This window comes from Coloeus monedula, assembly GCF_965178545.1.
Source record: "Coloeus monedula genome assembly, chromosome: 2".
Classification (NCBI taxonomy): domain Eukaryota; kingdom Metazoa; phylum Chordata; class Aves; order Passeriformes; family Corvidae; genus Coloeus; species Coloeus monedula.
Window position 1 is genome coordinate 102,705,968 of NC_138782.1, and position 144,179 is coordinate 102,850,146.

The following is a 144,179-nucleotide window of genomic DNA, read 5'->3' on the forward strand; positions in this document are numbered from 1 at the left end:
CATTTATATATTTTATTAAGATGCTTCCAAACTCTTTTTCTGTTCCCGAGTAGATAGGACACTTATGGTTGAGATTCACCTCATTAACTCTAGACATCTTCAGTGTAGACATCTACATCTGAACTAGTCACTTGAGACTTACTTTGTAGTCAATAGAGAGATATAAACACTTTTAAAAGGGGATTCAGCTGACCTATTTGAGTCACTTGGTAGCAGGGCATACATTAAAATAACCAGTTCATGGTTAGATGAGCATATTTAGGTGTCTCTGCTTGGTCGGATGAATCCCACCGAGAGTTCAAACCCTGTATCTAGGTGCTTATATAAACCTGGGAGAGGAAGTGATGTTTTGCTTCCCTGCATCCTGTAACTTGCAAAACTGAAGTTGTGCACTGTGTCTTTTGGCTTGTTTTGTTTGCCTGAAACCCATACCATGCCAGTAATTAATCACATACTTGCTCAGTGGAATGATCCCTGGAGTGAGTCACAGATAAGTTTGCCTCTTGCCTCACAGGGCAATATTGAAGACTGACAGCATTTTCCTGGCATGTCTTTTATTGTTCCACGAGATGGTTCCTGAGAACTGTTTTGTTTACAGACAAGTAAGTACAGGCTGGAGTTAAATCCGTATTTCCTTATGGTCTAAATGCTTTTGACTGGAACATGTGACATAAAGCCATAGAAACACAGAATGGCTTTGGTTCAAATGGACTTAATAGATCATCAAGTTTCAAGTCCTCTGCCACGGGTAGGGACACCTTCTACTAGACCAGGTTGCTCAGAGCCCCATCCAACCTGGCGTTGAACATTTCCAAGAATGCAGCATCCACAAATTCTCTGGGCCACCTGTTCCTGTGCCTCACCACCCTCACAGTCAAGAATTTCTTTCAAATATTTGTCTAAACCTACTCTCTTTTGGTGTAAAACCATTCCCCCTTCTCCTGTCACTAAACGGTCTTGTAAAAAGTCCCTCTCCAGTTTTCTATAGCCCCACTTTAGGTACTGGCAGTCTGCTCCAAAGTCACCCCAGAGCCCTCCCTTGTCTGGGAATAACTGTCTCTCAGCCTGTTGCCATAGATGCTTCAGGTGCTCATAGGTGTTTCAGCCTGGATCTGATCATCTTTCTAGCCTCCTCTGGACTTTTCCCACAGGTCCACGTCCTTCTTATGCTGGGGTCACAGAGGTGGATGCAGCACTGCAGATGGGGTCTCACAAGAGCAGCGCAGAGGGGAGAATCTCCTCCCTCAACCAGCTGCTCATGCCTCTTTGATACAGCCCAGGATATGATTTGTTTTCTGAGCTGCAAGAGCACATTGTTGACTCAAATCTAGCCTCTCATCCCCCACCGCCCCCAAGTCCTTCTCAGCAGGGCTGCTCTCGATCTCTCCTCTGCCCAGCCTGTGTTTATTCTTGGCCAAGCAAACCATGAACTCCCAGACCATATCTCTTCCAATACTTGACCCTCTCTCATCTGTCTCATACAGAGTTCATGTCCTCACTGTCCTACATAAAAGACCTGACTGGCTCTCATTGCTGCTCTTCAATGATTTTTGCTCCAGGAAAAGGGAAGAAGGAGGACAGAACTGGGGTAAATATATTAATTCCTAATTGGAGTTACTGGATCACATAATCCGCAACCAATGTCACTACCTGTCTCGCTTGCTACAGCTCTAATGGATATGGCAGGTTTCCTAAAAAACCCACTCACTGAAGTAAATGGCATCACAATCTTTGTCTTTAATTAGGCTTTCCCTACTGGATTGGAATTCCTTGCCTTTCTGAGTACAAAGCACAACAGGCCATGCTGCAAAGACTGAAAGTAAGTCAAAACTGTGACACTTTTCCCCTTTCACATCTGTGCATCTCTTGCTCTTCCTAAAAAAAGCAAACTAATGGATAGTCTAATGCTGTCAAATGGCCTAACTAATAGCTGGATTTACATTTCTGTACCTTTGGACAGATTCATTTAATTCCTTTTAAAACTCTGATTCTTACTGCAGATAAGCCAGCAGTGTGCTTAACAGGATATTAAAAGTAGAAAGCAAATGTAGAATAGGAGGTTCATTAGAAAACACTTTTTCCAAATGTGGAAACTGAACACCAGATGCCGTTTTGCATAATAAAAGGAGTCAATGATTAGCCCTTAGAGGTCTGTGATCCCTGAATAATAACCCATTTTTCAACCTTGTCTGTTATTTTTCTCTCTTACCCTAAATTTTCAGCTTTAGGACTAGTCCATTTAAATATTCACATAAACCAAATGTGACTTGTAATTCCTTTTACTCTTTTAAAAATGTGATTTCCCAGGGTTTATTCAAAAGGAAAAAAAAATCTACACCAAAAAAATAATCTTTAGGAGTAATAAAAACTTTGGACACACTGAAAAAATCAAAAATAGGAATAAAATTCCTAAGTGAAAGGAAAACACTTGGATGTTGGGCCATCCCATCTGGTATAAACCCAGAGGAAGTTAAGAATACACAATGTGTCAGGTTCTCCTGACACTTATCTCCTAGCTTTGACTCCCAGTGAAGAAAAATGGAGAATTCAGTTCTTTATCTCTAGGAAAGATGCTGTAATCATTATCCTCCTCAAGTTCAAAAATGGGATTTTGGGCATATGGACCTATTTGCAGAATGGTGGCTTTCTACTTTGTTTCATCAGCTTTGAGTTTGTGAGCAGGAAATAGCAGACATGGCATGATCAAACTCAGATGATTTAACTCTTAGCACTTATATGAGCTGCTGAACCTCCCCAGGTGCATCTGCTGATTGTAGGTGCTTATTCCACAGCAGATCTCAATAGGACTCTCCTTCTGTGTGAGAGCTAAAGTGACACTTCCCACCATAGGTGGGAAAATGGTGCCTGTCCTCAAAAAGAGCAAATCAATAGAGTGAGTGCAGGGGGACATTGCAACAGAAGTTAGACAAAACCCCAGCCTTCAGGACAGGGAAGTTGCTGGGAAGAACTTCTCTATGAAGAACTTAAAGTCAGTTTGTCTTATTTGCCATTTCTAATGAGCACTGCTTACTTTAGACTGGTGCCATGCAAGACAAACTGTGTACAAAGACAGCAGAGCACAAACTCACAGCCCAGGAGAACCTTTTCAAGCTTCTGCAATTACAAGAACTAAAGGTTCAGTGCAATTATGGACAAACAGAAACATACTGCAGCAACAGATTTGGTACAATCATTCAAAAGCCAATAAGTATTTTCATTTTAGTGACAGTTATCTGTAGTCTGTTGTGTCTGCAAGCTGGTGGCAAGACACTAGAACAAACTTACCAGCCCATATGGTGCCTGGAATCAAGTATTTCTGTGCTTCATGTTATTACAGAGAAGGTTGAAAACAAGAAAACCTCCTGTGGTTCAGATGATGCTTTCATGTGAAGTCAAGAGGTTAAGAACTCTAGGTTACTGAGTTAACAGGAGTTTAATAACTTTTTAGTGGCTGATGTTCATTTCTTGCATATATTTTGTGTGTGTTTATGTGTATCTATATATATATAAACAATAAATATATAAGTGAAAAATAAATCCAGGGTCACTGACTTGAGAAGGCAATCACCTTTGCAAGAGGAAATTTATAAAATTGTATTTTATAAAGAAATCTCTTTTTTATGCTACGTTGTTAGGCTATTCCCTGGCTTGGGATGACTTATACAGAAGGTACTAGAGTACGATAATCAGCTAAAGTTCCATTTTTCAGCTGATACAAAACTTTTCCTGAGCTCATTCACAACGCGACTTCTCTCTGAAACACTTTGCCAGTACCTTTGTTTGAGTAGCACACAAACATTTATATGCTTTTGAATTGGCAGTTAGATATTAGGGCCTGTAATGAAGATATTTCAGATACCAGGAATATGACAAAATATAATTTTTTGGTATAATAGCTCTGTCTATAATTTACACAATCTCAGAGATTTTATTGTATGCTTTCAGTGCAACCTAATAGCAATTCTCTGTCAGAATAAGTTACAATTAAACACAATCATAGTCAAAACAAAATGCAAAAAACAGCTGTGGTGGAGTACAAGGGCTGAAACAACATATCATTGTATACTTAATGTCATAAAAGAGGCTGATTCCTATTGATTCTTTGACAGGATTTTTCCATTTCATGTTAAAGCTTTTATTTTGGCAGGTAGCACCAGGTGGCACTGTTACATAATCATCTACCTTTTTTTTTTTCCCCCCCCCCAGCAGAACAGGTTCCAGTGTTGGGAAGCCATGCTTCAATCAGGGGGACAGTGCCAGGCTTTATGGAGGGAGACACTAAGGCAGGCAGCAAAGAATCTTGTTTTGTACCCACATTTCCCTTTCACTGAAATTTTTATAATCAGATTTACCCCCAGGAAATAACACCAAATCCAAATTCCCAGAAAAGAACATTTCTAGATAGCTGTGAGTAACCCTGTTAAGGAATTGTGCATGACTAAATAAAACAAGATTTACTTAGTGTTTACTAAGTTACTTCATCACAGCGTTCCACATTTATAGTCAGTTTTTCCAAAGCCCCAGGTATTTTATAGTGCTCAACAGAAAGATAAGAAATGGAATAGAGTTATAGAAGGAACCAGTTACAATGGGATTATGGGATTAAATCTGTCACTTGGAGACATGTGAGTACCAGAATGTTTTGTGGTACTGGGTACTGTGACACTGAATATTTTCAGCTCCCCATTCCTGAGGATTGTCACAGCTCCAGTGTGACCGTTTTCCCACTTGCACTTACATCACTTTTATCACAGATTTCAGTTGGTAAAAATAAACAAAAGTTCTTTTTAAAAAGTTCAATGCAAATAACATCTTTCCTAACATTAGGAAAAAAACACCAAGGCATAAGGTAACAGGTATTTACTAATATTTACCTCTCCCCCAAGGGCAGAAAGAAAAGCTTCTCTCTCTTTCTGTTATCTGTTTCATAAATCCTTCAGGTACTCTTACAGAGATTCAATTCTTATGCAAATTTTCCACCTTATTGAAGAACCCAGTCTGGGAAAGCACGCTTATCTTTAAATCCTGGGTGTTTTTTTCTTTTTCTTCCTTTCTTTTCTTCTCCAGGCAGTTTTATTTTTATCTAGTTAATTTCATAACCATGATCTACCTCCAAACTTTGCCTCCTACCTGTCCAGCTCTATCAGCAAGTCAAGGTTGAATATTCTTTTAGCCTTATGCAGAGCGTTACAAATGGCGAGTGAGTGGTGGTGAGTCTCCTCACATACAGAATTTTGCTTTTCATTCAACACCTATAGCCTAGAACAACAAGCTATGCAGCTGTGGAATTTATGTACTCCATACCTGATCTCAGTTCCTGCTTGAGATCATACATTTATTTATTTATTTTAGTTGGTATTGACCTTGGGGTGCCAAAACTAAGAATCTCTTTCATTAAACTATGACAAGGATTCCATGCCTCAAATGTAAAACAGGTATGTCATATACTCATATCCTCTTTACTTTGTATATGCTTTAATAAAGCCTCGTAAATTTTCAGAACATCTACCTTGAAATTCACATTTTTTCATTAAATATTAGAATAATTAATATAAAAAGGCAAATAATACAACATAAAGAATAACATGACACGTTGCTTGAGTCAGCTGCTTAACCAAAATGACAGCTCAGAAAAGGGAAGAATGCAGGTATCTTAGCTGACTGCCAAGGTGTTTCTGAGACACTGGTAGGCATAGATAATGATGATCAAGTGAATAACATGAGGAATGGAGACGAAATGCAAAATTAGATTGGTAAAAATTGTCGCCCTTCCTGAATGATGTGAGATTCATCAGCTTCAAGGAAATGATGTAAAAATGCAAGGGCTACTCAGGCCAGAGAAAATACAGTCAGGGCTTTTCAAATTTTCATTTCCATCAGTACAACCAAGGTTTGGCTTCACTGCATTCTAGATTTACGATGGCACTATTAAAGCCAAGAAGTTGGGCCAGTGGGGCATGTATGAGTATAGATAACAGTTGCAATAAAAAGTGTGGTGTTTAAAATACCTTCTAGTTGTTTATAACAGCCTCTCTGACTGAGTTTATTGATCTGAAGGCAAAGCTAGTGGAAAGAGAAACATATTTCTCAGATGCCTTATAATTCCCTGGTAAAACCTAAACCTCATGCTAAGGTTAAATGGAAGTCCAAAGTTGGATTCATGGCAGTCTTGCAATTAATTTGTTGCATTTTTCTGGCAATACTGTATTTCTGGAAGAATCTAGGACTGGTAGAATGTATAGCAGACAAAAGCAATGAGGAGGGAAATGAGGGAACACACTAAATAAAAAGATGAGGGGAAAGAAGAATCACAGTCAATGATTCCAGGAAGAATCCCAGTCCAAGAAACTGAATACCTCATATTCCTTCCCATGGCTTCAGACCAAGGTTTCTGAGAACTTGTCTGCTTGTCAGACATAATCACCCCTTTAAAACACAAACAGACATCATCACTGTTTGCCACACTGGAAAAACATTGATATCATTAAAAGTCTCTTTTCTAATATTCAGTGTAGAAATGCAGCATAAAAATTTAAATAATACTGCAGATATTTAATTTTCTTCCCCTTGGCCAAAGCTGGAGTTCACTTTATAAACTCTCATATGTCAATGATAAATTTGATAGTGGTGTGAGAAGCCTAGACTGGTATGTAAATTCATTAAAAGTTGTACCAAATAAGAGTGGATTGCTGTCAGAATCTTGTCTTTACAGAATAGGTGTATTATGCAGTTACACAACAAATGTATGACAGGACCCATGGGTGTCTGTCCTTGATCACCCTTTCCTGATTTGTCCTTTCCTGATCTATCTCCAAACAGGCAGAATGGGCAAAATTGTGAGAGAAGCTGATACTTTTTGATTTTAAGTCTGCTGGCCTATCTCCTGGATCACATCACAGAAGCTATTATATACCTTTATCACCGTAATACCACTGAAAGTGTTAAGTCACTGGGAGGGAAAGCTGCATATGGGAAGTGTGCTGCACTGGCAAGTGTCACTAGTCAAGAGGAAGAATAACCGTTTCCTGCAGTACCTGTTATTCCTTAGAGCTCTCTCAAACATGCTTAGCACATAAAATCTGACAAGATTAAAACCTCAGGTGGTATGGCTTCAGGCAAAGGAGAAATTCAGTTACCTGTCAGTAGTAATAATAAAGAGATGACTGAAACCACTACAACACTGTCTCTGTCTTTCCCCTGGATTACTTCTGTTTTAAGTTGCCTGTACTGAGCAGTTATTCCCCGTGTCTACTGATGAAAGAATAAGTTAATGTTGTGCAAAGAAAAAGTAAGCCTTAAATCTATTTTATGGGTTGACTATGTTTCTTTGAATACTTTTTATGACATTTTTACTTTTCTGTTTGCTCTCTTTTAAACTGAGCTATAAAAATCTAACAGCTTCCAAAGTCATTAGCAGGTATGTAATACTCAAATGCATTCCTTACTTTTCTTTTGAGGTGCATCCATCTTACGAGGTAAATTAAAGATTTCAGCTGAATCATAAAAATGGCCCACTTCAGCTCCCACCAAAATCTGTCTTACTATCATCAGGTATTCCTACATCAATATCTATTTCCTTTTAATAGAGACTATAGTCTACTTTTTTGATACAGTGTGCTGAAAGGCTACAACTATGTCCTATTTTTTGATCACCTGCACCATCATTTTCAAAAAAATTCACACATAATGAATGCAGATATATTTTTAATGCCTGTACTAATAATATACATTTTAAACTCCTTTTGCACTGTGTTTTCAGATTAAAATGTTTTTTGTTTTTTCCCAATTAAATTCTGTCAGAATGTTCTGATTTTTACCTGGTTGGCTGTGAAACATATCCTTTCCCATCAAATGGATTGGGATTTTTCTCTGAGTAAGAACACCAGAAAGCAGATTTTCTCCTGTAGATGGCTTGATTATCCTATAAATTAAAAACAGAATTTCCAATCCTTTAGGACAGCAGTATTTTCATGTTATAAATTTTATTGTGATTTTTTTTTTTTTGTATGCCTTTAATGCATCAGTGACTGACTGACAGTCAGGGAACTAAAAATGCAACAGCCATATGACTGCTACAGTTCATTTACAACCCTTTGAAATGAAAGTTGTTTTGCAAAACCTGGGGAAAAAGATTTAAAGCCAGAGATCCATTTAACATGTCCCTACTGGTGGAGAAAGGATTCCTCCAGGTGGAATTTGACTCATAGCCAGTTAAGTTTTTAAATGGTAAGTCTGGTCACTTGCATAGCAAATACACAAAGATAAATAGGGCACATCTTTGATGTAGGCCTTTAAAAAAAAAACAGACTGTGGGCCACTTAAGCAGATGCCACAGGGTCTACACAGGGCCTCTGTAATCTTGTTTTTGTAACTGCTGCATCTATTAAAAAGGAACAGAGGCCAGAATGCTTGTAAATGAGAACATCATCTTCTCAACACAGCCTCCCTTTTGGAAGTTTTCCATTTGTTTGTTACTGAGTGATATCCCTCAGTCATCAGTACATTAACATTTTACCAAGGGTTTTTTTCAGTTTCAGTTTAAAAGATCTTTTTTTTTTTGCTTTCTTGTTGGACCCCAGCTAGATATTTATGTTATTGCTTCTCCCTGAAGTACACAGTAAAGTCTTTGATTCTGTGACCTTAAGAGGCATGTGCAAAAATGTGAGTCCTTTGTACAGCATTTTGGTGGTAGAACTTCTCATAGTGTTAGATGATGATAGGTGAGAAATTCTGTTGAGATTTAGAATAACATTACAGTAAATAGTTGTGCTGTACAAAGCCTTGGCTAAAGCACTTCTTCAAATGTGTTGGACTGTGGCAAAACAGTTTTGAAACTGTGTTAAACTAATTTGTAGAAGCCAGCAGAATTTTAAAATACACCTGGTTTTGCTGGTAGGCCATATGGATTTCTTCGTTTCCTCAATGAAATCACAGTTTAGCTTTCTTTATATATGGCCATTTGGGGTTACAAAACTCAATAAATAAATTAACACTGTTATATATATATGTGCATGTGTGTATATATATTACTACAGAAGAAATGCTTTTCAATAGGATTCATGCTAGTAATAAGAGACTGCTGAAACATTGTCTGCTTTCCACAACTGCTGCATTACAGTCTTGGCATGGCTTCCTCTGTCATTATTCATCAGACATAATGGTAGATTACATCATTCAGAGTGGATTCTTTCCCTAAACATGACTTAAACTGTAACACCTATCAGTTTTGCCATTTATTTTTCACCATGGGAATTGAAGGGACTTTTCCACTTCCAAAATTTTACAAAAGATTGATTCTCTGCACCACTTATGTATGACAGCTTCTTTCTCAAAAGAATTTTCATGAAACTTTCATTACTAAGTTAAGCCCATGGTTCATGTTTTGTGGAAGCTCAGCCATCGAGTAAGGATCCCAAACGATGTTTCAAATTCACTTTGCTAAGCCTTTCTAGAGTATGGGGTAAGTTCAACTGTTCACTTGAGGGGATCTTCAAATATGAAGTGGAGCTAAATCTATTGCACATTTAGGCAAGGGCTAAAAATGTGGCTTTTTTTTCTTTAATATTTGAAGTTTGACTGATAATGTTTTTAAGAAAGCAAATGGAAATTTGAGAAAGCCAATGGCAGAATAACTAACCACTTACAATCTGACTTAATTCACTTGTCCTTGAAAAATTAGAGAAGCCATATGGTCCAAAGTTGAGGAGAATCATTGGCTGCATTTAAATGAAATCAAGTGCTCCAGGAGACACCAAGACTGGGATGCAGTAACTGACATAAGTGCATAATCAGTACAGAAAAATCATCAGGCTTTAGGTAATTGCATTGGTTCCCTGAAAAATCTCTAGATAAATGAAAGTGTGCATGAATGTGATTGACAGAAGCCAGCAAGCACAGCAGGGATCACCTGAGCTAAGCAGCAAGAAACACTGAAGGATGGTGTCTGTGTTAGTACCACCCAGAACCTTTATGTCAGAAATGGAGCTGCAGACAGCTTAAAGATTAAATAATACTTGAGTTGGGATGAAGAAGTCCTAAATTTGAATCTAGAGAAAGTTAAACCAGTCTTCATTCACACAGCTTGCTATAAAAGTATAACTCAAGACTTTATGAGTACTTCTTTTGATTAATTGCATGGGGAATCACATTTGACAACCACAGAAGCAGATGATTAAGATGTCACATATGATGTTATTTTGAAGTCCACTAACAGCATAAATTTGAGCAAATCATCCAATAGTGTTTACTTACTGCACATGTGTTTGATATGGAGTAACTCAGTTCTTTCTAGGGGAAACTAAATTGGAAACTGCTTGGAAAGTGCCTACCAAACACATTGTGAATCCTTACAAAGGCCTGATCCACTCTTTGGTCTTCTGGATAGTTTCAAATCATGTATGATAGAGATGTTAGATTCAAGCCACTACACTAATCCTCTTCTAGGTAAATGAAGAAAGATGACTCAGCACTGAATCTTGGTCTACTGGTGTAATCCTGTTGCTAAAAAAACACGTTTTGTTGCAAACTTTGCCCTTCTTGTCTCTCTTGAGTTGTGTTGCCACAGTAAGATAAAAATGAAATTTTTCAGACTTTGTGGACGGTCTAACTGCATTCTCTAAATCCTTATTTTTGAATTCAGTCCATAATGAATGTGAAAGGTGGTTGTAGTCAGTTGGGGATTGGTCTCTTTTCCAGGCAACAACTGACAGAATAAGAGGACAGTCTTAAGCTGTGCCAAGGGAAATTTAGGTTGGATGTTGAGAAAAAATTTTTTACTGAAAGAGTGATAAAGTACTGAAATTGTTTGCCCAAGGAGGTGGTAGAATCACCATCCCTGGATGTGTTTAAAAAAAGATTGGATGTGGCACTCAGTGCCATGGTTTAGTTGAGGTGGTGTTAGGGCATGGGTTGGACTCAGTGATCTTGGAGGTCTCTTCCATTCTGGTAATTCTGTGTGTGATTCTGTGTGATTATTGAAGAGGATGTTGCTCACAGATACTACAGTGATGTTCAGGGACTTAGCTAATAAGTGGACAAAGAGGGCAGAACCTCTTGGTTTGTTCTTACTGAAAAAGGATAAGAAAATACTGTTGCTGCTCATGTGCAAACAATTCAAAGGGCTTGGTTAAATTAGAAAACCCTAATGCAGGTGGTGCCATTAATGCTTTTTGCAGTTCTTGCAGTTTGGCACTCAGAAATCCACACCAATTGTCTCTTCTAGAGCTTCATAAAGAAGCTGCACTAAGAATCCGTAATTTAAAATCCACAACCTGCACCACCCAACCACTCCTAGAAAGCTTTGCAATTCCTGGACACTGTGAGGTTCTCAAGAAGCAAACCATTCCACAGTCTGAATGCACCTCTTTTGTTCTTCTTACATGTGGGGTTTAATTTCTTCGCTACAAGCATTTCACCAATTACTTCATAGGTAAAAAAAAGATTTGTATCTTTTTCTAAATTATTTGCTGCATAAAGTGCTTTTTTAATCAAAGGCAAAAATAACAAGAAATGTCTTACTTTCAGATACTTTCTAACAAAACCTAAAGAAAAAAAGAAATCCAGGGAAAAGCTCCTATCTAACATATCCAGCCTTCAGTTTTACCTAGGTGTAAGAATAAGCCATAAAAACTTTAGTTGAAAGATTTCCAAGTGTTATTTAATTAGACAAAAGTTATTCAAGTATTATCCATATGGTGTCCTGTGTGGCCCAAGAGTGAAATAACAACTAGGGCAGAAGTACAGGCTATTTTTTCTGACTACTCTTTTGCTTGGCAGTGGGGAACACAAATTAATGCTAATTTTTAATAGTAGCTCTTGTAATTTGCACATCTCTTTAATTCATCTAAACTAAGTGTTGTAAGTTTGTGGAGAATCTTATTCTTTATACTGAAGCATGTTTCAGACACTTCATATCTCAGCTTTATTTGATCCTGTGGTATATAACCATCTATTTCAATTCGTCTTGTTTTTCATTTGTGTTAGAAAGATAATAAGTCCTTTTCCACTTTTAAAGGCTCTAAAAATGTTTTGAGGTGTTCATATTTTCAATCTATGTATTATTTTTATTGTTTGCTACTTTCAGACTCTCTTCTCAGCTACAGAAAAAAAACCCTGAAGTGATATGCTTTGAACAGCTTTTACAGTAAATGAGGCAGAGAAATCAGCAGGGAGGGTATTACAGGAGAATGAATAGCTGAAACTTTCTGTTTGAATTTTGTTCATGCTAGATTTCTCCCCAGGACAGGATTTGACCCTTTTCATGGTCAGCTTGACTATGTTTTTGTAGAATCATAGAATCGTTTAGTTTGGAAAAGGCCTCTAAGGGCATTGAGTCCAACTGTTAACCCAGCAGTGCCAAGTCCAGCACTAAACCATGTCCCCAAGGGCCATGTACGTCTATATGTCCTTTAAATACCTCCAGGGACGGTGAGTCCACCACTTCCCTGGGCAGCCTGTTCTAATGCTTGACAACCCTTTCAGCTAAGAAATTTTTCCCAATATCCAATCTAAACCTCCCCTGGAACAACTTGAGGCCATTTCCTCTTGTCCTACTGTTTGTCACTTGTGAGAAGAGACCAACCCCCACCTTACTACAATCTCCTTTCAGGAAGTTGTAGGGAGTAATAAGGTGCCCACTTGAGCCTCCTCCAGGCTAAACAATCCCAGCTCCCTCAGCTGCTCCTCAGAGGATGTATGCTTCAGACCTTGCCCCAGATTTGCTGTACTTTTCTGGACCCACTCCAGCCCCTCAATGTCCTTCTTGCAGTGAGAGGCCCAAAAATGAAGCACAGGATTTGAGGTGCAGCTTCACTAGTACAGAGGGATGATCACTGCCTTGGTCCTGTTGGCTGCTCTATTTTTGATACAAGCCACAATGCCACTGGTCTTTTTGGCCACCTGGGCACACTGCTTGCTTATGTTCAGCTGGTGTCAAAAATGTCCCCAGGCCCTTTTCTGCTGGGCAGCTTTCCAAGCTACTCTTTCCCAAGCCTGTAGCAATGTCTGGGTTTGTTGTGACCCAACTGTAGGCCCTGGCATTTTGCCTTATAACATCTCTGCCACTGTGGTTGAAGTCTAAGGTGCGTAACTTCACCTAACAAAGCCTGACTATTCCAAATACATTTGTCATCCTGGTCACAAGTAGGGTCTTTCTGCTTGCATCTATTACCAAGGCATTTTGCATTTCTCTTGTTTTTTTTGTTATAGGTATAGGAAAGACCACTGCCACAAATCATAATGGAAAGCCAGCCTTGCAGGATTGCTTTCAGATCATGAAACATGGATTTTTCCTATCAGCATGGCTAAGTCCCACTTACTGATGATATTGATAGTGGTGCTGTTCCATTTTAACTCAGCAGTTTCTGCTGAGCCTTGTCATGTTTCTTTCCAGAAGCTTAAAGTCTCCTTTAACTCCCCTGTGGAAATATACTTTAAAAAAAAAAAAAAAAAAAAAAAAAAAAAAAAAAAAAAAAAATCAAGTTTAATTTACTTTCTCATTATCCCAATAGCATTTGCATGCCATTCATACCAGTTGCATAAAGGGCTTACTAGCCTTTACTTACCCTAAGTTTAGCACAGCCTTGGCTTTGCTGCTTCTCCGCTTGGCTCAGCAGGCCGGCAGTGATTGCCCTCAATGCCTGCTGCAGCCAGCTGTCTCCTGCCCTTTGGCGTGCACAGGCTTTACCTCTCCTCCCCAGAGCTTCAGGCCACCGAGCCCTGGGCCGTGCTTCTCTTTCAATTGACCACGCTGCTTGGGGAGTCATGTCAGAGCTTCAAAAAGCTTCCCACAGCTTTATCAGAGCGACGCTACTGCTTGGCTTGGCTTTCCCCAACCCGCTGCTTCACAGCTCCGTTTCTGCAGCTGTCCGTGCCCTACCGAGGCACAGCTTGCAGCCTTCTCTTCCTCTAGGTCGTCTGCTTTGTGATACTGCTCCCAGCTGTGTTTTTCTTCTTCTGACGGCTGAGGTCACAGGAAGAAGCATTCTTTTCAGATGCGGTTGTATTTTTTAATGCTTCCAACTGAATACACAGTTAGTCTCTCTGAAAATACAGTGTGCAAGTAATTGAAATTGCATTCAAATTTCTTCTGAATAATTGTGCAAAAGTTTAGTTACAATGCAGGTCTTCTACTGCTGCAAGGAGAAAACACTGAACAAAACTCTGACATAAAGAATAAAGTCTGACAGTCATCAGTGATCCTGGTATGGAATGTAAAAAAGAGGCTTTCTTCTGCCTGCGTATTAAAGATCTAGGCACTATTAAGACAGTAGAATTTACGTTAAAATATTTTTTAAAATTTTCCCTTGTTTCTGCTAAATGCTTAAAGGAAATTCTGCATTCATTTTCAGTTTCACTCCCTACCAAATTAAATTAAATCAGTTATATACTGACAAATAACAAAGCATTTCTGCTTAAGATCAGCATATTTGTTCTCGAATGTTTGCCATAGGTGGATGAATGTGACTTTGTAGAATGGAATTTTTAATTTGTCTTTGACCTGGACATAGTTGGACTATGGCCCAGTTCATTTTGAATATGGCTAGACTAAATTGTTGGTTTATTAAAACAAACAAACAAAACCCAGAATTAAATATTTTAGCTATTTCTGTTGAGATTCCCTCTTTATAATGTGCCAGATTACAGATGTGCAGTAATATTATAAATTCATCTACCACTATATACATTGTGGTGTGTCCGTATGATGGACATTACCTTCAATTTCAAATCAAGGATCAGATTTATGATTTTTTCTGAGTTATTGGCAAATAAAAACACAGCTAAGGTGTGCTTTTTAGAACTCCATGTGATAGTCCTTACTGTTAATTTTTTCCTTCCCTGACATGAGTTTGGCCTCTGCTAGCCAAGCACTCTTGCAGGAGATGTAAGGTAGATTCCAGGCAGGCAAGCTGGAAAAAGGCAAGATGGGCACAGCTTTCAAAGCAATTCAGATCATTTAAAACAAAAGAAAAAAAACATGGAAAAAAAAAAAACCCTCAACCAAACAAAACCAAACTTACAAAGAAGGTTCTCTTCCCATACTATCAGAAGTTTTCTCTCAGAGACATTTTCACTGTGGATGAGAGTTTATGACAGAAAGGTATCAGTGATACTGTCATGAACAAGTTGTTGTAGAGGCTGAATATTTTCAAGAAATAAATTTAACATTAAACAGATACTAATTTTACCTGTATTTATTCCATTTCAAGGATATTTAAACACAGTCAACTTCCTGTTAAAAATACTGTAATTAATGGAAGTAAATACCATATAAGAAAGGAGTTTGTGCACAAGTAAGTGTAGAATTGAGGAATGAAAACTATTATACAAACCACAGTAATCCCTCTTGCCTCGCAGTTGGAAACTTGCAAAAAAGCCAAAGACGTTGTGAACAAGAAGATGCTTGTGTTATATGTAATTCATATTATTTGTTACTTGGTTTTATTTAATTTGGCAACAAATCACTTCTCTTAGGAAATATTTGGGATTTATTTCTTACTACTTTCCATTTACCTGAAATTATTACTGTAACAGTCTGACATCAGCACCAGCCTTACATCTCTTTGGCAAGCCCAGCAATTACCAGTTATTTGTTGTGTTAAATTCAGAGACTACATTGGGCATCCTACTTGGATGTAAAATACTTTGAGTAAGCAAAGCTCATGTTTTCCATATCTTCACAACCAGACACTTTTTACAACCATTTACACCAGTATAAAGTTGTAGAAAACTATCAGAAATTCTTCTATACATTTTGTTGTGGCTGAATTATCAATCTGAAGTGGAAGAAAACTGCATTTGCTCTGTAGAGAGAAAGCTTATTGTAGATTATAATTAGTTTGTTCTATTTCAGGAATCAAAACCAAACACTCTAAAGAAAGCAAAGCTAAATTAAATACCTAGCCAAAACACTATTATGTTGATTTCAAAGACGGATAATTATAGCAGTAATATATTTAAAACGTTCTTGTTTTATTTTTTCTATCCACGTATTCAGGCATTGCACAGATCACAGTTCTATATAGTCCGTTTTTGTTATCACTTTAACAGCTAGAAGATTTCAAAGAGTGCTGAAAAGGACTTGCTTTTGTTACACTCTTAGTCACCTCTGAGTTATAGTTGTCAGCTGCTTCCCCCAGTTCTGTTTCTACAGAACTGCTGCTTGGTCCACGGTTCCCTGTCTTACATGCATGGTTATTCTTGAACTTGATATACAAGTTTTCATTTGTATATGTGAAACTTCATCCTGGTTTTTGCTTCTTTCTGCAGCACAGCAGGGTAGATGAACTTCTAACCTGGCAGCCCTTCTCAATATGTCTTATAATTTTTCACTTAATGCAATACTTGCAGTCTCTACTCAATCATCTAATGAAAACAGTGAATAATACCAGAACAAGCTTAGACCCCACTTGCCACATCTGTCAGGTTGCAGCACTGATAACTACTCTCCAAGTATTGCTCTCCCAACAACTCTGCATTCACTTTACAGTAGATTCTTTTCTAAGCTACGTTTTGTCTGCTTTTATGAGTGTATTGTCTGAAACAGCATAAAGCCTGAGACACTAATGTATGACATCTGCTGCTTTTCTCCTATCCATGAGACTTGTTATCCTGTCTTAAAAGTAAATAGGCTTGTTCTGACATGTTGTGCTTTTGACAAGACCACCATGTGTGCTATTTACTTCCTTATGGTCTTTTAGTAATTAATTTTTAGTCTGATGAAAAGTTCCTGGCTTTTTCCAGGAACTGAAGTTAGGATAACTGGTCTACAATTTCCTGGTCTACCATTCTTTGGAATTCTATCTTCCACAATTTCTCAGAAAAAAAAATTTACTAATGGCTCTGAAATTACTTCAGCCAGTCCTCTAAGTATGCTAGGATGAATATCCTCAGGTGATCCCATTATGAAATAATTCAGTTTATATAAGACTTGAACGTTTTTCTTTTCTCATTTTGCCCTTGTCACCATACTTTAACATTCTATAATGATTTAGAGGAAGAATGTAGGTGAAAGGACAGGTTTCTGACTACTAGATTCTGCCAATTTCAATATAGTTTTTACCCATGGAGCATTGTTCCTTAATACAGTGTGAATTCTTTCAAAATAAGGAAAGAAAACCTCTGAAAGAGATGGAGGGACAAAGATGATAGCACAGATGGCACATGCAGAGGTACACCAAGCCAAACTATTAACAGACATTTTCCTTCAGTGGGAAAATATGAAATAAGATTATAAGGATAAATGTAAGAGAGCACAGATCCTTTGCAATACCTAGTTTAGTTAAAAATGGCATTTCTCTTGATTCATGTAGAGGTACACCAAGCCAAATACAGAAGGACTCACTTTTACACATGAATATAGAGATAAACACTTGAATGAGTGAGGAGAAAAAGTGGTCACATACAAAAGAACATAAAAGCCAGGTGGAAGGACAGAACAATGTGTCCAAGTCTACATATTATACATTACTTTATGCTGCCTGGCTAGTTTATACCACTGAGTATTTGAAGAACTTCCCATAATGACACAATTTCTTTGAACACCTTTAGGGAGACAGAAGTTTAGTCTTACCTGAATTTACACATTTTTTAATGCAAATATTTATCCTTAACACAGTCCCCTTAAGCTTATTTTTAGGCAATGGGAGCAAATACTTATGGCACCAATAATGTGCTTCTGCTTTAGCCATCAATGTTCAGGTGAGATGAATTATGTTCATCTGCCTGGAGAAGGGGAAGCTGAGGCCAAACCACTGGTTAGCCAGATAGAGAATGAATCTCCTCCTTCTCCTGTAGGAGAGGATTAAAGGCATTCTCCTCCAATTCTACACACGCACACACACACACACACGTGTACACATACATGCCTATATGTATATGGATACACAAATATCTTATTTATATTTAAAGAATTACTTTCCTCAGACATGCGTACATTTACTGCTCTTAGCAATGGAGAGGAAGTCCTCACTTTCCCGTTTTATGCATAAGATCTTCTGTTTCCATCAAGCCTCCTGTCACTGCAACTGAACAGAGTAATCCTCAGCTTCAGGAGTCAGAACTCTTTTCTTCCACTGTGACTTTTTCCACATTGTCAGGTGTTCCTTATTTCATTTTACATGGATTCAATATCCTTAATGTTTTACTGCGAATTTCCAGTTTTAAACACAGACTCAGGCTTAGTCAAATCCCTTCCAAAACAATGGTAAGCAATCACAGCTACGTTTTTTGGGGGGATATTTTCTTCATTATCCACTCCTCTCAATTTCTTCATATTCGACCAAAAATTAGCCCAGATTAATCTTATCAAAAGTTTTGATTAAAGTTTCTAGTGGTAACAAACATGAAATCTAACAAAATATTCCTAGAGTTTGTTCTGTTATAGATCTTTTATATAGCTCATCTAACATTGTATGACTTTGAAATAGATGAGCTTTGCCTCTTGCTTCAAGTAAGCTTAAAAATATTAACAAATGCATTTGTTTCTCACATTATTAAACACAATCTATAAGTCACATTAAGCCTGTCAGAGGAAGATACCTCAGAATCAAAGAGTACTTGTTCTTCAAATTCACTAACTAGCAACAGAATTGCAGAGCTTTGTCCACTTCAGTCTTAGTCTAACATGAAACACCTCTTTAAAATGTATTCCTGACACCAAAAATATCTGCCTCATATCAGCATGCTTTTAATAACATTAAGTGAAACCTTATCCATGTACAACTTCAATGCATTAGAATCAAGAGTAATGCCACTTTTAATTAAACTAGGTATTGCAAAGGATCTGTGCTCTCTTACATTTATCCTTATAATCTTATTTCATATTTTCCCACTGAAGTATGTTTATTAATAGTGCTATAGAGATTTTGGCAGCAGGGCTTCTTAGATCTTCTAATAACCTTTTGAGCCTAAGATTGCTTCCTTTCATACTCAAGCAAATCCTCTACCTTTAAGGAATGTTTCACTTTATTCAAAGCCTTTCTTTTTCTTTGACTACCCTTTAATAATTCTTCTCCTAAAAAGTACTGATGAATTGCTTTGCTCCACACACAATCCAGAAATAGCCGAAACAGGCCACAGTCATACCTAGAGAAAAAGCTTCTTTGTATTGTCAGTGACAGTTTCCATAAATTCTTTAAAATAGAGAGAATAAAAGGAGATCCAGACAACCTTTTGAACTCTATCTTTTCTCTACTGCTGTATCAATTTTAAAGGCAGCTATAGATGAATAAACATTGGAAAATGGTCACTCCATCTCTAGTAAAATCGATTTTATACTGTAAAACCAACCTCTAATATTTACTTTCAACTTTCTCTGAATTTATGTGATGTGTGAGTGCTTAGCAGTAAAACTGTTAAAACTACCCCCTACTCACCATTTCAAGTGGATCATATTATAACCATCCACAATGGTTTTTTCCTCAAAACCTTTTTCCTATGGATACTTTTGCACACAGACAAGAATTTGTATCTATCTATTGTCACCATAGCTACCTCCTGTGACTTGTATTTAGAGCTAAGTTTATCCTGTATGTAAATTATATTTGTTTGTTAAGGATTTGCCATTTTAGTAGACATCTCAATTTGAATTTGCTTTGATGTAATCCCAATAATTTTTAAACTTCCATAATGTACAGGCAAATCATTAAATATGCTTGTATCAACTACTGAATATATTGACTTATCCAAATCAATTTATTTATAACAATATATTTATTAAGGTATGAAAATGTTTTTTTAAATCTAGTCACTCCTTTCCCATTATAACAATTCTACAAAATGCCAATTTATAATCTGCTAAGCACTAAAATCTCAAATAATCAAATGAAAAAACTCAGATAAGCAAATTAATGAGCAACCTGGTCTGATTTTAAAGGCTGTCCCTGCTTTGAGCACTCTTTTGGACTTGAAGACATTCAGAGGTCCATTTCAACATAGGTTATGCTATGGTTCCATGATGTTATAACTCAGACATTTATATGCTAGTATCCAGAAATGTCTTCACTAACCATAGCACAGGAGCATCGTCCCTGGATTTTGTACCCTTATATCTGTATTAAGAAATGGCTCATGCAGCTACTCTCTATTTCATAGCAGTATCATAACTCATTTTTACTCTTCTTTCAAAGCCAACCATGCCCTGACTCCTGGGAGAACAAAAAAAATAAATAAAACTTATTTCAAAAGAAAACAAAGCACAACCGTGTTACATAAATTAATAATCTCTGTTTCATCTCTTTCTGGGCTTTAGAAATATTACTCAGATGTACCTAGAACAACAGGAAATTTTCCATTCTCACAAAATTATTTCTAGGCTCATGTGGCAAGATATCATTCTCCTGTGTATTCTAATTGTTTTGCTCATAAGACATAACACTGAGGTGCTGGCTTTAGATAAAATGAGAGAGACAACTTCCAAACAACTTTGTAATGAAGGAATCACTCCAGGAAAATTTCAGCATGAACCACCTGTTCATCATGTTGCACAAGTTTCTGAGCTCACCAGATATGAAGATCCCTGATTCTGTAGTTGATCTCTTCTTAAGTAAATGAAGATAGTTTGGTGAGTTTTCTAAAGTTTTATAATAAGACATGTTAAAAAAATAAGATTTCAGAAGATAATTTTAGGCCATTATAAAGTTCATTTGTTTTTATACCAGTAATACAGATATACCTTTCACAGGAAATTGAACTCTTGTTTCCTTGAACTTTCTTTACCACTTATTATTTGAAATCCTCATTCTCAGAATAGCTGTATTGCAGCAGAATCTAGAAAGATACAGATACACACAGAGGATTTTTATCTGTTGCTTCTGGGGAGTAAAGTAGGGAAAGGAATAACATCCTGATATATTTTTTAAATATGAAAAGGTTTTCAAAGATAAGAATGTAGAGTGCAGAAGTCACAAAAATATTATGTCTGCCATCAACTGCTCAGATGTCTTAAAACTTCTGAAGCTCTTGGCTTAAGGACTTGGAAAAGCCATCCCAGTCTCCAAGTTATTTCTGCTAAATACAGAAACACAGTATTACCCGGCTTCAGGACAGAGAGTCAAGGATCCGCTCCCCTCTACAGCACTGAGCTATTGAGTCACTTTCCAGGTTTTTGTGGCTCTATAAACCTTCCAAACTTTTGTCCTTTCTTACTGTGATCTGGTCAGTACCAAGATGGTAATCTGGTATGGTTCTTCCAAGTGCTAGGCATAGTAGGGCACTGATTTCAGCTGGGATTTCTAGACACCACTGTACAAATGGTAGTACAGGGGGCGGTAAGACTGCTTTATAAATGTGTTCCACGTGTGTAGAAATGTTCTTATCCAGCTATTTTATCCTAATGCTCCAGTATCAGCTGAACAAGGTCTGAGCACACAGTAGATAATATAACACAGGAAACAAGTGTGTGCATAAAATGTACCCTAACAGATATAGTGGGCTGGTTTAGGAAGGAAGAATGGAGAGTTTGAATTCCATTCAGGAGATGATTAAGGAACCAGTAGGGTCAATGTAAAAATGAATGGATGCAAAAACAAAATCATAAAAAGTAAGTGAACTTCTGTAGCAAAGTAGAATGAGGACTTGTCATTTATATACCACTGACAAATGCCAAAGCCATTGGTTATGGCGAGTAGCATTCATTTAGAAAAGAAATTTTTTTTGGTCTTGATATTCATAATGTGTAAGAAATATTAGAGGAGATTCTGATGGTGGGAGAACTCTTTAAGAAGGAAAAAATCCTGTCTGTATTTCTGGATTCCTTCTCATATGCTTTATATTCTATGTGAAATCATGAACATGCAAATTTGATTATTCATACAATGGTCAGGTGGATTTAACAGTCTTAAGACCTTTAATAAGTGACTTCCCAGTATAGTAAACCTGGGAATTAATGAGTCCCTCTTACTTTTAATTTCTGCAGGGAAGGTAGCTGAGAACAACTTCTATAAATCACTGGTATCAAGACAGACTGTCAGGATTTGTCTACATGTGAAATTAGTTCTCTTGAAGTACAGGTGATAATTTACTGGAAACTAGCTCCACTGAACTAATTTCTGTATCTGTGCATAGGCACTTGTGCAGTGTGGAACATGAAAGGTAGCCCTGCTTTCAAAGAAGGATAAGGTAATTCACCAAAAATCCATCATACTCTGCTAGTTTAGAGGATGGAAATGAAAAAATATAGCAATCCAGCCAGAAGGAGTGAGAGACAGTCTGGAAATCATAGACAAGTGTTTTAAAAATAGAGTACATATATCTACTAGGAAAGTGTTTTAGCTTGGCCATAACCTGCACTGTTCCCTCTGTCTAACATCTGGAAAGAAATTGGGTTGTTTGTAGCCAGTTCAGCTTCATCTGCATCAGTGCTTGTAAATGTACCCTCAGAATTCATTAAGGGTAACTGAAGGAGGCAGAGAAAAGGAAAAGTAACAAGACAGCAGCTGAAACACTATAATTTAATACCTAGATTTATAGAAAAATTCAAATTTATTCTTAAATGCAGCAGGGTTCAGAATCTATGCTTACTGTTGCAACTGTTGTTTGTTATAGTAGTTAAGGATATAAATGCCACTTTATCATTGTTACACAAGAAGAATACATAAACTGTTTAAACACAGGTATCAATTCATCCAAGAGCCTAGTCATATAAAATCATCATATTCAACTGTTCTGGTAAATTAGAGGAAAAAAAGAGTATAAGATTCTTTTATAAGAAGAATTTTTGTTTCTTCTCTAGCTATCTTGTTTCCACTATGAGAAAACCAGTTAGAGACATCTGCGGACTAGAACTAGTGTATAAACTCGTAATGTAGGTTCAGGATCAAACTCATGTTTTAACTCAGTGAACACACTGTGGTTTTGATGTCCTCTTGTCTTTGATACTTGGGAAATGAAATTCAGAAGTCAAGGAATGGAGACACTTGTGCTGTTTGAAAAAAAAAGGCAGAAGCTGCAAATAAACAGTAAGACACAAGCAAACTGGAAGAATCTAAATAACAACACAATGATGAAAATGCAAATATGAGACCTACTCAGCTCTTCCATAAAGTCCTGTGTAGAAGGGATTTATTTTAATAGTATATTGTTGCATGCATGTAAGTTTAATACTGATTAATAGAAAATTGCTCTATTTAGTTACAAGACCATCAGCACTTTTGACACATAAAAAATAGATCATTGCAAATGTATATATGAGCCTTCATCAGTTGTGTATTTTGAATATGTATTCACTTCTCTAAGCAGATATTAGTACTGTGTACTTCATTGCATGTCATACCTGGATAAGTGCAGAAATCAAATACACCAGAAACTGAGACATGCAGCTACATTAGGCAGAAACAGAAAGTAATATTTATTCTATAAAGACATCTAAAATAATTTTTGACTGATTTTTTTTTAATGGGGATGGTAGAGAAATTGAAATTTTTATTTCATTTAAAATATTCCTAGTGTCTTTGAAAGTAGTATTCTAAGTGGAGGCTTTTTTCTAAAGCTAAAATAAAAAAATGTTATTTAATGAAATAAAAAAATAGAAAACTATTTTTAAGTTCATTGTCCAGTAAATATGTTTATATGGCATTTTCATAGTAAATGACACAGATTTTCATAAATTCCTGCATAAAGGGTGTATGTTTGGACACATAAAGGAAAGAAAGCCTTTTACATAAATTTATAAATATTTCTCAGAATGCTATTATTAGCACAAATGCAGGACTTCAGATTGTACAGCTCTACTACCTTATTCCTAAATAGTACTAAATTATGGCTGAAAGGACATTCTAGACATTTGAGATCAAAGAACATGGAATCATAACGGAGTTTTCAGAAATCAGAGTGGGATTTCAGTGGGACCTACCTCCTGCTCATGTATTTTTAGGTGGTACCTTGAGCAAGCTGGCTGTGCCTCCAGTACCAGGCATCCTACTGAAACAAATATGGGGTTTTCATGTGATAAGGAACAGTAAGTTATTTGGAAACAATTAGTTATTTTATCTCCCTATTTTTCTTTTGCTGATAGCTAACAAAAGCAGAAATTACGCAAGAGAACGAAACACTGCTTTTCTAAAGATGTGGATCAGTGGTACAATTACGGTTGTTTTTTTTTTTTTTTATTTCTAATTCTTCAGAATTATCTAATAAAGATGTAAGATAATATGGCATTACACTTGCTATGGTAAGTGGTATAGAATAGCTTTCCTACTGTAGTCTGCTTTAGTCCTGTAGAAACTGGGAAAAAATATATTATCTTAGTCTGTATTATTATTCTGTTCCTTCAGAGGAACTTTCTGTGTTTAAAATATCTTATTGACTTGGAAATTGCTCTAATGCTCATAGTGAAATAAGTACTTTTAGAGGGAGACAGTGAAATTATTATCTATATTTGTATGTGTGAATCTGAGTGTACACAGTGCTTCTAAAATTACAGTAAATAGCATATTTGTGACTAGAATTTGGATGCTGGGTACTGGTGTGTGTTCAAACTATACTAGATAGATTCTCTTTTACATAATTGTAAAATACTACCATTTTTTGTCTCTGTGAGGTTTTCGAGCCCATCTACTCTGAGGCTGATTTTTGCTCTGAAACCCTCAGGTCTATATCTCATCTAAAAAGCATTTGACTCTCTCTAGTGGAATCATGGATGTTCTCATTATCTGTATAAATACTGAATGTAATTCAAAGCCTGTAATGCTTCTGGTCTCCTCAATTTAAAACCATAACACAATTAATGAGAAAGTTACTCACTTTCTTTGAAATCATTGATCAGCTGGGTATTCTTTGAGTGTGGTGGGTTATGTAGACACAATAATTTTCATTTCTTTTCATTCAGATGGCAATATTTTGATGGTAATTATGTTCTGTGTAGTTTGTTATTGACGTTCTTTACTTATTTTTGATATATTAATTTTACTACAGGGTACTTTTATCTGTTCAGAATTTTATTCATTACTTATTGTTACATAGCAACATTGTTGGAATTACATTAATTAAATTCTATGGTTCTTATAATAAATTTAAAGTTTTATAATAGTAAGAGGAAACACATAGCAGTAAAGTATACCACTAGACTAGGAGAGTTAAAATTAAACAGAAAGTACATTGTTCCTAAGTGTCTAATCTGCTGAATCTTTAATGTTTTTTTTTCCAGACAGCTTGGTTAAAACTTAATCCATTAAAAAGAGATGTACTTCAGAAACTTATGATTAGGCAGCCTAATAGTGTTAGTATACTTATTAAGTTTATTTCTTGCAGTTGTTCTGTTTAAATCTCTGTTTACATCTAGAATAGAATAAGAATGCAAAGATCAATAACTGATAGAGTTACAATTTGCAACAATAATTGATTGTAAAAGAGGAATATAAATAGACCTGTGCTACTGTAAAATATTACCACAACATTAATAATATCAGTCACAGCTCCCAATTTCTTTCTATAATTAAACCTTTCAAGACACATGCTCACTCTTTCTCTCAGTGGGCACAGATAAAACACCCATAGAAGGAGAAAAAGTATCTTGTTTTGATTTCTTAGCTAAATGATTGCTTCATTCAGTTCAGGAATGTGGAGCTTTAGGACCAGCTGAATAAAAGTTGCATGGGGAATTACTTTCTCAGGCTCTCCTCCCTTAGAGAGCCTGTTGCAGTGAGTTCTCTCACAAGTATTTCTCCCCGTTACACTTGGTTCAGTAGCTGCCTGCAAATGGGTGAGAGCTTGTGTGTAAGGCCAAGTTATGGCAATAGAAGGGCAGTGTCTAAGCAGCTTTGGCAGCATAAAACCATGTCTGTGCCTGGTGCCACAAACCCGAGTAACTCGTGCACTGAATCAAGCAGCTAGCAGCATGCTCTGCTAGTATCGTGCTGTGCCTGAGGGGTAAAACATACCCCCTACCTGCTGCCAGAAATGTAGTGAGCTCACTTATGAATTTTTTGACCATTATAGCCAGAAAAAAATTGTGTCACCCCAAGAATGACCTAGTAGCTATATCTTATTGGAAGCTTTAAGCCTGTAGGAGCTCTGGAGATTACAGCATTTCGGGAAAATCTCATGTATGCCTCTGTACTAGGGGAATGTAATGTATTAGATTTGTGACCTTGTTAGTAGCACTTGACAAATCCAGTCATATGATGATAGATATTATTTTTAATGACTGTGTCTGATTTAGTTTGAGACTTGACTGTGTAAGCTCATTTTAGAAGTCTCAATTAAGTAGTTGATAGTAAAGATGATATTTTTCTCTCCTCAGTTGTGACTATAGGGCATGATGAATGCAATTATGTTTTTCCAATGAAGAATGCATGCCTGCATGTTTTGAAGTCAAGGATTCTTGTCAAAAGTGTAACTGGTATATTTTAACTTATTTAATATTGCACAACTGCAAGTAGTGTCTGTATTTGAGAAGGGTCACTGTGTCTTTTAAATAAAGACTATAATAAACCTGAAAGCTACATGCTTGATATCAAAAGTATGCTTGTTACAAGAAGGAAGGAAGGAAGGAAGGAAGGAAGGAAGGAAGGAAGGAAGGAAGGAAGGAAGGAAGGAAGGAAGGAAGGAAGGAAGGAAGGAAGGAAGGAAGGAAGGAAGGAAGGAAGGAAGGAAGGAAGGAAGGAAGGAAAGAAAAAGAAAGAAAGAAAGAAAAAGTATTTCATTCAGTTGAGAAGATGTTGGTTGCAGATACACATGTATATATAATATAAAATGAAATTTTACTAATTTGATGGCAGTTTTTTGAAAGGACAGATTCTAATTTTTTATTTTTAAATGCTTTTCAATTTTTAATCACTTTTATTGCCCTAGGTTATTAAGTTCTATTTCCAGCTTAAAGCAGAGCTTTTAGTCAGCAGTTTATGGATTCTTTTTAAACTGTAGTTTTAATTAACTCTCTGTTCATAATGGACACTGCTTCCAGCAGAAAATCTGTTTTGATGCCTACTCTGAAAGGTGATAGCGGATACCTGATCCCAAAACAAAATGTCATGTTTGATTGCAGCACAACATTATGATTGCATTATACTCAGAAAAAAACCAGGGTGCAGTGATATACAATATCAAGTGAAAGCCAACAGTATTTTTCCCACTTCTCCCTACACTAGATTAGGTTTATGGTACTGCTGTAGTCAGAATAACTTAAGGAATCAGCTGTTCCAATCCTTTCCTCAGTGGCAGACCCAACGCAGAGAGCAGGCTGCCTGCCCACAGTTTGTTCTCGTGTTATGATGACTCTTTGCTATGAGAAGTCCAGCAGACCCCTTGGGTAGGGTGTACACTCAGCAGGGTATCACTTCTCATGGTCACCCTCACTGCATGACAAGGTAACATGGGCACATCCAGTGTCTAGACAAAGATGCCTTTGAATTAGAGACCCATACACATATTTTATTAAAATGTTTCCTCTGCAGTTATAGAAGACAATAATGATGATATCTGATGACAACATCTGATTTTGATGTGCTTTTTATAGCATTAGACTCTTCTGTGTTTTTAAGAAGGTTTCTTGTCCTTTACAGGACATAATCTGATTCAGGAAGCTACCATGATTTTATACAATAATCTGTTTAGATCCCATTGGATACAGTAAATAAAAAGAACTGTTCTGTCAGTTGAAAGTTACAGTTTATTTTAAAAGCTTACTGTAAAATCTTAGGAAAAGGAAAAACCTTCAAAATTATTTCTTTTCTGCTGCCTTCTATTGCTAAGATGAGAGTAAAGGGAATTGACAGCAGAAAAGCATATTTGACTGAGGCATTTTATGGGATTTGATTATCTGTTTAATGCTGGCACTTTCTTGTATAGCTCAACCTAGAGGACTTGATCTTTCACATCGTAATACAGTTTTGTAGAGAAAAAGTTTAGTAGACATAATGGATTCTCAGACATGCACTTCTGAGGAGACAGAGAAGAGATGGTATAAACTACTAAAGGTGTTACAAAGAGTATGATCCATTATATTCTATTGAAACTAACTGAACATTGAGGGCACACATTATCTCAGCTATGGAGATGAGTCTCCCTCCTTCTGTGAGCAATACTCTGATGGCAAAAATTAATCTCAAGTGAGAATTTGATTTTTTGAGCAACTAATTAAACATGTTTTACCCATTGAAATGTTCTAAAAGGTGGATGAATGTTACTCTCCCCGTTTCACTGACTGGTAAACTGAACAACTGTGGGATTAAAAGCTGTGCTCAAAAACCTTCATTTCACAGACCCTAAAGCTTGACACTCAGCTGAAGTTCAATTCTCTGCAGTATGTATTACGCTCCTTAAAACAAGAGAAACATTGTCCCTGTAAGCAGAAATACTCCTCAGGACAAAATCTAGCATCAACTCAGAATAAATTTTATACTTTTGAGAAGATAAAAATTTTTTGTGATTATCATTTGTCTTTCATCTTCATTGTGCCAGTTACAGATAGTTGTGCCTGATACACAAGTAAGGCAGTCACACTCCTGTGGATCACTCAGCAAATTGCTCCAAACTTTTCCCATGGCATAAGTATGGATGAGGAACTGGAATAGTGCAATATTCTGAGACAATAGCATACCAATAAAACAAACACTGATAAAACATCTCAGGGGTATGGACAGAAAAGGATTGAACTTACTAAGACATGTTTTGGTTTAGATATGGTGTCAAAGAAATGTTCATGGACAAATTCTGGGTCTGATCACTAGGCAGAAGGTGATGAGGAAGGCATCCAGGTTATTTGATAAGACTGAGTAGTCAGCTTCTCTCTCTGTGTCACTGTCCTTATTTATTTATGAATACACTCCAGATTATACATTCTCAAGCTTTGCTATAGCAGGCTAAGGACCAGTTGGAGAGAAAAATTATTGAAGCTAAGGAATACTTCTGGCACAGAAGCAATGGGTATAAAAATATTGGATCATCTACCAGAAAAATAAGAAGCAAGTCCCTACTAGTACAACAGTGATGTGCCGAGACAACTCTGTTCCTCCCACAGGAGGAGAAGGAAAAACCTAACTGTTTAACTAAACTTGACAAGTTTATGAAGGGCCTACATGAAGCAAGAGCTGGGCACTGCATTCAGCTCTATCAAAAGTCACTTCTAGTCCTGTGTTCATGTTATAGACTTGAGTTATGATACTGTCACCAATCATCAAGGAAGCCAAGAAAAATTTAGCTCTGGTTTTTGATTTAGTTCTTAATTCCTCATTAAGAGAGAAGATCTGTGAAATTAAATGATAGGGAAAGGTTATACTAGCCTTTATGAATTGCATTTTTAACAGTCCTCTGACTTTGGTTCTTGAGGCTTCTTATAATTTTTAAGCTTGATGTCATGCCTTGTTTTCAAATGCTGCAAGAATGCCTTTTCTTTGCTCTGAAATTATTTGAAATGTGAGCTATAACACAAGAGATAAAAGGACCACCTGGCTGAGTGCCCTTTCTTTGATACCAGAACTCCCTTTAAAATTTATTAGGAAAACATGGATACTAAAATCAGGTCTGGTGTGAAAGAATTCTAGTTTTCTTTTGCTTGGCATATATTTAAAATTAGGTTCTTAGTGCTTTAGTATTTATTTTAAAGACAGGCAGAACTTTGATTTAATAAAATATATCAATTATCTTCATAAGTCTTCTGTAGAAAGAAGTCTAACTTACAGTGAAATAAATAAAATGAAAAAAGATTCAGGATTTTGAATTTCTCTAGAGAAGTATCAGCCCTAGAAGAGACCTGGTTTCAAAGTGCTGGAAGAGAGTAAGATGCTAGAACCAACTCTCCAGAGATGAACTTTCAACACCTTTGACTCACAAATTACTATTAAATTAGACTGCCAATCCCTGCAGCAACTGCAAATTACATTAGCAGTATTAAAGATGGCAAAATTATACCTTTAAAAAAAAAAATCCTGTACACACAGCCTTAGGTTTGTTTTGCCATGTTTACCTTGAATTGACTTATAAATCTCTGCCAAAAGATCAAACTGATTTCTATGTATATTTAGGGGACTGATTTAACTGAGAAAATTAATGCCATGTAATTTTACAATCAAGGAGGTCTGTAAGCAAAAGTGAGGATAAATGACCAAAGGTTGAACAGTTTGTGAGAGTTTAAAGACATTGCTTTACAAAGGTGAGTAAACTAGACCACTGCCTTGGAGGATGTCATCAGTCATGACAGGAGTTGATTAGATTAAACCTGTTTCTAGAACTACTCAGATTCATCAATTACCCCAGACTACTGCTAAGGCATATAGAAGAAACTCAGCTTTGTTTGCTGCTGTGAAAAGGAGGAAGCCCTCACTAATTAGCTGGATTTGTAGTTTTAATATTAAGAAAAACACTTCTAAAACCCTCCAAATATAATTTCCTACTTAAAACCCATATGGTCTTTTTGTACAGACTGTAGAGTGAATTCATATTATCGATTGTAGTCAATTTGGAGAGGAGAAAATTAACACTTGGACCATCAAAAACTTTTTAAAAAGGTGGTCCATTGCTCCAAAGTGAATGATTTTCAGCAGTGTAATAATATTCAGGGGAATTAAATGAATTATCTTCAAAGGTTATGTTTTAAGTATATATCTGATGAAGAATTCAGGGGTCATCATTTTGTATTTTATATAACTGTATTTACTACACAGAAGGAAGTTCCTACTTAAGTCAGATATAGTCTTTTTGATAACTTCAGTCATACCAACATTTTGCCTGTATTCTCTAACCTGATAGGTTTATAGACAATAAAATAAGACAAAATATCACAGCATCCTTCTTATTCTAGTACTTACTGTCTTCACAAGATAAGCCTTATCTTTATAATCTTACATAAAATTATTGCAGGAGTGACATATTGAGATACATACCAGAGAAATTAATTTAATTTAAAGTTTCTCCAGCATAAGACAGTCAGAGAACCATTGGAGCTGAGATTTCAATTAGTGCTGAAAACAGTGACGATTATATAGAGATTTTTTAAAATTGTTGAGCAAGGCTTACACAGAGCCAAGGCCTTTTCTGCTTTTTGTACTGCCACAGTGAGTGGTGAGGAGGCTGGGGTTGCATAGGGGGTTGGGAGGAGACACAGCTGGAACAGGTGACCCAGACTGACCAGAGGAATATTTCAGACCATGTGACATCATGCTCAATATATAAAGTGGGGAGAGGAAGAAGAAGAAAAGGGGGACATTTGAAGTGATGGTGCTTGTTTTCCCAAGTAACCACTGTATGTGATGGGACCCCTCTCTCCTGGAAATGGCTGAACACCTGCCTGCCCTTGGGAAGCAGTGAATTCATTCCTTGTTTTGGTTGCTTTGCATTGAGGTTTTTGCTTTTCCTATTAAACTGAATTTATCTCAACCCATGAGCTCTCTACCATTTACCCTTCCTATTCTCTCCCCAATCCCACTGCTGGCCAGTGACAGAGTGGCTGTGTGGGGCTTGTCTGCTGGCTTGGGTTAAACCACAACATGGGTATGGGGTTATCTCTGTCAAAAATGAATAATGTTAAAAAGTGTAACTAGTCATCTGAAGTAACCTGAATATATATGTACAAGAACTGGAATTTGTTGACTTGTTAGGATAGAATTTTTGACAAAATAAATTGATCTTTTTGCCACGAAGGATCAGCAACTGTGTATGCTGTACATAGGTATACAAACCTTAAAGAGCATTCACAGTCACAGGTGACCAATAATAGATAGGATTGCTGGGCTCACAGAATCACAGAATCATTTTGTTTGGAAAAGAGCTCTGAGATCATTGAGTCCAACCTTTGACTGATCACCACCATGTTCGATAGACTGTGGCACTCAGTGCCATGTCCCATCATTTCTTGAACACCTCCAGGGACAGTGACTCCACCACCTCCATGGGCAGTCCATTTCAATGATTAACAACCCTTTCGGTGAAGAAATTCCTCCTGATGTCCCACCTGAATCTCCCTTGGCACAGCTTGACCTGTGATAAATTATAGTTCTCTAACTACCAAGAAAGAAAATTCCAGGAGATCCTTCTTCCCCTAAAATATGAGACAGTTTTTCTTTTGCTGTGGTATAAAGTCAGTAGCAAAGCTGGGGCTAGCACTGGGGAAACTAGAAGACCAGACATGCATCTCCAGCTATTTAACCATAAGTGTATTCCTACATCCTATGTTCCTGTATGGAAGTGAAGAATATTGTTGAGGGCTAACTGATGCTCTGTCACAGCTAGAGCTGGAAAAAAGCTGCATTTTTTGACAGCAAGAACTTTGGGAATATTTATCATTCAGGTCTGAGAAAGCTGATTTGTTTCAGACTGGCTGGGGTGATGTTAGAGCAAATAGATTATGTAGATACGTCTTTTAGACACTTTGATTTTGGTGTTTCCTATTAGTCCCAGTCATCCCACTGGTTTCTGTGTGACACTACTCACTAAAGAACTGGTGCTGCCTTGGTTTCTGTCTCTTGTGGATGACAGTTGTCACCACATTGCACAACAGCCTGCAATGGTATAGCACCTTTTTCTGTGCCTTTACAGAGTAGGCAGAGAGTAATCTCACTTTTTCAGTCCTTCCTCAATCTTAGGATCTCCTACAGCAAAGAAAAATGATGTTCAAGGGTCAGACCTTAAAAGCACTGGCAGAGGGCTAACACTGACTAATCATCACTTTCACTTACAGAAAAAACTTTTACTGGCTGGCTGATTGCCAAGTGATTTTGAAGGCTTACAAACATTTTTATTTTAACTTCTGGTAGGAGAGTTGGATTTATGTTAGACCCAAAAGTGCTCTGATGATAGTTTTATGGAACGATACAGATCACTTACTTCTGTAAGTTAGAAGCTGAGCTTCTGTGCTCTGTCTCTGTACTCCTAAACATGGTAGGAAGATGTGTTAATATGATGGCTGATTGGATAGCTACAACTTATCACAGGTCTTGCAAATTTAGAAATGTCTGTATGCAAACCAAAAACTGTACTACAGAATAATTCCACATGTAAAGTACTGATAATTAAACCCCTCTGACAATTACATCATACATTATCAGGATTAGCCAGATCCATTACTCATCACTGGTGCCTTGAACAAAACAAAGCTGGTTCGCTAGGGACTGTCAGCTGAGCAGATGCTCCTGTGGAAGAAAGCAGCCAAGCACTGTTTATGTAACATGAGCAGCAGCATGCTGCAGAAAGATATTGCTTCAGCTTGCACAGTGTTCCTGGAGTTTAGAAACTAGAAAAGGCAAAAATCTGAAAGCACCATATTGACTATACCATATTTGAATACCAATTTATTTGCATATTCTGTTTCTCTGCTATAATTATGCTTTGATGAAACCCTTTTTTATGTATTTAAAGCACACTGTGCTGGTGTGCACACATCTTTGCATTTCTTCTGTTTATAAAAATTAAAGGCAATAATCCACAGAACACAGAGGAAAAAAGATAAGGGTTTTAGTTATTATAAAGGAATAGTCTTTAATTGCAGGAGTTTATATTAAAGACTGGAGTTAAAAATAAAATGTACAGAAACATTTTTTTCAAGGACTTTTGTGTCGGGCTACTTTTTTTGGTGGTGGTTTTCAGGCTTTTGGGGTTTTGCTGTTCCCTTTTGGTTAGGGTTTTTTGTGGATTGATTATTTCATTGGGGTTTTTTTGCTGGTTTTTTTTTTTTTTTTTTTTTTTTTTTTTTTTTTTTTAAATTGACAGAAAATATTTCTGAAATGGAATTTTCTGAGGATAGAAGGTTTTTTCCTCACCCTGCTCCCACTACCAGTTTCCACATGTAAAGATGTGGAAGGCAAAAGTCTGTGTGTAATAAGAATATGCTGTTTTTATAGTGTTTAACTGGTGGAAACTGCCCTAAGATGCTTTCATTTTCCAAAACAAAATATTTTATCTGAATGCTTGGTGAGGGCTATGATAAAGCATAATAGTCTAGGGGACCTGTTTCAAATAAGGAGTGTTCTTCAGAGGCTAAAAACATTTAAGCATCCTCATTTTAGAGATTATGCCTTACTCTGTCCCAGAATGAGGAGACTTCAATTCTCTTCACAGAGTAATTGAGGGCTTCATATGAAGACTGTGTGTGGTGAGAGTGCCCTTTTGGGCTTTGGTTGTTGTCGTTGTCATCATGTTCTTTAAGGCAGTTTTCAGATAACCATAGTCCCTTGGGCTTCAGAGAAATTCCAGAGATGTGTCCAACTGCTAACTAGTAGATACTGAAAAGCTGGTGGAGAGTCTTGGTATATACCAAGTTGTGTCAGTCAGGTGCAAGTTAAGGAAATTGGGATTTATCTGTATAAGCATTGCACAGTGGGAGATTCAGGATACAATGCCTCTTAAAATCTGAAAGATATTTCAATTGGAACCTTTTCAATAAAGGTGTGTCCAGGCCTATAACATGTAAATCTTTTAATTCTGATTCAAATGTTCCTTTTAAAACTTTATTCCTTTGTTTGCTGTGGTGTGGTGCTGGTGATCATTGCCACTGATGTGTGCCCAAGGAGTGACACTAAAAAGGTCTGAGTAGTCTGGGATGTGGGCTTCAGTTAGTGATCTGTGTCAATTTAAAGCCTCTATGTCCTGTGCCAGAATAAGGTTGGGAAACTCTCAGGTGCTGCAGTTCTCAGCCTGGACTCTTTAATGGAAAGCCATCCTAATCTGTAGGTTAAACTGACAGACTGAACTGTGTTGGGTGGAGCGCCGCTTCATGCTTTATTTAATCTCCACTTCTGTGAGGGTGATAATCACTGGTAGAAACACAGAGTAAAGAAATGGGCACAGTTTTGCCACTAACCCTTGTGCTTTGACAAGCAGCTGCATTTACAAACCCTCAAATCTATTATTGAAACATACTTTCCAGTCATCCACTGTGTGACAATTATTATGGGGCTTTCTCCCTGTTTACAGATGAAGTCACCATGTTATTAATGAAGAAGTAAGGGTAAGGGAGGCATATGGAAAATGATCAAATGCTCCACTAAGTATGGTAATATTTTGTATTGACGATTGCAGAGTCTTTACTAACTTTATGACGACAGGTAGTATTATACAACAGTGTGCTCAGGCTGTTTTGCTTTAAATAATCTAGTAACAATAATACAAAAGAATAATACAAAAGAAGGAAATTTGCTTTGTCACTCCATGTGTCATATTATGTGTTTGGTATTTTTTTGTGGATATTTTGATTATACTAATTTGGGCTCTGAAATATTTGCAGATACCCAGGACTATAATCATGTATGATCTGATCAAGGATGAGTGCTCATAGCCAGAAGTTTAAAATTAATCTTTTTTTGTTCAGCATATTTTTTTTTTTGCTTATCTACAGTCACCTGATATTAATTCTTTTCTGGTATAAGCTGTGCTCTATTTCCATTTTGGGATCTGGATATATGCCTGGGAATCAGTTACATTAATGTTGGACAAGATCCTGCTGTACACCAACACTGGCCCTATTATCTCACACTCTTTTTTGTTTTCATAGTGAGAAAATGCAAATATAGAGACTGTAGAAGGATCATTAGTTGTGTGTTTCAGGTAAAATTTGAACCACTGATGACCACAGACCTGATTCACAAAGGAGAACAGCACACGAGTTGAGTTTAGAAGTTGAACACATTGAGAAGATAAAATAAAAGCAGACTAAGCTGGTTTATGCAAGGTGTGCCATCGGAGCTCCATATTTACATTTTCAATAGTCACTGGCAAGAGGAAAGCCTCTGCAGAAAGTGATTCTGCCATTCTAGGATAGGTATCCCAAACAGCAAGAGCAAGACACTTTCCTGTCTGTGGCTCTCTCACTTCACCGACCAGAGATAAGTCCAGATGATGAACTTAAACCAGGAAAATAACTTCCAAACCACTGTCAGGTGAGGTGAATCCCACCTGCAAATTATTGTGTGGTTGCAGAAAGGTAACACACAAGAAATCAGGAACACTTCTGTATGGTAGGCTACCCTGCTGACTTCAAGAATTCTGTCCTTGAAAGCCATTTTGTGTTTTGAATCCCATTTTACAGATAGGGATACTGAGGCATGGAGTAATTCTGGCATTCAGGAATATTCTTTATGAGATTGCTCTTAAATTTTAAGACCACTCTTTTGCAGAATTGGGAATGAATATTCAGTGAGTGCACAAAGCCAATAAAAGCAGCAGCATTGCTGCTGAGAAGTTGGCTGCCCTGAGTTCCCTGGCTCACTCTGGGAAGTGGCACATGACACCTCCTGTGTGCCAAGGGCAGCCTGCAAGCTGAGGGATGTCTAGAGAAGTAATACACTCTTCCTTTGCTTACTCAGCTTGTTCCATTGCTTCCTCTGTGATTTCTGGCTTGATAGAAAGCAGGTTTTTTTTAAAAAAGTAATAAAAATATAAATATAAATAGGTAAATATAGTTCACACAGAAGTTAAATTTCCTAGGGCATCTTTCAGTTCAAGCATGACTGCTGTGCTGTGTATTCACATAAAGCATGAGTTTATAGTCTCATTACTTGGCACAAGCTATGAATAAAGTAAGCTTAACCAATAGGTGTGGGAAGAAATGCATTTTGAACCCTTGCTCTTGCTATGGTAGCATCCCCTGAGGAAAAATCAGATGCTATGTTTCTGGGAAGAACAAAGACACAAAGCATTCCCCTGGCTGTTGGAGATGCTCCCATGCCAATCTGTGGCAGTAAACGGCACCAGCCAGCTGCAAAAAGGGGTCTTGGCACCAGCAGGACTCTCCCCTAGAGAGTCTCTCTGCACCTCACCTCATGTATGGCTGTGCTTACGAGACAGTCAGGCCCAATTAAAAATATGACCGGAGGGTGTTGCCAGAAAGAGCAGTTTAGTGACTGCAATTAAACTGGTTGCTAATTATGGGATAGGATTTCTTTTTTTTTTTTTCCCTAAATGGATAATTTGTTTCACAGAATGCAGTCTGTGAGCACACGTGTGAGTGCTTCTGCGTGTGCAAAGAAAATACTTCTCTAAAAATACTTTCTTTTTTCATTAGCTATTTCCTTTCCCTACTTGCTTCTCTTAGTTTTCAGACTGTGAGTTATACTTATTCAACATCTCTATCACAACTCAAACTTGCACCAATATTGCTCACAAAATTTTTAATCACTCGCACCAGGGCTGCTTCAGTCTTCTGGTGCTCATCTGTGGAGGTCACTGAGGGCCTCACAGTCATTTGGCTGTATGTTAATCTTGAATCCTTCAGCAGACTCTGGACTGCTACGGATAATTTTCTTTTTATTGTTGTTCTTTAATTAAACAGAAAATGATAAATTGTTTATGTCTATTGTGCAGTCTACAAATACTCGCTTCTTGGTTCATTACCATTATTATATGACATATGAAAAGAATGGAATGGAGCAGATTAATGAAGCCGCATGCTGGTCACAGTTTTGCTGAGAAACCTCAGATATCTGCAATCTGACACCTATTTAGAGAGTGCTATCTGGCCTGATCAGATGTCTCTGGGCTGTGACCAAAACCCAGTGGCTTATTTCTTTAAACAACACACTTTTCAAAATTATGCATTAAAGATATTGACCATTGCTGTGCAAACCATAATAAATTAAGAAGTCTACTTAATTCCTCTAATGTGAAAAAGATATAAAATGCAGGATGAGGTCTTTAGACAAAAGAAAATTAAAACTGCCTACTACCAAGCACATTAAGCACTAGTCAGAAGAACTGTAGCCACTACGTAGAATTCTACTTTCTCTGATGTAGGAAGACTGTGGGGAGCAGCAGTGATTGCTGGACATTTGGTGATCTTTGAAGGTGCTTTCCACAGTCAGAAAATTAAAGTGTCCACTTACCCTCTTTTTATTCTGCTTTTTTGCCTTTCACTCCTATCAAGCATACTCTCGGCCTTTTTTTCTGTCTGTGGATGAACTCCTGTTGTTTAATTTGCTCTCACGTGTGCTGTTCTATTGAATACTGGGGATGTAACTTCCCATCACTAAGGTATTTATATCAATGTAAAGGGCATATAAAATGTTATTTATGACCAAAACTTGGTCATACTTGTTTCATCCTTCTGCAAATGACAAAAGTGGAAAAAGAAGCCAAACTGTCGCAAAATTAGGATTTTTAATGGGAATAGGATTTATGCACAGTGATACATGTTTTACTAGCACAGGCAGTGACCTGTTTTTCTCTCCTCCTTTCTCTGTTTTGTAAAAGTATTTCCATCACTAATGCACCCCTGTTTCAGGGCCTGCCAGTGGCAAATCCAAATGGTCCATTAACTGTGAAGTCAATTGTCAGCTCTTCTGCCTCTAGTTTGGCACACTTCAGAGTGACTCGCTTCATTGATTCCACAGTGACTCTTTATTGCAGAAATAAATCTTGGGTCACATATCTTGAGGTTGATTCAAACTACAGTATTTTCTGTCAGATAAGTTGGCATATTTTTTCAATAGAAGCAAACTGGTAGCGTACACTACATGATGATTTACTTTAATAGCAAACATTCAGATTCAGGTTTAAACTGCAATGGGCAGAATAAAGGTCAGGATTATGCTGAAGGGCATATGCATTTGAATATGTCTTTTTGAGCTTAAGGGACCATGATTGTTGGATAGGCATGTGATTTTGTTGTGCAACTGGAAGATGTATATGGTGTATTTGGTTACATTTAGTGGTTGCTTAGTGTTTATGGGAATGATGAGAATAAAATTTTTGTTCCTTCCCTTGCCATCTCACATCTTCTCTACACAGATCCATGGTGCAAAGCAATATTGGTTCTTACAATTATAGTAGCTCACTTGAAAGTATTGACCCATTCTCTAGAGATCGTAGAAAAATAAAAGTAGTATTTGCTATCAGTGGACTCCACAATGATTTTGTTCCCTTAGATGATAATTCCTTCAACTTACTTATTTTGCACTGCTTTTAAACTTCTTGTCTTTCAGCATATTCTGAAAATGCATCTGTAGAGATAAGATGAATGTTTTTCTCTTTTTTTACAAAAAAAAAAAAAAGGTTTGTAAGGTTATTGCATACTTTCCTCAATGCAGCAGGGAAGATACTGAAATTTTTCCTGGTGAAAAATTATTCCTATACATACTTTGTCCTGCAGTTCATTATATTATGGTCAGTTTGGCTTGTTTTTCACTCTAAGCCGCTGTACTCTTGATTGCTTCAAGTTTACAAATTAGTCTGTTCTCAAAATCCACTCTAAGTGAACAGAAAGATAAAGACAAAGATAAAGAAGTCAGTTATGGCACAAGAGCTGGGCAGAAAGATTAGCTCCCTGGTATGGTTAACAGAGATACTTTTTCAATAATCAGATCAGGATTTGATATTGCCTGGACTGTCTGTAAATCAGTTTGCACTGACTTGTTTTCTGAAAATATTTTAACATAAAATACTGAATTTTAAGTGTTGTGATCTTTTTCCAACATGTGTGGGAAAGCATATGGAAATCTTTGAAAAGCAGAAGGATTTTTGCATTTATAGCTTCCATGATAAGTACAGAGGAGAAAAGTATTATGGGAAAAATATCCACATTAAAACAAACAGACAAGAATACTTTTCCCCTATCAGTTATTTTTACTTCAATCCAAATGCTTCTGTAAACATAAAGAAATAAGCAATCTCTTCCACTTTTAATTAGAAATTTTAAATATTATTGTTATGGTTATGTATTTTATATACAACAGCAACAGTGGCAGGCTGTTTAGACTGTTGTGGTTTTTCTCCTCATGTTCATCTCTCATTAGGAAAATGTGCTCTAAATTAGTCGGAAAAAATCTCTTTTCCCACTGACAATAGCAAGATTTTGGAAAATGTCAAGTAGTTAAGAAGAGAAAACTTGCCCATTGCTCAAAAGAATATTTTAGTCCTAGCCCATGGACCTTCCTGTTACTCCTACTCAGACTTCCCACAGGATATTCCTGTCTCAAAGACTTACTTTAAAATAAATAAATAAGCACTATTGTTAATCTTCATTTTGAGAAAGAATCCATGGAATACAAAAATGCATATTTATTTAACAAGACTCAGCAGTGCTCTTCAGGTTATTTTGTTCCCGCATACAAATTTTGTCATTAGCAGGGACATTCAGATCACGAAGGTGTCCCTGCACAGTGTTATGCACAATTGATTACATATATCTGCTGTTGAAAGTTAATACAGTTCATCTAACTGTAAGCATTGCTCAATGATGTACAGACAGAATCATTATAGTTAAAAAAGGAAATTCACCTCCTGATAAAATAAATAGTTTAGATGTGTTCTTTTGTACTAAATTTTTGTCTACTTTAGAAAGACTGTTATAATCCAAGATATTAACAGGTAACTGAGACACAGAGAGTGTCTCACCCAAAGGTGCTTCTCTAAAGAGTTTCCTTAGGTAGTTTTCCATTTTAATTTCAAGTAAATTGCTATATAGTTATTCCAGAACTTAAATAACAGATGATGGAGAGAGAGTTCCAGACATCTATTCTTACTTCAGGATGTGTTTAACCCAGGCTGAATATAGACAGCATAGTTTAGATGAAGATAAGGACGATATGGCTATTTCTTTGGATTAAATAATTCAAGACTTAGGAATACGTATATACTAAAAAAAAACCCTCTCCTATTTATTGCTATTTAATATGAATATAAATCTCCCTTTTGATGAGTTTAAAAGGTGAAGTTATAAAGCACAGTCCCTGCTGAAGACAGAATTATACCTGGAAAACAGTGGTCCTGTAAATTATAAGGATTGCTTCATCTTTTTTGTGGAGATAAATTTGCACCTTTTTTTGTTTCCCATGACCCCCTATTTTATTCAAACATATGTATCTTGCTCCTGGAGTCAGAATTTTCTTGTGGGAATATATAGAAAATGCTAAATGGAATGGTGATTTCTTTTTGGCATTAAACCTAAACAAACATTTTTCTCCAAAGTTTTGAAAAATCCTGTTGTTTCTTTTTCTTCCCAAAACAATTTGGTTATTTTGCTCTGCTATTATTCTGTACATAATCCATTTTTCCCTCTCTAAAACTGATCCATCACCTTAGAAGAAAAAAATCTAAAGCCTCTGCAGGGAACATATAAAGCAAATGACCAGTTTGTTTGTTATTCTCTTGATAAAACAATCTTATCACACATGGTTTTGCTAATGCAGAAAAATTGCAGAATATGAGATAATCATGCAATACATGTTGTGTGAAAATTATCCGTATTCTAAATTTTCAGAACAATAATATAATTTAATTTAGTTATAATTAGATACACTCAAGAAAATAGTACTATCAATGAAGTACATATCTTTGTCTGCATCTTCATGAATTTTCAGGAAATTACATTAGATGGGTTTATTCTTAGCTGACAGCACAGAGCTGGTGCTGATACCTAGTTTATCTACATATGTAATTTATTTTTTATAGGTGTTCTGCTAGGTTATGGTAATATATGCAAAATTAGTTCTAATTAATTAGGTACAAAGATTAGTGTTCACATATGATGACCAGATTCTGATTCTGATCTCCTTTATAGTTGCTGACATATTAATTTTAATGAAGATAACTAGGTATAACTGAGGATAGAATTTGTCTTCCAGTTTTTTTTTAAATTTTTTTTTACAGTTTCTTTTTAAACACTGACTAAGCTATCTGCTAAAATATATCTAAGCTTATTAGTGCAAGGCTGTACAAAGTGTACTGCAAATGAAGTATGGAGGGAGATGCAAAGGAATAAATGGCCATTTTTCCCAACATGACCAGGCACCTGCAGGTCACGTTTGTTTCAAACCTGGTTTAAAGCTGTTTTATACCCAGAGATTATTGTGTAAGTCCACTGTGATCACCTACAATGACATCCCCTGTAATCATAAAATCCATGAATTAAACTTTTTTCTGTCTGAAGACTGTCTCTCTAAAACTAGCCAAACATGTCTACCTTCAAATTTTACTTATTAATCTCATTTTGAGGCAGTTTTATAGATTCAGGAGATTTCTTTTAAACTTCTGCTCTCCGAGGACAACAGAAATTTAATAAGGTATGCAGAATGTGATCAAGTAATGCTTTATCCTTCTGTTCTTTAAGTCAGACTGATCATCTTTTGATTTTGCGGTGAAACATTTCCATTTTTTATGTGTCCTTGAAATTTTCCTGTGAGATCTTTGAAATCTATAACATCCCTGAAATGTGCTCAGATGAAAAGAGTTAGCATTCCAATGCTAACTGCTGCCAAATGCAGATGCAATCTGACCTCCCTCTGCTGCTTCACCTTCTGTAATTATACACCCAAGGATCACCTTTTTGACCCTTCAATTGCAATTGCCTCTACCATCAGCAATTCCTTTTCAAAGGCTGCATCTAAGTTTAACTGCAAGAGAACACCAGGAGATACCCCAGATCCTGCTTGCTCCTTGTATAACGAGATCATGTGCTTAGATTTCACCTACATGGAGACAGGGATGTGGGAAATGGCTGGTGACTTTTCCAGATAGCATGCTAATGGAAAGCCAGGATGAAGCAGGGGTCAGCACCTGTATCTGGAAATTCAGAAACACTCCTGGACTTTCGATTCCAGAGATAAGCAGAGAAGTTTCCTCCTGATATTGCCTCTTACATTGTTTGGTTGTGAGTATATTTCCTGTACAAAATCTGGAGTTTGTCCTCTGCATTATTTACTTTTATGCTGTGCTACCTTTTATCAACAGTTTTCTGGTTTAGTTCAGATAACTTCTAAAACTTGTCTGAAATGCAAATATATAAAAAAAATCCTCATATTTAGTAGGAATTAGGAAGCATGTCTCCAAATGTTGGGGGGTTTTGTTGTGTTTTTTTTTTGCCTTGCCAACTTTTTCTTCCTTTAAAGTAACCAGAATATTCTGCATTGCTAAGTGAGATGCTGGCAGAAGCATCAATAGATATTCCTTTATTAACATAAATTTTAATCACAGAATCATCAGGTTGGAAGAGACCTCCAAGATCATCAAGTCCAACCCATGCTCTAACACCACCTCAACTAAACCATGGAACTGAGTGTCACATCCAATCTTTTTTTAAACACATCCAGGGATGGTGATTCCACCACCTCCCTGGGCAGACAAAGCCAGTACTTCACTACTCTTTCTGTGTAAAACTTTTTCCTAATATCCAACCTATATTTCCCTTGCTGCAGCTTGAGACTGTGTCCTCTTGTTCTGTCAGTTGCTGTCTTCTAGACAAAACCAGCAAGTTAGTTAAACAAGAGTTGTTTGTATAAACATTTGTGAATTGTCATTAATTGCCTTCCATATCTTCAATTTTTTTATTACTCTGGTACCTTGTTATTAATCAGATTATTTTGCCTGCTTGTTTCTGTGTCACAGCCTGATAGTAACTTAGGTTGTACTACCTAAGTAGTGGCAGAGTTTATCTTTTCCAGGTTTTTCAGAGCTTTCATGATGTCCAAAGATGTAATAAAAATGAGCACTGATGGTCCAGAGAATTCCTTTCTACAATATTTCTTTAGAAGTTCTTTTGCACAGGTTTTCCAGTCCTGCTGATCCTACATATTTTTTTAAACTAGTGTTCCATGTTTGGTTATTAATGACTGAAATAAAAATCACTACCAAGCTTTTCCCAAGGGCACAAGAGATGTATTTACTGACCACTTCTGCTGTTCCTAAGATCTTATAATTATTAATAAGAATCTACCAGCTCTAATAACGAATTAATGCCACTATTGGAATTATTTTTGTTTCTAAAATGTCCCCTCCATACTCTTGCTCTTATCTCTGCTGACTATAGATTTTTCCAGGAATTATTTTGATTCCTTCACCCATTTTCTACAAACCCAGTTTTCTGATTTGTATTTGCTACTAGCACTTTTCTTTTTTCCATTTTTTTAAATTTGAAAGCTATTGCTAATCCTCTTTAAATTAGATTGTGCTAATATTTTTTAACTTGTCTTTTGTCTTCTGTTTAATAAAGATCCAGTCATCATTCATGAATTTCTGATTTTCTATCCTCTCTGATGACGTTGCATGTATTTGTTTTAAGACCATTTTATTTATTTTATCTAGAGAGGCAAATTTAAGTATTACTGATAAAGACTGGTGTCTTCATGTGATTATGGCAGGAACACAGAACTGAAGATACTACTGCTCATTAATTTTGTGATCAGCTGTTATCTAAGTTGAGGCAGCTTAAATGGTGTTATTCCATGGCTTGTTTAGGAAGTAATCTATACTGTCTGTGGTGTGTCTAGAAACAACAATTAAACAAAGGTCCAGCTTGTGCCATCCTAATGTGCCATGTGCTCCTGGGATCTTATTTAGGACTGACACAGCCCTCAAAGGGCCCTGTGCCTGTAAGGAGTTTGCATGGGATCAAGAGAATCCCCTGAGAGGAAAACAGGTGTCGAGAGAGTATTGGGAAGGTGGTGAATTAGCACATATGCTTGTTCTGATTTTATTCCATAGTTATTCAGTAATCCACAAGGGAAATGGACCCTTTTTTGGTGAATCCTTAAGACAGTGCAGCTCTCTTAGATTATGTCTTAGAGGTCATGGAGACAACAATCAGTATCTTTGTTTCATGTCATCACTAGTGCCTGATCTCTCAAGTGAGAACTCATGGAAAAAAACCAGACTAAATTTAGCCTTGATCCTACACATGCTTATTAAAAGAACACATCTTAAGTATTTGTCAGCTCTCTTGAAAATGCAAATGCATTACACAGTGAACACAGAAGAGGTGCTCTTCCCAATGTGCTCCATCCCTGGGGAGTGGTGCAGTAATTCTGTGTGAAACAAAGTCCCATTTCCATTTTCCTTCCAGTTGATATTTCTGTGTTTGTATGTGTATAGGACATGGACCTGGGTGGATACGGACGCACACATCACTTGTCAAAATGGGAATTTTTTTGCCCATAAGAAGACTTCTGAAAATCTCTGCAATTTCACAGATTTCCAACACACTACCCGAGGAGTAAGAACTACTTAACATCATACAAATTAATAGACCTGAGGTCTGTAATGAGCCCATGTTAATAAGTAGGGAATCAGTGAGAATCGTTATTCTGTGATTATGGATAAAAAGCTGTTAAAGACTAGGACAATAGTTTATTTTGCAGTTTTCCTTTACCCTTTTTAGAATAAAATAGGCAGGTAGGAAATTTTGTTACTACTAACTGGAGAACTAGCTTACCTGGAAAATTTTTATTTTGGAATTTCTGCCCTGCAGAAACTTGCATCCTTTCCTTGCCAAATGGCACATCTCAAATGAGATCCCCATCTCCTACAGCAAAATTATGTACTGCACTGGAAATAGATCTAGACTGGTACCATAGAAAATGAGATGCCAGCAATAACCCATTTGACCAGATCAATCTGCCTGCTCCAAAACTGTCAAAGGCTAGGGAGTTGTTCAAAGAGCAATCTCCAGGAAATAACTAACCTCTTACTTCTTCTCACATTTGCACTCACTTCTTAAATGTTTCTTGTCTGATCTCAGAAGGGTCATAATACTGTTATTAGAAGCTTTCCCTTCTTAAAAGGAAAAAAAAGGATATCTATGAAAATTGCAGTAATTTAAATTGGTCTTCCTGATCTGTCCAAAAATTATAAATTAACTTAATTATTTCCAGTGTTCAGTGTCTATAATTAACTCCTCAAGGAATACTAATTTTGACAACTCTTTTCCAAAAATAATCACTTGATGTTTAACCATAGTAAATTGGAGCATCTCTTTATGGGAGGAAAATGAAAACATTCACATAAGCTCCCTGAGTTCTTCTGCTCAGTGCTGTAATATAAATTGGAGATTTGCAATATGCTTGTGCACAAATAAAACACACTAAGAGAAATCAACACATGCATGTCCCTCTTTTCTTTGCAAGTGTGTACACACAGGAGCTATTGCCATGCTTCATAACTTTGCACTCTCCCTGTGAAAGTTCAGATTAAATGGTAATGTACCGATCCAAGGCTAACGTGAAGGGATTAATATCTTTCCTGATTTTTGACAGGAAGAGGGAAAATCTATGTTCATAATAAGCTAAACCATATATTTTACTGGAAATGACATATGTAGAATGATTTTATAAAAATGAATCTGTCATTCTTTTCTGATGTAGTTCACTATCATAGGGCATCAAATTAATCTTTTATAGATCTGTGTTTGTGGTATTGGCTTATAATGATTTGTGGTTGTTTTCTTCCAACGAAGTAAACTCCTATGAAACACAGAAATGGCCATGAATGTTACAATCACAGAGTCTAAAGAAACTCTTCTGCTTGGGACTGATAGTCTCACCCTAGGGTGATTTTTCTGGGTCAGTTAAATTGTCTTGGCAGTCATTCTTTCACTGCCATGTGTCTGCTGCCAGTTAGCATTGACTGAACTGGTGGCACCTAAAGAAAGCCCATCAGTGTGAGTCCAGAAATTCAAGTTCCCCATGGGAAACCTCTCTGCAAGGAAGCAGACAATCCTCTTAAGAACATATTGTCATTTGTGCATCCCTCTTTGAAGTCTTAGAGCAATGGAAGAGATTAAATATCTGTTCCCTCAGAAAGAGTTTAATAACACATCACCTTTATATTTACATTACAGGTTTAAATTCAGGTATTCTTGTTAGACAGTTTGTGTATTAATCTCTATTCTTGGCTCCTCCATAGGGCAGGTATGCCCTTGCCTGTTGTGGCAGTCATCACTAGGATAGTGTTCTTGAGAGGATAACAGAACCTGAACTCCACCAAACCCACAGAGCCATGCAAAGACAGTAATATCAAGATCAGATCAGATAAAGTATGTTTAACTTTATCAAATACATTATTGTAACAAAGAGGTTTCAATTTTTCTGCTAAATCGTCTCCCTTGTGCCTAGATGGAGGCAGTTCCTTATGAAAAGAAAAGAAGGAGGGAGGGAAGCAGAGACTTTCGGGGTCCTGCAGGTTTCAGGATGGCACTTGCACAAAGAGAAGCAAAGTGCTTGTCTTCTGTTTTTTTGCAGGGTACAGATTCTTCTTTCCCGCTTCCAAGATCAGCTGAGTTCAAAACACAGGTGTCCTGGTTTCGGCCAGGACAGGGTTAACTTTCTGCAGTAGCCGGAAGAGGGCATGGCCAGGACCCTGATGGCATTTGCTATCATCTCACATAATTGTCAGGGCAGGGGAGGAAACATGGCAGGGGTTTTTCTGTGCAAATAGTTTCTTTAGACATAGATGTATATAATCTTACAGCTTTTGTTATCAATATTGTTGCCGTTACTCTTGGTTTTCTTATCTCATTGCTGTTTCTAGTAAATTGTTCTTATCTCAACCCATGATCTTTGCCTTTTGTGCCTCCCATTGGAGAGGGAATGGCATGTGGTCCTTTTCATAGGAGTACTAAATTAGAGAATACCATAGCTAAACCAGGACAACACAACTACCTCATCCTGAAAATATGTTAAGGTATCCCTTTGTAAGAGGTAGCTTCTACCCCTATAAAATCTCAAGGCCTCCTATTCCTGTTGAAGAGGGGGTATTCTTAGTCTGAAGACCTCTGTTTTCAGGGAAGGAGAAGATAATGGACTTGCTGTCAGGATTCAGTTCTTCTACATCCTCCATGCCTTATTTAAGGTATAACTGAAATCTATGCTGTGACTGATATTTAGAAAGATCAAGAGTGGCTTTCTTAATACTATTTCTCCCCTAAGCACTAGGGTGATAATTTTCCTGTCCAATCACTGTCCAAACTGGTCTCACTTCTGTTTTTTTTTTAGGTAAACGTTGCAATGAAAAATCAAAAAGATTGAAGGGTTATAATTTTTTTCTTATCTGAAAAGTGTTATTCTTTTAACTTCATAAAATATTTGAAATGCTACACTGCAGAAGTTATTAGTACATTAAAAAATCTTTACACCAGTATCCTGTTTCCTAGATAAAATAAGTGTTAAGACATTAAAAAAGAACAAAACAGGTTTGTCCCAGAAAATTGTTGTAGAGTTTTGTCTTTTTAACAGTGATTCAGGACTTCTTTTAGCCCTTTTCAAAAGAAATTTTTAGTGCATTCAGTAATCCTTTCCACAATACTTAGAATCAGTTTGAAAACTGATAATTCCAAGAGTTTTGGAAACCTAATGTAAATTGCTCGAAGGACAGAATGACAGCACTAATCGTATAAATCATGCTAGCACTAAATAGCGTATATTACTGAAAATTGTACTAACAAACAATATCCTTATCTGACATAATTTACAGTGTTATGATCATTTTCGTATCATATATCCACCACCCACTGCCTCCTTCCCATTTCTTACAATTTATCATTTCATTCTCTAGGTTGGCATCCCACCTCATCAGTACTGACTTCCTTCTGGCTGCATGAGTGAATTCCTTGCACATAGTATCTTTGCCTAGAGACCATCCCCCTGCAAGTGTGTTGCTCAGGCCACAGAGTTCAAAAGCCACATTTGAGCTCAGACTGTGCAGATGGGGAAGATACCAAAAAAAGACATCTCCTTCCAAATTAAGGGTCCATCTTGCCTGTTAGAAAATATCTATATTTGTTTTGCTAGAGAAAGTATGTGTTTGAGCCTGACTGATATCTGTGATTTTATATACTACTTGACTGTCAATGTGCTCACGGGCAGGGTGATTCATGCCAGCTGGCATTTTCCTAGGTCATGGCCAGATGTGACACAAGGACACTACTTGCAAGAGGCAATATGGTCAACATTCCGCTTCTTTGAAGGGTGAAGGAAAGGAGCAATTCCCATGCCACTTTTTTTCTCAGGGTTTGCCCACCTCCCCTTTCTTGGCTGGCATGGGTGTAGTTTGCACCCAGAAAAGTGTAGTCCCTCCACCCTACAGTGTTCAACAAAGACAACAGAAGAAGAAGTAATTTTCTGCTAGGTTGAACAGGAGAGGAAACAATTTGCTACTCATGCCATCAGCCTTTTCTGGACCAAAACTGTAGTGGGGTCATGCTTGAGGCCTCCTCCATCATACTGGGTGTACACAAATCTCATGTTACATATATCATCTTCTTGCTTTATGTGGATTTGAATTATTTTTCCTTATTGTTGTTTCATTTTGTATTGTTTTACTTCAGATGAAATAATTCTGTCCAATTAACCCCTTTGTGCAACATGAAAGTTGTAAGTCAGATATTTAGGTACAAGATGGGAAGTTTTGTAATTATTTTTCATATATTATACCCATGTGACAATTTATGTTGTAAAGCTACTACATTTACATTATATTTTAATTAAATGTTACTTTTAAAGATATTTAACAAGATATCCATACATGCCTCCTCTTGGGATTACTAACTTTTATTATCTTAAGCGTGTCATACAGGAAATTTATCAAAAATCCAGTGCTTGGCTTCTTTTTATTCCCTTTGTGATCCTGGTTTTGATAATCATTATTAAAGTACTGTTCCACTTAATGGCTTTGCAGTAAAAAATAACAATGCCCTTGAGAGAAGAAGAGATTTATTGGAACCACAATGCAAATAAAAAAACTATTGCCAAGTTTGGTGTTTTCCTGAAAGCTTTGTCTATACTAGTAAATAAAATGGGCCAGAGACTATTCTCTGTCCCTGAGGACAAATGATATGGCACAACCCACATTCAGGCAGCTAAACCCTCTTAATTCTCAAAACAAGGGAACTACATCCATACTGCCAATCGCAAGCAATCCTTAGAGTGCATCACCCCCCAAGTCATGGTCCAGGACTGTTTGTGGTGGTGTTAATTGGTTTACATCCAAAAGTCTGCCAGGAGCTAAGCTAACAGGGTGGATGCTTCTGTCCTTGCACAGGCTGTTGCTTATTAGTATAGTCATGGCCATATTTCTACAGAACACTGATCACACAGCACAGCCAGTGATTGAGGGCTGTGGTAACCATTCATGGCACTTGTTCAAGTTGCAGCTCAGTACTAGTACTTTCAACTCAGAACAAAAAATGTTGGATTTGAATACTCAAAATAAAACAATTCCTTGGTTTACAGAATGTCTTTGAACAAAGGAGTAAATTCATGTCATATAGGTGAAAGATGAGCTGCCCTCAAAAGATGGCTAAAAACAATGGATAAAAAGAAATTAAACCCCACTGGCCTCTAACCTTACTAAAGGAACGCCTAATTAAAGAAAAACTTTTATTTTTGTATTCTAAACACTCTTAAGGTTCTCTGTGAAATCTAAGTCAGGCTTTTAAATGAAGCTTGGCTTTCATTGTGCTTTAACCCTTATACAGAGGACAAATGAATATTCTTGGAGCTCCTGCTGAGGCAAATGGCCCTTAGTGCACTTGTTGAGAGCTAGCTGAGGTATTTCTGTGTTACGCTGAGCTGTGCACCCTGCATCCTGTGCAAGACATAAATCCTTCCCTGCTCGCCCTTTACTTCAAGCAAGAAGCAACTTTGATGTTGTTGGTATCAGCATTAACTTTGTATGGCAGGCTGAGCCATGGCATGCTGAAGCATCAAGGAATGAAGGTCAGGCAATACCCTTTGTCTCTCAATGCTCAGGTGAGCAGGGTGTCACATTCAAGAAAACAAGGCAATTTATAGGGGAGATCATTGCCTGCAACTCAGGAGAGCGCTTGAGCACATGATCAATATCCAGCATGTTTGCAGCTGGCTGTATGAAACAAAATTTCAGTGGTTTCTTGGGTCCTGAAAGTTCAAAGAGTAAGAAAGATCTCTTGAGAAGGAGACATAAAAGCACCAGGGCAACAGAAAGAGGACAATTATGCCAGATTTTATTTTAAAACACTGAGCTATAAATGTGAACAAGAACAAAATGGAAAAGCAGTTCAAAACACTGGAGGAGGCAGGCAGCCAAAACATTTGTCTGAAAAAGCAGCTTCTGTGGTACACTTGGGCTAGAATGTCTTGTGTTTGTAGCTTGCTCTCAATGTTGGTTGACTTGAACATGATTTTTCTTCTGCAGCCAAAAGCAGCCAAGGCCTACTGGATATAGTACATTCTTTGCCATCTTCTGTTAAAAAGTAATATAGCAGTTTAACACTGCAAATTTGCATCTTTGAAAATGGAAGGCAAAATCGTCTGTCTCTATTTCTGATGGATATGGATTTTCTTGTTTTGCTGGAGTTTTTTCCCTAGAAAATTTAAACTTATGTTCGGTACCTTTTCTATTTACATTAGCTATGGACCTATTCGGATGTTTTTCAAAGAGCTAATCCAGCAGAAAGTTTTTCAGAGTCTTTCCAGATCTAGACAGAGAGTCAGGGATTATGAAAAGAGTGAAAGCCACAAAATCTGCAGCTAGCAAAAACTGTTGACTTTGATGCTGGGATACAGCCCTGTTTGGTGCCTCTTACAGCTATTGCTAGGACTGCTGACAAGTTCCCGTTTCCTCAGTGATGAAGAAGTAATTTTAGCCACAACAATTAGCAAAATAGCTGGATATGGACTTCCATCGGAGGAGCACAACAACAAGGATGTAGTCTTTGGTCACATTGAAATGAAAGAAATTCCATCTGCATACATACAAAAAAGGGTCAGGATAATCACAGAAGCAGTACAGGCTCGGTCCTTTAAGATTGTTTAAACTTGGTGAGGCAACACTCTTCATTTAACTTTGAAGTTGGCCTGTTCTGAGCAGGAGCTTGGATTTACATAGATCCCTTTGAACCTAAATTATACTCAGGTTCTAATTTTAATATTCTATAGAAACTTAGCAAAGCAAGGTAAAAATTAACTAGATATCATCTGTACCTTTCTAATCTGCTTTATTTATGGTAAATAGTATCTTCACTTCATTTAGAAACATAGAAATCCTGGTATTAATATTTCAATATCCACATAATTTCCAGAAGTCATCCAGATATAGACATAGCTAGATGAAACTATCTTCAGTTAGTGTTTTACTCGCCACACAATCTAATTAATATTTTAATATTGGGTCTTCCCACACAACCAATTTTCTAAACTACATATATTAAAAGGTAAATCACACCTAAAATGTTGGAAAATTATGCTGGACCTCAGGGAATTTCAGTAGTTTTTATACCACACACACTATGAGTTTCTTTTTCAGCTTGAAGCTCTGAGCTTCAGGTTTCAGAAAACCCAAAATTCAAAGGAAGGTTAAGGAAAATTACGTTTTCTCTGCTTCTTAGTCAAAACCATTAATGCCACAGAGGTTTCCATGGCTACCGTGGTACCGTGACACTGAAAAAACAATTTATTAAATCAATGAAAAAGTAAAGAAAGAGAACACGAAAGAAAAGACCTCTGCTTTAACAAAATTTCAATATAAATATTAAGATGAAAGAGAACCACACATACACAGGCAGAAAGCAGGCTGAGTTGGTACCACAGCAAGGCACTTCTGAGCAGCTTCATTAGCAATTGCACTTCATTTAAATGGGCTTCTCATCCTCTCAAAGCAGCATGGGGAAGTTCAAGTTTAAAGGTGGCCCTAAGAGATGATGAAGATTTCTCACAGTGAAAAATTAAAACAGAAGCATGGTGACTAGTGCAGGCAGGTAAATTTATCAGGTAAATGAGGGGACTTAAAAGTTCCCAGGCTGTCACTGCATGGCAAGAGTGCTGGCCTCACACCACAGCCTGACCCAGGCCTTGCAGACAGAAAAGATTATGGCTGCGTTTTGTGAAGGAACCCAGTCCTTAATCATGAACAGTCTCGACACTTTTCATAAGCAAAAAATGGTCTTTTCTGGTGCCATGTTAACATTTAAGCCACCTTTGAAATGTAAACTAGTGAGTGAATGTGTCTTATGTGTGAAAAAGGTGCAGGAAAAGTCTATTCAAAGGAGAGTGTGGATGCAATTGGATTAAAGTATTTTAGGTTGCTAAGCAAGTATATGTATATCATCTCTTATCATGGCACAGTCACTGTTGCAACACAAAATACTGTTCTAGGCTTGTATTATAACAAATGTTTGTATTTTAAAATAGAATCTGTAATTTGATTATTTATTCCTGCTAAAAATCTGGCCCTTATTAATTTTAACATTAAAAATTTCATAAGAATTTTCTCTGCTCATTGTTACATTTAACTGATGACGAATATATTTCTTCCTTTCTTCTCTCCTTTCTACAGAGCAAGGTCAGCTTTCTGTATGGTTCATGGTAAGCCAGCATCAAAAGGCAGTATCATCCATCATTTAGGTTTCCTCCGAAGCTACGTGAGTATGGCTGTTGTTGGCTTATAGCTATCCTTGAAAATTTCACCTGGTTAGGTTGGCCTGTCTGGTTCTACCCTCTTAAATTTCACTGTCACTTGACTCCTTGTGGAAATGAGAAATATTTACACTGCCAGAGAATATTAAAATTTTACCTTTAATCTTCATGCTCAGCAGTTGCTTCCATTTGTAACTAAGCACATTCACAGAAATTATGTTTCTTGCTCAGATGCTTTGAGGGCTGATATAAACTCAGTGGGACTCTGAACTGGCATCTTTTTCAGTGAGTCCTCTAGTTTTGGCAGTATCAAGCTGTTTCAGAAAGATTTGATGGTTTTTTAAATTGCTTTAGTATAAACAGAAAATAATTTTTCAAAATAGTAATAAAATAATGGCATTTTGATTTTTCAATGGGAAATATCTTTATTGCTATTATTAATTGACTTCATTTAATTTTCTTTCCATTTCATTCTGATTTTATTTTTAAAACTTAAATACCAGTTTCTCACATTCAAGGTTAACATTGTGGTTCAGGTGAAGCAAAAGATTATTTTTAAGAATCTGGTTCTTAGAAAGTATTTTCAGCTATCTTATTTTAAAGAAATTGTTGTTAGTATTAAATTTACTTTTATTTTCCTTAACTGAAAAAAAAGAAGCTGGCAGCACAGCTTTAATCTTAACAGGATCTTTAGTAATGACGGCAGCTGCTCACTAGATAAATGGCTTTCATTTATTCACTCATTTCATCTTGGACACCTAATGTGATTGACAAATGTGTCTATTCAGGTTTTTCACTTGTTCTGACATCCTAGTGCTGGCAGAACTTCACTGAATTACTTGAGAAAATCAAACTGTTGCCACAAATCAACAGGTGCAAACTTATGAATGTCTTTCGCACCAAGCACTGCGGAAATAATCTCAAGAGAATAATTACGTGAGAAGTGATGATGGGTCTTTCTAATAGAGAGCCAGCAGACAAACACACATAGTTTGCAATGAATTGCTGAGATCTGACTGTCTGCTCAAAGCCAGTGATGGAGCATGATAATTCTGCTGCAATGTCTCTGATACTCAGACTTGAAGGGATCATTTAATTTACTCAGACTGAGCTGATTAGGTGCCTTAATTCTCAGGCTCTGAGTACCTTACAGTACTTCACGGCAGTTTGGTTAGACAGCCTGTTAGTCCTTCCTCCCTGACCACTGGCAATAGTCCTGAGGATGTCCAAAACCTATGGACTGGTAATCTATGCAGTGAAAGGATGTAAGTCTGGGTATTTAAATATAAAATTCTAACCACATAATTAAAGTTCTATTTTCACAAAAATTTCTTCCTATAAAGTAAGCTCAACATATCAGTCATGCATTTTTCTTTATGCAGGATCTTCAGGGGCCCCTGTACTCCCTATAGGATTATATTTCACAAGCCATCTGCTGAGAATCAAGGAAAACCTTTATGCTTCCATCATTCTACCCTTCCTCTTGCAGGATAACACAGGCACAGTAACAGCTGAAAAATCCTGGAAAAAGCCTTCCAGTTTTCTGTTGCTCTTCAACTCTTTTATGACCCAGACCTCTTCTGATACTTAACAGTGCATTCATGGGCCATATTCTAAAACAAAAATAGGTGACTAGTCAAGCAGCAGAAGTGATACTCCTTTTTGACTTTTGTATAGCATGTTTTACTCCTAGGGATTGTACTCTCACAATATAAAAGTTGTAAATTTGACAGAACACTTACTTGAGGCTTATGAAAAATACAGAACTGTCAGTAAAGCAGCTATTACTGAATGGTGTAACTAATGACAGAATCTTTTTTGATTTTGTTATTACTAAAATATTTTTTCCCATACTTGATCTAGAAATCATAGAATCATTGAGGTTGAAAAATATCTCCAAATTCGAGTCCAACTGTTAGTCTAGCACTGCCAGGTCCACCACTAAATCATGTCCCTAAGTCACTAAAGCATGTCCCTAAATGATCCATATTGCCCACTCAGTGCTGTCTACCTTGTATTTCTGCTTCCCTTGATGTTCAGGAGAAGTCTCTCATCTGCTCACCAGACAGACCTGACAGCAGGGAATTTCTATCCTCACCATTGTGGGAGCACTTTTAGACAAAGTCTATGAGCTTGAAAAACATAGCCCTTACAGATGGTGTTATCAGTGATAGGCAGTGCCAGAGATGATAAAAGCATTTAAACCAGTAGAGAGGATGAAAGGGTGGCAGTCTGTGTTTATATAGTTGCATTAGTTTCTTAGGAAGTAGATGAAGCAGGAAAGAAGAAAGAAGAGACAGTAATCAGAGTACCAGAGCAGCCACCACACCTTGCTGAGGATAAGATTAAGCCCTTCATCTGTGCCTATTGAGGACACACAAACACAGTGTGAGGTACATGGCTGTCTGCAGGAAAACGTCCTAACAAGGTCTGAAGGTTTTTGTTGCTTTCTGGAAGGAATAAGAAAAATAAATTGTTCTGAGTAGCAGAGAACCACCTGTACTGAGTGGCTATGGTGCAGCAAAGCCTGGAAACAAATGGTAAATGCAGCCATGGAAGAAGCCCATATACAGTTGTAAAGATACATGTTGGGTGTCCGTATAATTACTTGCTTGAATTAAGTCTAGTGAGCTGTATTTCTTACAAAATCAAGCCAAAAGGTAAATGAACAAAGCAAAAGATGTCCTTAAAAATTACTGGTATCAAGGTTAAGGTTTTGTGAAGTGTATATACATCTTATGTAAATAGTACAAAAAGGACTATCTCTAGGATAAGTAGTTTATATCGCGCATATTAAGCATTTTCTCCTTATTCATCTTGATATCAAAGCTATTATGCAACTTTAAACCATAATGTTTAAGCAATTACTTATTCTAATTACTTTAGGCAATAAAATATATTTATACCTTTTTAACAGCAATTTCTTAATTTGCATATTTTCATTAATTTAAAAAAATGAATAATTTAGAAGCACAGTAACAGGTGATTTATACTAAAAGACATTTTGTCTGTGAAGAACAGTTTACCCATTTTTCCCATATATAGCACTGGGCAGCAGCCCAAGAGCTTTGGTGTCTGCACTATGGAAACTAAAGGGCTGCAACATCTTTTAGTTGGCTCCTTTGCTGTGGATCTGTTAATAAAACAACTTTGGCTGTTTCCAGATTATCCCAGCTATAACTGATCGAGGCCTGGTGCAAGTTAGAAAAGCCTCAAGGCTGCTCTAAATTATGAATGTCATATGGTCCCCAAAGAAACCTATGACATAGGGTAATGCCTCATTTGCAAGGAGCCAGAGCTCTGTGAGGCTGTGGACGGTCTCTTCAGTCTTTGTTTTCACTGAACACAGTGGTGGCAGATTCAGATCTAGGCCAGGCAACAAAATCCAAATTCTGAATATCATACTCTTGAGCTGGGTTTTGTTGCACTTACCATGTTGAAAGTACATAGCAACTTGCATTATTGAGGTGCTGGAGTACATTCAAAGAAGGGCAGTGAAGGTGGTGAAGGGTCTGCAGCACAGATCTGGTGAGGATTGGCTGAGGGAGCTAGGGTTGCTTAGCCTGGAGAGAAGGAGGCGCAGGAGAGACATCACTCTCTACAGCTACCTGAAAGGAGGCTGTAGAGAGGTGGGAGTCAGTGTCCTCCCAAGTAACAAACCATAAGACAAGAAGAAATGGCCTCATGTTGTGCCAGGGGAGGTTTAGATTGGATATTAGGAAAAATTTCTTCACTGAAAAGGTTGTCAAGCACTGGAACAGGCTGCTCAGGGAAGAGATTGAGTTAGCATCCATGGGGGTATTTAAAAGTCGTGGAGATGTGGCACTTAGGGGCATGGTTTAGTGGTGGACTTGTCAGTGCTGGATTAATGGTTGGACTTGATCTTAGAGGACTTTAGAAGGAAGAAGTCAAATTAGAGAAAACAAGAGTTTTTGGACCTGATGTACATGATAAAATAATCTTGTGACAGGTTTGGCCACTTGTGGAAAGTTTAGGGATTCATAAATAGAACATCTCTGGGTGACAGCATGCCCAGGTACGGAGCATGGTGTGCAGCCCTCTGCAGAATTGTTACCTTCATTATCCACCACACATCTGTGCTGAGCACTGTACTGGAGTTAATTTGGGGATTTCTATCCCACCTCTGCATAATATAAACCACTACTCAGAGTCTAAAGCAGCAGTGAAGCACTGTTTAGATCAAAAGAATGACAGGATTCAGCCCCATAAATACACACATTCTGTTGCATAGTATATGTTACCCTCAAATCTGTTATCTCTACGTTTTAGCCATAAATCATATTCTGTTTCAAGAAAATGGATACTCCACGTGCTTGACATGACAGTTCCATTGGAGAGAAGGAGAGTACTGTGAACACACAGCAGGATCTGTTATAACTAATGCCAGACAGAAAACGATGCAGATTTATGCCATCCAAGAAGCCAGCCTATAAAATTTTATGAAATAAAAATTTAAGAAAATGAAACAAAAAGGTACAGGTTCTAATTAAACTATTCTATTGATAGTCTTGCACAATGTCATTGTTCTCGATGTCTCATTTGTATAATTTTAAATAACCAGGATAGATCATTGACCCAAAGTTACTGCAGATTTACCCATGTATTTTTGCAACTGGGAGTAAAATAAAATTGAAGTTCATCTAGATTTACAAGGATCAAACTTAAATACTCTGATTCAGCAATGACTATTCTTTTTTTCCAAATATACTCAAGATAGAGTATTTTATATGCTGAGATTGTCACCCAGACAGTGCAGATGCTTGCTCAAGCAAGAAAAGTGTTGCTGTTAAAAGATCAACAGTGAGATGCTGTGTATCACAAAAAAAAAGTTTTAGTTAATAGAGCTTTATCACCTCCAGGACTGGCATTACAGAAACTTACAAAGTTCCTTGATTGCTGCAGTTACATGCAAGGTGCCAAAAGTGTTTTGACTGGGTGGTTTAACTCAGAGAGGTTTCTTGGCAAGGACACAGTATTGTAGACAAATGTTCCAAAGCTTTCTTTGTGTCACTGGTCAGTTGGCCAGTGTTAAGTATTACAGGAGAAAGGTGGGAAGAGTAAAAGTTATTATTCTTCCTCACTCTAGACACTGGACCGATTCTGGAAGCCCAAAAAGCAGATACATAGGGCAAGAAGGGCACACAATGTTTTCCTTTCAACTGTAGTTCAAATCTAGCAAACATACAAAATGGATTATGTTTGGATTTAATGGAAAAGTAGCTTCCAGACAAAGAAAGAAGATGCAGTGATCTTCTCCTCCACCCCAACCAGTGGAATACCTAAACAAGAAAATCAAATTTGGTCCAGAAATTCCTCAAGCCAACAGTTTAAAGATCTCAAGTGAAGAGCTTGGGCTGTCTCAATTACAGGAGAAAAATAATTTATGTAACATAAAGAGAATAAAAATTTGTCAGATTTCTTTAAAATCACATCTGTTCATCATGCATTATGTTTGGTGACAGAAAGAGCAAACTCTAAAGCACTATATGATAAAAGAGAGGAAGCATGGCTTCCAGTTTTGGTACCCTTCCAGTCCTGCATCCAAGTCATTTATGAAGCTATTGAAGAGCACAGGACTGAGGATGCAGAACCCCATTAGTGACAGGTCATCAGTCTGATGTCACCCCATTCACTATAACCCTTTGTGCCCAACCCATGAGCCAGCTGCTCACCCATCACATGATGTGTTTATCCAGCTGTGTGTAGGATATCTTATCCTGAAGGATACAGTGAGGGACACTATCAACAGCTTTATTGCATTCGTAGTTAATAAAACTGGCTTGTTGATTGTCATCACATTCTCCTGTAGGTATTATGAACCTGTGATGGCTAGCAGTTAAAACCTCTTCATGCAGCAGCTTATATTACAACATTGTTTCCTGTTACTAAAACTGTGATAGTATTGTCACAGGATTATACCCTAATAAAAGGCATCTATGATTCTATTATTACTAGAATCATAGGTTGAAAGGGACCTTAAAGACCATCCAGTTCCAACTCCCCTGCCATGGCCAAGGACACCTTTCACCAGACCAGGTTGCTCAGAGCCCCATCCAACCTGGCTTTTAACATTCCCAGGGATGGACTGTCCACACTTCTCTGGGCAACCTGTTGCAGTGCCTCACCGCTCTGAATGTAAAGAATTTCTTCGTAATATCTAATCTAAACCTACTGTTTGAAGTAGGTTTAATGGCTGCTGTTTGAAGCCATTCCCCCTTGTCCTGTCACTACATGCCCTTGTAAATATTTTCTCTCTGTCTTTTTTGCAGGCTTCCATCAGGTACTGGAAGGCTGCAATTAGATCACCTCAAAGCCTTCTCTTTTCCAGGCTGAACAATCCAAGATCTCTCAGCTTTTCCTCCATCTCTCTAATTACCATGACAGACTCACTCCAACAGGTTGATGTCCTTCCTGTGCTAGGGACCCCTTTAAAATACTTATTTTCTAAATTACAAACATAGTAGTGTCAAACTATTTGTATTATTTGATGGAAGACTTTTCTTAATAACTTGTGGATGCAAGGAGAGATTCTTATTTGTCATTCTGTCATTCAGTGTGGTGCAACACTTACAGCAGTTTATTAGCATGGGTCAGATTTTTCTCCAACAGTTTTCACACAGCTTTGCAATTCTCCTTGTCTTGCACATCTGTATAATGAGAGATTAGAAAATAAGGAAATGGTAGGGGAAAACTTAAAGAACTTTGAAATAAATACGGATTCTTAATTGACTTAGTCTTTCTTTGCATGTTTTGTTGGGTTTTTTCAGTTCTGTGGTTTCTCTTTGAGATCACAGTTTGGGTGCTTATTTTCCCAGCTGGTTCCAGGGTGGATTCCTCTACACAACACAAAAATCCTCTCCTAAAGTGAGGAGCATTCTTGGCATTTCTGGTTCATTATACATTTTAAGGGTGTGTCTAGCAGAGAACCAAAACCGTTGACAAAACTGCAACGAAAAGCTCCTCACTATGACTCTTACTGAGGGCAAATATTTCTGTTTTCAAAGGTTTATAGAGCATTTTGAAATGAACACTTAGTTCATTTCAATATGGAATCATACTCCTCTGTTTTCAGACAGAGGTGTGCTATTCTTCTAAGCCACTGACCATTTGTACTAAGAAGTGTTCCGAGTCACACATAAATTGGTGTGTTACCTACATGCCATTGTCTTGTTAGGGTTAGAGCTCACCAGCTCGTGAGCCCAGCTCCAGTGGTTGAGACACTCATCCTTTGGCTTAGAGCTGATTATCAAACGCTTGGTTATGAGACAGAGAAGTCAAACAGGCCGACTTCCAGGACAGATCACCAGTTTTTTAAGGAGTAAGGGAAGACAGACCACTCTGGTACAGAGTAAACAAATCTTCCCTCCCGTCTTTGAAATCCTGGGATCCCAGTGTCCCTAACTAACTTATTAACTGGGCCAGAAAAACTCACAAAATACCCTAGCTGCGCTTTTCAGTCAAAACAGCTCTATTTCACAGATGGATTTGTGCTCTCGATATGTGTGATAATTTTCCTTCACTAAAGGTTCTGTAAGCCATAAAGGCAACCAACCAGCTGTCATTATTTTCAGGTCTCCTTCTATCTGTCATGACTTTTACAACTCTAAAGTTCCTTGGTTTGCAAGAGAAGCTCTCAAATCATACCTCTACTTGATGAACACACTGAAAAAATAAAGGCAAACATGTAGACATGTTCCAAGCTTTCACTCCAGTTTTCTGATGGAGCTAAGAGGATACTCTTACTCAGTCAGGTAATAGGTGCAAGTCAGCTAAAGCCTTATAGCAAGCACAGGGTTAATCATGCTCCTCATCCTTATTCAGTGTAAACCAAGCCTTGGCATTGTAAAAGGGACTGTGTGAGGGAAGGGAAGTTACTCCTTTGCAGTGTTGGATGCACATAAAAAACGGAAAAGCTCTGGAGATAAAAGAGCAGGGCCTATCGTGGCACATAGAGGAAGGGGCAGGGAAAGGAGGAAGTAGGGTTTAGATTTCAATTGAAGTGCAGGATAATTCAGTGATCTGTGAGAATGTTTTAGCACTTTTCATGAGCCTGAGAATTTTTGCAGTTTGTGTTTGCTACTTTTAAAATCTTATTGGCATGCATGGTGATCTCTGAGTAGTGAGAACATTCATCTTTCAGGACAAACACTTTATGATAGGTTTTAAGGTGAGGGAACACTTGTTTACGTATTGCTTGTACAGTCTAGCCAATTTGAGTGGTTTCTGGAGCAATTAAAGTGAATGAAGCGATACATGTAGAAAATCCAGGAAAAAATCAAACTTTTTAAATGGCTTGCCTAGGAAAATTTTTCATACACATATACTCCATCATAGTCCCACCATAAAAATGCTTGAAACCCCTACATTGCAGAGAATCCAGAAAGGCCTCCTGCAAAGGTTTTCTATCTGCAATGAAATGTGTGTGTGTGTGTGTGCGTTTGCATGTGTTTGTATGTTTATGTATGTCTGTACAACTCAGGTTCTCAGTGCTAGAATTATTCCCATCTTAATATTTGGCCATTGACTACTGTATTTGTCTCTCATTTAAAGTCTTTGTCATACTTCTCTTTAGTTCTGTCCTTTGTACTTCCTAGGAGAATGAAGTTACAACCCTTGAGTCGCAAAAGAGCAGTGTACCATGGTGCTTGCACTAGCAGGAAATTTTCCCCAATACCACACAAGTTTAATGGAAATAATTTGAAAGCTGAGTGAATTTTTGAGAGCAAACATCAAGGCTGCAAAGCAGTTCTCAGAGTATTCATGGACAACTGACAGTGTAAGTGAAGTTCAAATGGCCTTAGTTGGAAGAATTTAGCAAATCTTTGCTGTTCACCTCCAACACAGAATGTTTTGAGATATATATCTTTTTGCTTTTGCAATATATTTTTTAAAGATAGTCATAATGGGTATCCAGACTATAAAGGACCCGTTTAACATAGGACTCAGTAGGAGAGCTCCCTGATTGCAAGAGAAACTTCAGCATACAAATCTTCAGCAGTTTATAATTTATGTGGCTTCAAAGAGCAATCCAATTTGTTTCTGTAAAAAAATTATCTCCAGATTGTTGAAAAGGCTTCAGCTGCGCTTTTTTTTTTTAAAGACTGATAAACACCTTGTTCTGATATTTGAAAGTCATTTCTTTTTAGGCAATGAATAAAATAACCAACCAATTACAAATACACCAAGAAACTAGCCCATCAAAATACTGTATTTTAATCCAGATAAAACCAGAGTCTTTCCAGAGGATGCAGATATTTGAAGTTTTTAATATATTTTCCCTTCTAGTTTGAAGTAAAAACTTTTACTATATTAAAAGTGCACGCAATCACTATCTTTCCAAAAAATTTCCTGAATCATTTACATTATTTCTGCTCCACTGGACAATTAATGTTCAGGTTAAACTAGTATGAAACTGGTATAAAGCCATAAACATTAAGAGTTTCCAGCAGCATCTTCCTATTTTAGTATTAATGAGAGCAGAACTTTTGTCATACGTGGGTATTTGTGACTTACTTGGTTTAGGATTATAAGCATATGTTTCTCTCTGAGAGCAAGAGAGATCTGAGGATTAAGAAATATGAAAATTCTGCAAGAAATTACTGAGATACTTTTGCCCTGCTCTGAACTTTCTTGATCCCTAATCTTGGGGGAGGAAGGGGAATCCATCAACTTTCCTGTTACCAAAAAATCCTTTATACCCTTTATCTCTTTTGTATTCACTAAGACTAGTCTAGCTAGCTATATATGCTGCAAATTATTTTTTGCTTTAGGTTTGGGGTTTTTTAAGGAAAAGCAAATTCAACCTTAGTTTGAAAAGCGATGCAGCAAGGGTGTAATGAGAGGGCAAATACAGAGGTCACACAGGAGCTACTTGAAATGCAATCTTTTTTATTTAAGCAGCGAATTTGCTCTGTAATTTAAAAACTTGTAAATTTTCTGGTCACCAACCTGTATTCTTACTATTTGTGTTCCATGAATGTTCTTTAGGATATGCAAATATTTCCTTTCAGAAGTATGTTCATTTCTACAGGCTGCTTCAAAAATGTTCAGGCTCTTGCTAGGAATTGATGATGGTGTCATGTTGTGCCAGGTTGCACCACACACCTCTGCCCGCTTGGATGTCACCTAAAGTAACGTCCTGGACTGTGCATGTATCACAGCCGTGTTAAGTCAGTGTGACCAGGGCTGAATATTGAAACTTGTTTTGACCAGTACTTGTCCGGTTAACAACCATTTGCAGGTAACAAAGGAAAGGCATGAGGACTCCCATTCCAGACAAGTTTTGATGTACATTTGATGGGGCCACGTGGGAAGGGTGGACATGACTCATGCAAGGCAAGCACAGCCTTGTAGTGTCATCATTTTCTCTGAAGGAGAGGAGAGGATGGTTGAGGCAGATACCTTTCTGAGATTGCCCCCAGCACCAGTCTTGTGCCACTCAACCATCCTCCTAATTTCTCAGCACCTCCATTCACTGCTAGGTGTATCAAGAGCATGATAAAAACTATTATGTCAAAATCCTCTAAAATGCATTTTGGGGTTCTTCTGAAAAACAGATGGTTCCGCAAGCAACAGAACTTCAGGCATTTTGCTGCCTGACTCTTCCCCATGTGGTTGCTCTTGTCTTGTACCTCATTGATTTTTCTTCAGTGATCATTCTAATTTGTCTGTGTCTCCTTCCTCTGTATGGTATCTACTTTTAAGAACTAAGTAGGAATTTAATACCCTTGAACTTTTTCCTTTCCTATCACAGTTTGTTGAAATTGGCTAAAATGTCTGAAGCAGGGGACAAGCTAAGAGATTGACTTGAAGATGTGTAATCTCATATGCTTTTTTTTTTCTAAAAACAGGTTAAAATCAGCTTTTTAATTTTGTTCAAAAACAAGGTTTTCAGGTCATTTTAAGTTAAGTTGGTGAGGACATTCCTGAAAGTGTGTCTGTATATAATTGAGGTCTAAACACAGCAGAAATTAAATCAATATCCTAGTTATTCCTGATGATTTAAAATTGCAAGTACCTTTGATTCAGTCTTTATCATCAGCAACAAAAAAATTATATTTTTTATTACAAAACATTAAAAGGAATTATTTCTTTCACTGTTGAGTATATGTTGAAGAGTTTACTGCAAAGCAAGAGATAAACAGTATTTCCAAAGAGGATGACAAAATGCAGTGTCACATTGAGAAGTCCTTCCGAGCACGGGCAGCTTTCACTCTCAAGTAATTAAAAAGATTAATGTATGGTATTGAAATTGTCACTAGTGCTTCATTTCATTGCTGGTTATGAGGTTAATTATGAGTGAACAATTTTAAGGTAAAATGCAGAAAGTTGCATAGGAGACTTAGTTCTTACGAAGACTGCTTCCAAAACCATCTTTCGAAGTGGTAGAGAAGAGGCTGGTGAACAATAATGAAAGAGAAAATGCCATTTGACACCACTGGTTGGTCTAAGTCTAAATCCTGGACAGTCAGAGAAGAAAGCAGAAAGGGGGACTGGGATGTGGATTTCATACACCACAGTATGCTAGAGTGTTTTCATCCAAGTTATGGTTTCTTCACATGAATACTTTTGTCAAATTTAAGGGTTTGATGGCAATACAGTTTTCACATTTAGCATTTTGGCTCTGAGTCCAGTCAGTTTTATATTTCTTGAAGTTGCAACTCATTCTATTGAAGACTTTGGGTTTTGTGTGTCATGAGTGCAGTATTTCCTGTGTTCATAGGGTGGGGATAAGTGCTGGAAGGGCAGACTCCTTAGCTCTGCCAAGATGAGTGTGCGTGTTTGGTTATGCGTTGTCACCACAGAATATTATTGACAATAGAATCACAGAATCATTTATGTTGGAAAAGATCTTTATGATCATTGAGTCCAACCATAAACCAATGCAAAAGCATAATTTCATGTGCCTGTGAATACTCTTAACCACTGAATTGAGATATGCTGTGGAAATACTTTAATTTTGCTCCTGCCTTTGTTGCTTTCAACAGGTAAAATTTACCCTGCCCAAAAGGTACAGACAATACATTTTTCAAAGTGTGAAAACCACAGAGGTGACTCGAGGTGGAATGGGCAAAGGGGGGCCCTCCATCACAACTGGGAAAGGCTGCAAAAGAGTAGGATGTGTTTGCACTAGTGGGAGGACACTTAGTATTGATGCAAATCCTGTGGCTCCCCACTCAACGCAGTTTGAAGAGAGGCTTGAGGCTGCTCTCTGAGAACTGTGACACCCCCCCACTTAAAAAACAAATTCAATTTGCTGTTACTGTGTTTGTGCCTGTGAGAAAGTTGCATTCCCACCTCACTCCATCTGCTTACAGGCACAAGCACAGCTACAGGGAATTCAGTTTTTCATTTAAATGAATACTGGTGGGAGCTCGAGGTATTCACTTTGCTCTGGTGAAAGCCTGGAAGCTATTAAAAAACTGGAGAAAAGTAAAAGACAGGGTCTGTCTCATTTGGATTGTTCTTCAAGGAAACAGGAGCTACAAGTAGATTAAAAACTGTAATGGTAGGGTACGAGCAGATGTTCACTCTTGAGGGCAGTGATGGAACAATAATTATAGCATATGTTGATGTCCTACAGACAACAGAAGACTTGTACCAGTAACTGTAACTTGATAGATCCATATCACTATCCCGGGCTCTCTGCGGCTTCTGTGCCATAGCTCAGGGTTCAGCGATCTTCTAAGAGCATGTCCTTGGAGAAGCCGTTTTGCAGGATCAGCCACACACGCGCACACGCGTGCATGCACTAACGCATGGACAGCTTCAGTAATATGGGTCAGTGACAAAGAGGCAGGAAGCATCTCTGTTTGGGGTTCTCTGGACAAAGGTCTACTGCAGCCACACCGTGAATGGTTCCAGGGACAAAGACAAGAAAAAATGGAGGGTCCAGGTTTTAGTACGGAAGCGGATCGAGCATCAGGGACCAATGATCTGAGGGCATGGGGGTGGTAAAAAGGCGGGAACCAATAGGGAAACTCTGTGGGAGTGGTGATGGGGCAATGGCCAATGGGGGGAACCTGGAGTGGAGAACCTTCTAGGGCATGGGACACATAAGGGGGTGGAGGGGCAATGGGCCAACCAGGGAAGCAGAACTGGAGTACGTTAACATAACAGAACAATGCATCCTGGGGGAAGCCTTTCTGGTCACCCTAACCTGAGGAGGTTCTTTTGGGACTAGGAACTTGTCCCACCAGCAGACTCTCTTTGTCCCTTGTAAGGTAGGCTCGCTGGCCACCACAGATTCAGACAAATATATTGGTGCTGGTCATCTCTATGTTCTAATGCACTGGGAAGAAAAAATGGAGACATCTCATATACATGCAAAAACTCTTAAAAACAATGACATATTTCAAGAAAGGCAAGACTATTATATATATATATATATTTTTTTTTATTGTAACAAACAGGAGAAATCTGATAATTAGTGTTGGATGGAGGGCAGAAGGGGAAGCTTTTCTGAAAGTTTTGCCTTTCTGTTACCTGGGGAGGAGGGAACTGGATGAATCAGACAAGAGGCTAAGCTGCATTCCAAATATATTAAGACAAGTGTTGCCTGTAAGTAAAAAGCCTAGAACTAAAGAACTGGAGAAAAAAATTCTAAATCAAGAAGATAGAGTCTGGAGAAGGAAATCTACACTGGCTAGCATGTAAAACCATCTTTAAAATACAAGCCAGGCTTAATATACATAGCAGCAGTTTCTAGGCTTCTGCTGATAATTCCCACTTCTGGTTGTGATCCTCACTTGGCTGAATTTGGCCCTTATTTTGAGAACTACTGATAGAGTAATGCTTGATGTGCCTGATGCAAATCCTGAAGTATGTGCAAGTGTTTCAGTTTGCAGTCTGTCATGCTTGTTCTAAGATTTCAGCAGATGTTATTTATTTATATAATCAAGAGCAGATTTTATCTAACTTTGGTGGGAAGCTTCCAAGTATGCATATATACACTCTCTGTAAAGGAATACTGCTTTCACTGGGGAACTTGAGAAAACTGTTCCTCCTGAAGGCAGTCACCTTGTTTAGCAAAAAGGTAATTTAGAAAGTTTGATAGAAAAGGTAGTAAGCAAGAAGCATTGCCCCTGGCAAATTTATTTAGAATTTCACCATTTATTTCACTGGAACTGAAATTCTGTTTCCTTCAAAATCATCTTACTTTGCAAAAGAGGAGATACTGCAAAGATTTCTAAAGGCTAGAAAGTATAAAAATGTTAGCTTTATTTTCTTAATACACTTTGCTAGAAACCTTTCATTTGCTGTTTTTTTGTATCTTTTTTGCATTTTAATCAATGTGGGCCACGGTGACAGAGCTCAGGATTTATCTTGGGTGTGAAAGAGAATAATGAAACTGAGACATCCAACTTTATATTGCAGGAACATAATACTTTCCCTGCACTCTTCATGCCAGTTGGCCTGCAACTCTGGCATTAAACAGTTCAACAGTGAATAATGAGAGAGATCGGGATGAATTGAGTTTGAATCAAAACACTATCAAGAATACTACAGGATGACAGATTATTTTAAAAAGATCTATTTGTTTTGGTTTATAAACATATTATTCCATGTGCACATGGAACTTATAAGGGGCCAGCAAATGATAATATAATTTTTTTAAATTTAAAATTATCAAGATCCAGTTTATTCTAATACAATTAATAAAAAAAGAAGGAAATTAATCAAAAGCATTGAAAAAAAAAAGGACTACATATTTTCACTGCAGTGATAGAAATTTTATGAAAGTGTTTAAATCTATCCCTGCTTCTGATTCTTCATTTGCTCACAGGGTTCATGTTTTAAAAGACAACCGGGACAGCTGAATTATTTCAAGGTTGGTAAACACCCATAGTTTCACTATAACAAAGACTTGATGGTTTGAACTCCTAAATTCTATTGGGTGATATTACAAAAGTTAATTTCCTTCTACTGATTTCCCTACTGCCTTCTCCCTCTTGCTGTTCTTTGTAACCCTACACAGCATATTTCAGAACACTCCCTGAATCCCTCTCCAAAAATGACACTCTCCTCACTGAAGGCCAGAAAAAAAAAGCCATCCAATTGAGCAACAGCAGGATTACCCATGCAGTCTTCACCTACATCTGGCACAGCGATAAACAGTGATAAAAAGAAGGCTGATACCTGTGGTTCCTGTTGGTTTGGTGGAATTAAGTGTCCTGGGGCTTTGTGGACAGGTAAGATGCTCACACATCAACTAAAAAAACATAATATATAGTAGTGTGGAAAAAAAAAATGTTAAGTACTCTACTCTTTGGCTAAGCATTGAAGAATTACAGAGAACAGTTCAAGGCCACTGAACTCTGATTACTGCAAGACCTGACCTGTTATGCCAAGGAGTTAGCAGCACAATGATCTTACCTACCTGTTGGAATCAAGAAGTGTTTCACTACCTCTTGGGTTTGGATTTTGCCTGCAATGGCACATATGTTACTTTAGATCTTCATTTGCTATAAAGCCAAGCATAATCAATCCCTGAATCGATCTCCATCAAAGAAAATAATAAAGGTTTGCTTGGGCTTTAGGGTTTTTTTGAGAAAGCAGTAGAAAGAACTCTAGTCAGCATTAGTCTGACAGGATGTACTAGCACTAGCTCAGCTCCACCCAGGTAAACTCTGCTGGCTCTGCAAGCTTCTGACACCTCTTCAGAGAAGCCACCCCTGTAGCCACCCCACTAGCAGAACTTTGCCTTATTTTAGTGTTGTCTGCAATGACACTGCACAGTGTTTCACTGCCCACTTTATTCTGGGAACAAAGAGCTTTGTGTAGAAGTAACTTGGATCAGGTAGGCTTTATCCTGTCTGGTTTTCAGGACCAGAGAGTGGTACAGCTTTCAAGGCAGTACACCTTTGCTTGTTTAGCATTGTGCTTTAAGCAAAAACACTTTGGAACTTGGTGGTCACCCTATGACCTGGATAATCTGCATTGATAATCTCACTGCAGGTAAACTACTGAGGACTACAGTGTCATTAAATTCATGAAAATATGATAAGGTCTGAAAATATTCACAAATATGGGGTTTCTACCCATTTTGTAAATCTGAACCAAAAACATCCTTTGCTTCACCCACCTGCACCCATGGTTTAGCATTTTCTGGTAACTTAAGCACGTTCCCAGGACTCTCCTGGTCATTTAGGTATGTGGGTGGGCTGAGTGAAGCAGGGTTGGGCTCAGCACCATGGCTCTGGCCACAGCCACCTCAGGCTGCCTGGGAGCAGAGCGGGGCAGTGACCACTCTGCTTTGGATCTGAGAAGGATTTAGCTGCATGAAGTGAGCTGGGCCATTCCATCTGGTTTTGGAGGTAGAGAACAAAACACTAGCACTCTAGCACAAACAGATCTCTAGATACTCCATTTTACTGCTTAATTCCAAACTGGGCTAAGACAACAGGCAGAAAAAAGTGTCTTTCTAGACATCTTTGTTCTTTTTTAGCATGAGAAGTGCACAGATCTGTAGAAAACAATGAGCACACTTACAGACATTTCTTTATCGCAGTTTCCTCTCAGCACTCCAGGAGTTTTGGCCAAAGACAGCATCCTTTTATGATTCCCTGACTCTTTCCTATAAATGTTTTCCTTTCCACTGAATCATGTCATTCACTCCCTCCCTTTGCTGTAGATTACTTTACTTTGATTTTGGCTGGTCCTGCATTTACAAAAGATTATTTTGCTATGAAAATATACATTAAGCTTCCTGTCTCTCATTTAAAACTTTCTGACCTGCTCTTTGAGTCTCTCAAAATTATATCTGTGATTATGCTTTTGTTCAGCCCTTGGGGATTTTCTGCTCTCAACTTTTTCTTTTTCAGCAAAAATTTGGAATTACTGGTTCTCCTAGCCTAGTTCAAGAGAGTGTTATCAAAATTAGATGTCAGCAATCTAAATATTACCCTGTTCTTCAAGACCTCTAATACAGCAATGACAGTGACTGGCTGGTTCCACTGTGAAGTAAATTCATAACCAAAACCAGAAGTAATGCATTGTGTTGCTTCCTGTAAAAAGCAAACACTATCTTTTATTATATTTGATATATTTATGATATCCCCAAATAATCAGTTTATTCATAGCAGGTGAAAAATGAGGCCTGACATTATAGAATGAAATTACAAGCTTTTTCAAGGGAAAGAGTCTGAATGTTTATAGGAATATTTATAAGAAATCTAAGAATAGTTTAGAATGTTTTCATCCAGGTCTCCATAAAGATCTGATCACTGCAGTCACTGGAGCCTAAAGATAAATTCAGGTGTGCCAGTACTACAGGGTGAGTTGAATTCCCCTTTGCTCTCCATTGACTATATTGACTATATTCCCCTTGTCTACAGCTGCTTGTAGCTCATATAGAAAAGTATGTTAGGAACAGGTAAGTTTAAGGATCTGGGTTACTCACCTATGCTAAGCTGTCTGGTACATTTTGAAATCACATGGGCTGCTCCAAGAGACATGAGATTTATGCAGGTCTTATGTCACATCTGTCAGCTCCCCTCAGAAATGCGTTATAGCAGGTCAAATGGATAGAAACTCTATCTTTAGGCAACCTAAATATGAGCAGTCACACACTGGAATCTGGAAAGAAATTTCACCACTTCCTCTGACTAGTCAAGCACTTAATTCTGATGAAATGAAGGGTACAAAATTCACATCTATTTCCTGTTTCTGCTTGTCCTAGAGTTAGTACAGATTTCTGTTTTATTGAAGACATGCCTGGATAACTAATTCATGCTTGCTAAATTTTTCAAGATCTTCCCAGGAAAGAAGCAAAGCAAGGTTGATACAGCTGACTGGGAGGAGCTGATGGAGCATGGCTTTCTGTCTATTGTTTTCCTACCCTGTCAGCTTTTCCAGGCATGATACCATCACATTCAGATTCTCTCACCTTTTTGGCTAAATGTGTATAAAGTAATAAACATGCCCTCCCATTGACCTGCTTGGCTCTTCAGGGCCAGTAGTATCACATTTTTGCCATTCAAGAGAGGAAAGATAAAAGCCATCAGGTGCTTTGTTAGCTGAGGACTGATCATCTGAGAAGCCCCTTAAGTGGGATAGCATGGAAGTGGAGACCAGTATAAGTGTAAGGTAGAGTAGAATGAGACATTTTACTTAAAAGAAAAGGCATCAAGATACTGTAGGATCAGCTTTACCTATTAATTTCTTACATTTGTAACTTATTCATTCTTCTGAGAATTTGGTTTTAGTTATTTGTGCAGTGAAAGAAATGCCTTTAATTTATGAATAGAAAATCTTATAATTATGTAATACTGTGCTAAGTATGTGAGAAGTAGTTTAGCTCCTGAAAGGTGTTGGGACAACTGGGAAGACGGGGTACAATGCTCAGAGATTCATCATAATCTTTCAATCCAATCATTCCTGCACTTGCTTTTGCTTTGGTTCAATTTTTGTTCATCAAATTGGAAATTGTCAGGAGAGCAATTAATGTTGTGTCTCTAAATCTTTATGTATGACGAAAGGAAATCAGTCATCTGTATTGCCAGCCCTGGGGGAAGGGAGAGGAAAATCCAGAGAGAATCTAAATTCTCTTAAACTGCTATAGCAAAGACTATGGGATCAATTAGTGTGACTGGAGTGAATGTGCAGCAGGCCCTCCTGGCAAAGCGCCGCTCTCAGTGTGGGGCTGGGCTGCAGTGCTGCTCTTGGAAAACAGGACTCATCCTGCTTGCTGGATCAGTATGGAATTGCTTTCCCAAGACAGAATCCCAGCTGTCTAATTGGATGTGTTGTGCTCTTTTCATTTTTCTCTTTACACCTATCACCACCTTTTTCACTGGAAAGGTCCCTGCTACAGTCATTACTGCTTTCCTACTGATGCCATACTGCATTTAACATTTCTTTAACACGGATAGAATTTTACTTGCAAAACACTGCTTATATAATATGTACCATTGCATCCAGTATAGTGTTTGGAAGCAATTACAGATTCTTAAGAGGTGCACTGTAGCAGTGCATGGAATGTCTGGTTTGGCTCTCAGCACTGTACTGCAACTGATTTATCACTTTATCTGCCTGCAGTTTCAGTCATTCCACTTACACACCACTCTCATACATTCTCAGCAATGCCCTTGCTTTCACCTACATGTTTCTATTAAAGTCAGTAGTAGAGCTGATAGGAATAAGTCATTGAAATACTTTTTTCTTTGGAAACTGCTGATTTAAATAAATAATAAAACTCACATTGGTATGATCAATACTTGTAAAAACTTGCATGTTGTTTTGGTAGAAATTCTTTCAACTTTCTCCTCAGACATCCCTAGTAATTTTAATTTCATCATTTTTTATGACTATGCTGCTCCCTGGTATCTGTTGTTTGGGGGGTTTTTTTAGTGATGCTGGTAAATCCTTTCATTTTGGTTAATGAAAAGAATATTTTTAAACTCTTTTTCACAAAGAAACAAGCTCCAAATATTGACTTCTCACCTATCTGGCTTCAGGAACTGGACATAATTGGATGCTGGTTATGCTGGTTCAAGCTCTTAGACTAATCAGACTAGATTTTTGCATAAGGTGGAAACATAAGAACACTGACATCCAGCTTCAATCTGGATCTAGATTTTTTTAAAAGTTAAATAATAGATAGACCTAAATGATTTAAATTTCTGGGGTTTCAAATCTAAATTCAAAGAGTTTGCATCTTGAGTCATCCATGATTTAGCATAACAACTACTTCATTTTTGAGTGATCCTTAGTTCTCCTTCTGTGAATTTGCAAAGTGAAAACCAAGCTCTTTATAATTATTGTTGTTATTATTAGTAATGTAGAAAATATATAATAATGCATCTTACATTATAATAATTATATAATAATAATAATCTATTCATTTATATGGTGGAATTGCACAGAAACACCAGTCACTCTGAGGCCCAAATAAGGGAACAGAAGAAAGGTGCAAGCAAATATATACCATTTTTCTAGGTGTTGGCAAATGCTGTTATCAGCAAATAATTCTTAGCATCAGTTCTCCCCAACCTATTTAGTATTAGTAGTTTGGTTTCTCACAAACATTCAGAAATATGAAATATAAAATAAAAAATAATATTTATAATGTACATTATGGGCCTTGCAACCTGGCATTTTATTTATTTAATTTTGCTTTAAGAAATTTACATGAGAAAGAGCATTATTTAACCTTCAGGTATAATGATAATAATTGTTTTTTTTTCCTTGTGGGTTATGCTCAAGGGTTTGTGCTTTTTTTCTGTTGGTTGGGTTTTATTTTTTGTCTCATTTTGTTTTGGGGGCTTGTTTGGTTTTTTTTTTATTTTTAACTTCTGAGCAAGATAAATCATGCAGGTAGTTTTCTGTTCATGACACATGGTAGCTTTTATTTTCCTGGGTTGAAACAGGTTGGTTTTAGTCTTGAAGCTATTTAACTGCATAAACAATACACAAGTGATGCCATACAAAAGAATGTGGAGCATGCAGACTTGTCTAGTAGGCATCTCTGAAACAACATATGTCCTAAAAGTCAGCTTGCCATCACTGGGGAAATGGTGACATGTCTGAGGCAGTGCTGCTGACATTGCATGAGGTTAATGAATGACAGTGCCAAAATGCCAGCACTTACCTTGTCACCGCCAAAGAGCTACAATTAAATTGCCCCTTAAAGAACTGACAAGTGACGAAAGGGGTTTCAGTGAAGGTCATGAGTATCTAAGATTTCTATTCCTTTGAGCACTGCTGTAATTTCTGATTTGCCACAAAGAAATCACAAGACAAATATCCTCTATAACCCAGAAGTCTTCCCACAGAATTATTAAATTACTGGGGCACAGTTAGTATTAAACCTGCAATATTAAGACGTATTGTATGGCACCACAAGTTTACACACTCAAACTGTTCTGTGTCCTATGTTATATTTCTTTCTTGGCCAGCAGTATCCATAAAAAGGGGAGAAAGTCCTCCAGAATGTATTAGACTTTTTTTTTTTTGAAAGAGCACAGAAGACTTTTTTCTCATGAGAAAGACATGATTTGTATCGCCAGTATGAAGGGAGGATGGGTACCATCTAACAAAGGTTTGTCTGTGCATCCACTGAAAACAGAGGGTGGAATGAATGTACCTCTTGTGCTGATATTAATATGAGCAAAATATTTTAGTCTTTTTTTCTTTCATTAATCAGGCAAAAGCCCTATCAACAGAGGTCACAGAATCTGGTTTCCAGGGTTTAAATGGACACTTTCATATGAATCTCATTTTTTAAAGCCTGCATCGTTCTGACAGCATGGCAAAGGTAAAACACATTCCTAAAGTGTGAGTCAAACAGTATTTACATATTTACATTTCAGATAAACAAGTGAAAATGTTTATAATCATTTTATCAAGTGTAGGAGTCCTTGCAATACTGTAAATTTGTTTTATTAATTTGAGGGAAAGGTAATTTTATTTATGTTTTTAGATGTTAATTGGGAGAAGACTTTGGAATCAAATAATAGTATAAACTCAAAATGGAAAGACAGAAGAAATAAATATAGTATTAAGCAAGATCACAAGAGAAATATTTCTGTCTGAGCTTTGAAAGTAATGTATGTAGGGGGTCTATAAAATGGAGAAAAGTGGGTTTTCTCCCCTCTGATTGCAGAGGTTACAGAAAACTAATGTGTCCACACAAAAGCAGTGGGTGAAAAGAGGAAGTGGAGAAAAGCCACTGCCAAATGAGTGACAGAATCAAAGAAGAAGGCAAAACAAGTTTAACAGAGAAGAGCTAGCCCATGGCAAGCTCTGAAGTGGGAAGAACAGTTTTGTATCTTCCACAGGGCCCCAAAGGAACACTGAGCATGGTGAGCCTAAATGCTGAATTTCCTGAAACTGAAGCACTCTGCTTCAGGAGCAGAACATACATTTATTTATTTTAGTGATGATACTCTGAAATACTGGGAGTTCTTTTGCCTGCTCTTGGGGTCCTGCAGCAGCCTTGCAATTAGAGACCATGGTGCAACTGCTGTTGAGGGTCCAAATGCCCTTTAAGGTGGAAGCTGCACTATGATTTCATTCAAAAGAAAGGTGCAATTTTTTTTTTTTTTTTTTTTGTGGTTTGGTTTGGTTTTTTTTTTGGGGGTTTTTTTTTGGTTTTTTTTGTTCAGAGTTGAATGCTAAATAGCTAAGAAGTTTCTCAATCAAAGATATGAGTTTAAGACATCCCACTTTTGGAGGACTGCTCCCACCTTTGATTTATAAAGGTGAGCTGTCACAGCATCATGGAATAATTTAGGTTGGAAGAGATTTCTGGATGACATCTGGTTCCACATTCTGCTCCAAACAGGGATAATTTTATTCGTGTTGCTCAGGATTTTTCCACCAGAGGTTTTAGTATCTTTGACTGTTGATTTGTTTGAGAGTAGGAAGGCTCTGCAGAGGGATCTGAACAGGCTGGATTGATGGGCTGAGGCCAAAGATGTGAGGTTCAACTCAAGATATGAGTCAAGTGCTGGGTCCTGCCCTTGGCTCACAACAACCCCTTGCAATGACAGGTTTGGGCAGAATGGCTGGAAAGCTGCTAGGTGGAAAAGGACCTGGGAATGCTGGTCAACAGCAGCTCAACATGAGCCAGTGTGTGCCCAGGTGGCCAGGAAGGCCAGTGGCATTCTGGCCTGTATCAGGCCTGTGTTGGCCTGTGGCCAACAGCACTAGGGAAGTGACTGACCCCTTGTACTCAACACTCTAGTCCTGTGTCCAGATTTGGTCCCTTCATTGCAAGGAAGACATTGAGGGGCTGGGGTGTGTCCAGAAAGGTCTAGAGAGTAAGTCCTGCACGGCACAGCTGGAGGAGCTGGGGTTGTTTAGCCTGGTGAAAAAGGAAGCTCAGGGGAGACCTTATAACTCTCTACAACTGCCTGAAAGGAGGCTGTATTCAGGTGGGTGTCAGCCTCTTCTACCAGGCAACCAGTGACAGGACAGAGCCTCAGTCTGTGCCAGAGGAGGTTCAGGTTGGACATCAGGAAGAATTTCTCCACTGAAAGGGTTGGGAGAGGGCTACCCAAGGAAGTGGTGATATCGCCATACTTGGACGTGGTCAAAAAAACTTCCCAGTGTGACACTTAGTGCTATGGTTTAGTTGACAAGGTGGTGTTTGATCAAAGGTTGGGTGGACTAGAGGATCTTGGAGATCTTTTCCAGTCTTACTAATTCTATAATTCTAAGATTCTATTCCACAATTTCTCTTGGTAATTTGTTCCACTATTTTACTCAATTGTCCCGAAGGGTTTTTTCCCAATATTTATTTTTGATTTGTTTTGTTGCAGCTTATGTCCTTTGCCCATTCTTCTATCAATAAGCACCTCTGAGAGGAGTCTGGATCCATCTTCTGTTAACATGGCCCTCTCTTAAGCACATGTGCAGACATTGGCATCCACACAGTATTTGTGTTGTACCTCTCTAGGCATCTCAGAGTTGTGTAGTCCTGCAAAGATACCACTATGAGTCAATTTTGTCCTTTCAGACCACCAACATTCATTTCGAAACCTGATCATCTCCAAATTCTTTCACAGTATCAGAACAAGTCACTTGACCTCACTGCAAATGTAGAGATGTAGGTGGAGGCTGCCTGGGTGAGGCACAAGATGCTGCATCCCACAGGCAATATGGGGAAATCTAGGTGCTTTCAAAAAGCTGGTGACCTGTGGCCTCCCCTGATAAATGCTGACTGAGTTGCCCCAGAAGTGAGATCAATTACTTTCTCAAAGCTAACTACTGTGAGCAATATCAGCCACAACCTCAGCCATGTCCTCTGAGCCACTGCTGTAAAGGGCAGGGATTCAACCATGATACCACCATAGAACATTTTGAGTACAAGACACAGGAATGTAAGAAATGATCCAACTACTAAAAATTAATGTTATGGACGCTGTTTATCATACCTAAAGCCAAGCTGCAGTTCTGTCTTTGCTTCCCAGTCAGACAGATTACCCCACTTAGAATATACTGTCAGTCTTTGTGGGCCATCCTTGGAGTAAACTAGAACTTTGCTTTAGAGAATAATTTATTTATGTCTCATGTGTAGGAAAAGTGATACATATCTCCAAATTAGACTAACCTTAATTTCAGAATCTTGATCATTAATTTGCAATAATGAGATGTAATGAATATTTATAGAAGATTTTATCTATACCTATTAATTTACCATAAAATGCCACTGATATCACTGCATTTTGAGGTCATTGCACAAGGCAGAATAAAATGGAAGGCTGATAAAACTTCTCTTTGCAATGTGAGGCTTGGATATTATGTTTAAAGGGTAATATGTTCTGCAAAAATGTGAGTTCAGTGTGTCTGTAAGTAGTTCACTGGCTACATTATTGAGAACCGAGTGACTCCACAGATGTAATCTTACTACTACTATGGGTCCTCATTTTTTGCACTTGTATTTTAGGCATTTTAAAAAAACCAAACCCATCACCTGTATTTCTGCACTTAGTAGAAACTGAATGATCTCACTCACAGTGATTATTGTGAGATTCTCAAAAAATCTTTCACCTTAATGAAAGATCAAAGGAAAAGCTGAGATTATAACCCATGGTTTTCACCATCATCTTTGACAAAAGGTTTCAATCTCAGTCACCAATCATTATATATCAACTGCATGAGACTAGTTTGGCAGTATTCTCCCCTCTTTAGTTGCAGCTTTATATATTATTTCCTTTTTTTTGTGTAGTTTCTAAAAGGAGGAGTGGTTGTTTAGAAAGTTTCAATTACATTTTCTTTTATGAAAAATTAATTGCAGAAAATTCTTTGATGTGCTCAATTTGTCTCATGAATGAGTTCCAAATGTTAAAATGTGAGTAGATGTATACATGACAAGAAAGAAAAACATATGATCATAACACCTTGTTCTTTTTTATTTTTTCCTTTTTTTTGTCCTAGGGTCTAGAGAGATTTTCCTTAGGATTTCTCATGAGTGGAGATGTGAAAACAGCTTCTGGTCTTCAAAGTTCACCAGCATTTTGTATTCTGTAGTTGTGCTTTTCACATGAGGAGGTAATTCTAGCTAAATCACTTAAGCTCACCAGATTAAGCATTTTGTACAGTATAAATTTTTCTGAGTTTGAACACATTCACAGAGCAATTCTGGATCAAAAATTGGTGTCTAATATGGTTTATTTTGCTTGAACAAATAAAATAATAATAATGGTCCTTTACTGTAAATCTAGTTCAAGGATTTTGTCTCTTACTACAAAAATACATATACTGCAACTGAAATATCCAAATATAATGCTGACCATCTCCTGCTCTTGTTACATAGAAATTTTAGTCCTAACCAGGGCTCTTTATTTTATTAATTCTCTGTCTGATTAATTTTTTACTCTGTTGACTGTCAACCAGTGCTAGCAGAAGAATTTAGGTTCCATTAGACAGGATTCTGAGAAGGGAGTCCTATTGTGAGAGCAAATGCTTTTCTCTTGGGAGCTCTGGTTACAGAAGGACCTGAAAAGGACCTCCTGGAGGCTGGGTCTGGAGAGGGGGGCAGTGAGTGATGGCTGGCTTTTTTCCACACAGTTTGCAAAATGAAATAGCCTAGAAATCAGTTTTTCTGCATGGGCAGCTATACTCTGACAGGATTTGGAAAAACATGCTGTTTTTCTCTCTGAAGGAATAGGTACTATCAGAGCATAAACAAATATACTTTTCCATCAAAAGTACCTATACTGAAGCTTTGAGTTCAGCTGAGCTTCTCAAACCCTTAGCAAAACTTTCTGAATACTGATTTGGAATAGAAATGATTTCTCATATGCGTTGTATTTATGCCTCTTTGCTAAGTGGCAAAAGCTTTCACAACAGTTTTTTGCTCACACAAAATATTAGCAGTGTGTCTACACCCATCTTTGCTTGCAGACTTGAGTAACAGTATATTGAAAATGAGGACTTCACTATTTATCCCTTGTCTTCTGTTCATCTCCTGTCTTACAAGTCTCATTTCTCAGACCAGAAAGCAGAAAAAACATATAATGACCAAGATAACTAATCATGCAATCAAGTGGCAAGCAGTCCATAGCTCAGACATAAACAGCCTACATGCTTAACACAGGGAAATTCAGCCAATGGCTAGCTATCATAACTCAGTTTTGTTAAAATCAAAATTGTATTACCCTTCTTCTTCCTTTCTACAGTATCCTGTAATTCTTGTAATAAATCCTTACTTATGCAATCTTTTCCTGCCACACTTCAGTTTCCTTACTTGTACAGCTCATGGACATCATTATTCCCTGCTATTTTTCTGATAGAAAACCAATTTAAAACAGCTCCACCTTGGTTTGGGGGTAAAGATTCAAGGCCATGTCTCATTAGACAGAAAGGCAAGACCAGATGCCCTTACATGTCAGGGCCATACCAGTTGTTTGATTAGGTGCACATGGCTGACACTGTGATGGACTGGAACTAGGGCAAGGACTTCTGTTAGACCCTGATTTATTTCTGACTCTGTTGGTACCCAAAATGATGCACACTGGCATGCTTAAAGAGCAATATTTGTTTCAAGTGAAGACATAAATAGTTTAAAATTAATAAGAGAATTTGTGGGGTTTTTAACCATCTTTGAGTGCTATGTTGTGTGCTACTATGGAAAACAGTGCAGAGATTGGGGAAGCTTAAAGGGAGGATGAAGACATCAGCACTAAACGAACACACTGATCAAGCCCTTGCAAATTGACTGGGAGAAGCAGAAAGCTCCATGGCTGAAAGAGCATTTGGATTCATGAACAAACAGCATCCGCTGAATTTTGCTGCATTCAGAAAACAAAGTTTCTTGAATTCTTGAAAGCAAGTAATAGTACATGCAAGCTACCGTAACCCATGATCACTCCATGATCAATTTCTCTTCCTAATGACGCTAAAATTGCTACTCAGGATAAAACATCATAATGGTATTATCATGAAATACCAGCCTCTGTTATGAATGAAACAGTCCCTGCCACCCCCAAAAAAACCTAACAAAACAAACCACAAAAACAACCAACAAACCAACCAACCAGCCAGACAATCAAACAAAAAACCCCACCCCAAACCCAAATAAATAAAAAAAAATAATAAAAAAAAAAAAAAAGGGAAAAAAAAGAAAAGCAGATGCTGAAGTAAAGCACATGTACTAAATGAAATAACATCTCTCTAAATAATACTTTATTTTAGACTGATGTGCTTGGGCCTAGCCTTCAAAATGGACTATCTTGAGCAATTTCATGCATTTTCTCAGCTAATCTCACATCACCAATATCAAGCTTGTCATATTGATTTTAAAGGGGAGGCAAAAAAAAGTGGGAAGGTAGTTTGCCTTTATCAACCTGAACACGGTTGCCAGGCAACTTGATGACCTGGCTTGGGATGGATTGTTACAGTGATCTGACTAAATACCCCCAAAACACCCAAGAATTTGTAAAGAAAATATAGCAAAGCTGATTTATTTCTGCAATAATAAGTATTAAATTTCCGGTTTGCCTCTATAAAGAAAAATATATACAAGGTCTTATATAAGGCAAATAGTACTCTCAGTGTCAATTAAAAATGGATAATTATATAAAAGAGAAAGAATGGTCTATTTGACACTGAAAACTCTGACTTGATATTGTTTCAATTTAGCGTGTTAAAAATTAAATATATAATTAATTTAGTATAGCCTTCTTTTTACAAATGTGGACTGTTTCTTAGATTTACAAATATTTCTTACACATGCTATTCCAGAAGGCTGAGTAGGAGAGATGTGTGCAGGTTAAGGTAAGAAGTTTTAAAGAATATTTTTGAAATGCTGACTTATTTGAAATTATTTTTCTTCATTTTCCTTCACGTAACCCTTTGTATTTTCAGACTGGCATTTTAAATTAGTTCCATCAGGTATATAACATCATTGCTAATACTATTTTTTTGTTATAGTCAGAGCCTGCTTTCAACCAATTTTTAACTTTGCCAAATACTAAACATATTGATACTAGGTGAAAACATGTTTTTTTCCTGAAACATTGGCTGAAATGGAAAAGACAAGAGGCAATAGGCAGAAACTGATACACAGGGAGATCCACCTAAATATGAAGAACTTCTTTACTGTTGGTGTGACCAAGCACTGGGACAGACAGCCCAGAGAGGCTGTGGAGTCTCCCTCACTGAAGATGTTCAAGAACTGCCTGGACACAACCCTGTGCAGTGTGCTCCAGGATGGCCCTGCTTGAGCAGGGAGGTTGGACCAGATGACCCACTGTGGTCCCTTCCAACCTGACCCATTCTGTGATTCTGTGAAATGACCCAACCATTGTCTCATACATCTATCATATCAACAGTGTTTGAATTTCTGTTTGTACCAAGTGCAAACAGAAGGAAAACACTCAGCCCTTTTTCTAATAACTTCTTGTTCTGAGGCACTTGATGTTTTCTTAGTTTCCAGTAAGTCATGAGAAGGCAACTCTGAAATTATATTTCAGTGTGAAGGGTACTGCACTTCTTATACTGACAGATGTTTCTTGCCAAGAGACACACATAACAGATGAAAATATAGAATTTGTGAATTATTTGAAGCTGAAGAGTATGCTTTGCAATTCCATTATTTTATAGAGGCCTTGATAAGATTATGGTTAGTTTGGGAAAGAAAACACTTTTAGAAAGCACATTGAAGGATGCAAAATTTACTGGTGCTAAATGCAGATATTGCCATGTAAGAGCATTCCAGACAGAAGCTTCCCCTGAGCAACTTTTATATAAGCTTTTTACAGTCAGAAATGTATGAAAAATGATTTTCTGCAGAAAGACATATGGAGTTCAGAATGATAATTCATGAAATGAAACAAAACCAGTATATGCAAATGCACATCCTGAGGAAAAAAACCCCAGACTTTGAAATTAGGTGAAAGTATCATAATGGGCTGTATTGCTTTGCAGTAATTCTTATTTCTGGTGTTAGCAGGCACTGGAAAACTGTGCTTGAACTCAGCAGGTGATTCTTCACTAGGGAAGACCAGTGGATAACATTCTATGAATTTATGGATGAGGCACTAGTCTTAGAAGTATCAAAATTTCTATAAATAGAAAATAATGTGAATGGGTATGCTGACTTGGTGTCACTAGATCTCAATAAGACTTAGTGTGTTTTGTTTCATTTTGGGTTGCTCCAGAACAAAGCAGATAAAGATGAAGATTAAAATTAAGCACTTTAGTTGAGGGTGAATAGGTTTAATGTAAGAACTGTAACAAAGAACTGTTTTGGGTAGACCTCAGTGGGCTGTACTGAAAAGGAACTATCAGAAAACAGAGGTTCTACAGAGAAAGATTCTGGGGCTAATGCCTGTTAATATTGCAGAAGTGACTAAAGCAATGCTGCAGGGAAGGCTTCACCCACTGCTTGAAGGAAAGATCATGGTCAAAATGATGGCCTGCTCTTTGTGCTTGGTGCAATCTGATGGACCATCCCAAAAAAACAGAGATTGACCACCTTGTGAGCTAGTAAAAGGTAAATGTGGTGAAATGTTTCTGGAGAAAATTGAGAAGTCAAACTTTTGCAGACAAAGTACAAGAAAAAATTCCATTTCTAATATTGAGAGAGAGAAAAATGAAATTAAATAAAACAAAACAATCAAACAAAACCCAAAAATTATAAAATTGGTCCTGAAAATTAAGAAATTTCATAATTACAACATATTCACAATTTTCAGCAACTTTTCAAAAAGAGTGCTGGGGACCAAAATAATTTCAAGATGAAGATTGGGAAGTGTGTGCAAATGAAACACTATAGGGGTTTTGATGTTCAAAATAAAATCTTAAAGATGAGACTTTCTGATATAATTGAAAAGAATTTAAAAGGAATGTAGTAAACACTCATAGACTTATATTTATCCTGAAAAAATATTTTAGTCATATTTTGAAATAACTATATACTTTACATCATATGTAAGAAAATGAAGAAAAGCAAAGAAAATAATATTTTTCTCTCTCCCCATAAGTTAATTTCCTTCCTCAGAAGCAGTGAGAATTAGTCACAAGACTATGTGCTGTGTGGAGTGCTCTGAAGTGCATCGCAATAGTGGGAAACTCACATTTAGCTGGTGTGTCCTTCAGGGGCTCACTGTTGAAATGATTGCCAGGTGCTGGAGCTGGAAGTTTTTTCCCAAGGTCAGAGTCTTAGGAACCACTTTGTTTCCTCAGTACCATGGGCTGTAGTTCATATGTTCAATCACATCTGATGTTCTTCAGTGGCGTACTGTGAGATTTTTCAACTTTTGTTATTCGCTACATAAGTTTGTAAATGTGGTGGATGATGCTTGTCTGTTGTGGCAAAGGAAAAGGAAAGTTTATTGTAAGGGGTCTTACATAATAAGGATCTGAACTGTGTGGTTTATATAGCTTTTTTTTTTAAAGCACTTCGTTTGTGTTGCTGGATGGGCATGAGTTGAGATGGGTTTATTGTCCCTGTGTGAGTGACTGAGCACTGGAACAGATTGCCCAGAGAGGCTGTGGAGTCTTCCTCACTGGAGATATTCAAGAGCTGTCTGGATGCAATCCTGTGCAATGTGCTCTAGGATAGCCCTATTTAAGCAGGGAGGAGACACCTTACCCATTCTGTGATTCCCTTCCAACCTTACCCATTCTGTGATTCTGTGATTATCAAGGTGGACGTCATTCATCAAGAAATGTCTGTATACAGCATAGACAGTTTCCTGGAGTAGTTATTCCTCAACCTATTAAAAGCCTGAAAGGTTTTTAGTATGACTTGGAGTAGAGATTTCCCTTTTTCAATTTTGTCTATGTTAGGAAGTAGAAATCATAAAGGTCAACCAAATAATTTCAGGTTCTTTGTGGAAATTACTTCTTTTCATCATTCCTGTGGAGTGTTCAATAACAATCTGGCATTTGCTTAACAAGACAACATCTTTTCTGTTCACAGGTCTTTTTTCAGAAATTAACAGTCTACAAAAGATAATGAGCTCAGTGAATCTTATTAACACAAGTTACAGCTGACTGACAAGTAAGTATATGGCTGTCATGTAATGTAATCATGGTGTTATAATTCAATTAGCTATTGATTTTAGGAACCCATACTATATTCTAACTGCTGCAGAAAAAAAACATTCAATATTTGTAGAGTTTTATAATTTATACAAATTATATCAGTCCCAGACATTATTGACCTCAGATATTATAGAAATGTATGTATTTTGTGTTTAATACAAGTGCTGTTTGTTTTTATGTATTACTATTCATGCATTGGCTATGGGCTATACTGAAGTTTCTTCTACTCAATCAAACTGATTTTACTTGGAAATAAAGTGGGGATTATTTGCTATTTATTTAACACCTACGTAGATCTGATGCTTTATCATTTGGTACTTGTGCAGTCATTTGTACCTATGCAAAATGAATATGAAACAGGCATGAAGCCTGATTTTCCAAACCATTGATTTATCTACCCCTTTGGACTAGAGTAGATGACTGCACAAATGGCAAAGTGTGTTGCTCTCAGGCATGAAGAGTCATGAGTCCAATTACAAATGTTAGGCTGAATTGCCAGATGCACTACTACTTCAGTGAGTCTCAGGCCACCCTAATACTTCTTTTACACCAGGGTCTTGGGAAGGGGAAGCTGACAGAGAATTTCTCCCATTTTCTCAGCTATGGCTTCATTAATTTCTCATTGATGGTAGTAGTCAAGCAATCAGACTGGTGGAGCCATTGGTGCTTTGCTCCCCCCAGTCTTGCTGGTAGCTGTTTTAACAGGGAGAAACATAGAAAGGTAGATAAAGCTGTGTTTAGTTTTTTGCATCAGAGGTAGGCAGTATAATAGACTTGATTCGTTCTGAGGAGGGAAATAAAGAAACAGCTAGGCCACTACATACTCCTTGCACCCTGGCCTAACATTTTAAAAAGAAACAGTAGCTGTTGCTTATTATATGATGGGTCTTGATCCCATATTAGCAATTGTATATTTTCAAAAATATCTACTGTAATGATTACTTTAAAGCCCTAATCAGTAACATTTCTCTACTGAGTTTACTAATTATGTTTAGGCAGGAGCAGTGAGTTGAGAATGCACTCATAAGAAGGTGTAAATGTATTGATTATTTTCACTTGATTAGATCAACCCACTCTATTTAAAGTAAAAAAGTCTGGTGTGCAGGTAGGTCTTCAAGAACCATGTCATTTTGAACTTGTGTGCCAGAAGTCCAATTTCAGATATAGGTGCTTGATTCCTAGTTTTCTGATGTGGTCCATCAGCTAGTTCTTGCACCAGTGAGTGCAGTCACCAGAGCTCTCCTACAGCAGTCTTCCTGACTGCTGGTGTTTGTAGTATGCCAGGGGCAAAAGATTTCAGACCCACTTCTTATGTTGCAAAGGATACACTTTCTTAAAAGTTACTGAGGCCTTTCTTGACTTGCTTGGATTTCAGCTCATGCTGCATTCAAATTAACTGTATGTATTTTACTTTAGAATGTATTTTTCTAATAGTGTGGAAATCCTGTACTCTTAACCTGGTTACATGAGAAGCTTCCAAACCTCAGGGTCTTTTACTTGACAGATTTATCAATCTACTTAAATGACTGTGGCTTGCAACTTTGACTATATGGCAGTTATACTAACAGCCTGAAAAGTCCAGCAAATAATATAAGTAATTCAAGGCAAGAGCCTTTTATGACTATGCCACATAATTTACATGTGCAGAATAGTATATTAAAATGACTTAAAAAAAGAAAAGCCATTTCAGAGAATTACTTTTTAATGTCATTGTTTACCTCATTTCTTGTTCCAATATGGCTCAAGCCCAGGCAATTTTCTTTGTCTCTGGCACTGCCACAAGACACAGGCGGGAAGTTAAATGCAATAAGCAGTCTGCCTACTTTTGGGAAAGTAATGCATTATCCCATTCTCACAAATGGGCACCTATCACCAGCCCCTGTGTATAACCATTTTAATATATGTGGCATCTTGGCTGAAGAATGCTTCTCATACGTAGTCTTAACAGAAACAGTTCTTCAGCATGACTCAATTCTGCTCTTTTCTGAATTCTTTTCTAAGGGATCTATTCCTATAACAGATGAAATCTGTACAAGTAGGGAAGCCTTCTACAGTTTTCATTTTGCTAGTGTGACTGACACTGAAGAATTGGTGGCAGGGGTGTCTGTTATGTCCCATAAAATCCTCATGGGATGCCTGCTAACCATATTGACAAATTGCTAGCCTTGAAGTCATTTTGCTGCAAGTTTGTTCCCTAAGATACATGTATAAAAGCAGGTAGGACATCTCTGTAGCTTTTACTGTTTTACTGCAAGTTGCTTGTAGAGCTTTTCATTGATACTGTCTATGGAGGGCTGTGATTCTTTGGTGGAAGAAAAGTGAATAAGAAAAGGATACATTTTGCCATTAGCAAGATGACATGTTTATCTCTGTTTACTCTGATTTTTGAGTAATAATGAGATATATACATCTTTATTAAATTGTTCCATTTTATTTAATATATGACTCCAGCCACAACAAGTAAAATAACACTATAGAGTGTAAATAAATACAAAAGCTGCTTTTTAGAACAGTAGAGTGCAGAAATATCCTCCCACCACATGCAATGGCCCTACAACATTGTCAGCCTGCAGTCAGTCAAAACCAATGTTATTACACAGATAGTCAAATCTTGTTGAAAGTAAATTCTATTTAAGGTATTAATAATGACCCAGAATTATTATAATTATAATATAGGAAAAATCTCTGATGAAATAAAGCTCTCTAATTCTTGATACACCTTGATTTTATGTGTCCCTGACTTAATTAAAAAACTAAAAATCTCACTGCTGGTTGCTGAGAACTGTAGTCTCAGAGACGGCCAGGCATTGCAACAGCCCTCGCTCACGGAATACCTCGTCTGCTGCTTCAGTTACTACCCAGGCTCTCAGCACAACCTGGCTGCTTCTGAAGGGGATCTTCATGTACCAGTTCCCTGAAAAGGGACCTGAGTTAATCAGGAATGGAGAAGCAAAAGAGCAAAGTTTATATTGGCAGGCAAGACGCACTTATGGCCAAGCCAGCAAGATGAACAGGCAGCCCTGTGACTTGCCTTGAACTCTATTGACTTGACATGTTTGCAGACAGCTTCAAGCCCATGAGCTTGGACTTCCCTACACTGGAAGAGCAGATGTGGACCTTTTTCAGTCTGTGTGCACTTCAGCACGTCTCTGTATGGGAGCATTCAAGGTCAGGAGTGCATTGTCCAGGATGTGACGCAATTTTGTACACAGACAGAAGCACAGGTCCTTGAAGCATCATTTTGGGAGACAGCTGAGGCATTCTTGCTCTCATGTGGATTCACCTAAACATTAATAGGATGATGTTTAACATCCTTAACTAAGAAGGCAGAATGGAGACATGAAAACTCAATAAAAACAAGTAAGTGTCTCCCCAGGCATGTTTTATTTGCAGGAGAATCACCTCAAACCTTTTGGCACAGAAGGCAAATTCTGTGAGACCATGATTTAACTAAACCTGATAAATCTAGTATGTCAATGGAGGTTCTCAGGGGGGACTGCCCTTTGTATGTGATGGCCCTGCAAAGCTTGTTCCTCAGCAACATGTGGCACAGCCGTGCGAAAGATGTGGCCACATGTTAGGATGCCAGTTGGTGGGGATGGAGTCCCTGCAAGGAAATATTGCTGCTCCCTGCATCTCTCATTCTGGGCAAGTGTTCTCCTATAGGTAAAAGTCCTAGTTGTAAAGATTTACAGTTTCTTCTCATGACAAATACTTTCAAGGTACCATGGTATTTTGTGAGTTATGAGGTTCTGCTACCTGGGAAAGAAAAAGGTCAAGATTTGAATGCTGATATTAAAATAATTAGAGCTAAACAACTTCTTGCCTGAATGTGATGTGTTGTGGGCATACTATTCCAAAGAGCCCAAGAAACATAAGAGAGCAGCCCCAGGCAATGCTGCAAGGGGCACATATGTTATTGCAGAGATTTAAAAAACAAAGCTGACAAGCAGACTTGCCTGAATTGGTTGGATTGGTGTTTGCTCAGAGTTGTCACTAATTCAATTCAGATTTTCTGTGTAATACGAGTGCTTAATTTCAAAAGAAATAGGGTGGAAAAAGTGTGTGCAATCCTCAGGAGATTCTGATTGCAAAAGGCATGGTTGGAGCTGATTAGCCTGTTTACCCTGTCAGTTTTCACACATAGACAGATAGGCAGTCTTGTGTATTTCCTCAAGCAGATTCTGGAGAAGGCTGAGGAAGGAAACGAAATCCAGTTTCAATTCCATTTTTTACTCACCCCCTTGTTGTAATCAGGGATAATGCTTTAGCTGGAGATCTCTTACAAGTGGGAGGAAATGGCTAATTTTTGGGACTATCATTGTAGCAGATCAGTAGTTCCTGAATTTACTCCCTCGCTTTTGTTTCCAAGGAGTGAGATTTGTTAATCAGTTGCTAATAGTGCAAAACTCACTTGCTTTTTCTTTCAAGTATTTACTTCTGGGCCAAAAGGGAACTAATTTCTTCACTGTGTTTTAAGTTACTTAACATCATTTACATTACTTACAAGGTCTTTTTTCCCCTTTCATACTTGCAGAGTTTTTCTATGTAATAACAGGAATAGAAGTCTTCCTTTCTAAATGGTTCCCTGTGCTCCCATGGTTAGAAGTCACAGCTGCTTCCCTGGGCAGTCCTGTGGTCTCTTCTCCAGCCTTAGATGTTTCCATAAGCATATTTGTATTATTGGTGTTCTTTAACTGAAAGAGGATTTTTATTTCCTTATTTTTCTATCCCTATTTCTTTCTCTTGAGGAAAAGGGCATCTCAAATGTGAGAAACTTTGAGTTTTGAATTTGGTTCAACCTATCACATGGTTCCAGGGATCCAAAGATGTTGTAGGGAGAACTGCGTCAACTCTGAGAGATTTCCACAATTTGGTCTGATCTTCTTGACAGTACCTAGGAGAATTTTAGGAATACAACATTTAGGGTCCTTAAGTTCTGGCCGGAGTAGAATTAATTTTCATCACAGTGGCTGGTATGGGGCTATGTTTTGGATTTGTGCTGAGCACAGGGTTGATAATAGAGAGATGTTCTTGTTATTGCTGATCAGGGCCTACACTGGACCAGGGCCTTTTCTGCTTTTCATTCTGCCATGTTGGTGAGGAAGGGTGGGAGGAGTTACAGCAGGGACAGTTGACCCTAATGATGAAAGGAATATTCCAGACCATGTGACATCATGCTCAGTTCATAAAATGAGGAGAAAAAGGAGGAAGGGGGGGACATTCAGAGTGATGGTGTTTGTCTTCCCAAGTCACCCTTTCTGTGATGGGGCCCCTCTCTCCTGGAGATAGCTGAACACCTGCCTGTCCTTGGGAAGCAGTGAATTCATTCCTTGTTTTGCTTTGCTTATGTGTGCAGCTTTTGCTTTCTCTGTTGAACTGTCTTTATCTCAACTCACAAGTTTTCTACCTTTTACCTTTCTGATTCTCTCCCTGGATCCTGCTGGTGGGGGAGTGAGCGAATGCCTGTGTGGTACTTGGCTGCTGGCTGGGGTTAAACCATGACATGAGGATGGGTAAAAAATGATGTTTGCTTTCATTCTGTTAATAATTGGTAAATAGTGGTAGAGATATTACATGTAGGGTACATGTCACCAAGTTTCAGACATTAAACATTTAGGTGTCAGGTCTAAGCTATTTTTAATAAGTTTCTACTCTAAGTTACAGAGATGGGTACCTTCAGACAAGAGATTTTTTACCTCCTCTCAGGATACTTCTTTCATTCTCTCACTGCATCTTACTGGGCTCTAGGAAGGAAAACTTTGCCTTAAACAAAACATGAATGAAGAATTTGGAATGATAGAAAAAGCCATCAGTAGGAAAACACAGCAGACCAAAGAATCAAGCCTGTTAGCTGGGAGATCTTCAGACATTTCACAAAAGTAAAACAGAATGTCAGAGCAAGCACAAAGCCAGTAGGCTAAAAGAACAGCCAGTTCTGATTACACTAGACTGTTCTGGCACAGTAGAAAGGCTTGGTAGATGGCATAAACAAAATTTACTCGTACAGGAAGGACCTTTTATCCCTGTTTGTTTCAGATTTCTTCCAACTTGAATGGAAGTGCAATAAAACTGAAAACTTGGAAAAAATGTGTTTTTTAATGAGAGTTTATTTTATGCACTTGCTACATATTAAAGAAAAGGATTGCATTTTTTTTCCAAAAACAAATCAGTCCAAGAAAATTTTGGTGCCTCGAACTGATAGCTTAGAACAAATTGGCATCTACAGATGTCTTGTTGCCTGTGTAATGCATAAGCACCCTTTCAGAATGGTATTTACTTAAGCATAAAAAGTACCCATTCTAGAAATAACATTGTTATGCAAGTAGTGTCGTGCCCAAGTTTTCAAAGTAGCAATGCAATAAATTTTATGAGTTATTTATGTCAGTGGTAGTATTTGGAAAATATCTCATTTCTAAGCAAAGAAGTTTAGGGCTAGGTCTGTAGTATGGGGACACTCTCACAGCACAAGGAGCACCTTGGGGGGAACTCCGAAATTTTGATTTGTAGGTGCCTGCTTGCACCAGAACCTTCCAGTGTGGTTGTCTGTCTCCTAGAGATTGGATTATGGGATTATTTATGTGTCTCTGAAAGTGACATAAAGCCACTTCCTCTGTAGGGAAATACCTAGCTTGAGTATAACCAACGTGCAGGCATTGTCAGCTAGTGGGTAGGAACAACTTCAGCTATGGGAGAACTATCAACTTTTCCTAGTGTTTTGGTAGCAGACTGGGGGCTGCAGGGAAGATCGCTTTTCATTCTGGGTTATTTTGTTGATCTCTGCAATTATGGCTGGTGAAAGTAGGATAAGGCAGTGGTTCTATCCAAGCTCTTCCAGAACAGGCGTTTCCAAGTTTGGGTGACAGGACACCACTTAATCTGTTGTGCCAGATGATGTAGCATTTACATGGAATAAAGTAACTTGTAAAACAGTAGTTCTAAAAGATCAGTTTGCAAACCATTTTGTAAGAGTAGGGGAACAATGTATAATTCATAATGCTCACTTTTATTTTAGGCCACATTGGAAGAAAAGAACAGACAAAATCCAGACAGGAATGCGTGTATTCATGCTGAAATACCACTGTACCTGTAATCACAGCCTTGTGTATCATATAGGTTTGAGAGAAATATATTTTCTAAATTCTGATTGCAGAGCTGCTTTGGACTTTTAAAAGCAATAAGGGCAAAGGCACATTCTGGTTCACAGCTAGCTAGCTTAAGGATGTGCCAAATGCCTTCTGATCATCCTTTCCGGGACAAAACAAATTCTGAGCATCTGCAAATGTGTACATCTGAGGTATTTTGGGAAATTACGAGTAAAAGAGGAAAATGCAATTGGTTTTGGAGTTCAAACTCCTCAGACTTTAAATGGCTGTACTTCATGTTAGGATTTTCATACATCTCCTTTCCATTTTAGTTATCAATGTCTTTTCTGGTTTAAATTCTTAATTGTTTTGTCCCAGCATCTTTGTTTGAGATCTGAGACGCTGCAACCAAATTATTTTAAGTTCTGTGACTGTATTGAGCAGTTAACTGTACTAGGCAGTTTTGCTAAATAACCTGTGCAGTTTACAATGAAATATTGTTGTATGGAATATATCTGTGCTGCACATCTAATTGGAAATGCCCAGACTAGCTGTTTGTTCAGTTTTGTTCAGTATCCTCAAAAGGTACAGAAGATGCTGACACATGATGTTCAAATACTTTCCCATAGGCAGAGGATGGCAGTCGTCTCAGTATTCCCAGTATGACATACATTTACAATTCCCTTACATCATTCCTCCAAAGGTTCCACACAGCACTGCTGACAGGTAATGAGACTCTTTGAATATGATCTTTTGCATTTCAGTATTATCACTGCTTTCTAATAACTAAAAATGGGGAATAGCAAGTACAGATAATTTTTAATCATGTTCCAAAACATTCAGAAAATAATCTTGTCAGAAACTTCAGCCTGCCACTACAGATGCCTTTAATTTTTCTGGTCACTCGGGGTTTCAGACATAAGTGTAACTGACATTTTCTCAATTGAGAACAAAAGTACTTAGCAGTTTTGTGACTTTAGTTTGTTACTATAGTGTCATCAGGTTTTTCAGAGCCTCTTTCTTTTCACTGTGCTTTTCAAATAAATAAGAAGGGACCAGAATTTGGATCTTTCGGAAGCCTGTAAGCTTGAGAAGACAAACAAAGCAGGCCCAGCAGGTGTAAAAGGGTTCATGCACACTTTGCAGTCCTATATGTAATTACAAAATATTTGGGATCTCAGTAAATACAGTCTGACCCACCCATGATACTGGTTTGTCTGTGGCCCATGCAGCCAGCAGAGCAGTCTGCTTTTTTGCTCTTCATCTGACAGTTTTGGTGGGACCACTGAGACCATGCCTAATTCAACCAATTTTATTGCACACCTAAAATGGCACAAAACAGATGAGATGAAAAGGGGAGGAAGCTAGAGCTGGCCTTTCCAACCCAGTAACTCAGACATTTGTACACACAGAGGTCCAGGCTCCCGCTGAGGTCTGTGCTCAAAGGGAGTGGCAGTCTGAAGGCACTGTCTCACAGCCAAACAAGATATTGCCATTTTGACACTTAGTGGAACGTGGTGAGGTACATCACACCCTGTGCAAGACAGAGACTTTCACTAGGTTCCTGTGGGTATTAGTAATGCAGTCCTTTCCTAAATAAATGTTGAGGTTGTTGAGCTGCTTTTTCTTTCAAAAGAATTTGTCACACCATATTTTCATTGCATATTTTTCCTCTTTAAGCAATGAACATTGCTGTCCTTGAAGGCACATGCAATCCATAATCTAAAGATTTGTAGGAGGAGCATTACTGAAATGTCATCTCCCATTTGCAGATGCTGTGGCCACAGTAAAATCTAGTTTGAATCTGGACTTTTTAAGATGCTACAATGTTATCAAACGTTTCAAAAGGCTTGATAGGGTCTGAAACAGGTTTATCTAACTGCCTGGCAAGTGTCTGATGTTATCTAGAACTGTAAGATTCAGTCCAAACGATCCAATTTTTCTGTTCTTTTCTAAGGAAAAAATAATTTACAATCATTTCCTAGAAAGGAAGAAGAAGTAAGGACAAATGTAGTTTCTTCCATGAGCAACCTAGATACTACTGTTGTCCTGGACACAGCAGTTCAAAGAAACTGTGTTACTGAAGAGATGTGTGTCTTCTAAGTGTCTAAAGAAGTTTATGTGCAGTTTAATAGGATCAATACTAGCAGCATTAGCACTGATACTTAAATGGGAGCTCTGATCCAGCCTTAAGCTCTGTGAGTCCTGAAGACAATACTTATTACAGCAACATAAGTATCATCTTCAATGCCATTAAAATTAAATATGAGTGCACATCAATTTCAGTGTCAGGAGACATACTGTAAAGATCAACAATAATTCTAGCTGCAGATCTCTCTGGAAGCCCATAAAGCTTGAATACCATAGTATGAGCTATACAGAATTTAGAGCTGTTTGAGTAGTACTTACAGATATAGAATGCTGTTATTTTTGTCTTTCCATTTTATAGAGCATTCCTGCAATTTAGCTATTTGTTATAGTGAAGTGTATCTCATCATTGTGCACAAATGAGAATACTTGAAAAGTCTTTAACACTCTTATTTGTGATCTGAAGCCAGGCATCTCAGACATCTCTGTGTCATGTGAATGTTTTCAAATTAGTTGTGAAATTGTGCAGTTCTGTGAATACTGAAAAATTCAGAACTGGTGTAGATGAACTGAAATGTTAACATGACTAAAGAGTGAGATTAACTGTCAGGTCCTGACTATTTTGTGCCACTACAGTGGTGCAAGGAAACAGTAAGTCTGTGCTCTCTGTTGTGCTCTGACTGGTCAATAACTGCTTTATGACATCAGGCTATCACACAGTAGATGAAGAGTATTCATGAATTTGTCTGAAACTTTCAAAATTATTCTTTCTTGCCTTCATCCAGCTTTGAAGGAAATATATTAACTGCATCCAGAATATAGTAAAACTAACAGAGTTTCTAGTGCTGAAGCAATAATTCTTTTATTAAAAGTCTGGCAATAGTTCTTACCTAAAAGTGGTACTCAAAGTGTGCACTTAGGCTCGTTAGGGGACTAATGCTGTGGGAAGTTGCTGCAAGTCAGCTGGTTTGCAGGAGCTGCCTGTGCTCTGTCTTATTGTAAACACTTCTGAATCTGAGCCCTCAAATCTTTCATAGAAATCTTACCATCGTTCAGGGCCTTCCAGGCATTGTTCCTACAGTCCTTCCAACATGGCCTCCAGCATGGGTCCATCCCCAGCAGAGATCTCTGGAAAAGCCCATCATTCTACCCTCCTTCTTTCCTTAAGAACAACATTCCTTCATGTGCTGAGGAATGCAGATAGAGCTGGCCCTGACAGCATTTCCAGTTTCATTTCCCTAATTTTGTGTTCTTTTGCACCAACTCTTTTGTTTTCTGTTGATATTTAGGTGTAAGATTAATTCCTAAAAAGGTTGTGTTTTCACAAGATCACTAATTCTGCCAGACTTCTGCTTTTGCAGACTGCTTTTGCAGGTGGCACTCCTAAGAAAGAAACATCTTGACCAAGTGAAATGGGCTTTAAGCATAAGTGCTCCTTAAGGTCATTTGTAGCAAGCCTTATTATGCTATAGGAATGAAGAAGGGTTAAACCTGTGGGCTAAAAAGGGCCTGGAAGGTCTGTGGATAGTGGTAAGGATCTTGATGAACTCAGGAATCATGTTACTGGAACAGGAAGATGGGATGCTGCAGATTTGAAGGAGGGCAGTGCTTTTGGCAAAGGTGTAAGTCCCTGGGATGATAGTTATTTTAGAGTGGACCCATAACATGAAGCATAGAAGGTCTGGCATGGGAAAGGTTTTGGAAGATAAGGTAATGATTAAGGAGATCTTTGAAAGAAAAATGGAAAATTTAGTGTAGAGACTTCATACAGGCAAAAGCAGAGTCTGGGGACGCTAGGAGAGGACCAGAGAGCTTAGCTCCAGCTAAGTGACTTTATTTTTCAGGCAACCTATGGACAGGAAACAGAGGTTCTGGATTACCAGGAGCTTGCCATCACTATGTTGTGAGCAATGTATCAGTTTAAAGCTGGGGACATACTCATTGACTGGTATTCCTCTCTTCTGTTTCCAGTTAAGTGATTTGCTACACTCCCACCACAGTGTAATCCAGTAATTCAGCTCAGAAAGCAAGAAATGCAACACAAATGTCTTTGATATTGGTTCCAAGGCAGTGTTTAGATGAGGAAGGACCCCTAATGTGGTTCAGAGTTAAGCCAGATTGTCAGATTTGTCATTGTTCAGTGAGGAACTGAAAGGAGTTGGTGGCAAACTCAATAGTAATTCAGAACAGCTCTGCTCACAAGTACAGCTTAATACTGGCTGCACTGTTTGTTTTGTCCTAGGTATGGTTTTTCAAGTATCTTTTGTTTATTTGTCTTTTAGCTGTTAGTAACCTGTATTGTTACTAATAGGAAGACGGGAAAAATACCTCAAAGGCCCTGGGTGGGCTGGAAAGCTAAAAGTGGAAGGTTCTTCTTTCGTGTGTCTTATCCACCTCTTTGTGCTGTAATAGGACTTGCTTGGCTTTTTGGCATGGCCAGGACATGCCAGCACTAACACAGTGTCAGGAGATCTCTGCAGGTGGTTTCTGCAAACCAGACTGGATTTGGAGAGGATTCAGAGTACTTATCATGTATGGTGTGGAAAAAAAATCCCTTGTCTACAGGGAATACTTTGGCAAATACCTTCTCAAGGAGAGTCCATTACCAGAGTGAAGTAGCTGTTTCCATGGATAGCCTTCTATCATATTAGAGGTGGTGATTGGGGAATTAATCTTTTACACATGCAAACATGAAAAATGTCTGCAAGATCAGTATGTAAATAAATAGCATTTATTTATCTCTTTTCCATCAGCCCATTTATTCACCCTTCTTATATTAATGAAGCATCAGTACATGGGAAAACCCCAGTGAAACTTTCTAAGGCAGTAACATTCTTGCACTAAGGATCACTGAAACAATTTCTTGAGCACCAGCCTCCGAACTACCCCACAAAGCTGCATCCTTCTGGAGTTCTAATGAGTAAATGTTTATTTGTCCATTTCTAGTGTTACATACAGTGTAACTCCAGATATTATAATGTCATATCATGGGGGAATGACAAAAACTCTTTCTAAGGACCTGGAAGCAGATTTCCCTAAACATGTCTCACAGCAGCTAAGCAAATTAAATTAATAATATTCATGCTGACACTAGGTGAAATGAAAAGTATTTTACTGCATTCTAGAGACAGAGATTTAACTTTGGCTGCAGAAGTTAGTTTATTACCAAAAGTGTGTGTGTCACTGATGAGAGGTTTAACAAGGCTAGCAAATGAGAAGTGCAAGTTGTATTCTGTACAGGGTTTTGCTCAGAGAGGTTTGACATCTCTGCTGATGTCAGCTGCCATGGTAGACCCTTGTCATTTGTGCAGAAAAACAACACCTCATTACAAAGGGTATAATTTTTTCCATTCTCTTTTAATCTCACTACGCTCTCACAGTCTAACTGAATGGCACTTTTTTCAAAACATGCTGAATTGTGCTGATTTGGGATCATACATCAATGCAACTAGAACAAGGTTGAAACTAACAGCTAAAATATTTTCATACATAATCAGAGAAGTAACATGAAACCTGGGAAAGGACCTTATGAACAGGAAGGGGTAGCTACTGCCTCTTTTACAGTGAGTGAAATGGCACTGACATAATATAATATGTGTGCCCAATTTATAAATTTTAAATTCTTGGAATGTAGATCTCTGCAAAACAGTGGCTTTTCTTTATTTAGCTTGGTAAAAAAATATTTTATTTTCTCTCAAAATGTTGTACATTAAGAACATAGAATATAGAATATTAGTGATATTAGTGAAGATTATTGCAGAACCTGAGGGAATTTTCCCAATTTTATTGAGTTTGCAGGGTTGTCAACTTGCAATAGGACAGTAATAACAGCCCACTTCTAATGGTATTCCTTAAAATCTTTTCCAGTCTGGGGTAAGGACAACTTTTTGAAGACTGGTTTCCTTAGCAGTTCTGTGACCACCAATTTGCGTGTTTTGCAAGATTCCCAGTAAAGTACTAGTCACGCTGTGAAGCTAGACATTTCAGAAAGTCATGCAGGTTGTTAACACTGAAGGATGGAAATAATTATTTTTCTAGTTTGAGGGAAGTTTATATTTCACAAGAAAACATTAAAAGGAAATCCAGCTGTTAGAGACTCCTAAGCAAGTTCACTCTACTTATTAGGAAAATTGATAACTTCATTTTACCTGCTTCTGATTTAATTATGAAAGGTGGTGAATCTGCAAATCGGGAACTGTTGAGCTGTGGTCACCAGTCTTGGAGCAGCAGAGTATGTGTTTGTGGATATTGCAATGCTGTTGAGCTGAGCTCACAGCAAAGGGGACAGGACAGGGACAGCATGTTTGAGGATGATGGCTACATGACAAGATGAGTCGTGCTTCCCAAATTATATATGAAGAAGATTAAAAAAGAGAATTAGATTTTTTCTTCATAATGGATGACAGGTTTTAGTGGTTCCAGTTGCAGCTTTAAACGAGGAAAACAACTGGTCTTTGAGCTGAAAGTATCTTCAGTATCATGATGTCCTTCTTGTCTAAGTATTCCCCCATGTGCACAGTTGTCCTGGTTGATCCCATTTCCTGTTCTAGTCATCTTCTCCTTAAGTAGTACTGGGGCAGTTAAAGCAATTGTACAGAGTAATTTGTATTGCTACCTGAGCCATGAACATTCACAATTTAAGAGCTCTGGGCTTTCCCTGGTTAGTGCTTGCTGTGGGCTGATAGACAAACCTCACCATATATATCCGCACACTGGGGAGCAACAGCAACGGTTAAAGGTTATAGAGAGACAGAAGAAAAACATACCTGAAGGAGAAGTAGGATTAGGAGAGAGTGAAAATATTAAATAGGGCTAAATTGAGGGAAGAGGTACACTGTAAATATTTGAGGCAGAACAGGGAGATGTAAATATAGGTATATGCTTTTCTGCTGCTCTCCCTGGATCCTGACAGCAGCACAGCATGATTTCAGCCATCCACATAAACCTCCCTTCCAGTCACTCCATTAATCACTTGCTGCTGCTGCTGTGTGTGAAACATGGAGTGAGAAGGGTGCTCTTGTTAGCATGTAACCATCCTTCATTTCAGTTCACAATGCCAGTCACATGCATTAGTCTGAACCAGCAACACTTTAAACCTCAAGGAAAAAAGCATGAGTCAGAAAAAAGAAAGAAAAAGGGTTTCTGAGGACAGTGGAGGAATATAATAGCTGAAGTATTGCTTGCAGAAAGGACATAAAGCAGGGAGAAACCTCAAATTTCTCTGCAAAATGGAGCAATCTATTCAAACATTTTCTGCTGAAGTCTGCATAGAATTAATCAAGATGCGAGTTGCTTTTTTTTTTTTTTTTAACCAAACTTGAGCATTACTGAGAGACACAATAAGGCCTAAGAGCTCTTTATTTGTGGAACACTGTCTTTTCATGCAGGTGGCTGAGTCTTGCAGGTATCTACAACTGAGATGTGGCCAGGTTTCCTGTATGAGAGGGAGAAGTCTAATATTTGAATATTAAAAGTTGTAAAGAACAGAACTAGATGTGGCAGCTTAGGAGTACAAAGGTCTTGCACTCTTCCACGAATCAATTCTCATTGTCTTGATGTCATCTGCATTAAAATTTGTAAAACTGCTGTGTTGTATATGGCATGGACAGCTGTGTATGTTGTACTGACATAAGCAAATGTCAGTTGGTTGGTGCTTTCTCCTGTTGCAGTTGTGCCAATTTATGACATCGTGATTGGTCTCTCTGTTATGAAAGAAAAAATAGTATCCAGAAAACTGGTATATGTTTCCAGTTGGGAAAAATATTATTGTTTAAAAAAAATATGTTAAATATTAAATGGCCATTTTATTTTCCCATCATATAATATATGAACCTCTGAGTACCTTTTCTGCATATAAATTTTTTTTTGTTCAAAACACCAGTCCATTTCGTTTATTCTGCACTTGACTATTAACTAAGTGATTGCTAAAGCTGATTGACTGAACTGAATCAGGTACCTCTAAAGCCCCAAAACATCTGTGATTTTTCCTTTGATAGTGAAATTTGTACACTACTAACACATATGCCTCTGAGTTGAAGCATGCTAAAGGAGTTTGAGTAATTAAAGGTAGTTAAATTCTTTTTTTTTCCAGTGAAAATAAAATATAAAACTTTAAAAAAATCACGTCTTCTAATAGCCTGAATTACCTTTTCACTGAGGATGCTTTATATAATTCTGGCAGTGTATAGTGATTTTAGGTTGGATTCAATTTATGTCTATTTTAAAGACAAGCATCTCTCTGCTTAAATGCAGATGAGAATTTTGTCCAATACAGTATATATTTTGAATTTTGAACTTACAAATGTATCTGGTGAGAAGCACCAAGTCTCAGATGGTCATGCCTCCATGACTTCATAGTTTCACTTGACGATTTATTATTTCTGTCTCTGAACTACAGACATTGGTCATCTGTCAGTATCTCACCAAGCAAAGTGATGCTAAAACACACAATAAAAAATAATGAAACTATCACAAAGACCTTCCACAATAGTTGAACACAAGGTCCTGAAAGGAAAACGCCTAATTTCCTTGTAGTTTTTTATGCAAAATTGTAACATATCCAAGGTCCCTTTGAGTCCAAGGGAGCTTTTGCTTTTGTTTCAAGTCTTTCAAGCAACCCTTTAAGATTGTCATGTTTTGCTCCTAGTGTCTTGCCCTTTGAATTTAGTTTCATGGTCTGCATTCAATGATGTATTAGTAGAAGTTCAAATTTTTTGTTCTTTCTATCATCTTGTTAATAAAAGACTAAGTAGTTTACAATACATAAATATTTTAATTGATTTCAAAGGGATTTGTGGGTTCACAATTAGATAGTGAAGTTCATTTTTTAAATTCTAACAAGCTCCAAAACTGACCAAAATTAAGGTTGTTTGTTTGTTTGTTTGTTTGTTTTTCCATCAGCAGCTAATGATAGAGTCATGGTGTGGGATAGAAAAACAGCAATAAAATGAGGTCTGTGTTTACATGAATCAGTGTGTCAATATTCATGTTTACAATTCAGCAAAGTTGAGAAAATACCTCTCCTGACCCTGACACAACACATTGGCAGCTTTAGCATAAAATGTGCATTCTTGAGCCTGCAGGTGACCCTCACTGTGGAAGATCATGTAGTCACAACTACCCAGTAAAACCTGAGAACTGGTAAAATGGAGGATAAAATATAACTTCAGAAGAATATTCAAAGGAAGCCACTCTAAAGTCAAAATCCTCAAACTAGATTTAAGGTTTTGAAGTGAAGCAATTCACCTCAAATAGGAGCAAATAAAAGATACTTTAAAAGCATAGGATTAAAAAGTAGACATAAAAGAACAGTGATACTCTCTTTTCAAGTAATAGAACAAACTATATTATGAGCAGCATTTTGAAGTGTACATCAAACCGATTTTCTCCTCTTTATCCTTTTTAATCTCCACCAGATGCAGTTTCTTTAAATTCAAGTTTTACATTCCTAGCCATAACTTGTCTGAACACACGGAGAGAGCATTGAGAGACATTAGTGGCATTCTTTTTCTCTTTCTTTCTCTGTCATTCTATTTGTTACAGCTGCTGAAGGCTTATCTTCTTAAGTCACTCAGTTTTATAGACTTGGTTTGCTTTATTTTCATCTATGTTTTTGGGCTCCAAACAATTCCATGGCATTCTCCCATGGAATGTTTGCAGTGAAAAAGATGCACAGACACACAGAGATATATACTTATATAAAAGCATATGTAAATAAATGTGTGTATGCATATGTATGCATGTATATAAATGATCTCAGAGAAAATCTGACATGATTGTTACTGGTATGGTAGAAAAAAAGCTTTACAATTATATTTTAAAGCTTAATTGACAGAACATGGCATGATTGAATTCTCAGAATGGAAACGCTGCAGGAGGAAAAAAGGGTTTTCATTAAGACACACCAATACTCAGTAGCACTTTTTCTCAGTTGATCCCTCAGGGTCATAATTTTCTCAGGAATGATGAAATACAGTTTTCTTTCCCACAAACAGTTTAGGGTTTTTTTTCTTTCTTAAGAGATTGTCAGTAATGAGTTTCTCCTTTATTCTTTCCCTCTTCTCTCTTACACCTCATTTAATTGTGGATCAGGATGGATTTACCATTTTCACTGTTTCTTCTAATTAGAACTACATGTATGTGAAGCAAACTGATCTCTTACTAGGTGTTTTTTTTTTTTTCCCTGTGCAGGAAATACCCATGACTAACATCCTGCAGTAGCTGAGTCTATAAAATAGTTTTTATTCATTAAGGCAGAATGATATGTTTTAATGATGTTTAACAGAATCTTCACCATTTCAGCAGGTCTGTCTGCTGACCTTGTGCTGTAAACATAGGTTATATTACAAAGATTACAAAAGTTAGCAAAATTTATTTTTATTTTATTTTTCTTCCTGCAGGTAACAAACCTGACTGCCTGTTATTTGTTTTGGACCTGTTCAGCTGGATGGACAAGAGTAATTGCATTTTTAGACATTGTTAAATCCACAAAACATCAAGATGCAATGCATACAAAGCTGGAAACAACTCTCAGTGAGGAAACTCTAAATGGTAAATGGATAAGGATAAGGATAAATAGCACAAAATAAACCCTCATACATTTGGTTAATCAACTCTATTCCCCTTTTCCTCTCATCTTTCAAATTCACAGGCAAATGACATTTGCCTTTCCCCAGCATGCACCTCTCCTTTAAACCAGGGAGTTTGCCTGGGGCCATACCTATATATCTGATCCATGCATAATGAAGCATGAAGCTGCCAATTGTAGGGAGCGTCTGCTGTGTCAGAGACTGATAGGCATTTCATTTGCTGAACTCCCAAGGGCCCTCACGCTTCTCAGGTTTCATGTAGTATTTATTTTAGGCACTCACATTTCTCATCTGTGAACTTCACACCATATGTAGAATGAGTAACACAAGCTCTGCATGAAAAAGCTCTCCAGGTAGTTTTAAATGTAACTTGGTGGACTGGGGACATTATGGACTTGAAAAATAGGCTCGCATGAGAAATGGAGGAATATTGAGCTTTGTTCATACAACAGCTGTCTGAGTCTTTCACTGAATAAGAATGGCCTTATTCTAATAAAATGACTGCTCTACACTTCTACCACACAAATTGTTTTGTAGTGTGCACTGTGCAGATCTACATTTTTCACAAGTTATTGCTACTCTGCCACACTGTCTGCAAGGAAATGTTCATTTGCTGTTTCTAAAGTGCAGTTTTGTTGGGTCTGAGGCTCAGACAGTCAGGGTGAACTGATGGATAGCAAGCCCATATGCCATGCAGCTTTGAAATCTGAAGGCTGAATAACAATTCTGAAAAGATTGCTTTGGTTCTCAAAATCTGGCCATACAGAATTACTGAGGCAAATATATGTCTCTTGTTTATTTTTGTTGGTAGGGATCTAGAAAATATATCATATGAAATGCTCTCTTTTAGCATAACAGTGAAGGAGAATAATAGAGCGGGATAAAAGAAATGTCTGTTCTCCATTGGTATTTTTCTGAATAGGTGTTTCTAAGCATAGCAAAACCTTTGGCATTTGCTTCTTGGTTTGTAGGCAAGGTGATTATGACAGCCTTATGAAAAATCCTCACGTAAGTGTTCATAGGGGACAATCTATCTGGTGCAGCCTGATGATGTAGACTAGGCAGTAAAACTAACGTTCAGAAAAAACAGATCTGTTTGACTGCTTGGCAATCAAAGTGTGTTTCTGGGAGGAGACAAATACTATGTTCTTGATCAGGAATATTTAAATATGTGTGCAGTATGAAGCATTTCACTATTTCACTGGTTCTGATGGCAGATCACTCTTGTAGAAATCAATGTGCTCACAGGCTCATGCTGTGCTGAGGGAGCAGACCCTCTGCCAGTTCGAAGTGCTGTAATGAAGCAATGTCAATTTAAAACAGAAGCATTGTTACCCTGCACTTCCATCTTCATCTGTTTGCAACACTCTGCTTTCATGAGTGCTCAATGTCCAAACTTCCTGTGGCAATCAGCTTTCTCTATTTTGGCCTTTATTCAAGGCAATTCTGGGGGGTTTTATCATTAAAAAAAAAAAAAAAAAAAGAAAGAAGAAAAAAAGAAACAGCAACTTCAAAGCCCTTTTCTGTGAGTTTTGTATGTCATCTACAATGTGTAATAGGCAATGATGTGAATGAGACAGTTCACTACTATTAAGCTAATGAAATACAAAGTGTAAGTGGTTTCATTATGCCAGCAGCAATTCTTTTTTATATTTCATTGCAATACTTATTCCATAGTATGCTTTACAGTAGGAAATTCTATTGAAAATTTTTTCTTACTGAATTTGAGCGGAAAAAAGACATTGCAGAATTCTACTTCATGTATATATAATCTTCAAAACAAAGTGAATGAATAGAGTTGCCTTCATGGAATTAGGGTATTACAATAATGAACGCAATCATGTTGTGAAAGGCTTTTTATATTGGTCAGACTCACATGAGAGTGCAGCAAGATTTGTTTGGCAAGCAGCATTTTGGTAATCTCTGGCTTTCAAATTCCTAATCACGAGTTCACCTCAATGTAAAGGCTTTATTTCTAATAAATTATTTGCATACACTTATATATTTGTGCCACATGTGGGGTTTTTTAAAATGTGTACAGTTTATTAGCATGTCTGAAATCAAGTGGATGTTATTGACAGAAGAATAATTGTGCAATGGTGAATTCAGCTACGGATGCTATAGCAAAGCTGTTCTTAAGCTGCTTTACATGGCACAAATGCATGCATGTGCAGGTGCCCTCGTTTGTGTGCATACATAACATATGGATAAAAGCAGGTACTGCATGTGGGTTTGCAACTGGCCTGTGCCCACGTACTTCTTTTCTCTAACAGCTACATTCAAAAGGGAGCGTAAGGCTTGAGGAGGAAGGGCGCAGACATCTCCTGATTCATGTGTCATCTCCGACGCAGCTCACTGCATTGCAGGTCTTCTCCTGCTGCCAGTGGAACTGAACCGTGATGAGGAGGGACCACCCTCTAATGGAGAAAAATAGTATTTCGGTTTCAGGCCTCATTTGAATATTGGCTTTCAGCTTTGCCTTTGTAGCATGGCTGCAGCGTGAGGCAGTGAAGCAGAGACCACACAGCACCTTAGCACAGAAGGGACAATTCACAGAGAGCTAGCCCAAAATGTGTCTTCTGCTTTCCATGCAGATTCCTCCCATTACTTTAATCCTGTGGCAGAGAACCTCATCTCTGAGTTTAGTTTTCAGCAAGTTTGTATTTTGTAAGTGTCAACAAACATTTTAGATGTGTAAATCCTACTGGCATAAATGGACATTTCCCCTCTGAATCTCACCAAGAAAAGCAGTGTTCTTAGTAGAGAGAATTCTGAGTTCAGCAGTGGTAGCACTGTGTGTGAGCAGTCTGTTTACTTTTGGAGACTACATGCATTTCAGATTAGTTTTGCAGATGAAAAAAAAGACAATTTATCCTTCTTGAAAGCTAACTTAAGCATCATGCATGGAAAAGCTCTAGCTCCACAAATATATATCCCCAAATGAAACAAATATTTCCTTCAATGGTTCAAAAAGTTAATTTCCACAAGTAATCTGTTTGTTCACTGATCGGTTTTGGGTTTTTTGTGTTTTTTTTTTTTTTTTTTTTCAGTTGATATATTAATTTAGAAATATCTGTTCATGCAGTTCAAAGGGATAAACAACAGGAAATACCTAAAAAACCTGTCAGAGAAGCCACATGAATGTTACACTGTATGCACATACAACTGCTTGAATTTTTGCTACTAGTAGGTGTTCCTTTAATGAGCATTGAAAGTACTTCTCAGCCAATAGAACTAATTTGTTTAGACTCAAACCCCTACAAGTCAATAAACATAAAATAATATGTATTTTTTTTTAGTTAAGGTTAATCTTACAAGGTTATAAACTACACTTTCCAGTGGGTAATTCAAAATTCATAGCTGCAGAAGTCTGTAGAGCTGTTGTAATGAAAGATAATATTCAAATGAAATTAATGAAAGCACTGTTGCCCAGTTTGTAAGAGGTAATTACGTTTCACCTCTCTAAAATCCCCCAATTGCTTAAAGAACAAATGAAAATTGTCTTCCTAAATTGCTGTGTGTTACTGTTACACATTATTGACAGCAGATCTTGTGGAAAATTCTCTAGCATTTTATTATTTCTTTTAATTTTAAATGATGAAAGCAAACACATCTACATGTATAGATACACATACACATACATATGTGACCTCCTTGAAGATTTTTGTGAGTGGGTTACAAGGGAAATGATACCAGCGTACAGCAAGGAGGATTGTTTATACACTCCCCTGTGCAGGAAACTCTCACTTGATGTCAAATAAAGCAGCATACAGTATTTCCTCTTTCTGACCACTTCTTTGTCCAGGTGGTATTTGTGTGTAATATTCTTTTCAGTCAGAAGATTGCATGGATTGCAACTGGGAGGAGGGATGCCTGGGGGGAAGGTCTGGCCTTGCATGTGTAAGAAAAGCCAGCTGCAATCTGGCTCAGAATTTCTGCTTTCTGTTCTTAAATTTGTGAAGTACTCTAGGATTATAAAACATACTATGTAAACAAAAGATATTTAAATTCTTGTCTAAATGTCTCAAATATGTAGAAGAAATTGAGAAGAGAATATGGAGAAGAGAGAAGAAGAGAGAACAGTCTGAGCAATACACTTTCACAAATCAAGAGCTGCAATAAATAATGTATAATATTTGATGCATTCAGCTGAGTCAATGTCTGAAACAGCGCATACATTTTTTTTATTTCATTGACTCAGAAATTTGGTAAAAATGGTCATCTTACAGAAGTGAGATTGTGGAATTTACCCTCAGGCCTATGCAGCTTTGCATTTCAGCGGTTACTTTTCTGCTTAATAACTTGCATGGCTTTTATCCAGAACTAGTTTTGGGTAGATGGAGGTGTCAGTACCTGTGGTAATACACTTAATGCATATTCAGGTTGTAACACACTGGTCTATAGTGTTCTGTAGTCAGTCTTCCTACTGCCACTATTTGATCTGAAAACTACTCTGGTATTTATAAAATAGAACTCCTAGTGCTCCTAAGGCATTGGATTTTTGGATTATTTTTTTCCCATTTTGCCAGGAAAGCAGAGAGAGTTGTGCATTGCAATCACAGCATGCTAGAAATCAGTGACCAAAATTATGAGATCCATTTCCAAATTTAGGAGAGGGATATCATAAAGATATTGATGAGTTTTAGGATGATGTCTGCTTCCATTATATTTATATGAACCCCAAATCTAAGCTGCTTGTCTAAAGCTCCATCTCTAGTTAAAGTAAATTATTTTATCTCCTGGGGGCAATTTACCCTACAAATCTCAGATACCTGATACCCATCTTTAGATGGTAGAATCATTCTTTTGAAAGCATGTCTCTCTTCCTTTACCACAATGGGAGCATGAATAATAAATTTGTCTTAAATACCTGATTTTCTGGTGTCTAAAGTATGATGAAATCCACATTACACAGCTAGATTAGCATTTAGACCTAAATTAACCACACAGAAAACTAGGTAAAAAGTGGAGCCATTGGGGACCACCATGCTGATACTTTTATGTGTGGGCTACAGCCTGAATTTCGTGTGTCTTTATGCAGGTTTAAAACAGGGATAAAACAGCAGCCTCAGAGAGCCATCGTGTGTCTTCACAGACTCCTCAGAAAAAATGGCTTTGAGAGGTTATAGGTAAAGAGTTTGTAGAAATGTAAATGAAAATTAATTGAGTGGTAGTGTGTTGCTTGCTTTATAGCCCATGTTCCACTTCCTTGGTCAATTTCTTTTCTTTAAAACAATTTTGAATTTTAAAAATGGGAAAAGGTTACAAAGAGAGAGAGAGAGAGAAAAAGAGAGAGGGAAAGAGGAAAAGAGATAAAAAGAAAGGAGGGAGGGAGGGAGGGAGGAAGGAAGGAATTCGGAAGGAAGGAATTCGGAATTCGGAAGGAAGGAAGGAATTCGGAAGGAAGGAAGGAAGGAATTCGGAAGGAAGGAATTCGGAAGGAAGGAAGGAAGGAAGGAAGGAATTCGGAAGGAAGGAAGGAAGGAAGGAAGGAAGGAAGGAAGGAAGGAATTCGGAAGGAAGGAAGGAATTCGGAAGGAAGGAATTCGGAAGGAAGGAATTCGGAATTCAGAATTCGGAAGGAAGGAAGGAAGGAAGGAAGGAAGGAAGGAAGGAAGGAAGGAAGGAAGGAAGGAAGGAAGGAAGGAAGGAAGGAAGGAAGGAAGGAAGGAAGGAAGGAAGGAAGGAAGGAAGGAAGGAAGGAAGGACAAAAAAGAGGACAAGAGGAAGGGGTGGAGGAGAGGAGAGAAAAAATATTTCATCTGGAGCATAATCTTCATATATGTCCATTAGTGTTTTCCCAGCCTTTTCCGAGTCCAGGTACCATCCTTTCCTTCCTTTCAAATGTTGCTGCCAGCAGTCCTATGTGGATTTACTTTGTCTGAGATATTTAGCCATTGCCAGAAAAATCCCCATTTGATTTACACACAATGGGTTAAATCTGGTGGCAGTAACATCACACAGTCCTCCTGGCTTCCAAGCAGCTGCAAGAGTATAACTGTCAGCAGAGACTATTCCATTTTGTTTTATCAGGGTACAGATCATTAAATCCTTTTAAGGTTTGCAATCAGTTATCCATGTTCTTATTTACTTTTACTATCATATTAGGTGCTTTATCACCTGATTAATTAGGAAGCAAAGCAGAAGTAAGTTGTCTAATCAATTCCACATTCTTGTTTTTCACCTGTCAATAATGGGCTACCTAGATCCACATTTTGAACCAGCACAACACCAACTTCTTGCAAGAGAAGAGATTCATCTGGGAGAAATATTGCACATGCTCACTGGGAAACATTCCAAAGATAGACTACAGGTCTAGAGAAGACTCTTGTCTTCTTTTAAAGGATTTTGGGGCACAGAGGACTTTGCATATGACAGGGTCTGGGACACAGTGGTCAGCTGGAACATCCCAGCAATGCAGACCAGAAAGTTCAGAATCTGCTGTTCTGAAAACACCAATCTTCCAGGAAAAAAATTTCCAGGGCTCGTTAACAAAGCTGCATCTCCTAGTTTGCTCCAACTCCCTTGACAAAGCATTAGTGTTTGTTACCCCTCTGTACTGTTCTCAGCCTCACAGTCGATGGGAGGACATGCAGCTGGATGTCACTGCTCATCAAAAGCTTGTGTTTGTCTCTGCTCCTTTGCTCAAGGAAAGCTGTTATTACTCAGCCATAATGATTTTATATAAGAGCAGTCCCAGCTCTATCCAGCACTTCACAGGACTGTGCATATACACACAAACCATTATGGTATGCAACCATAAGTTTCTCTGTTCACTTTTACATTACATTCTCCTTCCCCTGTCCAGTCTTGAGTTGTATAACCATGGATTTATTTTGACTTAGCTTTTCAGAAATCCATGTGAGAGCCTGGCAAATATTGTAGAAAACAGACCTTTTTCTCATTTATACAATATTTAAAGGCAGATATTATTCACATAGGCCCTAGAGCCAACAATTCTAACTCCATTGCCAAAAGGAAAATAAAACTTGAATGTGATGTGGTGGTCAATAATGTCATATTACTAGACTTTTCTCCATGTGACACACTAATACATCAATATACAAGTAAAACAGTGTTAGCATCCCAGAAACTCTTATACAGTTTCTAAGTACAGGCATATTTTTCATATGTTATCATTCAGCATAAATCTGGGAGTAAAAGGCCAAAAGTGCCTTCCTATTTCATTGCTGTACTGAAATGCCACAAAGTCTCTACCCTTAAAAGTCTGTCAGGTATGAATGAGGGTCAGAGGAATACAAAACTCCTACACATGAGGTTAGAAAAAGTAGATCATTTAGCAGGGAAAATGTTGCAGCACAGACTGTGCAACACCAAATAGAGAAAACCACAGCCAGGGAGTGATGATGGTCGTGCAGCTGTACTAAAAACTCCTGTGAGTGGTGGTGCCAGCAACGAAATGTCTGTAGTGGAAGTAAAGGACAAATCAGACAAATAATAGGTCTATCCTGAGAAAAATCATGGTGGCTGCCTGTCTGTTGACAAGGGAACAGAGAGACCTGTTGAAAACAATTTTTGGTGAACAGTGGCCTTTACAGAAACATAATTTGGGAAGAATTTGCCTTTAACTGAACTTCCTTTATACAACATAAAATTGAAGGATTTAAGTTCAAGGGGAAGTAGAGATTTAAAAAAATGGGCAAATGGTCTTGGATTGCTCTGTGTCCTCAAAACTCTGTTTTTCTTTTGTTTGTATCCTGAAATGAGGCAACACTTTCCAATAACTTGTGCTTTATTCAGAGATCAAATTTTGAGTTACTTTTGAAGCACTAGCTCAAAAAATGTCACTTTTAATGTGCAAGCCATGATTATGAAATACTTAGCTCACCAAACAGATTTTTAGGCAAAAGATCTGCAGGTTATGTTGCATACAATATTTGTGCAGGCATTTTATTTTCAAGAACATGCACTTCCCAGCATTTATATCCAAATAATTACATGGATGTAGATGTTTCATAAAGCTAAAGTTATGTACCTGAAAACAACAAAAAAAAAAACTTATGGGAGCTTAAAACATTTGATTAATTTTAGACAAAATCTCAAAAGTAATTATTTGTTCTTTTGTCTATGTACATGCTCATGCAACTCCAAGGCTCCACCCCCTCATGGCTGCTGTGAAAAAATTAACACTGTCCTGGCTGAAAGCAGACATTGATGTATGTGGGGGGAAAAAAAAGAAAGTTAACATTGATTTGGAGTGATTTAGTCTCCTCTCAAATAAGCCATATGACAGACAGAATGGGTTGATATTCTTTTCAAAAGCAGCCATAAGGCAAAAAAACACAGCCTGAAATAAACAGGAAAACCCATCTTGGTAGAAGAAATAATAATAAAATTAAAAACTCATTTTAAGATTGTGAGAAGTGTGTATGGCTGACTGTATATTGAAGGACTATCTATCTATTTCCAGCCTTGAATAAAAAACCTTAAAATTAAATTGGAAAAAAAAAAATGTTCATCCTTTGCTGTTGTAGTGTCCCTGAAGTCTTAGAAAATCCATATCACTTTAAAATATTTTTAAAAATTCTTTTAGAAAAGCAGATATACAAAATTACTATAGTATTTGGTTTCTAACTTTTTTATTGCAAATATTATACACCTTATAGCTCTTTTACCTGATTAATACAAATGTAGTGTTCTTAGTAACCACAAATGAGAAAAGTGGGCTTTCGTAAATCAGTGCACACCATTCCCAGATAAGGGTGGCATCCAAATGCCAATATTTCCTGCTAGATGCTCCAAAAATTGTCTATTTCAACCGCGTTTGTACTGTTACCATTTGTTGCCAATCTAGTGAAGTCCATATTTGCTTTTGTTGCCATCTTGTCCTGTCCCCTTCACAGACCGGGAGCCATCAGTCACTCTGAAATCTTCCAGGTTTGCTTATTCACTCCTCCCTCCTTATGTTCTGCTGTCTTTTGTGCTCTCACGGTAACTCTCCACCTCTCTCACACCTGTCTAGTCATCATTCATCTTGTGCCATCACTTAGGTGTCTGCTTTTCAATTTTAAGGGCCATCCTGTCATTCAGGAGAATTTTATGCCATTTACACTGGAGTAAATAGTGATCCAAGCTGAAGATCAGCAGCATCTAATCTTCCCCACTACGGTGGTATAGAGCATGTTGAACAAAACTGAGCTCACATGTGCTGTGGCACATCCTCAGTGGCAGCACTCAGGAGTTGATAGGGTCCAGCATGTCCACTCCATTTCATTCCTTTTTCTTCTTTCCTTCACCTTTCTAACTGTTTAACAATTTAATTTCTATCTGAAAAGGAACATTTTGATGCAATCCTTATTTGGATTTGGTCATTCATCCAGCATATCTGGAATGCACCACAAAAAAAATAGGATCTTTAAAAAACCCTGAAACCAACAGTAAAGACACAATAGGATTTTCCCCCTATATACAACTCCCTCCTCCACTCTCTGTGGAGTCACCTGTGCAGTGAAAACTGCAGTTCAGGATCTGTTTCTGTAATCAGAACAGTGGGGGTGCAATGGGTATTGTGCTCATAAACATGTAGAATTCAATACATCAGAATAATGCTGCTTTATAAAGGGTATTTACATATTGGTATGATACAACTCTAATTTCCATACGAAAAGTAAGAGGTAAATTAGACTAAAGTAAGTTACAAAATAATTTCTCTTCAAGAACATTTCATCTTTAGAATCAAATAACCTTGTGGGAGAGTAAGGGGGAGGAATGACACCTTCAAAAACAAAAGCTGTATGTTTAATGTGTTTGGGGTTATTTTTTTGGAAACTGGTCTTTTTATCTGCAAGAACCTTGACGTGGCCTGTCATGGTCTTCCTGGTTTCCTTTGGTACGTTCCAGACAAATTCCCTGCTCAGCCTTCCTTCTGTTTTTGATAAAGCAGAGCTAGGCTACTTACGACCCTTTCACTTCTCCACATCAATTTTTCTGTACTGTTCTGAATAAATTATATCATTAATAAAGAACTTTAAAATAATGTTGACCTCCCCAAAAATAAATTGACTTTATTATTAACATTTAGCGATTAGTCCTTCTAGGCTTGTGCTTTGATCTCTTTTTATAAATAGCCAAAAAGGAATGGACTTGAAGTCCTATTCAGTCTGAATGTGTTGCCATAATCAACTTTATACTCTATTATTACTTGGAAAGTTTTGACTGATCTAAGTGTGTAATCAACTATTGATTCATGTTTAATAACAGCCATATCAGGACAACAGTCAAAGCTTTATTATTTTGCAGATTTTGCCCTTAAATCACTTGCATTAATCATGTTTGATGCCTGAATATTCAATACTCATGACTTTCCTTTCCTTTTTCCTCTCTACCTCCTTCATTTCCCGCTTCTATCGTTTCTTTGATCTCTTAGTGTCAAGTCTAGAGCCAGATCAAAAACCAAAAAAGTCTTGTTTTGCCTTATTCATTTAAATGTCAAAGGATCAAACTGTCAGTATCTGCTGCAGAGTCCCTAACACAGGCAAAATAACAGATATTTCTGGTTTTGATGCTGTACAAAGACAAGGAAAAGAGGAACAATCACTCCTATGTAAGTGGAATACTATATCTGTGCTTTCTATTCAGTCTCACTCTTCCATCAAAATCTAACTGGTTAAATGAAATATGTAAGTAAATTGCACCCTAATTCTTCAGATTTAAATTAAATCTAGGATATAAGGTTAGGAAAAATAATATTCAAATGACCGCATCTCCAGAAGTGGGATGCTTCTCTGTGTGACTATTGTTCCTTTTTCATCCCAAGATAAAAATTGAAAAAGATGTCTGTTTGCTTTTTCAGAGTATACAAAATTGGATTAAATATCACAAGAGTTTTTTTCATTTTGCTTGTTAATCTTACTGCTTCCAATATTGCGTTCACAATAGTAAGAACCAAACTTTTCTAAAATAATGAGTTTTGCCTCTGTCTTCATGCCAAAGACAGGGAACACAAGGGTTAATACTTCTGGTCATATCAGAGTTCCAGGGAGGAATCTGCCCATATTCAGAATTAGAAATTGAACAAGCTACAGAAAAGGGACTTCTATGCCTGAAATTACTCACCCGTCCCTAGATTATGTCTTTTTATTAAAAGTAAGAGCTTTCTTCCCTTTTATTTGAATGCCAGTAATTTCAGGGATCCTGCCAGCCTCAGTTCTGGTCCCTTACACTGTACTGGTGCTGAGCTGGAGAGTTTCATCACTGCAGCAGTGTTAGAACTCCTTGCAGTCAGCATATCCTCAGGCTGGTCTTTTCTTGGGTGAGTCATACATACAACAACATTTTGCACTGCTCCCTGAACCTGTTCTATCAGGTGCTGACCACTCTTCTCAATGAAAGTCATCAAGATTGTCTAAAGTAGTAAGCTCTCCTACAAACTCAACACATTCAACCCAGTGGAAAACACTGGGAAAACCCCAATGTCTAAAAACAGTGGAATCTGGTAAATCCTCTTTAAAATATTTAATCCATTATACATTTTGTTTAAGAAATATATAAAATTCAATATTAATTCACCAAATATTAATATCATTATGTTATACAACATTACAAGAGCCTGAGATGGCAACTCACCTGATGGGGAACCTTTAAAAGAAACATTTCTCCTGATGCCTTTTCCTGGTCTAAAAATCTACAGTCATACACGGTTAGAAGGGGAAAAGGGATTTTACCTTGGTATTTATTTTTAAGGATCCTTAGGTGTACACGTCCAGGTCATATGCATCGAGATGCACCCCGCTGAGTATGTGTGTGCCTGTGCCCCCCCAACATTGGGTATAACATTATAGGTTTTACTAATTAGCATATCTATCAAAGATTCTCCAATGAGAGGCTCAAGTGAGCCCCCCCTCCCCAAGGAACCTTCCCCTGGATGGTTCTATCTTGGTTTACAGAATATGTTCTGGAGAGGACCTCGGGGTCTGGGGCACACTGATCCCTAGCTACGAAGCTTCTACAATGTTTAGTCTCTTAGCTTGACAAACAAGTCCAAGAATGTAGGCAAAAAGCACTAGGAATACAGAAGTTGTAAAAAGGTATAACAGGTATAAAAGAAAAGGCAAAAATCTTCATGGCATCACTCCCAGTAAAACTCTGATTCCAGCTGCCTTCTCAATACATCTTAAATACTTGAGAACAGTTACTTATGTGAAAAATGAAGCTTGCATGAAGGAAGGTGACTTTAGTATAGTATAAAAAAGGTAATATTTTCATTATTTGCACTCCTGAAAGTAAATATCTCAGTTCCAGCACTTGAGAGCAATGATTATTTCAGTGAAATAAGGAAATATAATATTTTATCTTCTCAATATCTGCAGTCAGTATTTATTGTGGAATATAAACAGTGAAGAAAAATGACCTGGTTTAGAAACCTTGTGGTCCTTTTTCCCCCCTTTAGGTGGACTTCTCTAATTGGAAAGGGAAAAAATACAGTCCTATCCTGGAAATTATCCAGTTGATGAGCCTGGAGATGGAAAGAAACAATTTGCAGTACAGAATCTCTCTGCAAAGGATGAACTTGTCTGTGCATAGACATATTAGAGATAAGTGCACAGGTATATACCCAACTCTATAAACTGATAACACCCTCATTACAGAAAAGTCAATAATGCATTAAAACATCAGCTGTGGGAACTAGAAATCCAGCTATGACTGGATTTTTGTTCAGTCAGAATGAAGATGCACTTGATTGTTCTTTAACCTAAAAGAAGAATTTTCTTTTGCCAAGCTTCATAAAAGCAAAAAAAAAAAAAAAAAACAAAACCCACTCTTAGATAAGAAAGTTATTAGCAATATTAGAATAATCTCAGCGAAGGGGAAGCTACCAAGCTCCGTTAGTCATTGGTGTAATTTTACTATATTTGAAATGAGTATTCTTAAATAAGTTTATAAAGTAAAACATAATGATGATGGCATAGGAACTAATACGTTTGGCTAGAAATTGTTGGAAGTGTGACAATCATGGAAAAGTTTTCCTCCTTAGATTCCCCTGTGAGTCTGGCATTAGCTCTGCTGTCCCTGGCCCATGATGTACACTTATTTGCTTGAATTTTTACCATGGTCCCCAAAGTCATTTTGGAATCTGTAGTCTCACAGGGAGAGTCTCCCCCAGTCCTCTCAAGTACAGCCTACCCTTTCTATTATTACCTGCCTAAGTCTGTGTTTGGATACACCACAATGCACTTTTCTTGTTGCCAGGTCTCTGAGTGATTTAGTTTATCCCAAACTGGTCACCTGCCCTCAGTCATTGCATCACAGTAATACTAGATGGCTTTCATGTTTTCTTCCAAGCCATTAAATGTAGCAGATCAATAGATCCCAATAGATACCAACTATAAACACAGCAACTCAGTGATGATTTTTTGTTTATAGTTTCACCCTGTTAATTTCTAGTCCATTCAGTATATGTTATATTCCCCTTAGTTTACTACTAGATAAAAGGTATGTAATTTTATATGTCCACGATAGCTGCTCCCTAAAGAACTTTCCTGCACTTAGTTAGAAATTCTGTCCTTTCTTCAGCTGTTGAATATTCTGTTTAGTAATAGTAGTTAAAAGCTATTATCTGTCACTCTTCTGGTGATACATATTTCTTAAGTGCTGTAACTTTATTGGTTGAATTTCTTCTGCTATCAACACTTAAAGTTTTCTTAGTTTTATATCTGTTCTTTAAAAAAATTTTGGTTTGTAACCAGTGAAGTTTTAATTATGGACTTAAGAGACATCTCTTAAAATTTTTTTGATATATTTCCTAATTATGAAACATATTTTTCTATTGTCTCTTTTCTGGCTTTAACCACTTTATCCCCAATTACTTAAACTGGCTCTTTATAGATGTCTTCAATGTATTAATGGACAGAGAGGTTCTGACTCAGTCTCAAGATCCCCTGAAGTGTGATACATAAGCTCTCAATCTCTGAGCTGAATCCTTACCTTATTCTCAAACTTCCTATCTGCCAGGGCTTGCAGGTGGGGCTCTGATGGTGGTAAGCTGAGTTCAGCATACCCTCAAAACCGGTTCCCAAAAGGATTACATTTCCGAGTCCTGAGTCTGATTATGTGTCCTTTAAAGCTCATAATACAGAACTGATGAGTCCATCATCTGGAAGATGATATAAATCACAGCCTTCAAGATCAGCCCTTTTCCTATCTCAGAATCCTTTGCAAAAATATACCAATGCACTGAGTTCCTACATCTTTTTATTGCCCACTCATAGACAATGAAACACAAATGAAAATTCTGTCTGCAAACCTGATAGCATGTCAACCATCTGTAAGAGAAGATGGAATGAGTGTCTTGACAGATCCTCATTTTCTAAATCCCTACAAGTACTCTGAGCTTCAAGAATAAAAAGCCTTTTTGAAGTGATAATTGCCCTCAATACAACCTGATAAAAGTGCTGGGCTCAGTAGATGGGGTGGTTGAGACCACAGACAGTAAGTCCCATTTTGTAACTCAAGAAAAGTACCTTAAAGCTACCCGGTACTAGCTTTCCCTGGAATTTTGGCTTTTTCCTAACTTCACAGCTAAGCTTTACACAAACAGATTGAACAGCAATTCATCATGAAGTTCAATCCACTTCTTATTTCAGAGTGTCTGAAGAGAATACAATAGCTTATAAGATTTAAAGTTAGGAAACAGAATCCTAATTCTAATCAAAGTTGGTCAGGATCTTTTGGAGATCTGATAAAGTGACCTGTTGACTATCCTTAAGAGGTGAACAAAGATCCTAACCCCTAAATCACTCTCAGAATGATCCTAAACATCACCAAATTTTACCCTCAACTACAGCTATCAGCCTGAATAGGAGACTGTTGTCATTTGCACTACTTTCACCATTGGTGTGAGCCCTGATGATGGTCACTGGCAGAACTAGGGCTGTAAAAAGACTGTCACCACCATCTTTCTCGGTGTGTTTTCTCTATTACTGTGAGTATGCAGACTGAATTCCAGCACTGCTCTCACCTGTACCCTAAGTCCATGGTGAAGGTATCTATCCAAAGCCTTAAAGAGTTGAGACCATGGTGGTTATGAACACGAACTCTATTTTTCACTCTTCAGATTCTGACAGGTATGTTGGTTAAGTGGACCAGTGAAGCTTATAATTCCCAAAGCCTATAAGCTTGTGCAGAGCGCTCAATAAGGGCCATAAGGAAGATAGGTCTCATAAAGAAACTAGCTTCCTAATCCATTGAAGTCTGCAGTACATGTCAAAATAAAAGTTCCCAAATTAATCAGAGAATCAAATTGCAAATGTGAGACCCTTAACCACTCTTGCAGTCCATATAAATGCCCATGTTTATGAAGGAACCAGCTTCCTACATGACTGCAGTCCTTGTGCAAGTCTCACCAGTAAGCTGGAAAACACAGATTTTTCAAGCCCTTTTTTTCCTAACCCTAACCTTACTATAATGGTAATTAGAGTGAGGAAATAAATCCCTGAGCTAAATGAGATCCTATTATTTCGATCCTATTAACACTATGCCCTCTTCCTAGCCCTGTAGGCACTTTTGAATCCAGAAGTAATCATGGCTCTGAATGTGTGCATTCTCAAATTCTAACCCTAACAACCCCCCTGAATTCTAACCCTAATTAAACTTAACTTTAATTATTGAAGTACCAGTTGTATCTTAAAAGAGAACATGAGCCATTGGACCTTTACCTAATTCTGTGGGCCCTTCAGTGACTGTTAATAAAATGGAATTTTGAAGGTTTATTCCCAAGTCATTCCCCAAACTCACACTCTACTCCAGTGTCTACTTACAGACTACAGTTAATGAAACATATGGTTTCTCTTCTATGAACAGCATTCCCTTTTCCTAACTTCTAACTCTGCAGTAATGAGTTGAACTTTTGAAGCTTTATAGTCCCAAATTCTACATGAAATTGCAGCCCTAGCTCTAAAGTTAATTGTAGCAGTGATCATTTCTTAGTAGTTTTACTAAGCTGTAACACTAAATCTAATCCAAATATCAAGATGGATAGGTAACTATGTTAAAAAAAAAAAAAAAAAAAAAAGAAAAAAAATTGAAAAAAGCCAGAAAGAAAGTTAATAAAAAGGCAGAAACAAAAAGCAGCTTTGATCTTCATCAGCAGTCACTCACTCCCTTTCTCCAAGGCCTGTAAAAGTTAACAATAGTTTACAGGAAACCAGAAGGTTTTAGAAGTCCTGAATACCTCTTTCTGTCTGGTTCTTGGGCTTTAGAGAACCCAGTAATGAATTAGATAATTAGAGGTTGTATTCCCAAACTCTAGCCTAACCTGGAAGCTTTTTATTATAATAACTAATCTCTACACAAAAAAAAAAAAGAATCTAATGAATTTTTAGCACCAGCTCTCTGTCTAACTCCGTGAACCTCACAAAATCCAGCTATAGATTTGCTCTCAAATCAGTAGACACCAGACTCTTAATCCCCAGATTTATTTATCACCAAAAGACCAATCTATGCAATAAAGGATAATGAAAGGGTGTCGGCCTAACCTGAGCAGTCAAAGAATTCAGTATTAAGGTAGCCTCTTTTTACATTTCCCTAGATATAATCTTGATTTGAAATATTCCTCCTCTAAATGTAATTAGAAATAGAGCTGAGACACATTCCAACATTAGATAAAATTGCAGAGGAGTAGAGATGCTGCTGACACCATTTTCCATTCCACTTTTACCGTCCTTATGATATGAAACAACCAACACATGTGACACTGTTCAGTTTATAGCATGAGAGTGTTTGGAAATTTTTGGTAGTGAAATGGTTCTAGAAGACTGTGTAGGGTGACAGGAGCTAAAACATGTATTGTATTTTCCATACTGGCTAATGATAGAATCAGTCTAGTTCAAACTATTTTCAGAAATACAAACCTGGGATTTGTTTTAAAAGGAACTAGACTGTTCATTACAATATTGGAGATAGAAATAAACTAAGATTTGCTTAATGTGGACAAGTGAAGGACCAGAACCTGGGAGTAATTTCTACAGTTAAATTCTAAATGTATGGTACATCCCAGTGGAGAGCTGTCCCTCCTTTCCTTGGCCCCCAGCAGTCTAATTGCAGCATCCATTTTCAGATGTAATGCTCTGTTTGCAAGAAGGTAGAAGGAATCTACATTTACCTCGATTTTATACTCTTTTCCAAAGCATCTATTCTGACCACTACATAAAACAGAATTAATATTCCCTGGTGTCTGATGCAGAATAAATCCCATGCAATAACCCAGGGCCAGACCCTCAGTTGCTGTTAATCTACAGATCCACTAAAGTCAGATCATAACCTGAGGATATGGAGTCTCAGTGTTCTCAATGCACACTGAGAATTGCAGGATCTAGTCTATTATTGTAAAGGTTTTGAAGATTTCCTGATTATTTTAAAAACAATTCACAAATCCTTATCCCTCCGCAATTTTCGTATTTGTCTAATTGATGCACAAACTCAGAGGATCATTTGCCTCATACTGTACCTGACACGTTAATTTCTCAAACAGAGATTACTATCTGTCATCTCTCTTCCATGCTCTGCACAGGTCACTAAAGTAGCATCAATCTGTACTGAAATAAATTTTAATCTGATCACAGCTACAGTGGTGTAAATGCTTGAGTTCAGTGGAAAATTATCTGTAAAATAGATTTACTAAGCTCTTACTTTCCTTTGTTCTTTTTTTATTTGCAGAAAAAAAAAAGCTATCTACTTTTGAAATAAAAGACACAAAAATAATATTATATATTCACAAAAAATAATATTATGTATTGTAATTTGGTTGTTGAAGGATTATAATTAAAGAGGTGCAGTAAAAAAAGCAGTGTCACACTTCTGAATATTTAAAAAATCTCAGAGCATTTTACACACTGTAAATTTAACCTTATGGCACATTAACACCAATATGTTAAAAAAATATATAGACTATATTTTAGCAGTGTATAATCTGAGTCATACACACCCTCCACACTGTAGCAGAGAATATTTGCAAATGTCAGCAGTACATCTGTGGGATCCAGGAAACAGGACTCAGTTCCCCCTGCAGCTGGTGATTTCTTGTAGAAATTTGGGACTGCATTATCAAAACAACTCTCTTTTCACCACAACAAGGCTGATTATTTTCAGGATTACCCAAAGTCCAATGCTTTTTCCCTTTCTATGCTTTTCTTGTGATATTTACCGATGAGCTTTGAGGGGGCTATGCACTCTGTAAGCTGAGCTCTGTAAAAGTAATTTATTTTGATGCACTAGTTGGTTTTGAAAACATGTCAGTCACTCATCTCACACTTCCTTATTAGTTATAAGAGATATCACTGCTTCCTTCACTTTTCACAGCAATCTCTTTCAGAAATAACTGTTTATTACTTTGTGCAGTATATCAGCCAGAGCGTAATCTACATCTACACTTGCAGGTGTAACATACCTGGGAGTTCAGTATCGGTTTGCTGGTGCTGCAGCCAATGGGATGACACGGAGTGCAGCCCTACGCTCCCTTCTGCTGCCCTCCAGAAGACAGTAACACCATGCAGACTGCCATCAGGAAATAATTCCAGACTGCACAACTGGGTTGCCTGGGAGAATGTTAGGTGGCTTCAGTCCAAACACAGTGGGTGACTGCTTTACCACCTTGACACTACCATGTTACAGACCAGGAATAATGAACAGCACCAGGAAACTTTCTTGGTACATTGTATAGAGAAACAGGAGGCACTTATGTAAAACAGGCTTTGTAATGCATTACTACTGACAATGACGTTGTGCTGGTTTTGGCTGGGATAGAGGAAATTTGCTTCATAGTAGCTTGTATGGGGCTGTGTTTTACACTTGTGCTTGAAACAGTATTGATAATTCCGGGATGTTTTTGTTATAGCTGAGCAGCGCTTGCACAGTCAAGACCTTTTCTACTCCTCATACAGCCTCCCCAGCAAAGAGGCTGGGGGTGCACAAGGAGTTGGGAGGGCATATAGCCAGGATAGACCACAACTGACCCAAGGGATATTCCATACACTGTGATGTCATGCTGAACATATAAAGCCAGCCGAACACGTGCCTGCCTATGGCAAGTGATGAAATTTCATGTTTTACTTTTGCTTGTGCATTCAGCTTTTGCTTTACCTATTAAACTGTCTTTATCTCAACCAACAAGCTTCCTCATCTCAGTGATAGCTGCACCCAAAATGCTGTGTTCGATCCTGGTCTAAACACAGACAGAAGAATAAAAGATAATATAGGGAAAGGCAGCAAGGATGATTGAACCTGTGCAAAGAAATTCATAAAAAGAAAGATACCGTTTCTTTTAGGTAGGAATTAATAGAAGGCAGCATGAAAAAATTATTATTATTGTTATTAGTGACATTTGTGATGACATTATTATTATTGTCACATTTACTGTATGTCATGAGACAGTAAGACGATGTGGCCTCCTTGCTGAATGATACTGAAACCCAGACACACTTCAGTCAAAGAGTAAATGATCTTTATGGTAAGAATATCCTGTGTTTTGACATGAAATATCAGTATTTACGTAAACTGGTATTGGACATGAGGAAATTTGTATCTTTTGTGGGCCTGGGAGGCACTCTGGCACCAGGTGATTCCTAACTGCTCCACTCCTTTTCTGAGCTCTGCAGCAATGCCATATAAAAGTGTTGCATATACAAGGGGAAATTCCTCTCAGGATATCTTCCAATATAGAAACATTGATTGCCCTGGAGAAAAGGGGAAGAAATAGGGAGAATATAGCATAAGTATAAGCATAAGTATAAGCATAAGTCTGCTGTGGAGTTTCTTGTACCAATTAAACATTACAGAAGTGACCATAACGTTGCAGTTGTGGGGTTTTTTCAGAGAATTCATTGAGTAAAACACATAGTTTGTCTCCTGAATTAAAAATCTGATTTTTTTTTCATGTAATAGATAATATTCTTCTTCTTAACTGAACTTTCCTCCATCTTTGGAACTTATCTGCAGCCTTTTTCTAAAATCTTCATTCTTACGATGCCTCACTCCTAGCTAACTAATTTCTCTATGTTTCCTATTCTATTCCCAATCATAGTTTCCTTTTTAAAAGGCCTCCTCTTCTTTCCCCTAGTTTTCAACAAGTATTTCAAAATTCTTACTTATAAATATTATCTCTGCCTGGTTTCTTTTTTCTTGCATAAATATCTAGCAACCTTATTTTCCTCATATCCCTCAAATGTTGTTTCCTCTGTTGCTAAGTCTGTCTGTCCCCCACAGATATTTTTATGGCATCTATCCTAGATGTATATCCCCCCTTTTGTTTTTCCATTTGTTGTTTCCCTTGCACAGTTCTGCAGCTCTGTGGACAGCAGCTCCAACCTCTGGGAAGATGAGGGAAATTGATAGTGGCAATTGACAGATGGCCTCTTTTTCTATCTGATAATGATGCTAAAATAGCAATGAAATCTTAGAACTGTCATAAAAAACTACCAGAGTATGACTCTCCAACAGAAAGAAAATTAAATCTCAACCAGGTTTAACCAAACAGTAAAATTATAAATCTCTCCAAATAACTCTACAAACAAGAAAACAAAAAAATACACATGCTAAACAACTAACTCCAACTTTTGGTTTTGCCTGGAAAATGTTCAGGATAGGAAAAAGAGGAGGCTACTAAGTGGCACAGATTGTGAACTATGGGCTGTAGATAGAGCTTGACAGATGTCCAGTGTTTGACAGGCCTCTAGCATTCAAATTACTCTCAGATTAGCCAGCACATTTCCAGTAATAAAAGAGAGTAATGATTTCAGCTCTCTTATTTATTCATTTTACACTGAGTCTGAAAGCCATAAAACACTGCACTGATGGATGTAAATTGTCTCAGACAATTAGCTCCTATTGTGCAAAAGCAAATTTGAAGTCTCTCCAGTTTAATAAGCAAGATGCCTTGGATTGCATTTCAAATATTAGTGAAGTAAACAAAAAGAGAAAAAAAAGGCTTGTAGTGGGCAGACAGATGTGTAATGTCCAGGGTGTGACTGGAAAGAACTGTTAGGAATATAAATCTGCAACAGGGACACTTCAGCTGCTCAAATGTGTATTAGTCTATCCTTTGTGTATTATTGAGTAATAATCTGTTCATAAAATTATTAACATTTTTTCTTCTCTTTATAGCATTTTTTGGTTTGATTGCTAGGTCTAGACAGAGTCATGATGTTTACCATTCCTTCACCAAACACTTACTTGGTCTCTTCAACTCAGAAAATCTCTTTGCAGTGTCTGTTAGATTTTTCAGTAAAAGACTCCCCCAAAAGATTTCTACCTATGATCAGTCAGCAAAGTAATTCAAAACAGCTCAGATAATTTCCCTCTTATGGTGCCAAAGACAAGTCAGTCTAGACATTTCAACCTGTACTGTGATATTTCCCAAGGTCTATTTTTTTTACAGCTTTAAGATTTCCTGGGAATGAGCCATGGATTTGAAGCAATGGAATGCACTGTAGGCTTGAATAAAAAGTTCAAGACCTAGCAAAGCGGATGCAAATTCTTATGTGTATTGATTATTCATTCCATCCTTGCCTTGCTGAAATTTATTTCTCTTGTTTGTCCTGATAGCTGTGCATTTGGAGGAGCATTGAGCCCTTGTCATTCAGAAAGGAGTTTGAAAGAAGTGTGGGAAGTGATGGCTTAATTGGCTTCAGATTTAAGACATCCTTTATCCTTATGGACATTAAAAATTCATGGTTGCATTTGTATAAATGAAAACCATGACAGATGCAGAGCAAATGTAAGGAATCCCATAAGCATCAGAATTATCACCCTTTTGCTGGACTTGTATAACAGTTAACACAGTGTCCCCAGAATGCCAGAATGATGCTGTTGAAGCATCTAGCACAATCTCCTGTGCTGCATATCCAGTCACAGCGGCTCAACAGATCCTCCTTCAGTTGTTTCAGAGCTGTCAGTTTCGTTTAACTGTTTTAGCTTTGAAGTTATGTCAAAGGGCTTCCGTGAAGTTGACATTAAAGCTGAAACAGTAGCAAAGGCTGAAACTGGATGGTCTGTCCTGGTTTCCACAAATCAGGTGGGAAAGATAGTTGGGATCTACACATCGCTACTTCACAACAGCACTGATAACTATTCTTTTGTACTCCAGCTATGTGTTCTGTCGTTTCACATCATTGGTCCCTAATCAGTAAGTAATTTTTTCTATATTGTGAGGGAGAAAAACATTATAAATTTGAGATTAAAATAAATAATATGTTTACTATAACACAAATAACTAATAGAAAAGAAAGAAAATTGTCCCAGGTTATGTTTTGGTGACCCTGACCTTTGTCAGGTCTAGAGCATACTAGAGCATACTTCATCAGTAAAAGAGGGCTGCAAGGGATATCAATTAGTTATTACAAAGAGACAGCAGCACCTGAAGAAAAAGACCTAGTTTTCCTTTACCCTAAGGTTTTTTCCACTGCACTAACAGTGCAAATGAACTTACATAGTGTGTGAAAACTGCATTTGCAGTTGTTGAACATCAAAATGGGCTTCTGTATATATGTCAATTGGATTCTCTCTCTCTGTTTCCTGCCTTCCAACACACCTGCTCTTGTGAGGAGAAAGGCTCTGAAGGACACACTATATGTATTAACAGTACCAGTGTGGTCAGCTTTTTCCACAAAGATTGTTTCAGCTTGAAGTTGGGTCCGAAACAATAGCTGTCTAAGAGGAGGCTTCTCCAGAGTTTCATTCTTGGAGGTCAAGATAATTAAATATATGCTTTGCTCGGCCAGTGAAAACTGAGAACAATGTATAAGACTTTGTACACACAAGTAGAAATTGTGTGTTTAGAAGGTACATATTTAAAACCCTATGCTTCCTCAAACTCTGAACTGTGTATAAACAGGCTATAGTCCTAATAAGTTTTTTCTGATAAACCAAATAGTAACAACATTAGTTTCTTATGTATAAATTTAAATTTTCATTCAGCACATGTTATCTTCCTGCCTTTAGCAAATCTTCTTGAAAAAGTCCTTGAGACTAGTCCCAAGAGCAACTGTTGACCATCTCTATAAAAAATACACTCCAGCTTTCTAGTCTTATCTGTTGTCTTTTCTTCTTTCATCTATGGCTGGTCAAAACCACATTCTTGTTCAGAAAACCATGTTCAGCAATTATGAGTTGGTTTGAGGAATGGTAACATTTTTTTTTCTGTGTTGTTTACCCTATGCTCTTAATTATTTTGTATTTCAACATTCAGCATAAACTTTACATGACTTTACATGACTCTTCTTTCTGAAGAATTATCCAAACCATGCTTCTTTTTTAAGAGGAAGAAAGAAATGACAAAATCTTAAAGCAGACCTGACTCTGTTAATGTCTCTTTTTCCTCTCTCTTCTGCTTTTATTTTATAGAGCTCAAGATAGTTGTAAGACTTATTTTAATTTCATTTGCAAAATCTAAGTCAGCTTGATCATCTCAGTCAATTTTTGGCAACCTATATTATTACTATTTTTCCTAACCTTTAATGTACATAATGTGTAACTTTCATTGCTGATTAATACCCTTCTTCATTTCCTGTAGGCACTCTGCTTGCTCCAAATATCCTCTTTAAGGTGCTAATAATTGAGCATGAGATTACATAATTTTCATGTCTGCGCAAAGTGGTTTTGAAATCTCAGAATTTAACACATTTCTTTAAAGCCAATATTATAGTTTAGCAAATATGGGTATCTATCAGCATATCTGCACAATCCATACCAGTTGGTGTCAAAGTAGTAATTAAATACAGCGCAAAAGCAAATCAGGTCCTCCAAATGTTAATCTCATTATCACCTTCTCAGCCTTACTTGCCAGAAAGTTAACAGCCGTTAAAGCTCTGCTGCTCATCCAATCAGAATATTAAATTAATCAGTATGGCCTGACACAAATATTGCCAGTGGTGTTAATCCTTTGCTTTGTACATAGCAAATGGGGAAATAAGCGTCAGTCTATGGAGCTTGATGAATTCCTATTAATATTTCAAATCTGCAACACGCTTTGGAATGTTTTATGTCGTGGTGCACAATGAAAAATTTCTCGGAGACTGGAAAATGCCCCTCATGTCTGGTTCCCAGGCTCTTTCCCTCATCTGTGTTCCCCTAGCAATGCTCATAGATAGCTTCCTCTCTCTTCCCTTTCTCTGGGCTGTCATATGTCTTCCTGGCAAATTTTTAAAAATGTGCCAACAGTGTCTGAAATCAGATATGATTGGATGGATGTATCCAGACAGGCTCTAGCATTCAACAGGCATGTGTTGTAGGGAGACATCTGAACCACAGTGTAACATTGTTCCTTTAAATATATTCTGGGTATCACAAAAGCTATATAGTAGTTCTTTTTTTTTTTTTTTTTTCCATAAGCAGGCAAACATGAAAACAGTGGCTGAAAGAACCTCCTGTGTTGTAAATCTTGGCTAATGGAAGTCATCATGTTCTCAGAGCCTTGGATACTGTTCAGCTGAGGCCTTTGCCCTGCCTTTGTTATGATACTTGCATCTAAGCCGGGATCCTGTCACAATTAATCATAGATAATAAAAAAATATTAAATGTACATAATTCCACTTTTCATGTGGATGCTTCCATTTATAAATAATGCACATATATAAAGAGCATGTTTACAACCTTCCAGAATCACAACTGTGGGCACATCCCTGGGTATGGATGGATGTATATGCACATATATGAGGGAACATGTATACATGTATATCCATGTGTAGAGAGCTACTTAAATATTTTTGGATGTGCATATTTATATAAACACAAAATATACATACATGCATGTACTCATCCTGCAAGAGGAATAAATATTCATTGCTCATTTTAATAATTCATCATAATAAATATTTATATAACATACACAATGATGTGTTGTGGTATAAATGTTTTAGTGGCATGAGTTGGGGCTGAATACATTATTTATGAGTGACAAAGCCACAACTAAGTCACGCAGGTCAGCAATAAAATCTTTCCAATTCACTTTCATGAAATTCTTACATACTATCAAAAGAAGAACTATTTATCAAATGCCTAGAACTGTAAAAATTTTGTTATTCCTGCTTTTTTCCTCTATTAATGCTCTTCTTTCTGACCATAAATAGTCCAAAAAGACTGCAAATATGTACATAAAATTAACATTTTCAACTTTCATTTTGATAAATATAAAGTCAGTAGTCATTCATTAACAGCGAGTAAAGACAGTGTTGAAACAAAGGCTTTATTACACTGAAATTAACTATAAGTTCTGAAAGTAAACCTGTGCTTCTGATAAGAACAGAGGAAAGAACAAAGCAAAATATAATACAAAGACAACAACTTCTCCAAGATTCAAAGTTCCACATTTTGGGGTTTTGTCAGGTGTAAATGCTGGAAAAGCTCATAGGGAACAATGTTATTGGTGGTAGTAGGATTTTCTTTCTTCTTACTTAACAGACATTTGTCTGAAGCTGTGTAGGGGTGTGGAATGGTCAAGCCAGCCTTAGAGGAGGAGGATTAGTAGAAGGAAAAAGATGAGGCAGGTAGAGGTAAGTGATAAGTTGAAGAAGCACAGGATGAATTTTATTTATAGCATGGTTTAGAATTTATCATACAGCTAGACAATTTATCCCATTGCTATTGTAGTTATTTGTGCAGTAATGTGCATTTGTTTGCATGCTTTTACCTCTGTCTTTTCACTAGTTTAGGTACAAGGTGCATTTGTTTAGGTCTGTAAGATAGTACAAAAAACCCCACAATGTATCTTTTCCTATGTCATATCATGTGCAGTGATGACAGGAAATGACTGGTATAAATACAGATAATTCTGGATAAAAATGCATACTCATCAAAAAGTACTCAACTTTGGCAAATAAGCAAGTAGGATTTTGAAAAATCTGAGTATATGGGGATACCTTGAATAAAGATCTTTAATTGTGATTGTCTGGAAAAAAAATTGCTTTAAATAGGAATAGTGTGGACTAAAAGCTCCTCTGTGAATAATGATTCCATATACTTTCATTCTCATTTATATATACGTATACATGCATACTTTTTAAAAATTTTATTTTTTATACATGACCTCTTACATCTGTTGTCTGGAAAAAAAATTAAAGAGGTTGTACCAGGCAAAATAATATTTTTCCTCTACTACATTAGCAAACAACTGCAGATACCAATACCTTCCACCCCCTGCAACATGATACCAATATCTCTTCTTCCAAGCCCCTAAGCTTAACTGTGCATATTTTCATTAATTATAATTTGGAGGAGATGCAGAGTTTCTTTGAGGTGACAGACAAACAGCAGGATATCATGAATATGTATTGCATGTCTGAGAAAATAAATTAACAGGGGCCATCCACTCTGGTGACCCACTTAGGCTGTCATTGATGAGTGTGACAGGAAGGTTCTGTAAGAACTGAATTTGCATGACAGACTTTTCTCCTGATCAACTAATTTACCCTATGCATTTAGATTATTTTAAGCACTACACAGCAGTCAGATAATTAATCACTAAATCACCAATAGTGACATTAAGGTACAAGCAATACATTATTGCTGATTACCACTTAAAACTCAAGCTTGTTGGGCTTCAGCTCAAAAATTGGTGTAATCTTCCACTGACTAATAAAAGATATGATCTAATATGTTCATAAGGTTAGATGGTTGGGGAAAGAGATTAATACCCTATAAATAAATGCATTTTGTTGTTCTTTATGACAAATATGAAAAAAATATGAAAAAACATATGCAAATTCCCACAGAAGTATCTGATTGCCACCAGTTGTTAGGTTATTCTATCAAACACAGGTTCTATCAAACTTAAGTGTCTTAAAATTCCTAGTGTGAAAATGTTTGTGTGTATGCATATATATCTGCATACATGTAAGTGTATAAATATATGAATGGAACATCATTTCCTGTGGCTCAGATATCTTCATACAAACATGCACACTTTCAGCCAAACTAATCTAACCCTTAGAAGAATTTAAACAGATATGGAATTATAATAGAATGGGTCTCTAAAAGTATAATAATATTACAATGTGTGTTTATGTGATGCATCAGAAACACACAGAGAGCATCTTCCTGTGCTGTAGATTTTTACTGATTCATATTAACTTGATTCAATGCCTGTAGCAGCATATGAGTTTTCGGATGCTTTCTTAGTGAGTTGAGTTTGGCCTTAAAGTTGTACCATGCAGGCTAGATATAAACGATCATGTATTTTAACAAGTGCCTCAATGAAGACATGTAAAAAGTAAAGCAAAAATGGCCACCTTGTCTCTTAACAACTCAAAAATTAAGAATAGAATTTTAAAGTCTTTTCTAGCAGACATATAAAAAGATCTCAACTCTAAAAATGGATCAGACATCTGCAATCCTACTAATTACATAGGGAAAACCAACAGCCTGTAAAAGTTTGTTTTGAAAATTGGGACAAAACTTGTGGTGTTTGCCTGGTTTTGACTGACTTTAGACTACATGTTTTTAATAACAGCAGAAAGCTCCAGCACCAAATTCTTTAGCCCGAGAGGCCTTTGACACTTTTGGAGACTTAAGCTTCTTAGTTGGAGGATAACAAATTATCGTTTGAGACCTGCTGTCTTTAATCTTCTACGCTTACTTGCAATCAAAGAAACAAGTCAGCTCTAGAAGGCTTATTTATCCTGAGGTGCACCTGGCAAATCACTTCTTTGCAGCTCCCTTGCAATGACCAGGAATTCATCCATCTGTGCATGTGCCTTGGGTGCCTTTTGGAGAAATCCACCTGTTGGGACATAATAGACTGGAAAAAGCATAATCCATTTGGTAGTCACGGTAATTCTCTTTACGTATAATTAATTAGTTTTCTTTCCCAATCAAAAGCTACTTCTCGCTCTCTTTGGGCCTTTTTCTATGATTACTGAAGAGTTTTCAACAGAACTGAAAATGCTCCTGAAGCAATGTTCTGCAGCTAATATATTTTATAAATCCACCCTGACTCCTATCACTCTGCAATTTCTTTGTAATGTGAGCTGCAGTTATATCTTATAGGCTTATTTCAGTTCCCAACCAGCAGCTGAGTTTAAGTGACTAGAGGAGCACAGCAAGAGATGAGGCCATTCAAGTCATCAACTGAAGTACTCTGGAAACTTAGAAAATGTGTAGGGCTGTTTTGTTCAGAACCACTGTGAGGACGGCTACTCACAATGCACTCTGCAGGCAACAACACTTTTCACAGAAGTCTCTTAAAATCTGTGTTCAATAAATAAGGCAATAGCTTTCTTGTGCCACCAGCTGAGAACAGGGAATGCTAATATGCTAGGAAATTGAGCCAGGCACCTCAGGCTCTCCACAGTGCAAAGTCCACACCCTGGGCTATGGAGGTGAGAACACAAACAGTAACCTTAGTAACTGCTGATCTGATTGTTTATCTGTACCTGCTTTCAGAAGTTGGATTGTCTCAATGTGTGTCAGCAAGACAAATTCGTACATATTTAGAGGACAAGTCCCCATCTCCTAAAACTCAAACTACACCTATTGTCTCATCCTTGGACATCTTGCCTGAAGTTCAGATCAAAGCTGTGCTTCATACGTAGCTATGAATATCAGAGACTGAAAGTCTTCCAGGCAATGCTAAAACCAATAAGATTTTAAGAAGTGTGATCCTTAGCCCAATCTGACAAAATGTATTTTAGACCAGAAGAAACCCAAAATCCATCTTTGAATAAACTGAAGTTTGTGGTCTTGGAAAATATTTGTTCACCTATCATGTGTTACCATGGCAACAAAAAAAAGTGGTTGAAACTGAGACATCTTATAGAAAAGAGTCCAAGACTAATTTCAATAGAAAAGAGGGGGGGAAAAGTGAAAACAGAAGTCTGAAATCACAGACTCACATGTAAGTGCTTCAAGGGAGGTGATGGTTTTATCCTCTGCTCCAAGTCCTCTATATACAGTGAGCATTAAATCTACAGAGAATGTATCAACAAGTCTTTACTGGGACAGGGAATCCAGGATTCATGTCCCACACCTGAGTTTGTGAACATAGGTCCGTGTTTAAGCTCATGGTCTCTTCACAAACCTTTACAGCAGGAATGAAGGGTTTAGTTCTGTGCCAGCTGCTGCCCCTTGCACTGCTCACAGACAGGTGGAGGCTACAGAGCAGTGATGGCAAATCCAGTCCCCCTCAAAACAGGTAGAATAACACCAGCTATTGCTGAGAGCACGAATCTCCTGACTACAGCTTTTCCCCAGAAATAATGCCATACTAATTCTCACTAGTTTGGTGCTCCAATATCTGTCAATCCATCAGCTGAAAGAGAGGAATTGCACCCATTCCTGGAAAGCAGGAAATAAAAAGGAAATCCCTTACAACCTTATTTACTTAGATAAAATGGTGTTATTGACATTCGCTCAAGGTTTGGAATGCTACCATAAATCCTCCTATTTTAATGGGATTAGTGGGCAGAGTTCTCATGTACTTCAAGAAATTTAATATATACAATTAACCAGGTTTCAAAGTGAGAAAATGGGATGTGAATCATTTTCAGAGAAGAGTGGTTACTGAGCAGAAATGTAAGAAAAGAAGCATGTAGCATGAGATATAAAAGCTACAAAGTCCTTTCATAATTTTTTTTTCTTTTTATATTACATGATGCCTCCAAAAAGTCATCTGTTCCTGAAAGGATATTAATTTTGACCAAGTAATTTTGAACAATGTCATATTGGTAGTACATATTTTTTTATTATTCTGTTCAAATATATTTTTCTTGATTTATATATTTTCTTGAGGATTTTCTGGATTTTCAAGATCCATCTAGAAAGAACAGGGCCAGGACCAGTGAGCAACTTAATGAAATTCTTCCTGCAGCTAATTTGTGTGGGGACAAAGGCCCTTTGTAACCACTGTTTCTCATATTTGGAGTTTAAAAAAAAACCACGTACCAAAAAAAAATTGGCTGTTTTTTGCTCATAAGTCAATATCTTTTACTTATATTCCATGTAAACAGTGAATTTTTTAGCCCAAAGGTTTCAGGAAGAAAAGGAACTCTTCCATTTTCCAAACATTAGGAATGTGCAAACTGCAAGTGAAAAGACTTATTTGCATGCTTAACTTAATCATGTGAATAGGTCTGTTCAGTATGTGCATGCCTGTTTGCAGAATGGAAGCCCAAAAGACCAATCTTAGTCCCGGTGGAATTAGGAAAGGCTTTACCAATTATTTCGGTAGAAGCAGGATCATGACATTACATATGAATGAGAATTGATGGTTTAGACACGATTGTTTTCAGAGCAACTGTTTTGTACACTGCCAATTTGTCCAGCTCCCTAAGGTCTGCTAGTGAGTCCCACAATTCCCTATCTTCTCTGGGAAAGATACATACCTCTCCAGTCTTACAACAAGAAGCTGTGAAATTAACCATTTAGTTTGGGAAGCAAAGAGTTATTTCATAATTCTTAGCAGAAGAATTTTTCTTAATAATTGCTTAAACTGTTTAATAATAATATTAAACAAGAATAGAACAAGAAACGAAGTGAGATTAACTTACAGCTGACAACTAAAATGCTGTGAACAAGTAGATAATTACCTAGTCTGTGGGGCAACTCCCTACCCAGATAATTATTTAATATTTAGTAAACAATTATATTGAAAGGACAATTTGTGGGTGTAAGAAGAGGTACTATTTATGAAATGCAGCTGTCCACTTATTTGTACTCTTAATTTTTTCATAAGAAAGAGTTAGAAATAAAATTAATTTAAGTCTACAATGAGAAATACTCTGGTTGAACCTCCAAGTTTACAGACACACACCAATTCCTTTACTTGGCTCATTCTCCACTCTCCTTTCTCTTCTCTTCCTGCTGGGCCCTTTTCCTTTCTCTGAAGTCAAGAAAAAATTAAAAATTTTTAAAAAAGAGACTGCAACAAAGAATAACCATGTAATTGTATAAGCATATTAGTTGGACCAAGCTTTCGGATAAAAAATATAGACTCCAAACCTTTCTTTTTCCAAGGTAAGATAGGGGTTTTTTCAGGTGCTCATAGGTTTCTTTGCCACCTAGGATCAGGTCTAGGATCCATTCATTTGTTTCCCCAAATCCTTTGCCATCTATGTTATCAAAGCAGTAACAAATGATAAGCTGGCTGAATTAATTCAGAAGAAATCACTCCTTTTCTTTGGAAAAGGCTGTGGAGTTGCTTAGGGAAAAGACTGGAGGACAACCTGTTAGATTTTCTTAATATGGCCCATTAAGGGCAAATCTATCTGAGGTTTTCCATCCTTATAAAATATTCAGTAGGTGTGTTCTTAATGAAACTTGGAGACACAGATCACATCTGTAGGTGTAAAACCAGCCATCAGCCTCCTGACAGCCTTTTACTTTACGCAGTCATGGCAGGGAAATACTTTGGAATACTTCCTCACCTTCATGTAAGCCTTCCCTTTGCTCCCCCCCTTTCCTTTCCTTGCAGCGACCATAATGGAAGTTTCCACTTCTTTTCCTTATCTGGATTTTCCTTCTTCTGCTTCTAAATGTATCTCCTCTATTCCTCCACCTCTGCAGTCTGTGTGTCCTCAGTCTCCTCTTCTTGGTGCTGCCAGTGCTCTCACCACCCACCCTGTTTGCTGTCCTTTTCATGCACCTGCAGGCACATTCCTTCCCTTGGCAGCAGCCCTGGATCCCTCTCTAGGCATTTAGCAGCAAGGCACTGCCACCTGCAGAGAGCGGCTCCCACAGTGACAACTGCACGGGAAATGGGAAGCATTACAATCTCACTGCTGGATTTTTGAGGTTTTTACCTTGGATTAGGAATCATTTCTCCAACATTTTCTTAAATCCACCTTTATTTTTGTTACAAGGTAAATGAAAGTGTTTCTGCTTCAATATTTAAACAGGATAATGATAATGGAATATCCCTTGTGGTAAAAGCTTACTTTTTCAATATTAAAATTATAAAGCTAAGTCAAAATCTGACCAGGATTCAATGGATATTTAGTGAGCCATCTGATTTAAACACAGGTTTATCACCTCCTTGTGTGCTGCTGTCTATTGCAAGTGGCAGCACTACCTATGTTTTTGTGACGTAACACCTAAACTTCTTCAGAGACACTGAAAACAGATCCAAACAAGCCTGTGTCCTGGTTTTAGAGGCTACCTTAAAGTGAAAATTTGTGTTAAGATATATGCAGAGGTGTACCGCTCTGTTGTTTGCAGGAAACAATAAGAACTTCTGTTTGAAGAAATTTTCCTCCCTTCTTTTGAGGACCATCGGCAACTGCAGGAGCCTGAAAATCTGTATTGATAAATTAAATATGCTCTCTGGAGCTGAAGCAACTGCCTTATATGTCCTATACAGACTACTAAACATTCTTGGCCTTCAGAGTAAAATGGCCGTATTCATGTCTCATATTGGACAGACCCCTGATGAGTGCCGGCTCCTGAACTGCACTCAAGCGTTGTTTCCAAAAGTGTTCATTATCCTGGGCCAAGTCTGTGCAAGCGTTTTTCTAAAAAAAATTTTAGACAATGGAGTCACAGTCCTGGAAGGATCCTTTGGTGATTTTTACTATACTTGATGCAGCTTTTTATCATTTGGATAAAAATGGAGTGAAATCTGGAGGCCTTAGAAGTGTTTGTTTCTGATTTATTTCCACTCTGGTGATAGAAGACTCTTCTCAGGACCAGCTTGTTCTGTTCAAATGTGCAGACAGCTGTGCATCTCTTTCTCCACTGTGGCTCCCCTCTACTAGCACCTCAGTTTTCACTGTGAGACAGAAAGCACATTCCCTGCCAATATCTTTCAAAGAGTAATAACTACTCCCTCCCCTTCCATCCTGTACTTCTGCAGATTCAATGCATCCCAGATGCCAACTTCTGCAGCCGGAGAGTTTGCTTAAGGTGGACAACACATCATCTGTACTGCAAACAACTCCTTTGCCATGCCATGGCCTAGACCTGGGCTTGTGGCTGGCTTTCCATCAGTCATGTCTCTGAGAACTGATTAGGCACATCTGGATATGGAAGTGTTTGATGAGGAGGTAGGAGACCAGATATCATCAGTGATGGACAATTAATGGATAGGGTAAGGGTCAATGACAGCACTGAAGAAACAGCCAGCTGTGTCTACTCTTTTCCAAACAGTGGATATCATGGTATAGCAGCTGTGGAGGGAAAAGAAGATGACTTGTGGGGACTAAAACCACAAATTTCAACAAGTAGGCTTACAGAAATTTCACAGCAGATTTTAAGATGAAAACACCTTGGTATCTGACATATTTATGAAACACCAACATTTGTCTAAATCTACAGTTTTTTTTCACTGTGTCTGGTTTGCTAAGAAATATTTAAAATCATTGTATGTAGCTTAATTATTGCTCTCAATTCAGTCTAAATGAATTTTATCTATATCTTTCTTATGAAATGTAGAGAAGTCCCCCAGTTTAAAATTATTGCTTTTATTGACCTTAATCCTGCCAGATTCAGTAACAGATACAGTAACATTCCTAAAATTTAAGCACGTGCAACTACAAAACTTAACTTCTTCCTTAATGGACTGGATTAAGTTACTCCAGCCAACAAACTAGTCCTCCATGTGTTTGAGAGGTGATTTAATCTCCTGCAGAGCCCTCTGCAACTTCAGGAAATGTGGAGGTAGTCATGCAGTTATCAAGGAAAAAAGGAATTATTACAAAATAGGCTTTTATAAGAAAATTTTAAAAGGAGAAACCTAAAAATTTTCATTTGACTATAGAACTGTACAGACTGGATATAGAAGGAGATGTGGAGAAGAATCTCTATTTCCAATGCAAGACTGGCCTAGAAGCACAGTTATACGTAGCATTTGCACTGTCCTGTGGGAACTCTGCTATATAGCACATGCATAGCACTTTTGTCTCGCTCTCATTCTCCAGAAAAGCCAAGGCTGAAGCAGCACATAAATGCATACCTGGCAGGAGGCCAGGTCCCTGTGTTCTGGAAAAACAAGTGTCATGTAATGTCTGATCAAGAATTATGCAGCTGCTGAAGATAAGAAGATTTTCGCCTTAAAAAGCTTGGGAAATTAGTAGAGTCCCAGAAGCAGGGAGATCTCACCTGTCTATCAGTGAAGAGGTAAACCCCAGTCCTCCATTTTGCCATTCTTCTTGCTGCTGCTGCTGCTGCTTTACCCCATCATTCCTCCCTTTACCCCATCATTCCTCCCACTACTCCAGGTGTTGTGCTGTGGCTCACCTCTCATTTGAGTAGCCTGGTTCTTCCAAGCAGACGATTGACATGATGTGTTCCTTTACAGGTGCATTGCTATAAATCAGGAGTAAGTACACAGAGGTTGTAGGGTTAGTATCAATATATAAGCAACATAAGCAAGAACAGGCTCAAACAAGAGCAAAAACTTTGGCCAGCTTTTTAAATTTATGCTGAATGACAGATTTATGGAGCAGATTATAAACTATTCAAGGCAGACAATCATTTTTTTCTCCAGTATTCCACATACTGAGACTGAAGACTCCAGAGTATGAATAATTATATGTCTATTATAAGGAACATTTTTATTTTTAAACATGAAAAGCAGCATTGTCAGCAAAACGTAAATATGTATTTCGAGAAAGACGGCTCACCCGTCTACAATCTTTAGCAATGACAGAGGGGAAAAGGTCATCTCCTAGAACTATACTAGACACGTATCCCCAAACCTTCTGTATCTGGTATAGCACTGACATAGAATGATTGTATTTTCTTTCACTCTTTTCCCAGTGTTTTTAGTGCTTTTAGGGCTTTTCATCCCAGAGTTTCACTGCTATCTGTCTGTGTGTGTGGATGATACAGGGACTTTCCATATGCTCAGCATAACTTAAATAAACTCTTCAGCCATTTGAAATGTGGGTGTTACTGTTTAAGGGGGAAAAAAGTAGATGGAGGGGAAATGACAGATGTTTTTACTCAGCAGTGTGCTCCCATGATTTTAATAAAGATTTTTGATATATAAATAGTGCTTGCAAGGCTAAATATTTTTCATGTGGTATTCAGCTGTAGCTTTGTTGTTTTTCTCAGAGTAAAATTCAGCTGGAAAAAAAAAATATGATATGGCATTAATATATATGTATATATGTCTTTATGGTTCTATAAAAGTATATGGTTCTTTAAATTGAAAATAAAACCAGAGTAGGAATTAAGGAACATTAAAATATTAGAAACTTGAACTATCCTAGTGTGTAAGCAACCATGTTTGCAAATATCCTTACAGACTCCATATGGTTCCAGCAGCCAGATCACCCCACCCAGTTGGAGACAGAAAAGTTAAATTCTTCATAGTACATATTTAACCATAATGTCAGTCCCACTCAAGCCCCCCATAATCAGGTATATGTATAAATGTGTATCCTCAGAGTGATTATTTTGTACAAGAAGACTGAATAGAGTCACAAAATTTGGGGTAAATTCATAGTATATGAACAGTTTACAGGCAATGTGTCATCTTCCTAGGCTCAGAAATGTGTCCAAGTGCTGGAGAATTGAGCTGTTTTGAACAAGACTCACATAAATCAACAGGTCTTTTCTCCCTTTATTAATTGCTTGAACTTTGTATCAAGGCTGAAGTTCTTGATTTAACATAACCAATGACCACAGACTTGAGACCATCCTTCAGCAAAATATTGAAATTTAAACACTTATCAAAAGTGCTTTTCCTAAGTGAATTTTCCTTAATTTTCAACTATATATGGAGAAGTGGTCATGACACCTCCCAAGTGTATACAAGTCAGAGTAAAGATCACTGAGAGCAGAGGGGTGGCCTAAAATGGAGGAGACAAGGTTTCATCTTCAGGCTCTAGGTCTTGCTCTGAAAGGAATCTTTTCTACTCCTGGGCAAGTTGGTAGGGGCCAGTCTGGTGCTATACACATGCCAATATACTATGCCTGGTGTTCCATTTTTATGCGTCCTTAAACTGGTGCTATGAGGAAAAGTAGCTCAGCCCTACCCACCTTGCTATGGCTGCAAGTCCCCGTTCCTTGCCTTGCACCAGTGCTAGGAAACATGTCATTGCACAGTGAGATGAAGGAGGGATTTGACTTGATTGAAAACCGATCACTGAGTTAAATTCAGGCCAGGCAAAAAGGAATTGTTAAGAACATACAGGCAGAAAAGGGGGAGGTCTGAACCATCTTTTCAGCCCCATCCTGTGCTGTGAAGACAGCCTCCAGACTTTCATCCCAGTGTGTTAGCTCTGGTGCAGACTGTGGCTAGAACTGTGTCTGGACCAAAAATTTAGATGCAGATGCCTACGTAGGTGTCTTTTCCCATCATATTTCCAATTCCAATACTAGCATGGGAATACCAAGCTCGGTTCGGCCTGTACCTGCTAATGTACACCTACACATTGCTTCTGTGCATCTGCTCTTTGTCTGGTAACTTGGGAAATGTTACAGTGGGGATACTGCAACACACGTATCAAACAAGGAGGCCTGTGGAAAATAAATAGATATGGACTGATTCTTGATAGATGTTTCAGAGAGATGTTTATTTCCCCAGCTGCATGGCCGGGGATCTGCCGAGGAACTGCTCAATCACGGGACCTGAGGGTCCTTCCCACACAGGGGAACACAAAACAACCAATGGGGAATGAGGCTGAACAGGGGCAGGGGAACCCCGTGTCTGTGCCCTCAGGGCCCCTCTCCCAGGACCACACGGCAGGGGGGAAGGGACCCCAACACTTCACCCATTTCTTTTTAACAAAAGGGGATTTAAAACTTAACATTGAAAACAACTGGATAAACATGAGATAACAAGAACAGTTTCAAAACAAAACAAGCCACCCTCCTGAGTATTTAAATGTCCAAAACAGATTCTCTGGAACATCTTAAGGCTGACAGAAGGGAGACAGGACTCTCCGGGCATGCTTTGTGGGGAAACTGAGGCAGGAGAGGGTTTCTTCCATTTGTACCTTTTGGAACTCTAAACAACAATAGTTAATTTCTTCCCTCCCCTTCTTCATGCCCCACTCAGTACTGGGAAGGGATTTTTGGGGAAACAATTGGCAAAGGCATGGTTTTGTGAGGGAAACCATGGGTGAAAAAATAGATTGGGAATACATTGGGGGTAATAGGATATAGGGTAAAAGGGAAAGGTGGGATCAGAAAGGGAGACTGTAGGGGGGCTTATAATGAAGATATTGTCTAACATGACTGCGATTTTTAGCATGTATGCTGCCTTTTACAGAAACACCATCAAGCCCAGTGACCTCTACTGCTTGTAACCCTTTTCTACCTTGCACAATTTGGAATTCTACTACTTCACCATCTCCCAAGCTTGGGATGCATTTTTCAGGGTTATTCTTTTTAATAGCAGTTCTATGAATGAATATGTCTTCTTGGTAGTCACATCTTGTTATAAAGCCATAATTCTGTTTAACATCATACCATTTTACTATTCCTAAAACCTTAGCTACGGTGATTTTTTACTTTTTCCGAGTTGCTGCTGTTTTCTGTCTCGCTGCATTTTTGCTTTCTCTTTTTCTTTCGGTCACTCCCATGTTGGAATTGCCAGGGTTGTCAGTGCTGCCGGGGCCGTCGGGGCTGCTCATGCCTGTGCGCTCTTCCCAGGGTCGCATTCGGGGCCGCGTGGGCCGGGCTGGGCCGCGCCGCTCAGCTCCCTATGTGCCACTGCCTCCTCTGCTCTCAGCTGCTCTGCCGCTGCCTGGGGCCGCGCCCATGTCTCAGTCAGGCCCCCAAGCGACCACTCCCCCACGCCCGGCTCCAGTGCGTGTTTCAGCTGGGTGTGGCTCCGCTCCACCGCCAGCCGCAGCCCGCACGTCGCCCCTCTCTGTCGGGCGTTCACGGGGCTCGCTCCACCACGCGCTGCGTGGGGCCAGGCACCACTGGGTCGCGCTGATCCCACCTCCGCTGAGCCTCACTCCGCTGCCGACACTGCAGCTCGCACTGCTCCGCCCGCACGCGGGAACTGCCTCGCTGCTGCTCGCAGAGCGCTCGGTGCACGTGGTCTGGGTTGCACGGACTCTGAGGCACGCTTCCCTTTGCCAGGACACAGCTGACATTGCTCAACAGTCTTGGTAATTAAATAATATTCATGAAAATATTCTTCCATCAGCATATATTTTGACTCAGAAATTAACTGTGTCCAAATGGTCTTCCAAAAGTCTTTGGTAAGAATTAAATCCCAAGAAACGTAGAAAAAGTTCTTAAACAACCATGCCAGGAAGTGTTTCTTTTCCTTTTGAGCTTGAATTAAGCTACAATTTACAAATCGTTGTTCAAGAATCAAGTTTAAGATAAATGTCCATATGAGGCTCTGAGAGCCAAGAGTCTTTCCACAGTTCCTCCATAATTTAGAGATGGAATAGCAAAACAAAAACAAGAAGAGAAATCCAGAGTTTCTAGAGTTTACTCACAAATCAGTTGCTTAGGGATTGGGGATCGTTCTGCTTACATTAACCACCATTTGTTACAGTGGGGATACTGCAACACACGTATCAAACAAGGAGGCCTGTGGAAAAGAAATATATATATGGACCGATTCTTGATAGGTGTTTCAGAGATATTTATTTCTCCAGCCGCATGGCCGGGGCTCTGCCGAGGAACTGTGGCAATCACGGGACCCGAGGGTCCTTGCCTGCGCAGGGGAACACAAAACAACCAATGGAGAATGAGGCTGAGCAGGGGCGGGGAAACCCCGTGTCTCCCCCCCCAGGGCCCCTCTCCCAAGGACCCCAAGGCAGGAGGGAAGGGACCCTGACAGGGGAAAACTGTGTTACCTTAAATGACATGGAAACATATTCCAAGCAAAAATGCTTTCACAGCTTGTGAGGCTTACAAGCACTGAAGATGTGCTAGTCAAGCATCTTGGGCTACTATGCCAAAAAATACTCATATAGTTCCCAATTAGAAAATGATTAAGATATTAAGAAGGGAATACTTATATTTTAGTATTTTTCTCTGGTCAAAAGCTGTGCATGATTTAAAGTGGTTCATTTGGGCATGGGTCTCTCTCTTATTTTCAGACAGAACTGGTTTTAATCCTTCATCAGAGTATACTGTACAATTATTCAATACACACATAGCCAGCATGGCTTAGGGAAATTGATACTGATATTTCAACAGTTTTGTTTAGTAACCGATTTAACATGTTTATTTTAAGCTTGCTGATGCAATACATGTTGTGAAATAAAGACTGATAAGGAACTCTAGTCTGAATAAGACTCAATTGCAGAAGAAACACTACATACTGCTACTATTTTTGCTCAATTTTGGGTCCATAGCAGCCAATACACTGCCAACGGTTCTGATTCTTGTTGAGAATATTGAACAGACTATTTCTATGCATTCTTATTAGGGTTTTTAAAATATTTATTTAAATAATTTAATTTTAGATGGGAGTTTATATATCTTGAACAACACTGTTAGTAAAACACCGCATTCAATAAATGGATCAAATGTCATTTTTTCCATTTACAAATGTGATATTGTTTCTGTTTAGAAAGGAAAACACATTGAAGTCATTATTGGAACCAGATTTCCCAAGTGCTTTTTAAATAAACTATATGAGAGACTTTGATCTATTTAGCTGACTGGTATCATAGTTCTGTGTATTTGTCCTTCCCAATTCTATTGAAAATATCATTTCAGATCTTGTGTTGCACTGCCAGTGAGTTAGGTTGCTAGAAGTTAAGGTCAATATTAAAGGATCTATAAGCTAAAAAATGCATCTATTTAACTTTAACAGAAGTATTTTACACAAAGTGCCCAAGAGGAATTATTTTCCTTCCCCTTTTGTCTAGACACTGTACAGAATTTGTTGTTTAATTATGGAAGTGGGGTCAATCAAGTCATCGTCCTTTAAACATAAAAACATTTTGGGTCCAAGCTTCTGTAATATGTCCTGTGTTTCCAACCCTCAAATTACTGGTTTTGGCTGTGACTGAGAGGCTATCTCCAGATGGCATGTGTGTTACCTCTCTGTGCACAGCACAGTGGTGCAACATTTAGCACGGTGATTTATCATTTGTGCACAATATCATGTCATGAAACACTTACCAGCCTCCTGAAGACAGTCAGAACAAATATCTCCCATAATAAAGTACAGTTCCAGTGGGCACCAAATGACATCTTAGATATTTTCTTACTTGTGCTTTATCAAGCAAATGTAAAATTGTAGTGGGGTTACTGACAGACTCTATAATTCATCTGTCTGCTGCTTTATCACAGCTCTCAGTAGGTCTCTAATGAATATTTCTGTATGCATGTTTCTGACTGATAATCAAACTAAGAACAAGTCCTAATTGGGTTTTCCAGTGCACAGAAAAGTGCCTATATTACATTGGCAGATATCCCAACCAGTATTAAATTAAAAGTGCAAACACAACGACTTCCTTTTACAATTTTTTAAGATTCAAATGTGCACAAGCAGAGTCTTGTGCATAAAGCTACATGGTGCCCTAGAATAAAAAAGATGGCAATTAAGGGGTTTGCTGCACCCAATGAAAGTTATAAATCAGTGACTATGGGTCTGAGTCTTCATAGAATCACACCAAAGCAAACTGAAATGTCAGTAAAGTGGTGGAAATCAGATGAAGGCTTACAAATTTATCAGACAAATAGTGTATTAATTACTAGCATTTTGGAGCCAGGGATGCACACCAATCCTATTCAGGTAGTTTTAAGCCATTAAGGATTTAGATCTGACTTGCAGTCAAAACACATATTTTTTAAGTATACACAGCACTGGAGCCAAAGGAAGTTACACCAACACCCAAACATGAAGCTCTTTTAACCAATTTCTTCATACATGACTTATGCAACTCCTTTTACATCACAGTGAAGAACTAGGTGAGTGACACAAGAAGAATCCACCTTGTCTCACAGAATCACAGAATATGCTGTGTTGGAAGGGACCCACAAGGATCACCAAGTCCAGCTCCTGGCCTTGCACAAGACACTCCAGCAGTCACACCATGTGCCTGAGAGTATTGCTCAAATACTTTTTAAACTCTGCAAGGCTGGTGCTGTGACCATTGCCCTGGGGAACTTTTTCAAGTGCCCAGCCACACTCTGGGTGAAGAACCTTTTTCAAATATCCAACTTAAACCTCCTCTGACACATCTTATAGATTACCATGAATAAGATAACAGTATTCAAGAAGGCAAATTATGGTTATGTATTGCCAGACATGATACCCCTCCTTAATCAGTACAAGAGACGTTACAAAGATATATCCGTGGTATGCAGTGACATATAAACAGCAGGTAATGATTAGCCTTACATATTTTATATATCTTAGTCCAGAATCTGATCTCCACTGCATAAATTGTAGCTGGACTACTGTATATGTCTTCATTTGCTTTAACTTGAATTTCTACCGGTAGAACAACTTACAACCCAACAGGTTTCAGTTATTAGAATCATCACTGAAATATCTTTCCACTTATTAGAATTACTTTAGAGTAGTTGGTGGAGTCTAATTTGCTCTGAATTAAAATATATATGGAGAAAGTGTTAATCTAAGATAGGCTGAAGAAGGATTCAGCTGATCTAAGAAATTGGGCAGTGTTATTTCATAGGTACAGGTAGAATGATTTTAGGTAAGAAGAGAGTTCAACAGGCTATGCAAGCTTAGAGTCCTAAATTATCTCTAGACAGAAAATAGCTAAGTACCAAAAAGAACAGGATTAGGTAATGTTCTACAGAGTACAGTTATAGTAAAACAGGTAGGCAAGGTGCAATGAAACACAGTACAGAAAAAAAACATTTAATACTGCAATTGGATCTTTAAAATTATTCACTTCTTGCTTCCAATAATTCCAGTGCACAATCCACTTCCAATTCCAACTCTTTCCTTTTGTACAAAGAATATTCCACACTTTCAGAGACTTATTCCTCACTTTCCTAAAGCTCTCTGCGTAATGCTTAGACATCAAAGTGGGAAGAACAGGTAGTTACAAAAGTGGGGGACATCCACAAATACTAGTTATATTAAAATACCAAGGAGTTTCATGTGAAAAGGTAAGGTGCAGAAGCAGAATAGCTACAGTCTCTTTAAAGATACAATTCTGAGCATCTCACTACCTTCCCCCATCACATTGTCAGTGAGTCATTCTAGTGGGGGCAGAGAGAGGTAATATCAACCGCATGATTCATGTGCATGCTGCTGGCCCCTGTAAGCCTTAAAATGCTTAGTCTGTTTGAGCTTAAGTGAACTCCTGACCTTCTTCAAAGAGAGAACCAGAAATTTCTCATTATATCTACCCATTCTGAACAAGGTGGAATTAAGACACTGAGACAATGAATTAAAAAAGCTGTTTTTCAAGGCTAAATCATGCCTCCAGCAAAATGCAACAAGAAATATATACAGAATGAAGAACAGGTACTGTCTTTCACTCAGAGCAGAACTGAAAGTTTCATTTAGTTCTTAAGACATATTTCCTCTTCCTGTGAAT

At 37.7% G+C, this 144,179-nt stretch overlaps 2 long non-coding RNA genes across 2 annotated transcripts; both read left to right on the forward strand.

Annotated features, from left to right (window-relative positions):
* Positions 1–42,322: 42,322 nt before the first annotated feature.
* On the forward strand, positions 42,323–59,717 carry LOC309585885. The gene is made up of 3 exons (XR_014227332.1): positions 42,323–42,505; positions 52,936–53,020; positions 59,306–59,717. It is a non-coding gene; the product is annotated as an uncharacterized lncRNA (long non-coding RNA).
* Positions 59,718–77,916: 18,199 nt separating this feature from the next.
* On the forward strand, positions 77,917–101,771 carry LOC309585886. Its single transcript, XR_014227333.1, has 3 exons — positions 77,917–78,032; positions 83,911–83,991; positions 101,608–101,771. It is a non-coding gene; the product is annotated as an uncharacterized lncRNA (long non-coding RNA).
* Positions 101,772–144,179: the final 42,408 nt, after the last annotated feature.